This window comes from Lactuca virosa, chromosome 1 (assembly GCF_052849685.1).
Source record: "Lactuca virosa cultivar CGN04683 chromosome 1, Lactuca_virosa_CGN04683_v6, whole genome shotgun sequence".
Taxonomy (NCBI): domain Eukaryota; kingdom Viridiplantae; phylum Streptophyta; class Magnoliopsida; order Asterales; family Asteraceae; genus Lactuca; species Lactuca virosa.
In genome coordinates this window covers 102,788,351-102,932,529 of record NC_136426.1, presented here as the reverse complement: position 1 = coordinate 102,932,529, position 144,179 = coordinate 102,788,351, and the positions used below count along the sequence as shown (strand labels likewise).

General features: G+C 38.8%; 3 protein-coding genes and 2 long non-coding RNA genes across 12 annotated transcripts; 3 read left to right on the top strand and 2 right to left on the bottom strand.

Annotated features, from left to right (window-relative positions):
* Nucleotides 1–41,755: 41,755 nt before the first annotated feature.
* On the top strand, nt 41,756–45,066 carry LOC145118552 (uncharacterized). The gene is made up of 2 exons (XM_079054246.1): nt 41,756–42,402; nt 44,739–45,066. Exons 1-2 carry the CDS (start codon nt 41,756–41,758, stop codon nt 45,064–45,066), a joined length of 975 nt encoding a protein of 324 aa, XP_078910372.1.
* Nucleotides 45,067–45,479: 413 nt separating this feature from the next.
* Nucleotides 45,480–48,165, top strand: LOC145154177 (benzyl alcohol O-benzoyltransferase-like). 2 transcript variants are annotated; one of them, XM_079075523.1, is made up of 3 exons: nt 45,480–45,563; nt 45,656–46,125; nt 47,104–48,165. In XM_079075523.1, the coding sequence occupies exons 2-3, from the start codon at nt 45,667–45,669 to the stop codon at nt 48,040–48,042; spliced, it is 1,398 nt and encodes a 465-aa protein (XP_078931649.1). In that variant the 5' UTR covers nt 45,480–45,563; nt 45,656–45,666; the 3' UTR covers nt 48,043–48,165. The 2 variants fall into 2 exon arrangements, with proteins under 2 accessions (XP_078931649.1, XP_078931648.1); XM_079075522.1 differs by having other exon boundaries at nt 45,542–46,125.
* An 8,243-nt stretch (nt 48,166–56,408) lies between these two features.
* On the bottom strand, nt 56,409–58,843 carry LOC145154141 (uncharacterized). 6 transcript variants are annotated; one of them, XR_013734645.1, is made up of 7 exons: nt 58,365–58,843; nt 58,203–58,308; nt 58,067–58,141; nt 57,791–57,932; nt 57,030–57,231; nt 56,749–56,894; nt 56,409–56,664 (listed from the first exon to the last, which is right to left on the bottom strand). It is a non-coding gene; the product is annotated as an uncharacterized LOC145154141 (long non-coding RNA). The 6 variants fall into 6 exon arrangements; XR_013734651.1 differs by having other exon boundaries at nt 58,203–58,276; XR_013734633.1 differs by having other exon boundaries at nt 58,203–58,843.
* Nucleotides 58,844–82,321: 23,478 nt separating this feature from the next.
* On the top strand, nt 82,322–83,477 carry LOC145105953 (uncharacterized). Of its 2 annotated transcripts, none has more exons than XR_013707448.1 (4): nt 82,322–82,531; nt 82,635–82,774; nt 82,881–82,937; nt 83,107–83,477. It is a non-coding gene; the product is annotated as an uncharacterized LOC145105953 (long non-coding RNA). The 2 variants fall into 2 exon arrangements; XR_013707447.1 differs by having other exon boundaries at nt 82,328–82,531; nt 82,726–82,774.
* A 2,795-nt stretch (nt 83,478–86,272) lies between these two features.
* Nucleotides 86,273–89,327, bottom strand: LOC145154125 (benzyl alcohol O-benzoyltransferase-like). The gene is made up of 2 exons (XM_079075520.1): nt 88,824–89,327; nt 86,273–87,377 (listed from the first exon to the last, which is right to left on the bottom strand). The coding sequence occupies exons 1-2, from the start codon at nt 89,268–89,270 to the stop codon at nt 86,439–86,441; spliced, it is 1,386 nt and encodes a 461-aa protein (XP_078931646.1). The 5' UTR covers nt 89,271–89,327; the 3' UTR covers nt 86,273–86,438.
* Between the last annotated feature and the right edge of the window lie 54,852 nt (nt 89,328–144,179).

Genomic DNA, 144,179 nt, shown 5'->3' with positions numbered 1-144,179 from the left:
GCGAGTCGTATAACCATACTTGATATGACCTAGAGACCTTTATAACGTTCTTCAGGCGTTAAGCTAAATGACATTTGTTCACCCCAAGCGTGCCCGCCTAACTGTAGCTAGTAGTTCAGGTGTGGGATTGTCAGTCCCGAATAGATCTATTCACAAATCTCACGCTCTCCCTCCAGGAGACTCTGGTTATACTAACAGGATTTATCACTGTACACCTAAGAGTACAGTATTGAAGTAGAGCCTTACAATTATGTATAATCTAGTTTACTAGCGAGAAACAGTATAAAACAATAATTAACCTTGAATAATAGTACTTTATACTCCCGAGAAAACATATAACATAAACTAAATCTGTCATAGTTTAGATATATTCATCCATGAAATCTGATTTGGTAGAAACGGCCTAGAGGGTTATCCCAAACTATACCCATTATAGTTTATTAGTGTTGTTATGGAAAATGTTTTGTAAAACCTTTCTGAAAGCTATGATGTTAGATTTCCAAAATAACAGTTTCCCTTATGCTCAACATATTACAAAAGGGAAAAATATTCGGGTAGGTTATTAAATGTGGAAATCGTTGAATTGTATTAATAAGTTTAAAACTTAAAAAAATACTTTGAGTTTGGTTTGTATTCCCCCCTGAAAACATTAAAACACGGAAAATGTAGGGGTATGAACTCACCTGTAGTGAGTGCTCTGACGTGTGGTTAGAAGAGGAGTGCAGAGTGTCAGGTGTAACCTTGAGCACACAATGATCGGTTTTTGAAGGCAAAGAAGGTGTTCTTGGGGATTCTTGAAGATAACTTGAAGATCTTGGAGGAAACTCGATGAAGGTAGAGAGAGAGTAGAGAGAGAAAGCCTTTGAAGTGTTTAAAGTGTGAAATGAAGGCCAAATACCCTATATAAAGGGTAGAGTTCTCGGTCAAAGGGGTTTAAGGTCTACACGAGTTTACGGTCGTAAACTCGTCCTGACCGTAAACTCGGTGATTTTTGAGGAAATTTCAAGTTTTTCGCGTGATTCCCGGTTTATTCCGAATCGTATAAAATACATATTATTTATTTAAAACTTAAGGTCCTTCCCAAATTAAGAAATTTGACGGAATTAAATAAAAACCCAAATTTTATTAACGGAAACTGGGTAAGGATAACGAGAAAAGTTTCGGGTTGTCACATGGAAACACTTTAATACTGCATTACCAATAGCTTTATCTTGATCAATTATAATTATAGATGGGTACTTGTTGAACATGCACGTTGAAAAAATGCTCAAATAACCATTGAAAAGTTTCTTCCCTTTCATTCTCTAGCAATGCACCACCAAAAAGTATGGATTGACCATGATGGTTCACCCCAACAAAAAGAGAAAATGGCATCTTAAATTTGTTTGTCATGTAGGTAACATCAAACACAACAACATCTCCAAATTTGGTATAGGAATCCCTTGATTTTCCATCAGCCCAAAAAATATTTCGAGGAGACCCATCCGCAAATAAATCCACAACAAAATACTAGTTAACATCAATCAATGCTTTATCTTGGAAATGTTTGATGACACCATAGTGTACCATACACACAATGGATAAAAAATCAGTATAAAGTTACAAACTCATAATGCATAAACATTGATCTATTGAAAATTACTAAAAGTTAATTTCATTTCTTTCTAATTTCTTTCATGGAATTAGATCACACTCTGAAATTATTGGTTTTATAATTGATCTACTTGAATAAAAAAATTTAATTATAATTAATTGTTATCACCATTTTAAATTTACAAAACTGGAAGCTCTAACTTTAGTGTTTGAACTAATTGTCTCACATTGAGTCGCTAAAGAAACCAATTAAAGCTAAAAAAAACCAATTAAAAATTATGATGATGTAGTTAGATTTTAGTTATTGGTTTGCTAAAGAATTGACTCACTAAACACTTTTAATAAGCTTTTGGAAGTTATTGGCTTTTCATGTGGTGTGTGTTTTCTTAAATTGATAGAATCATTTTGAGGACAATGATAAAAAACAATTTTTTTTATATACTGATGGCATTTTAGTCCTAGCCAACGAAATCAAAATATAAATTTCATGTGCATCCTAACCAGCAGTAGAGGAGAAAAAGTTTTTACCTTAAATCAATTTGATTGTGAAAGATTTTACTTACAGATTTGAGACTATAGAATATGAGAGTTATGATTGTAGGTGTGTTTAGGGTTTCGGATGACAGATAAGTGGAGAAGGAAACAAATGATATGTATGGAAAACCCCGCATAATCTGTGAACAAGTTTTTAATGGTTATTTTACAAAACAATGTCGTATTACAAGGTTCTATACCCCAAGCATGCATACATCACAACCATATATTCCCTTTTTCCATATATATATATATATATATATATATATATATATATATATATATATATATATATATATATATATATATATATATATATATATATATATAGGGCTAGGGCTAGGTTATAATGTGGAAGGACAATTATTGTGCGGACGTATGGACAATGCTATTCTATGAGAATTACTAAGAGAATAAGTTATTTACTAATGTGAATATGTTCAAACTCACACAACTATCGTCATTTTTATGCATTCTCACTAATTCTTATTCATTTTTTTTCTTTCGCATCTTTTTTCACTTATTTTCATTCTTACAGAATACGACTCAATAAAACATTCTGACCATATGAGAATAATAAAAAAAAAAGTCTATAGTAATCTTGTAGACGATTTAATTAGTGAGAATACATGATAATGACAACAATTATGTAAGATTGAACACATTTACATTATTAAACAACATATATTTTTTTTGTCATTATCACAAAATAACACTGTCCACACGTCCGCACAATAGATGTCAATCCACACCATATATTCTTTTTTCCCATATATATATATATATATATATATATATATATATATATATATATATATATATATATATATATATATATATATAGAGAGAGAGAGAGAGAGAGAGAGAGAGAGAGAGAGAGAGAGAGAGACGTTTCAATTGAGATTCTAAAAAAATATCTTAAAATTCAACCTCAATTTATTTGTGCATGTTAACATCATAGAGTGAATTCTATCGGATCTTTATAATTGTTGGGGGTTTAATAACAAGATGAAGTAATCTCCATAGAATTAAGCATCATTTACTTGGTTTTTGACATTAGAATTGTTATGTGTACCTAAATTTGAATGAGATATCCTTTCACAAATGGATTACATTCGCCTTTTGAAATGAAAGAAGCTTGTGTGGATCAAATAAAAAAAACGAATTAGGCGTGCCACAAAAGTGGGGCTGGACAATATAGTATTGTGGACCGAAGGAGAAAAACAAATATGAATATTTGTCACATTTGAAAAACATGGTACTACACTGAAGGTTCTTCAAGATGTACATCGGGTCCACGAGAAGTTTTGCCTGCAGAACCTCTAGTGGGAACACATCATCGTTATCATTCCTAATAAATAAAGATCTTTTTGCCACGTGTCATATTCTTATTTATTTTGCTATATGTAATTATGTGGTTATTTTAAATTAATTTTTATTCCATATGTCATTTTATGGTTTTTTTTTATTTTATTAAATTCCAGATAATATTTAAATGCAATAACAGTGCTAGAAAACAGAGCAATAGCGACAGAAATTTAGCGACGGAAAAAATCCGTCGGAAAAAGTAACGGATTTCCGACAGATGAATTATTAGGATATTAGCGACGCTTTTGCAACGTTTTTGCGACATAATGAAATTGGTCGGTAATCCGTTACAGTGTACCGACGGTTTACCGACGGAAATCAACAAAACTGAAATTACGACGCAAATCCACTATTGAAATTCGATTTTCTTTTTCAAATTTTTAAATACTTGGGGCACTTTCGTAAATATGTTATCTGAACTAAATATAAGAGAACACACGTTTCCCTAGTCTCACTTTCCCTCTTCTATTCCCCCGATCTGCGATTAGAGCTCTTCCTAGCATCTCCGATCTGCAACCAACCGGCGACTGCCTCCGCCTCCGCCTCCGCATCCACCAACGCCTCCGCCATCGCCGTCGGAAGCAAAGCCCTCCGGCTCCTCCAAAGTCGTCGACGCAACATACTTCTCTCTCCTACTGCCTGTCCGACCTGCAACCCACCAACGACAACCAACATCGCCTCAGTCTCTTGCCATCGCCAGCATCGTCGAAGTTGTTGCTGTTGCTGGTGGACCTTACCATTGAATCCGATTTCAGCTTTTTTCACTTAAGTTTTGGTAAAAAAAAACCCTAACTTATTTTTTCTATTGCATCATTAAGATGATTCACATTTTATATATCACAAATTGTTATGTCCTTAGTACTTTTTGTTGGATTAGGTGTCTAAGCCCATAACTATAATTGGTATGTACTTGAATTGATAGCAGCACAGTCCTTTTGGGTTGCCCTCAACCTAGCAACTGGACAAGGAAATTATGAAAGGAGAGATATTAATAAATTAATATATATAAATGATTTATTAATATGTTATTGGATTAATATATTAATTAGAAATCATTATGTTTAATTAATTGTTAGCCAGAAATTAATCAGAATTGATTTTGGGGTTAAAAGAATTAATTATAAGGTGCAGGGACTAGTTTGCAATTATCTAATAGTTGAGTGGAAGGCTCTAGAACCCCCTTGGAAGAGGGTGGACGAAATCTTTAGGGGAAACCCTAATAATTTCGTCCATAGGGGCTTGGATAAGGCCCTTGGGTTTGCTTAGGCCCTAAGCAAAGGATAACTAGGGTTTCCCTTAAACCCTAGATCCCTCAGCTATATAAGGAGCCTCCTGGTTCATGTTTTTGGTACTCTTTCTTTTGAAGAAACCCTAAGGCCGAGATTTTGCATACTCCCTCTCCCCTCTCTCTTCTACTTTCCTTATTGCTAGTTTGGGTGTGATTCCATTAGAGGCATTACACTTGTGGTGCTAAAGCTTCCAAGAAGATCAAGATCAAGATCAAGGGAATATCAATTGTTTGCTATAACAATTGAAAGGTATGTAAACCCTAAACCCTAGTTTACTATTTTCGAAAATAGCCTCTCTCCTCTAGGGTTCTTGTTTTGCAATTCAAAGTTGTATGTTCAATAGTTAAAACATAGATCCAAAGTAGGTTGCATGTGAACTTAGGAATTGTTTTCTAGTTTACTTGTTGTACCTAAAACCCATCAGTGGTATCAGAGCCATTGTTGTTTTAAATTGAATTGCTATAATAGTTGAATTGCAAATTAGGGTTTATAGCCATTAAACCCTAAAGGCCAAATTTTCGCAATTAGGGTTTTGGATTGAAGGGTTTTCGAAAACCCTAGCCTCCAAAGAACCCTAATCGAAATTAGGGTTAGGGTTTTGAAAACCCTAGCCTCCTCCCTTGTAAATTTCGAAATTTGCTTAGAAGTTTTAGGGTTTCTTGTTTTGGATAATTGTTACTTAATTAGATTAATTGGATAATTATCCTTACCCTATTTTTCGAAATTTAGAGGGATAAGGATTAGGATTAAATTAATGGATTAATTTAATTAGATAATCCTTACAAGATTTAATAATTTGATTAATAGTTAATTAAAAGATAAATATTAAATCTAGTTAATTGGTTTATTTAAATTTAAATTTAATAGCTTAAATTTCGAAATTTATAAACCCTTGAAGTTTTAAAATGTTTTAAAACACACCTTATATATATATTATAATTAAAAGTTTAATATTATATATGTATAAGAATATGGTCAGTCAAATCGCTAGTATGCCTCATTCACGAAGCTAATCTATAAGGGGGTATAAGGAAACTGCCTATAAAATGGTAGTTGAATGGGTGTCCACTCTCACCCACCGCTTCCTTGATTAGTGGAGGGTCGTTAGCAGAACGGATTTGATAGGACAACTACTTCTCATTAAAAGTATAATGATATTAAAGAAAGTACTAGAACATTATTTTCAAAATCCCAACTCTAGTTACTTTAGGAAAAATGTGAAAAGTATGCTAATCCATGAAATTGCACATTATGCTTTATTGGTCGTTAGTGGAGCGTGTGTGGTTAACCAGCACACTAAAAGGCACTAATAAAGAGTAGTAATGGGTATCTCACAATTGTCATTTTGATGGAGCGTGTGTGGTTTACCAGCACATCAATAGTTAATGATAAAGACAATGAGGTTACCAAGCACATTTGCATGGTTATTCACATCTTGTTTGTGATCCTCGGCATCCCAGTCACAAATAGAAGAGCATAATCTGAGATCAAAACATGTCATTGAATAGTTTCAATGTATCTCAAAAGAATTAGGAATTTCACTTCGTTTGTTTCGTCTGATGGTGGAATTGGTGAATCGTCATTCACCTACCTTTATGAAATTTGCACTTGGATCTCGGCATCCCATTTCTAAGTTGTGAATCTTCATAGTTGGATCCTAACCTTGATATTATATCTTTGGGTTCTTTTATTAAGGTATCTTGAAATCTAACTAAAACTTTCTTTCTTTTCAGATGTCTACTCCTGGAAACACTTCTGCTTCGTCCTCCTCCAACCAAAACTTCTCTTTGCTCAATATATGCTCCAAAGTCGTTATGGATGGCTCAAACTATAACGATTGGATGCGCAACATCAAGATGGCTCTTCGTTTCGAGAACAAAGAATATGTTCTTGAAAAGGAGCTCAAAGATCTTGATGAGAATGAAGCTACTCCTGAAGATCTTGCTGCCTACAAGAAACATTACGATGATGCTACCAAAGTGGCATGCATCATGGTGGCAACTATGTCCCCAGAACTGCAGAGGTACTATGAGGACTACTGGCCTTTCGAGATGAACAAGGACCTTATGGAAAAGTACCATAAGCGAGCTCGTCAAGAAAAGTTCGAAGTAGTCAAGTCACTCATGGCGTGCAAGATGAAAGATGGGGAGTCGGTTGTGTCACATGTGCAAAGAATGCAACGCTACATAGAGCGTTTGGTCAAGCTCAATATTCACTTTGATGAGGAATTGGCCATTGACATGGTCTTGAACTCACTTCCTGAATGTTATGGTCAGTTTATTCTAACTTACCATTTGAACAATACTGAGCAGACCTTGGCCCAATTGCACAACTTGTTGCAGACAGCTGAGGCATGGATGAAGGGTAAAAGTATACCCTCCTCACCTACGAGTGCCCCTGTTTTGGCTATTGGACAGGGAAAGGGGAAAAAGAGGAAAGGTCCTCCCAAGCAAAACTGGAAGAGCAAGGCTCAAGCTGGGTCATCTAGTAATGGCCCAAAGGCTAAGCCCAATGGTTCCACTCCCCATGTTTCTGATCCAAAAGAGGCAGTTTGCTTTTACTGCAACCAAAAGGGGCATTGGAAGAGATCTTGCCCACAATATCTGCAAGATATCAAGGATGGCAAAGTGAAGCCATCTTCGGCAGGTATTTACACTATTTCTGCTAATAACTCATTATCTTCTCGTTCATGGGTCCTTGATACAGGATGTGGTTTTCATATCTGTTCTGATTTGCAGGGTCTAAAGGAAAGTGAGGAGATAGAGCGAGGAAGGATAAACCTGATCATGGGAAACAGAAAGTCTTCACCAGTAACCAAGATCGGAGTTTATCAGCTTCTGCTTAGTAATGATGTTAGATTAGATTTAATAAATTGTTGCTATTCGTCTGAGATGACGAGAAACATTATTTCATTTCATGCATTGTTCAGACAAGGTTTTACATATTCTTTTAATGATTTGAATGGTTCAATTTCTGTTTATAAGAATGGTGTTTTTATGTTTGAAGCTTTGCCTTGTAATGGTGTGTATGAAACAGTGACTTGTGTTGATAGCCTAGGAAATAGTGTACTTAATATTGACTTGTCTAATAGTGTAGACAAGGCATGCTTGTGGCATTGTCGTCTTGGACACATTAACAAGAAACGCATAGCCCAACTCCAAAAGGATGGAGTGTTGGAATCATTTGACCTAAAGTCAGATGATATGTGTGAATCTTGTCTTTTGGGAAAGATGACAAAATCACCATTCACAGGGTCTTGTGAAAGAGGTGAAGGTCTGTTGGATCTCATACACACAGATGTGTGTGGGCCCTTCAGATCAACTACAAGAGATGCTAATCGATTCTATGTGACTTTCACTGACGATTATAGCAGATATGGATGTATCTACTTGATCAAGCATAAGTCAGAAACTTTTGAAAAGTTCAAAGAGTTTAAGCATGAAGTCGAAAATCAATTGGGCAGAAAGATAAAGATACTTAGATCCGATAGAGGCGGGGAGTATCTTAGTATCGAGTTTAACGACTATCTGAAAGAATGTGGGATAGTCTCACAATTGACTCCTCCTAGGACACCACAGTTAAATGGTGTAGCTGAGAGGCGTAATCGAACCTTGTTAGACATGGTTCGTTCTATGATGAGTCGGGCTTCGCTTCCTATTCACTTCTGGGGGTATGCCTTAGAGACAGCCGCCCACATCCTCAATCTTGTCCCTACAAAGAAGGTTGCCAAAACACCTCACGAAATGTGGACAGGGAAAGTTCCCTCGTTAGCACACATTAAAGTCTGGGGTTGTGAAGCTTTCATAAGACGAGTGACTCACGACAAGCTAGCAGCTAGAAGTGAGAAATGTGTTTTCATTGGTTACCCAAAGCAGTCTTTTGGATATTTGTTCTACAGGCCTAGTGAGAACGTGGTCTTTGTAGCACGAAGAGGAGTCTTTCTTGAAAGAGAGCTCATATTCAAAGAGGACAGTGGGAGCACTATTGACCTTGAAGAAATTCAAGAGTCAGCCAATGAAGGAACTTTAGATGACACTAGCACTCAACCAGAGGAAACAGTTCCTGTTGAACCAATCGATAACTCATTACCTCTTAGAAGATCCACTAGGGTGAGTGTGCCACCTGAGTTATATGGTTTTCATATTACTTCAGATGGTGACACATTCATAAGTGACAGAACACTGGTAAACTTAGATGAACCAGTCACTTATAAGGAAGCAATGGCAGGCCCAGAGGCTTCCAAGTGGAAAGAGGCAATGGACAGCGAGATTAAGTCCATGTATGACAACCAAGTTTGGAATTTTGTTGATAGTGCACCAGGTCGTAAGACAGTTGGGTGCAAATGGATCTTCAAGAAGAAGACAGACATGGATGGAAATGTGCACACATTCAAGGCTCGACTGATTGCAAAAGGTTTCACTCAAACCCCAGGGGTTGACTATGATGAGACCTTCTCGCCAGTGGCTAAGATTAAATCTATTAGGATATTGCTCGCCATAGCTGCCTTTCATGATTATGAAATCTGGCAGATGGATGTCAAAACTGCTTTCCTTAATGGAAAGTTGGCTGAAGATGTTTACATGAGTCAGCCAGAGGGTTTTGTTGATGCGAAGTTCCCCAATAGAGTGTGCAAGCTTGAGAAATCCATTTATGGATTGAAACAAGCATCTCGCAGTTGGAATCTTTGCTTCCATGAGAAAGTCAAAGAGTTTGGTTTCTCTAGAAGTGAAGATGAGTTCTGTGTGTATATCAAGGCTAGTGGGAGTATAGTAACTTTTCTGGTGTTGTATGTCGATGACATATTACTCATCGGTAACGACGTTCCAACCTTGAAAGAAGTTAAGTCTTGGCTTGGAAAGTGTTTTGCCATGAAAGACCTTGGAGAAGCTGCCTATATTCTTGGGATTAGAATATTGAGAGATAGAAAGAAGAGACTAATTGGACTTAGTCAGAGCACATACTTGGATAAGGTACTAAAGAGGTTTAGTATGGAAAATTCCAAGAATGGAGAGCTACCTATCCAGAGCAATACCAAATTGAGTAAGACTCAATGCCCGAGTACAGATGTTGAAATAGATGACATGAGTCGTGTACCTTATGCTTCCGTTGTCGGATCAATCATGTACGCTATGACATATACTCGTCCTGATGTGGCATTTACTTTGAGCATGGTCAGTCGCTATCAGGGAAACCCAGGTAGAGCTCATTGGATAGCAGTTAAGAATATACTCAAGTATTTGCGAAGGACAAAGGACTGGGTCCTTGTGCTTGGTGGCAGTGATACTTTGAGAGTAGATGGTTACAGTGATGCCAGCTTTCAGACGGATAGAGATAACTTCCATTCTCAGTCGGGCTGGGTGTTTTTACTGAATGGAGGAGCAGTTACTTGGAAGAGTTCCAAGCAAAATACGGTGGCTGATTCTACTTGTGAATCAGAGTACATAGCAGCAAGTGAAGCGTCGAAAGAAGCAGCTTGGTTGAGGAACTTCATCGGGGATCTCGGAGTTGTTCCAACCATCCAGGAGCCTATGGAACTGTTATGCGATAATGAAGGAGCGGTTGCCTTGACAAAGGAACCGAGAGATCATGGTAAGACCAGACATATCGACAGAAAGTACCATTTCATCAGACATAGAGTAGAAGAAGGCCATCTTATAGTAAAGAGGGTGTCATCTGAAGATAACCCAGCAGATCCTCTCACAAAGGGTCTGAGTAGGGCTAAGCATATTCAGCATGCTCGAAGCATAGGACTGAAAGATGATATTAGTTTTAGTAGTTAGATTAGTTTTTGAAACTTGTAACAAAGTAAATGTAATTGACTTTTGGTGATTAAATAATAAAGTATTATTTATAAGTTTGGCTACTACCTTTTGTCAATTGTTTATTATTGTGTTTCATATTTTGCATGTTTTACTTCCTGAATAATGAGATTATTCAAACTCCACAGTCGCTCGTACTCTTGGAAGTAAGTAGTGAATTAAGACTGTCATGAATTGGATTGCAGATTGTCTAAAGATAGACATGGCAATAGAATTGCTGCAACGTTCATGAGTACTCAGAAATTGAGATTTGAGTATTGGATAAACCCTCGCTCAGAGTATTACTTCATGGAATTCATCACGAGTAATACTGAGACGATAATATCTTATAATCTTGAAACGAAGATATATGAGTTGTAATTTACAAGTCGGTTGTGCATTGGTGATACGAAAACGCATCAGTAACTTGGTGTTATAAAACGTATTGTCATGCATAATTTGATGAGTAAAAGATACAAGCATATGAGTCAACGTTTATTCGTTCCTTTTGCCCTAACAGGAAAAGCGATATTTGTGGGCCCCTCGATGATTTGGTGTTGACTTATGTGCTGGGCCCAGTCAGGACTAAATTGATGTGTTCGATTAGAAGTCCTACATCATCACAAATCAGGAATCGGGAAACATAGATTCTGGACAAACAGATTGATTACATTCCATGTCTTTTGTCTGGGGATATCAAGCAGAACGAAGGGTTATATGATCACTTATCTTAGGACACGTAACTGACTGGGTCAGAGTTCGGCAGCAGCTTTTGGAAGCTACAATTTGCTGGTCAAATTTAGAAGGCATACTAGCAATTATAGTTACAGACTTATCCAAGTGGGAGACTGTTGGATTAGGTGTCTAAGCCCATAACTATAATTGGTATGTACTTGAATTGATAGCAGCACAGTCCTTTTGGGTTGCCCTCAACCTAGCAACTGGACAAGGAAATTATGAAAGGAGAGATATTAATAAATTAATATATATAAATGATTTATTAATATGTTATTGGATTAATATATTAATTAGAAATCATTATGTTTAATTAATTGTTAGCCAGAAATTAATCAGAATTGATTTTGGGGTTAAAAGAATTAATTATAAGGTGCAGGGACTAGTTTGCAATTATCTAATAGTTGAGTGGAAGGCTCTAGAACCCCCTTGGAAGAGGGTGGACAAAATCTTTAGGGGAAACCCTAATAATTTCGTCCATAGGGGCTTGGATAAGGCCCTTGGGTTTGCTTAGGCCCTAAGCAAAGGATAACTAGGGTTTCCCTTAAACCCTAGATCCCTCAGCTATATAAGGAGCCTCCTGGTTCATGTTTTTGGTACTCTTTCTTTTGAAGAAACCCTAAGGCCGAGATTTTGCATACTCCCTCTCCCCTCTCTCTTCTACTTTCCTTCTTGCTAGTTTGGGTGTGATTCCATTAGAGGCATTACACTTGTGGTGCTAAAGCTTCCAAGAAGATCAAGATCAAGATCAAGGGAATATCAATTGTTTGCTATAACAATTGAAAGGTATGTAAACCCTAAACCCTAGTTTACTATTTTCGAAAATAGCCTCTCTCCTCTAGGGTTCTTGTTTTGCAATTCAAAGTTGTATGTTCAATAGTTAAAACATAGATCCAAAGTAGGTTGCATGTGAACTTAGGAATTGTTTTCTAGTTTACTTGTTGTACCTAAAACCCATCACTTTTGTCACTGTTTGATCATTTATGTTAGTTTATTCAATTAAAGATAAACATACCTAACAAAATTGTTATTAATTGTTGTAGACCTGTAGTTGAATCTTACCATCATGATCACTTCTGGTTTCACATTCTGAGAGGAAATATGCCATTAACATATTGACTAATATGCCCCTGAAAGTCAATGTTGATAGTGCCCTCTACTATAATTTCCATGATGCAAATAACCAACAAATCTCTTTATTTATTGTTGTAGACGTGTAGTTGAATCTTACCATCATGATGTAGGTTCTCTTTGTTGGTCTCCTTATTTGGTATTTGTTTATACTAAATACTAATAGTTTAATCTTTCATAATGAGACAATGTAGTTGAATCTCAACATGTAGGTCAATGCTCAAATCCTGCACCTTCTCAACATGTGGGTCAATACTCAAATCCTGCACCTTCTCAAGACATGGGTCAATGTTCAAGCCCTATGGATTACGAGCCTTTCGAGCCTGATGAATACAACGAATATGAGCAAATGGTTATGGAAAAGCATGCACCATTATCATATTCGACAAGACCCAAATCCCACCGCCAAGGCATTCTATGACATGATAGAAGATGCCAATGAGCCTTTGTGGAATGGATGTAAAACTTATTCTAAATTATTAGCGGCCACCAGGTTGTTGAACTGGAAATCAGAATGCAATGTCTCAAACTCGACATATAATAAACTACTTCCAATAATCAAAGAAATGCTACCCGATGGTGAAAAGCTACTTGGACACTTCTACGAGACTAAGAAAATGTTGAAGTTATTAGAGTTGCCAAAGAAAAGATTCATGCATGCATAAATTATTGCATGTTATTCTATAAAGAGCATTCTCATTTAGATCATTGTCGAGTATGTAATGCGCATAGATACAAGAATAGTACGAGCAAGGTACCTAATTTGGTATTGAACTACATGCCGATTGGACCACGACTTCAAAGATTGTTTTATTCAACGAAGACAGCCAAACATATGTCATGGCATTCAGATCATAAAACAGAACCGGGAAAGATGATACATCCTAGTGACGATGAGGCTTGGAAGCATGTTGACACAACATTTCCTGATTTTGCACAAGAGACACACAATGTTCGTATTGGGTTGTGTACAGACGGGTTCACTCCAAATAATTCAAACTCAACCTCGTATTCGTGTTGGCCGGTGTTTATTACAATCTACAATCTACCTCCTTGGTTGGCTTTGAAAGACGAATACATAAAAATTCCTTTGCTTATTCCTGGTCCAAAGAATCCCAGACAAAATTTGGATGTTTTTCTACAACCTTTAATAGAGGAACTAAAACCGTTGTTCGATCATGGCATTGAAACTTATGATGCCTATCGAATGAACAATTTTCGAATGAGGGTCATCCTACTATGGAAAATTAGCGACTTCCCTGCATATGGAATGTTGTCAGGATGGAGTACACATGGTAAGTTAGCTTGCCCATATTGTGGAGATCAAGTGGGATCATTCCAACTTAAATTTGGACAGAAACCATGTTGGTTTGACTGTCATAGAAAACATTTGCCCAAAGGACATAGGTTTCGGAAAGATGAGATTAATTTTCGGAAAAACCAAAAAGAGATGCTTCTAAAACCTATTTCGGAGCCATCTGGAGATCAAATTTGACAGCAAGTTCGTCTTCTTCCCACCGTTTACAAAGGTAGACCATATCATCCAGATAATCAAAAGCTGAATGGTTTCGGGGTTACACATAATTGGGTAAAGAGAAGCATTTTTTGGGAGTTGCCTTATTGGCATAAGTTGTTAATTCGACACAACTTTCATGTGATGCATATTGAGAAGAACTTTTTAGAAAATATGTTTCATACATGCATGGGTACCCCTAAGTCCAAAGACAATATGAATGCGAGGAAGGACATTGAGCTAATATGTGATCGACCTTTATTAAACCCCATCCCCGATAATGGGAAACTCTATAAACAAGACGGAGTTTACACTTTGAAAAGAAAAGAGGGTGTCAATGAAGTACACAAAGTCTGTGAATGGTTAAAAAAAAACTTAAATTTCCAGATGGATATGATAGGTTTGAGCCAAAAGAACATCCTATGTGCTCATGCAAACCCTATTTCTTGGATCTAGGTTTCTCTATTGTACATGCAATTCATCCAAGACTTACAAAACCTAGATCTAGTGTATATATTTCGAAATTAATACAAGAAAACAGATCTAGATGATTACCTCTTGAACAAAGCTTGAATCTTCTTGTCCTTGGAGCTTAGAGTCACAAGTGTCACTCCTCTAATGGCTTACAAACACCACAAGCAGGAGGATGCTAATTGAGAGAGAGGGGAGAGGCAGGATTTCGGCTATGAAGACTCTTAGGGTTCAAGTGGCCGAAAATTGGATGCCTTGGGGTCCTATATATACTGGTGCTGCTAGGGTTTCAGTCAAAATCCTAATGGATAGCTTAGGCCTTAAGCAGTCCAAGGAAGCTTCTGGAATAGGGCCTCTTGGCCGAAATTAGGATGGACGCATCCCTAATTTCGTCTAAATCTAGTTCCATAATCCTTCTCAGCCCAATACTCAACTATCACACATTTGATAGTCTAAGTCCCCTTTATTTAATTAATGTCTTTTAGCCACAGAATTAATTCTTAATTAATTCTTGTCTAATATTAATTAAACTATATGATTTATCCTTTGATATATTATTCATATAATATATTAATAAACCATAATAACCTCTCACTTGATAAATTATCCTATCATAATGCTTTGGTGAAGGCAACCCAAAAGGACCATGCACAACCGGGTCAAGTACTTACCAAATATAGTTACGGACTTAGACACTAATCCAACAGTCTCCCATTTGGATAAGTCTAGTAACTACAAATGTAAATATAACCCGATTAGCAATCGTAGCTCTCAAAGACGCTGTTCAAACTATGATCTTATCAGTAACCTGTCCTCTAGATAAGGGATAGTAGAGTCCTCTGTTCTAGATATCGTGCGGACAATCACATGGAACATAGTCATACTTATTTTCCAGCAGTTTGTTTCTCGATCTCTCATTCCTCTGACATAAAACTTAATTGAACACATCAATTCAGTCCCGACCGGGCCCGACACATAAGTCAAACCAAATCATCGAGGGGCCCTAATATCGCTTTTACCCTCTTAGGATAAAAGGAACAGATAAACTTCGACTTATATGCATTTACTATTCATTAATTAAATCATACACAACAATGTGTTTTATAACATCAAGTTACTGATGCGTTTACGCATTCTCAATGTACAACCAATTAGCAAACAATAAACCATATATCTAGGTTTTAAGACCATATGATATTATCGTCTTGCGATCACTCGTGATAAATTCTATGAAGTGATTCCAGCAAGCGTGGGTTTATTCCAATGCTCAAATCTTATTCATAAGCACTCATGAACGTTGTAGCAAACTTTTGCTATGTCTAATACACTTTAGACAATCTACATACAAATTCATGACAGTCTTCTTTCATACCTACTTCCAACATATGAACGACTGTGGACTGTTTGAATAATCTTATTATTCGGGAAGTCAAAACATGCAAATTGAAACAATAGGTAAATAATTAACATAAGACAGTAACTTTACTCATAAATAATACTCTTTTATTTAATCATCAAATGTTAATTACATTTTATCTATTACACGTTTCTAAAATATCTAATCTAAACTAATATCATCCTTCAGCCCAATTGTAACATCCGGATTTCTAGGTATATTATTTTATTTAAACATATTGGATTTTGGGGAGGGACTCGATGGGTTGGTGCCTCAACTCGTCGAGTAGGATCGCGCCTGATGACCTGTTTAATGAATGGACTCGACGAGTCGGTGGGCTGACTCGCCGAGTCAGCGCTGCTGAGGAAAACCCTAATTTCCCGGGTCTGTGGCCTATTTAAAGGAGCTTATGGCCTTCATTTGCAGCCACACTCCTCTTTGAGAGACCCTAATCGATCCTGAGAGCATAGAGAGAGAGAGAGAGAGAGAGAGAAAGCTAATTGTCATCATCTTGGTGCATTCTTTCAAGGAAGAAGGAGATTTTTGCAAGCTATTTTGGCTAGAGGGGTTCAGATCTACTTCCATTCCATTCTAGGCTACTGTTTAAGGTATAGATCTATACTTATTTTCGTATGATTAGTAGATCTCATGAATTAGGGTTTCTTTACCCTCCTTTAGTTGAAGTTATGATGTATATGAAGCCCCTTTGAGTCCTATACTTCAGATCTGGACCTTGAGAGGTCCAGAGAGTCCCATGATTCAAGCTTATTGCAGTCACATAAGAGTATTGGGTCTAAAACACCATTATGAGAGTTATTTTGTCAAATGGAGCTACATCTGTGATGCATGGACGTAAAAATCGGACCTTTACGTGACTAGTGGGTGCTAGAAGCTTAGATCTATAAGCTAGAGTCACGGATTTGACCTCCGAAGGCTGAATGAGAATTTCATGGGGTTTACTCGCCGAGTCTGTAAGATGACTCGACGAGTCGTAGCGGGTTTGACCTGATATCTTTGACTCAGTATGAACTCATCGAGTGGAGGGGCAACTCGACGAGCTGAGTGGACCCTAGGTAGAGACTCGAAGAAATGCGACTGGACTCGGCGAGTCACGGGAGTACACTCGGCGAGTTAGGTCGACCTGAACAGATTGAATTTTGCTGACTTCAGTTGATTAGTTAATGCGTCAATAAGGGATACTTGAGACCACGAAGGGGTAAAATGGTCTTTTACCCATTCCGAGAGATAGAAAGAGAACAAAAGGGTTTTATGTGTAAAAGGATGGATAATGATTGTGATGTTTGTCTAAATATGTTAGGCTGAGGCTAGTTCAGGATTCCGAGAGTTTGACTGTATTCTTCTAGCTGTGAGGTGAGTCTTCTCACTATACTTTACCTGGAATGGTAACTATGTGTGACCGGAAGGTCTTATGTATTTGTATGAGTTATGTGACTTATGTGATATGTTTATTGTGATATGTATATGCTGTATGAATTGGGCCGGAAGGCAAACAGAGTTGGGGCCGGAAGGCAAGTCATGGTAAGACCGGAAGGTCTACCAGAGCTGTGGGACCGGAAGGTCCCACTGAGACACATCGACCGGGAAGGCCATACAGTGCTATAGCCTCGAGAGGCTAATATGTGTATGTGGTATTTTGGGGAACTCACTAAGCATTTATGCTTACCGTGTTACGTGTTATGTGTTTCAGGTACTTCAGAGGATCGCGGGAAGGCACCGACATGATTGTACACCTGCATCGAGACGGAGTTATGATCCTGGATTTGAATGATTGTTTTGGAAACTTGTGATTTGACTTTTGAGAATTAATGATGTGACATGTGTTTTTATGAATTTAAAATTGAAAATTTTGGTTGAAAATTTTGGTCGTTACAATTTGGTATCAGAGCCTTGGTTTGAGGGATTCGGATACACCTTCGGGTATGTCTGGACTCAAACTGAGGATTTGAGAAAAGTTTTCAAAAGAAATGATTTTCCTAAAAATGAATAAGAGATTTTAAGAGAAAGAGGAAACGAGCAGTGTGTACAATCAGCCAGCGCCCGAACGGTGATTTCCCAAAATACCCTTACTTTAAGTGTCATGAACAAATTTGAGATATGATATGCATGTTAGAGAATAGGCTAAGTATTTCATGATTTAGGACTAGGGTGGCCTGATTTGTGATGCCTTAGCCTAGGGGTTGCTATCTGTGATTTGCTTGAGTGCAAGTAGGAGCAGGAATGAGCATATGATAGATCTCCTATGAGAGTGGTCGATGCCTGATGAGCTATAGAGTGCTTGTGAGCTAGGATCCTAGGAGGAAGACTTGGAATGAATACAGATGCGGTGTGGAAGGTAGTATTGGGCGCGTACTACTGAAAACATCGGGTCAGTGAGCAGTCCAAGTAAGAATCCTTAGGGTGCTAAGGAACAAGGAGGAGTAAGTGATCGAGTGTGAGTGATCTCGGTCGAGTCTCTGATTATTTTATGTTTTGTTTCAGAGACATCATGGTGGTTACGCGCCACAACGCTGGGGGCAGCGGTACCAGTGGTACCAGTGACGAGGAGATACACCGGATGATTCATGAGGAGGTGGCCGCAGCCATCCGTGAGACTATCCCGGAGATGTTTGGGTCTATTAAGACCACACTGATTGAGACATTTGATGAGCGATATGCTGTTGTTACTCAGGCGGCTGCTGCTGCAGCCACCGCAGCGGTCGCTGCTGCCAGGCCTCAGGGGGGTGACTCGTTGCTGTACCGGGAGTTTAGCAACACGAAGCCACCAGAGTTCGATGGGACCCAGGATCCGATCGCCGCGATGAGGTGGATCTCTGACATGGAGGGATGTTTTTACACTTGTTCCTGCCCGGAACATCTGAGGGTACGGTTCGCGTTGAACCAGCTTCGCTTGGGAGCGAAAGACTGGTGGAAGTTTGTGACAGCTGATTTCACTCCTGCAGAGCTCACTGCATTGACTTGGGAGAGGTTCACCATTATGTTTCATGACGAGTATGTCCCTCCGGTGGAGAGGGAACGATTAGCCCACGAGTTCTTGTCCCTCAAGCAGGGGACCGAGTCTGTGACAGTGATTACTGATGGGTTTTGAGCATTCTAACACTTCCTAAGTATACATGCAACCCTAATAACCTTGGATCTATGTTTGTCTAATAATCATGCAAAGTTGAATTCCAAGGTTATATTCCTATCTAGCATACATGGGGAACATTTTTAACTTGAATGAAAGATAGAATAACTTACCTTGTTGTTGATTATGATCCTTGAAACCTTGTGAGCCTAGCACCCCAAGTGTGATGCCTCAAATGCTTCACACAACACCAAATGCAAAGGAGTAAACTTTGAGAGAATCTTACACTTGCAAAATCGGCTCTAGCCCTCTTGTTTCTTAGTATAGCCTATTTTGGTGGAGAATGGGTTTCTTATATAGTGTTGACACATCTAGGGTTACACCATGTAAACCCTAATGTGTCATGACTCTTCATTTCCATGACCCATGGGTTTGTAACTCCCATGGAGCATCCTATGGGTGGAACCCAACTTGATAATCCATGGAGCCTCTTAGCCCACTATATAAGATATGGAAGATTTACATAATCTACCCATATATTTAATTAGTTATCTTTTGATCACTTAATTAATTCTAAATTAATTCTTGATCAAACTAATTAAATAATATTATTAATATATTAGAACTTATAATATATTAATAACCATAAGTGTTATTTCTCTCATTTTAGTTTATCCAATTGCATGGTGCCATGCAACCCAAATGGACCATGCCGGGTCAGGTCAAGTACATCCCAGAAATAGTTATGGACTTATACACCTTATCCAACAATTACGAGGATGTTTCATCAGAGGGCGTTGTTTTGCCCTGAGCACGTGTCTTCTGAGCAGGCATAAATGAGCCGATACTTGAGCATACTGAGGAGGGACATTCGTGAGTTTGTGGCGAACTCATCATACCGGACATTTGCTGATCTTCAGGCAAATGCCCGGAAGAGGGAGATTGAGCTAGAGACTCAGGCCAGGGAGGATGCGGAGTCTAAGAAGAGGGATAGGCGATCGGTACAGTCTCAGCCGGCAGCCAAGCGGGCAAAGCCCGCCGATTCGAGGACTGGAGGCCAGAAGGTCCGCACTTGTGGGAAGTGCGGCAAGGGACATGAGGGGACTTGTCGGGCGGGTGCTTGCTACAAGTGTGGCAAGGAGGGGCATATAGCCAAGGATTTCCCCAAGGGGTTCATGGTTTCTTTCCACTGCAATCAGACAGGCCATTAGAAGGCCGAGTGCCCACAGCTGACGCAGGGACCAGCACCGGGATCTGCCCCTGTTGCTGCACGAGCTACAGAGAGTCGGCCAATGAAGGCCGAGGTTCCGAGGGCTCGTAGTAGAGCCTTTCAGTTGACTGCGGAGGAGGTCCGCGCAGCACCCGATGTTGTGGCTGGTATGTATTCTCTTACTCATTCTGTCATTGAAAAATATTATGCTTATATTATTATATGTATAGGTACTTTTCTTGTGAATTATGTACCTGCTTTGGTGTTATTTGACTCGGGTGCGAGTCGATCCTTCGTGTCGATAGCCTTTAGCCGTCACATTAGCATCTGACGAGAGGCGATGAGTCGACCTCTACGGGTTTCCATAGCCGACGAGCGCGCGGTTTATGCTACTGATGTGATTCGGGGATATATACTTGAGATTTTCGGTGTTGAGTTTCCGATAGATCTGGTACCGATTACGATGGGAGATGTATGTGTCATTGTGGGCATGGACTGGTTGAGTCGATTCGGAGCGGTTATAGACTGCGAGCGTCAGTTGGTGACCATACGAGACCCTAGTGGGGGAGTGCTTACGGTGTACGGCGAGGGTACTAGGTCCGGATCAGCCTTCTGTTATGCGGCCCGAGCTAGACAGAGTTTACAGCAGGGTTGTATGGGTTTCCTAGCGTATGTGATGGATACGCGGGTTGCTGATTCCAGACCGAGTTCTATTTCTGATGTGCCGACAGTGTGTGGGTTTGCTAATGTTTTCACCGAGGAGTTGCCGGGTGTGCCTCCTGAGAGGCAGGTGGAGTTCCGGATTGATCTGATTTCGGGTGCGGCGCCAATTGCCAAGGCACCTTATCGCCTTGCGCCGCCAGAGATACAAGAGTTATCCTCTCAGCTTCAGGAGCTGCTGGGGAAGGGGTTCATTAGACCGAGTAGCTCGCCATGGGGAGCTCCGATCCTTTTTATGAAGAAGAAGGATGGTTCACACCGGATGTGCATTGACTACCGAGAGTTGAACAAGTTGACGGTCAAGAACCGTTACCCACTACCGAGGATCGATGATCTGTTCGATCAGTTGCAGGGTGCGTCTTGGTTTTCCAAGATTGACTTGAGATCTGGGTATCATCAGATGAGGGTGCGTGATGAGGATATTCAGAAGACATCATTTAGGACTCGTTATGGACATTACGAGTTTGTGGTGATGCCTTTTGGGCTCACCAACGCACCGACAGCGTTCATGGATCTCATTAACCGGGTGTGCAGGCCTATGTTGGATCGATCTGTGATCGTGTTCATCGACGATATCTTGGTGTATTCGAGATCTAGAGAGCAGCACGATGAGCATTTGAGAGAGATTCTTAGGGTATTGAGATCGGAGAGGCTTTATGCCAAGTTCTCCATGTGCGATTTCTAATTACGAGAGGTCCAGTTCTTGGGGCACCTCGTTAATCAGAAGGGGACTTTGGTCTATCCGGCCAAGATTGAGGCTGTTATGAGTTGGGAGGTGCCGAGATCCCCCACCGAGATTAGGAGTTTTATGGGGTTGGCCGGTTACTATCGGAGGTTTATCAGAGATTTCTCCAAGATTGTCGTTCCTCTCACCAGGTTGACCCGGAAGGGTGTTACTTTTGTTTGGGGTCCCGAGCAGCAGACCTCATTCGAGACTCTTCGCCAGAGATTGTACGAAGCTCCAGTGTTCGCCCTTCCTGAAGGGATGGAGGATTTTGTGGTTTACTGCAATGCATCTATATCAGGTTTGGGTGCAGTGCTTATGCAGAGAGGGCACGTGATAGCTTACGCTTCAAGGCAATTGAAGCCTCATGAGGCGAGGTATCCCACCCACGATTTGGAGTTGGGGGCGGTGGTGTTCGCCCTCAAGATCTGGCGCCACTATTTGTATGGGGTTCGGTGTACCATATACACGCACCACAAGAGCTTGAAGTATCTTATGGATCAGCCCAACCTGAATATGCGCCATAGGAGGTGGTTGGATGTGGTAAAAGATTATAATTGTGAGATTTTGTATCATCCGAGCAAGGCTAATGTGGTAGCCGATGCCTTGAGCCGCAGGGCGGAGAGTGCCCCGATTCGAGATATATGCATGAGGATGACAGTGATGACTCTGGTATTGAATACCATTCGAGAGGCCCAGGCGGAGGCCGTGAGACCGGAGAACCGCAAGAGGCAGCGGGTGATCGGGCAGATATCCGAGTTTGTGACAGATAGCCGAGGACTTATGACCTTTCGAGGGCGAATTTGGGTGCCCTACACGGGCGGAGCACGTAGCATACTGATGGAGGAGGCACACAGATCGAGGTTCTCGATCCATCCCGGGGCCACTAAGATGTATTTAGACCTGAAAAGAGATTATTGGTGGCCTTGCATGAAGAGGGATGTTGCATGGGTAGTTGAGAGGTGCTTGACCTGCCGTCGGGTCAAGGCAGAGCACCAACGTCCACACGGTCCATTGCAGCCTTTGGAGATTCCCCAGTGGAAGTGGGAACAGATCTCTATAGATTTCATCACCAAGTTACTGAGGACGGCGTGCGGAGTTGACGCGATTTGGGTGATTGTGGATCGACTGACCAAGAGTGCTCATTTTCTTGCCATTAGTGAGAGCTCTTCAGTCGAAAAGTTGGCTGAGATTTATGTGAAGGATGTGGTATCTCGGCATGGAGTGTCGATCTCGATTGTGTCAGATCGAGACGTGCATTTTACTTCCAGGTTTTGGAAGAAATTTCACGAGGAGTTGGGCATGCGCTTGCATTTTAGTACTGCATACCACCCGCAGACAGATGGACAGAGTGAGCGGACAATCCATACGCTCGAGGATATGTTGCGTGCTTGTGTCATGGACTTCGGAGGAAGTTGGGACACTTATTTACCTCTGGCTAAGTTTTCGTATAACAACAGCCATCACTCGAGCATTGGTATGCCTCCCTTTGAGCTCCTGTATGGGAGGAGGTGTCGTACTCCCATCTGTTGGGGAGAGGTGGGGCAGAGAGTTATGGGCGGCACTGAAATAGTGCTGAAGACGACCGAGCAGATTCAGCAGGTCAGACAGAGGTTACTGACGGCCCAAAGTCGTCAGAAGAGTTACGCAGACAGGCGACGATTCGAGCTTGAGTTTTAGGTCAGAGATTTTGTGCTCCTGAAGGTTTCCCCATGGAAAAGGGTGATCCGGTTCAGGAAGCGGGGCAAGTTGGGGCCTCGATACATTGGACCATTTAGGGTGATCGCCAGGGTGGGCAAGGTAGCATATCAGCTGGAGCTACCTGAGGAGTTGAGCCAGATTCATAACACCTTCCACGTATCCCAGTTGAGGAAGTGTGTGGCCGATGAGACGGCAACTGTCCCGCTGGAGGACATTCAGATCGATGCGAGCCCGAATTATGCTGAGAGACCGATCGTAGTGTTGGATAGGAAGGTGAAGGTTTTGAGGAATAAGGAAGTGCCCATGGTTCAGTTCCAGTGGCAGCATCGAAGGGGGTCTGAGTTGACTTGGGAGCCGGAGTCAGAGATGCGGGAGCATCATCCCGAGTTATTTGCGGAGCACGACTTCGAGGGCGAAGTCTGATCCTAGTGGGGGAGAATTATAACATCCGGATTTCCAAGTATATTATTTTATTTAAATATATTGGATTTTGGGGAGGGACTCGACGAGTTGGTGCCTCAACTCGTCGAGTAGGATCGCGCCTGATGACGTGTTTAATGAATGGACTCAACGAGTCGGTGGGCTGACTCGCCGAGTCAGCGCTGCTGAGGAAAACCCTAATTTCTCGAGCATGTGGCCTATTTAAAGGAGCTTATGGCCTTCATTTGCGGCCATACTCCCCTTTGAGAGACCCTAATCGATCCTGAGAGCATAGAGAGAGAGAGAGAGAGAGAAAGCTAATTGTCATCATCTTGGTGCATTCTTTCAAGGAAGAAGGAGATTTTTGCAAGCTATTTTAGCTAGAGGGGTTCAGATCTACTTCCATTCCATTCTAGGCTACTGTTTAAGGTATAGATCTATACTTATTTTCTTATGATTAGTAGATCTCATGAATTAGGGTTTCTTTACCCTCCTTTAGTTGAAGTTATGATGTATATGAAGCCCCTTTGAGTCCTATACTTCAGATCTGAACCTTGAGAGGTCCAGAGAGTCCCATGATTCAAGCTTATTGCAGTCACATAAGAGTATTGGGTCTAAAACACCATTATGAGAGTTATTTTGTCAAATGGAGCTAGATCTGTGACGCATGGACGTAAAAATCGGATCTTTACGTGACTAGTGGGTGCTAGAAGCTTAGATCTATAAGCTAGAGTCACGGATCTGACCTCAGAAGGCTGAATGAGAATTTCATGGGGTTTACTCGCCGAGTCTGTAAGATGACTCGACGAGTCGTAGCGGTTTTGACCTGATATCTTTGACTCAGTATGAACCCATCGAGTGGAGGGGCAACTCGACGAGCTGAGTGGACCCTAGGGCGAGACTCGAAGAAATGCGACTGGACTCGGCGAGTTACGAGAGTGCACTCGGCGAGTCAGGTCGACCTGAACAAATTGAATTTTGCTGACTTCAGTTGATTAGTTAATGGGTCAATAAGGGATACTTGAGACCACGGAGGGGTAAAATGGTCTTTTACCCATTCCGAGAGATAGAAAGAGAACAAAAGGGTTTTATGTGTAAAAGGATGGATAATGATTGTGATGTTTGTCTAAATATGTTAGGCTGAGGCTAGTTCAGGATTCCGAGAGATTGACTGTATTCTTCTAGCTGCGAGGTGAGTCTTCTCAATATACTTTACATGGAATGGTAACTATGTGTGACCGGAAGGTCTTATGTATTTGTATCAGTTATGTGACTTATGTGATATGTTTATTGTGATATGTATATGCCGTATGAATTGGGCCGTAAGGCAAACAGAGTTGGGGCCGGAAGGCAAGTCATGGTAGGACCGGAAGGTCTACTAGAGCTGTGGGACCAGAAGGTCCCACTGAGACACAACGACCGGAAGGTCATACAGTGCTATAGCCTCGAAAGGCTAATATGTGTATGTGGCATTTTGGGGAACTCACTAAGCATGTATGCTTACCGTGTTACGTGTTATGTGTTTCAGGTACTTCAGAGGATCGCGGGAAGCCACCGACATGATTGTACACCTGCATCAAGACGGAGTTATGATCCTAGATTTGAATGATTGTTTTGGAAACTTGTGATTTGACTTTTGAGAATTAATGATGTGACATGTGTTTTTATGAATTTAAAATTGAAAATTTTGGTTGAAAAATTTGGTCGTTACACCAATGCTCTTAGCGTGCTGCAAGTGCTTAACCCTACACAATCCCTTCGTAAGTGGATCTGCTGGGTTATCTTCCGACGATACCCTCTTCACTACGAGGAGTCCTTCTTCCACCCGATGTCGAATAAAGTGATATTTTCTATCGATATGTCGAGATCTGCCATGATCCCTTGGTTCCTTGGTCATGGCAACCACTCCTTCATTATCACAGAAAATTTCCATGGGCTCCTTTATGGTCGGTACAACTCCAAGGTCTCGAATGAATTTCTTCAACCATATTGCCTCCTTTGATGCTTCGCTCGCCGCTATATATTCTGATTCACACGTTGAGTCAACTACAGTCTCCTGCTTGGAACTTTTCCAAGTCACTACTCCTCCATTTAGGGTAAATATCCAGCCCGACTACGAACAGTAGTTGTCCCTGTCAGTCTGAAAACTGGAGTCACTATACCCTCGCACCTTTAAGTCATTGTTGGGTCAAAAATATGGTTTATACTTTGCTTTTCTAAGAAATTGTATTTTTCTGTAATGTGTTGTGAGTTTACGACCGTAAACTGAGATTACGGCCGTAAACACGTTTACGACCGTAAACAGAGTTTACGGCCGTAAACACGTTTACGGCCGTAAACCCATTTTGTGGCCCAGTCGAGTATATATAGGGGTGAGGGGTGTGAGGAATAGATTGATGATGAATGAACACTAGAGGAGCTTAAGTGTGTGTATTTGAAGGTGTTCTAGAGAGAGAAAGAGAGAGAGAAGAGAGTGTGTTTTAGTGTGTGTGAATCTTGTATCCGGATCTTCATTCATAATCAATACATACAAGATTCATATTATTCTTCTTCTCCTTCTCTTCTTATTGTGATCTGGCATCATCCGTTTGATTGGGATTCCGCACCATCAAACGGATCTGATTGATACACAGGCAAATTTAGGGACTAACAATTGGTATCAGAGCTTGGTTGTATCAATCAATTTTTGTCAGATCTGGAGCTTATTTGATCTTATTTTTGAAAAATTACTGCGTTTTTGGATAGATCTTGGCAAAATAAGGGGGGTTTCTTCTTCGCGTTTTTCGTAAAAACGAGTTTTTGATCGAGTTTTGGAGCAAAAAGGGTGAAAAAAACGCTGTTTTTCGTCAAGAACAACGATTTCTGGAGAGTTTACGGTTCTTGAAGAGTTTACGGTCTTTGAAGGGTTTACGGTCCGGAGTTTACGGCCGCCGGAGTTTACGGTCGGCGGCTTGCGGCTCGGTGAAGGGTTTACGGTCCGGAGTTTACGGTCGGCGGCTTGCGGCTCGGAGTTTACGGTCGGCAGTTGCGGCTCGGCGGTTTACGGCTCGGATCGTCTGCGCCTCGGCTCGGTTTGCGGCTTAGAGAACGGCTCGGTTCGGCTCGGATCGCGGCTAGGGAAGCCGGCTCAGCAGCAAGCCGAACAGCGCCTTTATTAAAAAAGGGGGGACGCGCTTTGGAGGAGCCGAGAATCGAACCCACGACCTTTAATTCGTCAACCCGGCGCTTTACCAACTCCACCAGCAACGACTTTGTTCCTTCCCTCCCAAATTTTAAACTTAACCACTCCTTGTCGCTTCCAAGTTTCGCAAATTTTACACTTTTTGCCCAAAAATCAATTTCTTTTATTTTTAAGCTCCATTTTCAACCAAAAATTTAATTTTTTAATTTTTGTCTTTTATTTTTGACTTTTTACTTAAAGTTTTGACTTTGACTTTAAAGTTTGACCTTTGACTTTAAACTTTGACCTTCCTGTTTGACTTTTAAATTTTCAAATTTAGCTTTTCGGTTTGACTTTTAAGTTTGACTTTTCAAGTTTGACTTTTGAGTTTGACTTTTTAAATTTGACTTTTGAGGTTGACTTTTGAGTTTTTAGTTAAAGGGCATATTTAAAAAAAAAATGAGTTCCTCAAACGTTCCAGTCACTAAAGTTTCATGTACTCCATCTTGTGAAACTACGATTAAATTTCTTCGGGAACAAATTGATTTATTAAAAAGAGAAGTTGAGGACCTGAGATATGAAGGATATCAACTCAGGAAAGGACAAAAACCCCTTAAAGCCCAGTTAGAAACTAAAATAAACGATTTTAGAAGAATTCAGTCAGAATACAGTGAGAAATGTGAACTTTATAATTATGTTAAGAGACAAAATGATGAGTTAATTGCTGAGCTTGACACATTAAAGAAAGAGTTTGATTCTGCAAACTTTGCTTTTCAAAAATTTGATGGATCAAGCGAGGTAGTTGCCACCATGATTGATCACTGCATGGATTTTAAACGAAATCAGTCTAAGGGTTTAGGATATGATAGTGTACCTCCTCCATATAATCATACTTATCAGTATCAACCCTTATCCAAGGATGAGATTGCCAATGAATCTTTCATGGTTTATGGCAAGCCATCTGGTTTCGTCTCAGGAGGATTTATTAATGTTGAAAGTACTGACGTTTCTACTTCCCATGCAGATCAATCCTTAGATCAGTCAAAGCACAAGGTTAAAGAACCTGATGTTTCTGTTTCCAATGAACAACCTTCTGTTTCTGATGATAAAGTTGATGATACATTTTGTGATGCATTTGATGCTTTTGCATCGGATCATGTTGAGTTAAATTTTTTTGACATATTTGATTATTTGTTTGAAAATACTGATGTTCCTGTTTCTAGCACATCTACTTCATGTACAGGTAAAGTAGCAGAGGATGAGAACAAGGAGAAAACCATTGAACAAACCAACATCTCCTTGAGCTCTGAATCTGTTGCTTCGAACTCAGCTGCTTCTGATCAACCTGCTGTTGAGAAATACAGGCCACCAAATCAAGTGAAACAACCGACGGCTTGTTGCAAGTGTGCATGTGGGAAAAATCAGAGACAAGGCAAGGATACGCCACCAGGGGCAGGAAGAAACAATTTCCCAGTGAAGAAAAGGACTTGCTTTCACTGTGGAACACCTGGACACATTGCCAGACATTGTCCAAATCGCGCATACGTTCCCTACTATGCACAAGGCTGGCAGAACGCGCCAAGAGGGAGATACTTCAAAAGAAACCCCTCAAGTTCACGTTCAGACCATGACGACTGGAACGCGCAGAAGGCCAAGAATCAAACCTACAAGGCCAAGAATCCGAATCCCAAGGGCAAGAAGGAAATGTCGGCCAAGAAGCCAAATCCAAGAGATGCTCCCGTGAAGTCAAAATCAAAGTCATCTCAACGGCCGACATCAAGATCAAAAGCAAGTACTGAGCCACCCATCAGATCGAAAAAGAAATGGGTTAAACCCAACTACAAATGGGTTCCAAAGGCTCACTCTCCCAAATCAACTAATGAATCTAATATTTCTTCATCTTCTGTTTGTGATAAACAGGATATGTCATGGGAGAGAGTACCGTGCAAGGATGACAAAGGTCGACCCAGTTTCAAAATGGACTGGGTTCCAAAGACCAACTGATCCCGCTCTGTGTCGGAGCAGCTATGGAGGCATATCATCAGACTTCGGTTTGTTGGTAGTGGCTGTTCCTGGCACATGATAGGAGACATCTCTCAGCTGTACAACACTCAGAACATTGTTTGGGAGTATGTGTCCTTTGTGGGAAAGGAAGAAAAGAAGGGATCACACATGGGGTTAGTGCTTAATGACATGAAGAATTTTCAGATCTGTTCTGAGATTACACGTGCTGTTCTCAGACCTTCTGGATGCAAATTCAATCGGTGACTTACGGTTTGAGTTTTCTTTTCTATACTCCTGAGTTTTTCTTAAGCTGATTCGCTTTAAAGACTAATTTTTGTTTTAGGATAGTTTATGCATTAACGTTCGTTTCTCTTCCATGCACAAATTTAGGGGGAGAAATAAACCAACAAAAGTCTAAAAACATTTAAAAATTTAAAAATCCAAAAAATAACAAAAGTTTAAAAACATTTAAAAATTTAAAAATCCAAAAATATTTTGTTTCTGTTTTATTTTTTTTCAGAAAAACATTAGAAAATCAGAAAATTAAAATTTTTTTTTGTCTCTTATAGTTCTGCTTGTTGATATATGTACTGGGAAGTGATATTATCAAGTGATAACAGGCAATCTGAGTCTGCGTAACGTACCCAAAATTAAAGGGTCTTTACTCTGGGCTGATGCGTCGGTAGGCACGAAAGATTTTAAATGGACTTGACTAGGCAAAGTTGAACTTAAGAAATTCTTAGTCTTGACAAATCTTGACCTAGTTAGATCCGTCTAGCCTGACAATACGACGCTCGGATAGATTGAGCAGGGAGATATATATGGGAATCTACTGGTCATATTAAAGAACTCGTATCTGGAATTGTGGATTAACTTTTCCTCGATGTGCGGATTATGTCCTTAATTCCGGTATTGATGGGGCGACTGGTAAATTCCGATGAGTTAGGTCTGTAGAAAATTGTTTTCTTTCTCTTCTTATCTGTCAGTCATATGTTGCCTCCTTTACGTGATTGGAAGAGATCTGACCTGGACAGCAACATATGCAATTCTATTTCTCTGCATGTTATATCTATGAAATTCTTCCTATCTGTTAGCCATATACTGTCTCCTTTGCGTGACTCATAATCCGACCTGGTACACAGTATATGCACCATTCTACTTCTCAATCCCTCTAAAAATTATAATTAACAATAATCTGAATCTATCTTCTCTCTTAATGATTGTCTGCTCACCCGATGTAAGGAGTACTCTGGAATTCCTTGATTACTGGGGCATATCAGGAAGCGGGAAACATGTTCCAGTACAATTAACAATTGAACACTTACAGATTGTCTATAGATCTCGCTGCTCAATTTAGGTGGACAACAATATCCCTGGTCGTCGTCAGCTGAATGGTCCTTAAGATATAGTATCTAGGAACTTAGGATCAGATTTAATATCTAGGAACTTAGGTTCACCTTGTCTTATAACAAATAGTATGTCCTAAAATTGTCACAATTTTTCGTGTTTAAGTGGACCACAATACCGGCGATCGATCAGACAAAGACGTGAAGATAAAAGGTACCGAAAAGTGGATAAAGGCTGTCTAAAAACTTTGATCCCAAATCATTCTTAAAGTTAGATATCATTTTATTTTTGTTAAATTTGTTCAAAGTTTCTTCTAATTTAAATATTAGGGGAGAATTAAAAAATTTGAAAACCAAACAAAAAAATTAAAAAAAAAAATTAAAAAAAAAATTAAAAAAATAGTGTTATTTTTGTTTTATTTTTTTTTTCAGAAAATATGAAAAATCCAAAAATATTGTGTGCTAAAATTTTCTTTTAGTTTTGTTTTGTCTTGAATAGTGAATTCAGGTGAAGATGAAACTCATGGAGTTTGCGTCGAAGATTTCTGAGCCAAGGCTTCATCCGTGATCATCGAAGAATTCTCATTCGAAGGAGCAAGAAATGAAGATTATTCTTTCAAATTCAATCTTTCAACCCCAAAAGCAAGGTGAAGCTGAAATTGAAGATTATGTGACGGATTGCATTGAAGCCTCCTCAGTCAATCTGCTGCTATCTTAAACCTGCTGAAGTGATCCAAAAGATTTGTTCTCTCTGATGTTCTCTCTGAAGATTCTCAAGCTGAAAGCGCTATTTTTCAAGAATCAGTACGTCAAGCATCCTCACCCAATGTGCGTTCAATGCCAATTTCTGAAGAAAAGCCCAACTGCTCAAGATGAAGTCATTCATTGAAGATTCATCAAGTTCATCTTGAAGTCGTGAAGAATTTGAAGATTAAAGCTGAAGCCAAGCTCCCAATGAAGATTATGAAGAAAAGCCAACTAATTTTTAGGGGGGGCTTGTTGGGTCAATTAAGAAAAGAAAAGAAAGCTATAAACCAAGGGGGAGATTGTTGGGTCAAAAATATGGTTTATACTTTGCTTTTCTAAGAAATTGTATTTTTCTGTAATGTGTTGTGAGTTTACGACCGTAAACTGAGTTTACGGCCGTAAACCCATTTACGACCGTAAACAGAGTTTACGGCCGTAAACACGTTTACGGCCGTAAACCCATTTTGTGGCCCAGTCGAGTATATATAGGGGTGAGGGGTGTGAGGAATAGATTGATGATGGATGAACACTAGAGGAGCTTAAGTGTGTGTATTTGAAGGTGTTCTAGAGAGAGAAAGAGAGAGAGAAGAGAGTGTGTTTTAGTGTGTGTGAATCTTGTATCCGGATCTTCATTCATAATCAATACATACAAGATTCATATTATTCTTCTTCTCCTTCTCTTCTTATTGTGATCTGGCATCATCCGTTTGATTGGGATTCCGCACCATCAAACGGATCTGATTGATACACAGGCAAATTTAGGGACTAACAGTCATCACTCCCACCGAGGACTAGAAACCATTCCTTGGTCCTCCGAAGGTACTTAAGAATATTCTTGACTGCGGTCCAATGCGCTTTGCCAAGGTTCCCTTGATATCTGCTGACCATGCTCAAAGCGAAGGCCACATCAGGGCGAGTACAAGTCATAGCATACATAATCGAGCCAACTGCAGAAGCGTATGGTACTCGACTCATTTCTGCTATCTCGACTTCGGTACTCGGGCTTTGAGTCTTACTCAACTTGGCATTACTTTGGATTGGTAAACCCCTTTCTTTGAATTCTCCATACTAAAACGTTTTAGTACCTTCTCCAAGTAAGTATTATGACTAAGTCCTATTAGTCTTTTACTTCTGTTTCTCACTATCCTTATTCCTAGAATATAGGCAGCCTCTCCGAGGTCCTTGTGATTGATTAAGTAGATATACCCATATCTACTATAATCATCGGTGAAAGTCACATAGAAGCGACTTGCATCCCTTGTGGTGGATCTAAAGGGCCCACACACATCGGTGTGTATGAGATCCAATAAACTCTCACCCCTCGCACAAGTGCCAGTGAAGGGTGACTTGGTCATCTTTCCAAGTAAACAAGACTCGCACACGTCATCGTCCCTAAGGTCGAATGACTTCAACACTCCATCCTCTTGGAGTTGGGCTATACGTTTCTTGTTGACATGTCCAAGACAACAATGCCACAAGCATGCTTTATCCAAATCATTGGAAGAATCAATACACAACACATCATTTCCTAAATTGTCTACAACCATCACAGTTTCATATATTCCATTACAAGGCAATGCTTCAAAATAGAAAACACCATTAAGATAAGCATTAATAGAACCCTTTTCATTATCAAATGAATATCTAAAGCCTTGTCTATACAAACCATGAAATGAAATGATGTTTCTTGCCATATCTGGCGAATATCAACAATTATTTAAATCTAATCCTAATCCACTACTGAGCATTAAAGAGTAAACTCCAATCTTGGTGACAGGCGACGATCTTATGTTCCCCATGATCAAGTTTATCTTCCCATGCTCCACATCCCTATCTCTTCTTAGGCCCTACAAATCAGAACAAATGTGAATCCAAATCCTGTATCAAGAACCCAAGAAATAGCATGTGATGAATCATTAGATTTAATAGTGTAAATACCTGCATAGGATGGCTTGATCTTCCCATCCTTGATTGCTTGCAGATACTCTGGGCAGCTTCGTTTCCAATGCCCTATCTTGTGGCAGTGGTGGCACTCTGCCTCCTTGGGGTTGGAGTTGGGTTTAGCAGAACCAACCTTAGTTCCACTAGAAGAGGTACCATCTTGGTACTTTCCCTTATGGTGGCTTTTTAAGGGAGCCTTCCTCTTCTTACCCTTCCCTTGCCCAATTGCCAAGACTGGGGCAGCATCCGGAGTTGATGCAACATATTTATCCTTGAGGTTGCTCTCAGCAGTTCTCAACAACCCTTGAAGTTTGTTCAACGTGACCTCCTCTTTGTTCATGTGGCAGGTCATGCGGAACTGGTTGTAGCACGGAGGTAAGGAGTGAAGAATTATGTCAATTGTCAGCTCCTCATTGAAGTCCACATTTAACTTCTGCAGGCGATCAACATACCTTTGCATCTTCTGAAGATGAGCAGTGACAGACTCTCCGTCTCTCATCTTCGTCGTGATCATCGAGGTGATGATCTCGTACCTCTCCTGCCTCGCGCTTTGATGGTATCTATCCATCAAATCTTGATGCATCTCATAGGGGTACATGTCCTGATAGGACTTCTGGAGTTCTACAGTCATAGTCGCCAGCATGATGCAATGGACTTTCGTAGCATCATGCTCATGGGCCTCAAGGCCGCAATTTCTTCAGCAGAGGCAGTGTTGATGTTGATTTCCTTCAGCTTCTCATCGAGGACATACTCTTTGTCCTCGTAACGAGTGACCATTCGGATGTTGCAGATCCAATCATTGAAATTGGACCCGTCAAAGATCACTCTCCCACACAAATTCATGAGTGAGAACGAGCCGGAGGAATTTGAGCCGGAAGCGTTGTTGTTGACGTTCGACGTCTGAAATAGAAAAAGGACAAAGTTTGATTAGAAATGAATCCCCAATTAAACACCCAAATGAGAAATTAGGGCTAGGATCCAACAACATTATTTGCAATTCAGAAAAGGGATGCCGTAATCTAAACATCAAATAATTTGAAGGTAAGTGAATGACGATTCACTAATTTCCACCATGAAAAACAAAATAAAGCTAAGTTTTAAATGTATTGAAAACTCCTAGATCCTTTTTGAGATTCATTGAATATTTCAATGGCATGTTTAAATCTCAATATGCCCCTCAAGTTTGTGACTGGGATGCCGAGGATCACAAAGCGGGTGTGAATAACCATGAAAATGTACATGGTGCCCTCAATGTTATAGTCACCTATTCGATGTGCCGGTTAACCACACACGCTCCATAGAATTATGACAAACATTGAGTCACCCTTTTCCACCTTTGCTTAGAACCCAATTAGTGTGCCGGTTAACCACACACACTATACTAACGTCATAGCAAGGGTACAAAGTGTAATTTCATGGAATTGCATCAATTCACTTTTGCCTAAAGTAACTAAGATTGAGAATTTTTTGAAAAATCATTTAGTTACTTTTATAATTTCATTATACTTTTAATGAGGAAAGGGTTGCCCTATCCTACCCGTTTAGCTAACGACCCTCCACCAATCAAGGAAGCGGTGGGTGAGAGTGGACACCCATTAAACAGCCATTTTATAGGTCATAACCTTATACCCCCCTTTTAGATTGGCTTCGTGAATGAGGCCTACTAACGGTAAGACTAGCATTTAAGTTATATATATATATATATATATATATATATATATATATATATATATATATATATATATATATATATTAATCTTATAATAAATATAGTATAATGTTGAATTTTAAACTTATAAAATTCTAGGGTTTGAAATTTAAATAGTTCAAATTAAACTTTTAATTAAAAAAAAAATTTAATTTCAAAACTTGAGGACAAGTTTTGAACTTTTCAAAACACATAGGATCAAATAGCAAATAATTTAAAATTAAACATTTAATTTAATGATTATCTAAATTTGACCTAATTTTATTCACAAGATAATTCAACAAATAAATCAAATAATCAAATTTTATCATATAAGGAATTTATTATTTAATCAAATGGTAATTATCTTATGTTTTGGTAAGGATAATCATATACTAACAATACAATTTGGATTTTATTAGTCAAAAACGATTTTGGTAATTATCCTTCAGCAAAACAGCAAGAAATCCCAAAAATCCCTATGTCTGACGACCCGACTCGCCGAGTCCCCTTATGGACTCGTCGAGTTCATCCTACTCGTCGAGTCCACATTGGGACTCGCCGATTCTGTCAAGCAGAAGACCCAAAAACTCGATTTTCAAGTAAGAATGAAACACAAAAGCATCAATACAATAGAAACCAAACAAAGCTCTGATACCACTGATGAGTTTGAGCCAAAAGAACATCCTATGTGCTCATGCAAACCCTAATGCTTGGATCTAGGTTTCTCTATTGTACATGCAATTCATCCAAGACTTACAAACCCTAGATCTAGTGTACATATTTCGAAATTAATACAAGAAAACAGATCTAGATGATTACCTCTTGAACAAAGCTTGAATCTTCTTGTCCTTGGAGCTTAGAGTCACAAGTGTCACTCCTCTAATGGCTTACAAACACCACAAGCAGGAGGATGCTAATTGAGAGAGATGGGAGAGGCAGGATTTCGGCTATGAAGACTCTTAGGGTTCAAGTGGCCGAAAATTGGATGCCTTGGGGTCCTATATATACTGGTGTTGCTAGGGTTTCAGTCAAAATCCTAATGGATACCTTAGGCCTTAATCAGTCCAAGGAAGCTTCTGGAATAGGGCCTCTTGGACGAAATTAGGATGGACACATCGCTAATTTCGTCCAAACCTAATTCCATAAGCCTTCTCAGCCCAATACTCAACTATCACACATTTGACAGTCTAAGTCCCCTTTATTTAATTCATGTATTTTAGCCACAGAATTAATTCTTGTCTAATATTAATTAAACTATATGATTTCCCCTTTAATATATTATTCATATAATATATTAATAAACCATAATAACCTCTCACTTGATAAATCATCATATCATGTTGTTTTGGTGAAGGCAACCCAAAAGGTCCATGCACAACCGGGTCAAGTACTTACCAAATATAGTTACGGGCTTAGGCACTAATCCAACATGATATGCGTCCAACATAGGGAACTGTGTAAATACCAAATATGACAGTTTCTATGCTTTTAAAAGCCATGATTGTCATGTGTTTATGCTACGGTTGCTTCCACTTGCTATAAGAGGATTTGTTCCAAATGAGGTATATGACGCGGTAACAGAGGTGTGCATGTTCTTTCGCGTATTGTGTTTGAAAACATTACATCTAGATGACTTAAATAAGATGAAGGAAACCATTGTTCAAACTGTCTGCAAGTTGGAGAAAATATTCCCTCCGGGTTTCTTTGATTGTATGGAACACCTTGTCATACATTTAGCTCAAGAAGCTATTATTGGTGGTTCGGTGTAATACAAATGGATGTATATCTATGAGAGGTAATCATATTTTTTGTATGTTTTATAGATCTAATGTTTTTTTTAAAAGTGTTATCTATTCATTCATAACACATTCTCGATTATTCCAAAATATAGGAAGCTTGGATTGTTAAAAAGAACAATTAGAAACAAAGCGAGGGTTGAGGGATCAATTGTAGAGTCGTATCTAATGAATGAACTTGCTGGATATTGTTATTTATACTTTGACTCTACAATTGAGACACGTCATAATCGTGAGCCGAGGAATTTCGCACCTGATTATCCCAACTTTTCGAGTACAGACTCCTGGTTGAGTGTGTTTGTCTTTTCGTCACGAAGATTATTTGCAAAGGGTGGAACACGAAGATTCATGGATGACCAAGAACTTCACAAGGCTCACATATATATTCTATTAAACTGCATAGAAGTTCACCCTTACGTCTACATGTTCGATGAATCAGTGCAAGAAGAATATCCAAATGAGACGAATGAGTCGCTTCAGAGTCGTAGACATCGATACTTTGCTGACTAGTTCCAAAAACACGTAAGTTAAACTGCCTAAGTTGTAGTGATAACTATTAATTCATCATTAGCCAACATAATAAAATGTGTGTTCTTTAATGTAGGTAAAGGAGTCGGATGAAAGTACTAACCATTTGAAAGTTATAGCAAGAAGACCATCACAACGTGTTAAATCTCACAAAGGGTACTTTGTAAACGGTTATAAGTTCCACACACAGAGGCATGGTGATGGACGTATAACAAATAATTGTGGAGTATGCGTGACAGGGACAAATTATAATGTCGAAGAGACTGACTACTATGGCATACTGGACGAGGTACTAGAGGTTGAATATGTTGGTGGCGGGAGTGTTATACTGTTCAAATGTACATGGTTTGATCATGTCCATGGTGTAAAAGTTAACAAAAATAAGTTGGTTGATATTAAACCCAAGTCCCGACTTCAAATTTATGACCCTTTTGTCTTGGCATCACAAGCGGAACAAGTGTATTATACACCATATCCCGCTATGAAAAGGGATACAAAAGATTGGTAGGCTGTTATCAAGACAAAACCAAGAGGGATATATGAAGTCGCTGAATATTTATCTGAAGTCGTGAACGATGAAAACATGGAAGCTGATCAATTCTTTCAGACTGATGAACGGTTCGAGTATACAAATGAAGTAATTAATAATGAACGCATGAACCTAGTCACATATGGAGAATTTCAAGAGTCTGATACCGAGAGAAATGAAGAAGGGGCTCGAGAGGAGGAAGAATTCCAAGAGTTTGAAGATGCAGACGATGATGAAGATGAATTTGATTTATTCGATCACTCTTCTGATTCAGGATGAACTTGATTATTGATATCCACTTTAAATTATTTGTATTTAGCTAACCTTTCTTTTTCTTCTAAACGCAGGGTATATAATATGGGTCGTACATATCCTCCTCCGAAAGGTTTGGGAGACGGTCGTGGAGGGAGTATTGATAAAAGTGTAAAAAAAACTATTAGTTACAGTGGAGACGTCCGTGGAGGGAGTATTGATAAAGGTGGAAAAAAAGCCATCAGTTACAGTGGAGACGGACGTGGAGGGGGTATTGATAAAGGTGGAAAAAAAAAAGCTGTTAGTTATAGTGGAGATAGAGGAGGCACGAGAGGCAGTAATGATGTAGGAGGCATGAGAGGCATGAGAGATGGTAGTGACAGAGGAGGCATGAGAGATGGTAGTGACAGAGGAGGCGTGAGAGATGGTAGTGAAAGAGGAGGCTTGAGATATGGTAGTGACAGAGGAGGCATGAGAGATGGTAGTCACAAAGGAGGCATGAGAGATGGTAGTAACAGAGGAGGCATGGGAGATGGTAGTGACAGAGGAGGCATGAGAGATGGTAGTGACAGAGGAGGCATGAGAGATGGTAAAGGATCACAGATGAGTTCTTCTGGCAGTGGCACATTTCATGACCCGTATGGACCGGATACCATCTTCGACAAGGAGGACTTTGCATCTGATGGGGATAGCGGGGGGGGGGGTATTGTTAGGCGTGGGTCCAATATCCTATGTTCGCCTCCGGCTCATCCTTCTAAGAGGATATGGATCACACGACTCGGGCGGGGGTTTTTTTTTCTTATTGAAATTTATGTTGATTATTGATGTTATAAATATACTAATTTGGTTAATTTGATATTATAGGTTTCATGATGAATTTGTGCATCGTCAGATCGCAAGTATAATGAAAGAGTTTATGGATGATGCTTGGCCTACATGATAAAAGGTCCCGTTGAATGTTCGGAAGAATATGTTTAATGTTTTTTGGGTAATGTATTAATACTTTATAATTTATCTTTATTTGTTTTAAGTATGCTTATTTAACTTTACATTTTACTTGTTATAGGGGATTTATCAGTGGCCTGAGTCGGAGGAGGATAAAATCTTCGAAGGTTTCAAAAATGTCTTGAACCGTCGATATAGAGACATTATTAATGGTGCTAGGAAGGCATCTGCATTAGCAGCCAAAAATGCTGGTCATGTCTTCCCACCAGGGGAGACTTATGATTTCTCAGTGATGCGTGATTTTCCGCCTACTTGGATCACATCTGACGTATGGCAGGCTCTCTGCACGGTAAAGTGATATAATACAATAAATTTCTTATAATAATCATGGCTTTCTATTTTATCATAAAATAACTTGTATTTATTACTACACAGATATGGGACACTGATACTTGGAGAAATATATCCGAGAGCGGAAAGAGAAATCGTAACAGTAGTGTTAATGGTTCCATCTCGGTACATACAGGTGGATCAATTACAACAGAGCAACACCGCAAGAAGATGATAAATGAATCTTGTTTATAAATTTTAGTAATTTGTTTTTAGCTTAGCATAAATTACAACTATGTTTTTTTAGAAGAAGGCAAAGGGGGAGGACCCTTTGTGGGGAGACGTTTTCAAGCAGACTCACCTTGAAAAGAGTGCAAAGGTGAAGTTGGCATCTGGAGAGTTGATTGGGAGCCAACCTGAGCACTGGGTTAATGAGAAGTCTTGGACTGTATTTGTAAGTTATCTTTATCCTTTTTAGATTTAAGATTTGATGTATTTAATTATTTTCCAAGTGTTTAGAGTAGTAACAATTTTTATGTTTTGGTAAATCGTATGACAAATAAGAGAAGGCAATGTGTGAGAAATATGGCCCCGACCCTAGTCAACATCCGTTGGGTGATGTTGAAATATGGGAGCATTGTGTTGGCGGGAGAAAGAAGGGGCGCGACTTTACGGGGTAGGATCATCAGATCCGGGCAACGTCGTGTCGGGGAGACCTTACGAGTGTGGCTCATCATCCCATGATTATGTCTTATATCAAAAGAAGGTATGTGTCTATATTATGATAAAAATAGTAAAGTATGTTGCTATTTCCTTCTCTATTTTATACTAATTATATGTTTGTTGGACCATATTTTAGATAAATGAATTAGAGAGCATGTTGGAACGAGAAGTGAAGAAACGGGAGGAAATAGAAGCCAATTTTGAAGTTACGAGAGGACATGGAAAGTCGTCTTCTTGGAAAAATGAATGATCTTTTGAAGCAATTCACCGGAAGATAAAAGGTAATATTTGAGGGCATTTATGGTATTTGACAATATATAAATATCTCTCTAGCTAACAACTCTCAACGAAAGGTGTGGAATCCACGAGTTAATCAAGAAAGAATTCTCTATTGGTTGTTGACAATATTTGACAATATGGATTGAAATTTATGGTATTTGACAATATGGATTGAAATTTATAGATTTATTGTATGTCAAATGATTGAAATTTATGGATTTACTTTTATATTCGTTGGTTTTAAAATATAGATTTAATGTATGTTTAAAAAATTTGTGTTGAATATGTAATTATTTTTAGTTTTTAATTTCTTCATTACTTTGTAAATTTTTTTATAATGCTAAAATCCGTCGCTAATCTGTTACAAAAATATTTTGTAGTCATTTCGGGATTCCGTCGGTGATCTGTTAGTAAGTTATTTCAGATTCCGTTGGTAATCCGTTAGTAAATTTTTCCGTCGGTAATCCGTTGCAAACAAATTCCGTCAGTAATATATTATGTTGGTGATCCGTTACTATTTCCGACGGAAAAATCCGTTACTAAAAATTAGCCAAAGCCGTCGAAAATCCGTTACAAACAATTAGCGACAAAAATATACCGACGGATTTTGGAGTGTTACAATTCCGTCGGTAAAGAGCATTAGCGACGGATTACCGACGGTTTTGGGCGTCGGTAATGCTCTTTTTTGTAGTAGTGTAATAAATGCATATCAGTTTCATTAATGAACTTTCCTTTTAATTTCAAATTACTAAATTAAAGATTCATTAATTTTCTTTATTTATTTATCTAAATTATTTGTTTAAATTTAAAAAGAAAAAACACTTTAATTTTTATAATTCAATATTTTCTTACTTTTCTTGTAAATTCAACTTCTTAGATTTTGTATTTACTATTAAATAAACCTATGTAATGGATGATGATCCATTTTTGTGGTGTAAGGGTGAGTAAACAAATATCAATATTTATCACATTTTTGTGGTGTAAGGGTGAGTAAAAAAAGTGACTAACTCAGTTTGGCTGTCCCCACCTCATTTCGACAAATGAATTATAAGGCCGGACGGAGTGGACTGTGGGGAAACCGCGGGATCGGTTCCCGCACTTAAGCACACCGCACCATGGGTGCGGGAAAGGAACGGCGGGAAGAGGCTGGGGGGAGAGAGTCCCGCTCTCTCTCTCTCTTCTAACCATTGGGTGACGCGTTTTTTTTTTCTTTTTTACTCCAAACGGCTATATAGCCGTTATATATATATATATATATATATATATATATATATATATATATATATATATATATATATATATATATATATATATATATTCTTTTTTCCTTCCCTTTTCTTAACCTATAAATACTCAAACATTTTATCATTTTTTTTAACCCATAATCTATATTTCTCTCTAAAAAATATTACTCAAAATGTCATCATCTTCATCATCCGATTCGACGGCGGTAGAGAAGGCTAAGTTTATCGGTTCCGTCATGGCGAAAACGGTTGCATACTATCAAAACCGACTAGGTGAAACATCACGTGCACGACCTAACCTAAGAAAGCCGCCGTTACGTAGAAATCACGAAGCCGGACACGATCGCCTTATAGAAGATTATTTTGTAGATGACGCCGTCTACGCTGTAAAGTTTCGACGTCGGTTCCGGATGAGGAAGGAACTATTCTTACGTATTGTTGGCGATTTGGAAGGCCGCTTTCCATATTTCCAATGGAAAATGGATGCAAGGGGAAAAAAAGTTTCTCTCCCATTCAAAAATGCACGACTTCAATTCGTCAGCTAGCATACGGCATGGGCGCAGACAAATGGGACGAGTATTTTAGGATGTCAGAGCGTACCGTGCGGGAGTCTGTGTACAAGTTCTGCAAAGCGATCTGTTTGGTTTATGGGCAACGATATTTGCGCAAACCAACTATCAACGATATCCACCAATTGTATACGGTGCATGAAGGCAAACATGGATTCCCTGGAATGCTAGGTAGTATCGATTGCATGCATTGGAGTTGGTCATTATGCCCCAACGCATGGCGTGGTCAGTACATGAGAGGCGACCACAAAGAGCCGACGATCATTCTAGAGGCTATCGCATCACATGATCTTTGGATATGGCATGCATTCTTTGGTCCAGCTGGTGCAAACAATGACATCAACGTGCTAGACCAGTCGCCTGTATTCAACGATATCTACCTTGGAAAGTCACACGATGTACCTTTTCAAGAAAATGGGGTAGCATATAAGCGTGGATACTATCTTACTGACGGTATATATCCTCCCTTGTCTGTTTTTGTGAAATCGTTTACATGTCCTAACGACCCGAAAAGGAAAAAGTTTAAAGAGGCGCAAGAGTCAGCTAGGAAGGATGTGGAGCGAGCATTTGGTGTACTTAAGAGACGTTGGCAAGTACTAACAGTCGGGGCAAGGTCATATGAGGTGAAAAGGTTACAACACGTAATGTATGCATGTATCATATTGCATAATATGATTCTTGAAGACGAAGGAAGAGCGATATTGTAACATACCAAATTTCGAGTCCAAAAATTTCATTTTAATTAACGGATTATAAAACATTCATAAGAAAACTGCGTAACAATATATCATTTTGTGAATCAATGTATCATGTCTGAAAACCCAAAACATATAATAGCAACATGTCAGAGTACAATCCCAGAATATCTCAAGTGCGGAAAATCAATGCGTGTGTGTATGATGTGCCGCTACCGCGCCAGCTCCTTCCCCTTCGCTGAAGAGGTACCTGAAACCAAAACTGTAAACTGTAAGCACGAAGCTTAGTGAGTTCCCCCATCGTACCGCACATATACAGTACATACTGTCAGGCAGTTCTGGGGCGCCTGACTACCCAGGTCAAGCCATTTTGGGGTGCTTGACTTACCCGGGTCAAGCCATTCTGGGGTGCTTGACGTACCCAGGTCAAGCCATTCTGGGGTGCTTGACTTACCCGTCGGTCTGTTTCACCCGACTACCGGGGACTATTTCACCCCTACCACTACCACATAACACGCATATACTGCCAGGCAATTCTGGGGTGCCTGACTACCCAGGTCAAGCCATTCTGGGGTGCTTGACTTACCCGTCGGTCCTTACGACCGACATCCGAGGACTATTTCACCTCCTACTACTACCACATAATATCATAGCATGAACATACTGTCAAACAATTTTGGGGTGCCCGACCTACCCTTCGGTCCTAACGACCGAACTTGGGGACTATTCTCCCCCCTACTACCACTACCTCATATAACATATAACATATCATCCTAGCACATAAACATATCAGGTAGTAGCAACCCTAGATGAATATCACAAAGACAATCATCTAACATACAACTCCTACTGGTGGGTCGGCATTGTGGTCGTAGACCCACCGCTACTGAAAGGTAACTCACCTCAAACGAGTAACTGCTGATAATCTGTGCGGGGAATCTTTGACTGCTGCTGCTCTGGAAATCCTCCGGCTATAATCCCCACAAAACACTTAATCAGAATCTGATATCTACCCTTAGGGTAAAATGACTATTTTACCCCAGACCAAGTCCGAGTCAAAGTCAAAGTCAACTTCCAGTTGACCCGACTCGCCGAGTTGGGTCGTCAACTCGTCGAGTCCCTATCTCTTTAACTGTCCTCATCCACGTCCCTACTCGTCGAGTTTAGCAACGACTCGACGAGTTCTCCTTCTAACACAACCTCGGATGAACCTTCATCCGACTCGCCGAGCGGTATGAACACTCGTCGAGTCCATCTTCATCCTAAGAACACGTCCTGTCTTCGACTCGCCGAGTTGTATGAACAACTCGTCGAGTTCATCTTCAAGAGTTGGGAGATTGCCTTGGACTCGCCGAGTCTGCTTGCGCACTCGTCGAGTCCTATGAACTCCAGGACTATGGCTTATCCCAATACGTTTGGGTCACTCCCTTGGACCCTCTAAAACCTTTCTTTCACTCAACTGGTTCCCATGAACCATAACAGAAAAAGGGGAGTCTAACCTTGGACTCGCCGAGTCCCAAGAACGACTCGCCGAGTCGATGCAGTCCAAGTCTTATTTCTTCGATTTCTGGAGTGCAACTCTTGTCCAAATGATAGATCTAGGTCCCTAAACTCAATCTAGCACGTAAAGTTACGAACTTTACGTGCATGCATGGGACTTTGAGCCTAAAATGCCCAAAAAGAAGCTCTTAAGATGCATGGGGCCTTCCATGGGTGCAAAAGCAACCCCTAACTGCCTTGTGACCCTTCCATGGACCTAGATCCGAAGCCTCAACCCCCAACCATGCTTGCAATCATGGTTGGCTACCAAGAATGACTTATAAAAGCCCTAAATCTCCCAAAAAAGGGATCTAACAAAAGAACAAGCAATGTATAGACTTTATACCTTCTGAGAACAGCAAATGATGCACCAAACTCGAATCCTTCAGTCTCCTCTTGATCCTTCTATGCTCTTCCTTCTTCCTTGTGATCAAAATCCACAAAATCACTCAAAAGCCTTGAATCTTGCACCAAAACACTTAGGGTTTGCTAGGGAGGGTTTCTAGGAGCAATAGGGATGAGTGGGGGCTAAATGAGATGATTAAATAGGGTGCAAACCCTCAGATTAGGGTTTTTGTCCAGACAGAGCCTACTCGTCGAGTCCAGGACCCGACTCGACGAGTCCCAAACTTAAATCCCGCGTTCTATCCCGCTTCTACTCGGCAAGTTGGGCCATCAACTCGCCGAGTCCCAGGCCAAAAATGAAAAATTACTTAAATGAAATACATACCAGGAACCAGGTGCTACAGATATGCCGATACAACGAAAATGAAGTTTTGCCAAATGTCGAAGGAGTAGCCGTTGGTACACAAGAGTATAGGGTGAATAGAAGAGAAGTACACAATCGCGACATTCATCAGGCCCTTCGTGCTGATTTGGTGGAGCACATTTATAGGGCTCATATTCAGCCCCCGTACGAGTTATCTCACGATGATTTGTTTGACGAATCAGACGAGGATTCTGATATGTTCGTCGAGAGTGAAGATTCCAACGACGAGAGTGACGCTGGGGAGAATGATGCAGACAATCAAGGCGATGACGAAGACGATGATTCCGAGTGACCTATCTAGGTTTAAATAAAATTAGGATATTAATTAATAATTTTTACTATGTTGTAGGTTGTTTGATTTTTTTTTTTGCGGTTTTTTTTTCTACTTATTTAAATATTAGGGTTAATGTAATTTTTATTTTACTTAATGAAATGCTTTTTATTTTTAATTAAATTTTATGTTTGATATTAATTTAAAAATTATAAATCAAAAAAAAATTATTTTATTTAATATATAAAAAAAAAAAAAAAAAAGTGAGGGAAGGCCTTCCCTCACATTCCTTGGCTTTTAGGTGAGGGAAAGGAAAGTGATAGAAAGAGGGGTATGGCCCACCAAAAATGAGGAAGCTTCCCTCCCATTCCTTCCGGTCTAAAATGCTTTACTTCAAACTAAATAAAAAACTCAAATATTTCTAGTTTGTAACACTCTTGTGAGGTTTCTTCAAGAACTGGAGTCATTACGCAACTCTATCTGTAATCTAGGAACGGTTAATTTTGATCTATATCTAGGTATATATACAGAAGTGTTTCATGGTGAAGTCTTGTTCTATTTTTGAGGTAAGAATTTAAATCTTGAAGATTTATTTTGTATTTGTTCCTAGAAATCAAGTGAATGGGTAAAATGTTGTTTGGAGCCATCTCACAAACAATCTTCACTGTTCGGAGACATGCACCGGAATTAATTCGTCCAGCACAACCCACTCCTCGAGAACTGAAGCCTCTCTCCGATATTGACGATCAGGAAGGACTTCGTTTTCACATCCCGCTGATTTATATTTATCGTCAGGACCCAAAAATGAGAAACAAGAATCCGGCGACTGTGATCAGGGAAGCTTTGGCCAAAGTGCTGGTGTTCTACTACCCCTTTGCTGGCAGGCTAAAAGAAGGTCCGGCAAGGAAGCTGATGGTTGATTGCTCCGGTGATGGTGTGTTGTTTATTGAGGCTGAGGCGGATGTTACTTTGAAGCAATTGGGAGACGCGCTTATGCCTCCTTTTCCTTGTATGAATGAGCTCCTTTATGATGTTCCTGGGTCTGATGGCATCGTCGACTCACCATTGCTGCTGATTCAGGTGATATTTTATATGTCGTTTTTGGTAGAAAGAATCGTTTTAATAATGTCAACTAAGAGATAATGAGTGGATTCCTAAAAAATAAATATTTTCACCGTTGTATTTGAAGTTTGAACCAAGAATCAACCAGAAAGAAATTGCGATAATACAGAATTTTCACAAAAAATCATCAACCTATCCCTAATTTACCACCACATGTTTCACCTGAGACTTGAACACCTCTCGATTGAGAGGGTCAATTCACTAAGCCAAATACCTTTTCATATCAACTTCACTTGTCCCAATCTATATTTTGTAATTATAGTATTCACATAAATTCAATTCTACTACTTCAAAAGATGGTCCTCACCTACCTAGTTACTAAAAAAATGTCTTTGACATAACGATAAGGAGTGACTCTCTTAAATGAGAGGTCATGGATTCAAGTCTTATTAGGAGACATATGTGGTATTTAGGAGTAGATTAGTATGTCGGTTAAAAAAAATAAAATAGTTAGTACTAAAGCCGGAGGGAGTGGCTCGCTGCCCAACCTTGCCCTCCAGCTCACTAGCCTCGTCTCCATCATTCCCTTTGAAGTCGCTAGGTCCCTCGCCAAAGATGGCTCGCATGCCCGTCAAGGAGAAGAAAGAGAAAAAGAAAGTGGAAAGGAAAATCAATCATTGGCTCGCTTCATTTTCTTCTTTTTTTAATTCTTTTTTAATATAAAAATAACTCAACAACCTCATGTTACCATTCTTTACCTAGATGCTATCATTCTATACATTTTGTGTGCTTAAAATTTTTTTTATGTAACTTCAAAAAATCATGTGACAGCATGCTAATGATGCTATCACTCTCTCCGGCATAACACATAATGACTTCATATTTTTTCGAACATACAATATATTAATTATTTGAAATATATATATATATATATATATATATATATATATATATATATATATATATATATAATCATTATATTAATTTGATTGGTAGGTGACACGACTATTATGTGGGGGATTTGTCTTTGCACTACGACTCAACCACACTATGAGCGATGCACCGGGACTCGTCCAATTCTTGACTGCCCTAGGGGAAATGGCACAGAGAGCATCAACACCCTCAACATTACCCGTGTGGCAAAGGGAGTTGCTTTTTGCAAGGGAGCCACCACGTGTAACATATGCTCATCGCGAGTACGATAACATTGAAGACGCCAAGGGTACAATCATCCGGCAGGATGACATGACACATAAGTCATTTTTCTTTGGCCCTACCGAGCTTTCAGCCTTACGAAGGCTTGTTCCAGTAGAACTACAAAGCTGTACCACCTTTGAACTGCTAACAGCTTGCGTCTGGCGCTGTCGTACCATTGCTCTCCAGCCTGATCCGGAAGACGAGATGCGCATCATATGCCTCATGAATGCACGTTACAGGTTTAAACCACCCACCATCCCTATAGGATATTATGGAAATGCTTTCGTCATGCCATGTGCCATTTCCACAGCTCGAGAACTATGTAAAAAACCATTAGCTCACGCCTTGGAGCTGGTGAGGAAGGTCAAATCTGATGTCACCGAAGAGTACGTGAGATCTAATGCGGATCTAATGGTTATCAAAGGACGACCCCTGTTCACAGCTGTTGGAAGCTTTATCGTATCAGATGTGACTCGTTCTGGATTAAATGACGTTGATTTTGGGTGGGGGAAGGCGGTCTATGGAGGGGTTGCCAAGGGGGGAGCAGGTTCTTTCCCCGCTGTTAGTTTCTTTATAGCTTTTACAAACCATAAGGGTGAGTCTGGAATCGTGGTACCCATATGTTTGCCAAGTGTCGCAATGGAGAAATTTATCGAAGAACTAAATAGCATGTTGGTGCAAGACAACAACAATCATGTGCTTCAAGAACACAAGTTACTTGCTATTTCAAAACTATAATTTCTATGCTTTGTCAATATATGGTTAATTACCAAAATTAATACGCTTTTAAGAGAGAGTTCTTTTTATTACAAAATGTTCTTAATAATATGTTTATTTGTATGGTGAAGTGGGTGTATGTCCCAGTACTATTGTTGTAATTTGTGGTCTTGTTTTCTGGACGATTAATCAAAGATAATAATATCAAACTAGATAAAGCGTCCATACCATCCTTAGCTATCAATACTTTATTTATTATTGAAGGGTGGGTTAGTATATGTCTGGGATATAACACATGAGCTCCTTGTTAGTAACTCGTGTTAGACACCTTATTAGTAAATTGGGTTAGCCCCACCTTGTACCTATCAATACATTTTTTTTGAAACGGCAAATGATTAAACGGAAGCCTACTCGCATATTTCAACGAGCACCCCGGGTTCGAGCTCCTTTACAGGGCAAATTCAGCCCCCATAAGGGTTTCCAGGAAAAATTTCCCCACATGTGGCACAAGTTTAAGAGGCACCCAAATTGGGTTTTGCAGGGATTTAACTCCCGACCTCTGACCCCACGTGGGTATTAAACCCGGTACCTCTTCCCAGCTAGGCTGGAAATCATTGGTACCTATCAATACTTGCATCTCAACTTTTCTGGTTTAGCCATTTATTATAATTTGTTCTAAAAACTCTATCAGTTTTTGGATAAAAGCTCTATGGTGACCAATGGCGGATCCATGATGGAAGTTAACCGGGTTTGTTATACATCAAAAAAACATATAAAGGCATAAAACTCTAAATTTTTTTGGAAATTTGCCGGTTTCTAAACCAAAAAAAAAAAATGCTAGACTAGGGCTTTTTCTGCAACAATGGGTCCCAAAGAGGGAAGTTATAGTAAAAGATGGATTATTAAAGGTTTTTTTTTAATAATATACTGACTTCCAAGTGGAGTACATGGACCCCACTCCTAACATGCTACCTCCTCTATTGAAGGTAACCATTATGTCATGTAAATGTAATATGTCTATTTTTGAAAAAAAAAAAAAACACCGCAATCACTACCCGCTTTTTGTTAATATATCAAAATTTATAATACTTTTTCAGATATATCGTTATATGTCGATGCTAAACAGTAAGTTCGTTTTTTTTTTCTTTTGTTGAAAAACCATTCGGTTTGGGTTTTTATGATTTAGTTTCAGTTTTTTTTGGTAGAAAATCCATTTGATTTTGGTTTCTACGATTTAGTTTTAGTAAAACATTAATATTTTTAAAATTGTATTATAGAAATAGTGTATGTGTTTGTATGAAAGTTGTATTTTCAGACTAAACTATAGAAATCAAATTTTGCAGTTTGTTTTTTCAACACAAAAAACCAAAACCCGAAATCGAATGATTTATCAACCCAAAATATGAAGCTAAATCATAGTAACCAACATCAAATAAATTTTCAACCTATAACAACTTAGATTAAATCATAAGAACCGAACTGAATGGTTTTTTTTAAACCAAAATTTGCATTTTTTGGCATCGACATCTATCGATAATCAAGATAATATCATAAAACGTCCATATCATCCCCACCAAGCAATATACTTGCATCATTTATCTTTTTCATTACAATCATGATTCAAAATATGGTTATTTTAAACACACCGGTAATCTGATAGAATGAAATCCATGAAACTTTTGAGTGAATATTTGAAATTTTAACCCTTTTTAAAAGGAGAATGTTATAAAAAGCTTTAAACTTTGGCAAAATAATATATCGGTTTCACCCGAAAATTAAATTTGGGTTCAATAGTGTCATATATTTATGGCTTTTATAAGGTTTACCCGATCACACCCTTACTAAAAAAAGGTAGGTCTTTTAGGAATGAAATGGGACAACGGGTCCCGAACCCCAGACTTTGCAAGCACAACGCAACAAGCTAACCATCAAGTTAGGACAACTTTTGTGTTCTTATATCTGAACCTTTAACTATAATGCATAATTCGATTGTTTTGACTATTATTATTATTATTATTATTATCTTTTTAATAATATATACATACATTTTTAAATACGTTTTTAAAAAAATATATAAACATATTTTTAAAGTTATATATATATATATATATATATATATATATATATATATATATATATATATATATATATATATATATATATCACTGTTGCAGAAATCACCCTTGGCGGCCGATTAATCGGGGACTAATCACTTGTCGTTCTACAACGGATTACGATTAGGGGTGCTTTGCGGAAATTAGTCAATATCGGTAAAACCCAGGTTTGGCGGTCATTGACGGTCATTGGCGCTCTTAGGCGGGAGAAATTAAAAAAATTCAAATTTTCAAATATTTCATCAAAATTTCAAAATTTTAAATTTTCAAATTTTCAAATATTATACAAAATGTCATATTTTCACATTTTCAAAATTTTAAATGTTCAAATACTTATTTTCTTAGGATATATTAAGTTTTTAAATAGTTTTATTAATAATTTAGGGTCTCTGATTAATCCACGCCTAGACCGATTAATCTTTTAACCTCAGTCGACCGTCGAGGTCCCATCAAGCATTCTTTACAACCTTGATATATATATATATATATATATATATATATATATATATATATATATATATATATATATATATATATATTAGTTTAAAATATGACTACCAATCATAATGGACAAATGTACTTTACTTTATTAATTAATGGATAAATTTCACGGATGGTCAATGTGGTTTGAGATAATTTGCACATTTGGTCACTAATTTGTTTTTTTTAACTCGAATCATCCATATGGTTTGCTTTTGTTTCGTACCCTTATCATTATTTTTTTAGAAAAAAGTTCATAAATGGTCCATGTGTTTTTCAGAAATCTGAGACATAGTCTCTAAGTTCAAAAAACATCTTAGTCTCTATGTTTTCGAAACTTTTAACAAACGGTCATTTTTGCTCACTCCGTCAGCTTTTGGTCGTTTAATGCCACTTGATTAAAATAATACGAGTGTATTTCCGTTATATTACTACTACAGGGACCCTTTGTGAGGTTTTGTCTTTTTAAAAAAAAAAAGAAAAATGAAATATATTATTTAATATACAAAGGGTTCCACCCTTCTTCTCTCTCTCTCTCTCTCTCTCTCTCTCTCTCTCTCTCTCTCTCTCTCTCTCTCTCTCTCTCTCTCTCTCTCTCTCTCTCTCTCTCTCTCTCTCTCTCTCCCTCCTGCCCCCACATCTTCATTGTCTTCTTCCTCTCAATGATATATAGAAAAGAAATTCCAACATTCCACCATTGAAATGCACGAAAAGGAACCCTAGCCATGTATACCCATTTCTTCTTGTTTATCTCGCTCCATCTCAATTAAGAATAACAACTTTGATTATGAAACAAAAAAAAAAAGAATCACAAGTATTACTATCACAAATCTGGGCATTTCCCTTCAGATCTCCAATCAATGGCTTCCGGTATTCCTCCTCCTCATCCTCGACGCCTTCATCTCCATAACCTTAGTAGGCGAAGAACGCAATCGAGCACACCCAATAATTTTTGAAAATGTAACATTGCCAGGTGTAATACCTCTCTAAAGCATTTCAGCGAACAGTTTCTATGAACCAAATATGAGGGTTCGATTCTCAATAACTCCGATTGAAAAGGATGATAGTATCCGACCAGATCCTCGAACTAACCTCAGTTTGTTTTCCCAACATCAAGTCTCTTATTTTGAGCTCATGTTGTGGCTTCGCCATCACTTCGAATTTCTCGTAAGCCACCTTACTTTATTTTGGAATCTTCTTGCTTTTTAATTTTAGGTTTTACATATCAAAACAAAACAAATGATCTATGTAGATTAGAATTGTGATTAATATGATTATATACACATATATGTGTAGGATGATTTAATAATTGGAAGTAGAAAAGAGTGATGTTATATATAACACTAAGGAAGAGTGGCTAAGAAGCTTTCCTGAGGGTTTATCTTCCCAGAGCTCTATGCTCGTCAATTTCATAAAGAACTGCCCAAAGCTTCATCGCCTATGGATTCTAGATTCTATTGGAGATGAAGGTCTTGACAATGTATCTTACACCTATAAAAACCTTATAGACTTGAGGATATTCCACGAAAGAGCAAAGATTGTTGTAATAGAAGTGGGGTTGACCGCCATATCCACCGGTTTTCAGCAGCTCAAGTCTCTGCCCTACTTTTGCAAAAGAATGACAAACACAACCATAATTTCTTTTTCCAAAAACTACCCAAAATGACTTGCTTCGGACTAATCATCTCAACCCCAAAATAGTAGAACCACGCAACTCAACAACCACTTAATGGTAGTCTTGGGGCTATCGTACATTCACACATGAATCTGAGCAAGTTAAGCCTTTTAGGACTTTTTATAACAAACCATGATTTCCTTTACATTGGAATGTATGTAGAAAGATTGGAAGCACCTTCTTAGGCTATGGGGAGTGGTCACCACCAACCAACCGAAAAAGTGTTGCCACCTCTGCGCCACGTCAGCTTCACCACCAACCCACTAGACATTGGGAATGGTTACCACTCCACAATATTCATTTTTTTAAAAAAAATTAACATTATATTAAATAAAAAACATAATTTACAACATAAATAGTTTTTTTGAAAACATAAAAAAATAAAATCACATTTCATTAATTAAAAACATAGAAATTTAAAACTAAATTACTAAAATAAACATAAAACATACCAAATAAAACATTACACTGCTTAAAAAACATAAAAATTTAAAACATAAAAAACCATAGATAAATACTACACGTCGTCGTTGTCGTCACCGACCTCATCCGCTTCGTCGTCACCATCCTCATCCGCCTCGTCATCACTGCCCTCATCCTCTTCGTCTTCATTGTCATTTTTCCCTTGGAATTGTCTTTCCCATATGTGCTCGGTCAAATTGTGACGTAGATTGTGATGTGTTTCACAGTTTTGTATTTCGAAAACCCTAGAGTAGTATGTCGGGCTGCCAACTTGTATTACAGCAGGTGGATTAAGTATATCGTTCCTGGTATATGAATAAATAGCCCTACCCTCTTCTTCTATTGTCATCTTATGTAAAATAACACAAGCAGTCAACACCTTCGTCAGTTTTGCCCCATCCCATGTTTGTGTCGGGTGTTTGATTATGTGTCACTTTTGTTTTAGGACTCAAATTTCAATAGATCATATAAACTATTAGGGGCAATATATTCACGTACCAAAAGTTCATTTGCCGCCTCTTGATCCCGGATGATCCATTTTGTAGGCTTCTTCTCGCCGTGTGAACTTTCGCCTCTCTCACGAACCATGTCTTGTGCCGCAGAGAATAGTGTGTGCAATACCAACTCGTCATCAGAATCATCATCATCATATGAAGAAGAAATTGAACCGAAAAAATTATCCATTTTTTTAAAGTGTGTAATTGTTTTAAAAGAGTGTGTGTGTTTTGTTGTGAAAAACTATGTAAAATATATGTGTGTGTGTGTATATATATATATATATATATATATATATATAAAGAAAGTTAATTAATAAGTGAATGATTTTTTTTTGTTAAAATTTTTAACGGTCGAAATGCCCCCTCCCTCCCCCCCCCCCCCCCTAAACAGTCAAAATCGAGATAACCAATCACCGCGTCCGTCTTCACCCGTCTCCGCACTCACGCCACAGCCAGAGCACCGGCCCTTGGGGCGGTGTTCACACGTCTTGGGGGCTCCACGTCAGCCTCCTACGCATCTTTTGGTTATCCACTTTGGGTAGCCTTATTAGAGAGAGAGAGAGAGAGAGAGAGAGAGAGAGGGTTATGTAGGTATGTGTATGTGTGCTCTTGAATGTTGAAGAATAAACCAATAAATGTGTGCATTATGGTTGTTGACGAGAGAGATAGGGGGACCCTTTGTATATTAAATATTATATTTCATTTTTTAATATGGAAAAACCTCATAAATGGTCCATATAGTAGTAAAATGACGGAAATGCCCTCGTATTATTTTAATCAAATGGCAGTCAACGGCCAAAAGCTGACAGAGTAAGCAAAAAGTATCGCTTGTTAAATTTTTGAAACCACAGGGACCATCTTGAATGTTTTTTGAACTTATGGACTATATCTCAGATTTCTGGAAAGCACATGGACCATTCATGAAGTTTTGTCCTTTTTTTTATTAGGGCAAATTACATGAATAGTTCTTGTGATTTGAAGTAATTTGCACGTCTAGTCCACAACTATTTTTTAACTCGGACCGTCCCTGTCATTTGATTTTATTTCGGTTTAGTCCTTACTATACCTAAAATGACTATTATACCCTTATTTGTTTCTTTTTTATTTAATTTATTATTTTTCTATTTATTAATTATGAATTTTATTATTTAGATATTACACAACCACCCCATCTAAACCCCCACCGTCATCCCTAACCCCTTTATCACATCCCTGCCCATCCCCTTTCCCCTTTTCAAAGCTTCGGTGACTTCCACCATCTTCAACTCCGAAAATCGGATAAAAAAAACTAAATAGAAATCAGATTAATTATTCTTGAATAAGAAAAAAAAATCGTTGAAGACCCACCAAAGTAACCACCCTATAGTCGTCGGTGACTCGCCACCCTTACAAAAACCACTTCAAAGGCATAGTCGACTATTTATCTTTCATTATCCATGTAATCCTTCATTCCATTGTCTACTTTCTCTATACACTTCCACATCTTAAAAGTTCAATCGTCTCATTCCAACAATTTCTTACTTGTCGCCTCGTCTCAGTCACTGGCGGATTTAATATATATCCCGGGGTAGCCTAGGACACCCCTCAAAAAAATTTCAATAGTGTAATTTTTTCTTGAATTTTTTTCTTATTATATATTACGCGATTTTTTTTTTGTCAGGGATACCCCTTTACTTTGATCTGGATCCGCCACTGGTCTCAGTCCAACAATTACACCCCATAATCATCACCTCATCTCTATGTGGTTAAAATTGTTTTGATGTTTATTGAGAATCTTGGAGACAAATAAAGATGGAACACTAATCACTGATCCACGATCTCTCTCTTCTATACTCGCGTGAAAAAGGTTTTGAAATATCGATTGTCCACATCCCTCCAGGACCAACTCAAATCAATACTTGATGGAGGTTGAAAATCCCAGAAGCAAAATCTCTCAAGAACCAAACCAGATATAATCAAATTACTCTATAAATATCACTCCCAAACAACAAATAGAAACTAAATATAAATAAAAAGGAAAAAGGAAAAAAACAGCATTTGTACACCAAAACCAGAGATCGAGAGCTTATCCAAGCACAATGGTCAGGGTGTCGATAGTGCTGGGTTTCAGATGGCCATTAAGTGGCCGAAATGGGTGTAGAATGAGGCAGAAAGAGATGAAAGGCTGGAAGGTTGGATCTAGAATTAGGAAGAGATTTTAATGGCTAGGATTGAATAATTCCGATGGGATGGTTGGGGTTGAAAAGCGAGAGAAACAGAGAGGACCATCAAGGTATGGGAGAAGGGATCCGCCTACTGATGGTGGGAGTTAACAGACAGTGACAGCGCCGAAGATAACCAGAGCATAAGTGAGCGGCGAAGAGCTTTTCGGCAAAAGAAACAAGGTCAAGCACCTTTTTCGACAATTGTGGTAGCGGTATGGGGTTATAGAGCACTAAGGAGGAGGATGATGCTGTTTTTGATGAAGGGGGACGATGAAGGAGGAAGAAGGGGTATGTGGTCATGGTAACAGATGAGAAAAGCAAGGAAAATGGTCATCGTTCTAATTATTAATATACATATTAAAAGTATAAGGCCATCCCGTATGGTTGAATAATCCACGCGTGAAGGCTGACGTGGCAAGGCTGGCTATGCGTGAATACCGCCCCTGGTGTGCGTAGCTGCCTTGTGGCGTGGTTCCGGGCTACGGGCGAAGACGAGAATGGTGATTGGTTAATGCCCTTTCTTCCATTATTTGTGAACGATGGTGGATTTAAAAAAAAAAAATTACTCTTTTTTAAAGAGTGAAGAAAATGGAGAAAAAAGCTCCACAGGAGCTAATGAAGAAAATGGCGATGTTCGTGAGGAAGAAGACAGTAAAATGAAGACTTTGCAACTTTGGTCCCTGGAGTCTTGGCGGATTACAACTTCCACCCTAAAATGATTTTTAGAAATTACATATCAACCCTTGACTTATATATTTCAATTATATTTTTTTAATTTCTAACTAGTATAGGAACCCATGCTTCACATGGGTCGGAAGGCATTTTTTTTTCCAGATTTGTTGGTGTTAAATGTAGTTGTGTTGGATGAAAAAAAGAAAGTACCATCTAAGTATCTAACCCCAAATACAGCAACTGAATCAACCAATATATATGATGATTTTCCTTGAAATACAAGTAAAACAAAAAACAACATAAATGGGATTGCATTGCCATATTATCAGTTTTAGCAACTACGATTATTCAACATAAATTATAGCACAATTTGTCACTGAAAGGATCAACAAACCTCATAAGTTGCAAGCCGTTTGAGGAGCTGATATTTGGGTGTTTACAAATTTGGAGTGTAAGGATTAAACAAAAAAGAAACAAACACACTGAATCTTTGGGAAACGAAAACCAGAATATATATGAGGAAGATAGAGCAAAAGAACCTGTGAACACATAAAGAATCCATTTATCCGTTTTTGATATCATTTTGATTATAAGAGTTATCAAGATTCAAGAAAAATGATTACCTTGGATTGTTTGTACAGTGTAATCTGCATCTATGCTGGTATGTGGTAACAACCCCTTTACCCTCCTATCCTATCCTACTCTGTCAAAGCATCAGCAGTGAAACCTTGATTTCCCAATATGCCCTCCTTACAGAATCAATAGTAAACTGGGAAGTATATATGTGTATTTGTATAAAGACATGTGGATAGTTATAGGTTAATACTCTACAATAACATTCTTACAAAACAAAAAAGAGAAGTTGAAAAAGTTGAAATAACGAAAATATCAATAAGAGAATCACCTCTTCTAACCTCGACTTGTATATGCACCATCACTATCCTCCTTTGTCAAAACATCAGCAATCAAACCCCGATTTCCCAATATGCTCTCGTTGTAGAATCAATGTCCTCAGGTAAAATAAACATGTTCATTTCATTTGTTGAAACAACTAATAAAATTCCTAATTTGTTGAACCGTATGCAAGGAGACACCTGAAAAATGAACTTTTTAACAAAAGAAACATAAGTTATTAACATAGAGTTATAAAGAATTCTATTTAAAAGAAATAGTCGGATAATCACCCGTAAACCACCCTCATCATCAATAATTTTTAATAAATTAAAACAATCCATATCCCAAAATTTAATTAAAAATTCATCAATGAAAAAGCATGAAAAATGCAGCTTGTAGCTGTTGTTCCTATTTGTTTCAACTTTCAACCTCTTCTCTTGTTGCAAAGTTAAGGCTATGTTGGACTGAGATCAATAAAAACTCCATGATTAACTAAAGATATGAATATGTGGTGTTATGAATTTTGATGTTGGTTTAATTAGTTCATTTACACCTCAAGATATCATGGTCCTGGTTTGAGATCAGAGTAAAAATAAGGTTTCTTCTTTACTCCAAATCTCTATCAAGCTTTAAAGAAGTCTCTAATCCTAAGATGTTAAAGCTCTTCTGATATGCGAAAACTGCTTCCACAATTTCCTTCAAACAAAGGACAATTAAGTATAAAATGGGTAAGATTGAAAAGAATTCATTGAAAGAGATGATTTTGTTCACCTTATAAGAAGCATCGAATTCGTTGAAGCTTCATATGGTCCTGTTCAGGATCTTTGAAGAACATATGGTTCCAAGATTGTCTAGTATTATGAAATAATTAGATTCCTTTTCTTTAACATATCCTATTTCTCTGTGTTGATCACTTGAAAAAACAAATGATAATAAGTTCCAAAATGTATAAAATTTAAAAGATAAAAGTTTAAAAAGCATTCAAAATAGAAACGATAGTCGTGAGTAGCGAAGCTCACATGAGTTGACATGTCTATTGCTGTTTACCTGAAGTCGCAAATTTGCATAACTGTAGAAGAAGCGCACAAGTCAAGTTTGGGCACAATTTCAACTTTTTACACCCTGTATGAAAGAAATATTAGTCAATTTCATATAACCAATTATCTAGGGATTATAAAATTACCATTCAATTTCTGTTGGTGGAAGAAATTAAGAACTGGTGATTGTTTCCCATAAAAAGCCGAATTAATACTTCACCTGCGGTCTGCCGGATTAGCTCCGCCGATGGCCTGAACTCGGTTGGCATCAGATGTTAAAGAAGAAGCGAAGCTGAAGAGTAAAGTACCTCAAGTAGCGCCATAGCCAGTAACAATGCTGAGGATGGTTGTTCGTTGACGATGGCGTGTAGGGTTAGATAGAAAGAGGACTGAGAGACGGAGGATGGAAGCTGATTGGATGAACCGGTTGTCTGAGGAGTGCGAGAGAGTCAACGTAGCCTCGTCGAAAGGCAGCTTCCTATGGATACTCTTGTACTGGTCCCAAATCTCTATTGATGGCAGTGGCAGGCACGGTGGCGACGGAGAATGTAAAGAACACCGACCTTATGGTGTGTCGGCGATTCCGACAAATTTTCTTCACCGGAGTCTTCAAGTGGTGGAGACGACAACAATTCGTGGATTGAAGAACCAGTTTCAATGCAGGGCACACCGGAGATCGAGGGGAGTCGGTGGTGGTGTGGTGGAGTAATTTAATTGGGGAACAGAAACGGTGGAGGACACCATTGTCAAGAAGAAGACAACGCATCAGCTCCACCGTAATTTTTTTTTACCGAAACCAATGTTCATAAGAACGTTGTGCTTTAATTGTATGTTTAATTTCTACAAAAAGTTAGAGGGAGCAAATTGTAATTTGAAAAAAGAACTGGGGCAATTTTGACAGACATGAAAAGCCAGCCAGAAGTGACAATAGAGAAATAAACAAAGGACAATTCTGTCAAATCCTTAGGAACTACTGGTCGTAAGGTGAGAGAATTTTAATATATATATATATATTAATATACCTTTAAACATTTATTGAATTTTAAGATTATGTTTTTTTATTTAATTTATTATACTTTTTTATTACTAAAATTTTTATTTATGTTTAATAATTATGTTTTTTTATTTAATATAATGTCATAATAATAATAATAATATTGAGTGGTAACCATTTCCTAGTGGAGCTGACGTGGAGCTGACATGGGATCACTTTTCTAGTTTCTAGTAGGCTGGCGGTAACCATACCCCCTTAGCCTAACATGCTTATGAATAGTAACTACGGTTTCCGTTTTTTATTGGATCATTGACTGGTTTTGAGACGATCGATGACTCTATTTTTGTTGCATGTTGGCCATCTGTTTTAGGAGTATTCGTCCACATGTGTCTCCAATTTAAGGTAGTGTGTCTCTTTGTATTTGTGTGTATGTTCACATAGAAACAAATACAGATCGAACATGACATCTACCTCCATTGATTGTGTAGATAGACCACGGCCACCAAAAGAGTCGTCAATATCACCCGTAGCCACCGACTACTCAGCATCGCCCACCTCCTTCACCGACTCATCATCATCACCCTTCGCTGCCGATACATGAACATCACTCACCGTCACCGCCTCATCATTACGGTATCTTTAAATCGATTTTACCTTCACGACTGGTTCTTTTGTTGTTTATATAATGATTATGACAAATTTATTTGGGTTTATTGTAACCGTTTCATCAAAGTCGACCAACAGCAACCCCAAAATCAAGGCTTACCGACCGTCGTGCAGTGGCAATTCCAGGTGACTTCGTGTTCTTCTCTGATAAACTTCATGTATTATATAATCTTTGCCTCGATTTTTAATGTATGTAGACACGGTTTTGAAGTTCTAAACACACGATTTTCAGATTTCTGGGATCATCTTTATGAGTTTCCAGATTTGATTTTAAGGTTTCTGATACATGTATTTTATCAGTTTGGAGATGATTTAAGTATGATTCCCTCCGCTACCGGAAGTACCTGAAACCAAAACTAAAAACCGTAAGCACGAAGCTTAGTGAGTTCCCCAACCTACCACATACCATACACATAACCACATATTGGGCCCCCGCCCGCTGCATCGGGACTTGCCCGGCATCGGGCCCCGCCCGGCATCAGGCCCCGTCTGGCATCGAGCCCCGCTCGGTATACAGATCTGTTTCTCTTAGGCCTCGCCTGTCTCTGGGCCCCGCCCGCTATACATATACAGTCACATAAACATACTAGCACATAAGGTAAACATACACTACTGCATTCCTGTTCCAAGGCCTCGCCTATCTTGGGCCCCGCCCTTGTCCCGCTACTGGAGAGTCATGGAACCCCGTCCATACTCCTCCTAATGATGAGATACGGGCCCCCGCCCACACTTACCTTTCTCCTATCCCGGGCCCCGCCCCTGCTCTGCTAATAACGAGATACGAAACCCCGTCTGTACTTAGCTAGTGGTGAGATACAAGACCTCGCCCACACTCACCTCCCTACCAGGCACATACATGTATCACAAAGATAACAAGTATAATCTACTATGCAACATATAACATTCCTCGGGCTTACCCCAGCATCGGACCCTAGTTCGGAAACGTACTACCGACACTTGCAAGAATCACAAAGACCTCTAGCATACTAACATACCTCGGACCTTGCCCGACATCGGATCGTAATCCGGAACATATATCATAAAAATGCCTAGGGCTAACCCCCAGGTCTTCCTATTATACACAAACATAATGGGTCGGCATTGTGGCCGTAGACCCATGCACACAATGAGGAGACTCACCTTGCACTGCTGAAGCCTGGTTGCAACTCCTCTGGCTGCTAACTGGCAATTCCCCGAACTGCTGCTCCTTCGGCTCCCCGAGCTACCAATACCAAAATAACACTTAGGCCAAAATACCCTCAACAATCAAATTAGGTCAACCTTAGTCCAAGTCAAAGTCAATGGTCAATGGTCAAAGTCAACGCTCCGAGTTGACTCAACTCGCCGAGTTGCTTCATCAACTCGTCAAGTTCTAAAAACTCAGAACTCTGAAATCCTGAACCAACTCGTCGAGTCAACCCCTGACTCGCCGAGTTCCCTGGTTACTCAAACTCGGGATTAACCGAGTCAACTCGTCGAGTCATCCTCCGACTCGTCGAGTTCCTTAGAACTTAGAACCATGCCAAACCTTGGTCAACTCGCCGAGTTGTTCCCTCAACTCGTCGAGCACATGCAAAATCCATAATCGAGAAAACCCTATCCACTCGTCGAGTTACCGTATCGACTCGCCGAGTTCATGCAGTAACCAAACACGGGAAAACCCTCTTCAACTCGCCGAGTTGGCTATCCAACTCGCCGAGTTCGTTCAGTCCACTTCTCATTCAGACGATTCTAAGTCAAACAATTGCTCCCAAAGGTAGATCCACCCTCCTAGATCATGCTTTCCACGTAAAGTTGCAACCTTTACGTGTAAACAATTCCCAAAAGCCAAAACTAAACTACAAGGAAGGGTTTTGCTATGGAGGAGAGGGACCTTAGAGAGTCCACATCTGAAGTTGCAACTTCAGATCGTGTTCCATGCAAGCACTAGTCCACAAATGTGCTAGGAATGGCTATGAAGCTCAAGATGAAGGGATCTATCAAATGAATGCTAAAGGGAACGACTTGTTACCTTCTATTAGCTGCCAAACTGAAGTAAGAGCTGGATCTACACTTCCTTCCTTGATCCTTGCTTCCAATCCTCCAAGATATGCACTCCAAATGAACCTTTATCTTCACAAATCTCAAGAAATGAAGTTGGGTGGCTAGGGTTCCGTTTCTGGACTTGAGAGGGTAGTAAGGGGGCTGAGTGAGAAGCCTCATGTTCTTTAAATAGGGTACAAGGCCCGAATTTAGGGTTTCCCAAACCCTGACCAACTCGTCGAGTTGGTCCCCCGACTCGTTGAGTCGGTCACTTAATCCGTGACTTAAAAATCCGCTTCTATTCGTCGAGTTCCTCCCTGGACTCGGTGAGTAGACCTCTTGACTTTGAGTTTTTCTTTCTTTTCTTGAGCTTCTGGATTCAGGGTGTCATATATATATATATATATATATATATATATATATATATATATAATACAAACCTTATTATTTCTAAAAATAGATTTAAGACGTCCAATTATTAAGCTAAAAGTACAAATAACCACTAATAAAATAATATTAAATTTAAATTTAACCTTATTTAAATTAAATTGTACAAAAAATAATACAATATGTATAAGTATGCAATGCAATCATAAAAGATCTTATCTCATTTTGACTGAGCTCTTTATCTTTCCATCTTATGTCTTGTTGAATGTCGATATCTCTGATGATAAATTGAATTCTTCCGGATTCAGTTTTAAAATCCCCATTTCTTGGCACGTATTACTATATCTCGACATTTCCCCTATATCCCCCCTTCTCTTGCTCCATTCAAGAATGTAAACCCCTTTCTCTCCCCTTCTAAACCCTAGATAACCAGACACAACCATTGTGTCTCCTGTTTCCTTTATCGGCGACTTCATTTCGGCCATTATCCGAACCAGGTGAGCTTTTACATAAGCCCATGTGTGTGAGGTTGCAGCGTATGGTTTCCCCCATAATCCCATGTGTGTGAGGTTGTAGCATATGATTTCCCCCATCACATGCTCTCCTAATCTTTTTTGATTTCTGATTAGAGATAATTACTATATTGGTTTTGCTCCATTCAAGATTCTTATTTTTGGAGTTTTGTTTAAAGTTCTTTGCCTTTACTAATTTTCATTCTGTTTTTTATGTAATAGAATTGGTTTTTTATAAAAACAAATTCCATATAGGAAGAAGTGGGATTATTTTCCTTTGCCCGGATCATTATTTCTATAATTTTAATTTTCTATCTATTTGGAAAATACCATTTTATCTTTCTAACCTAATTATATGATGACTGGATTATCTTTTATCCTTGTGCAGGTAAATTTTGGATGGGCTGTTTAGGTGTTAGCATTAACAGTACATGTTGTTCTTAAGGTTATTCCCATAAAAAAAACGTTTTTAAGGTTAGTTTCATGACAATTGGGTTTTTTCATTTCTAATGTCAATCCCACGTGGCCATCATGTAGGAATTAAGATGCTAAATCTGATGTCATGTATATTAGCTTGTATCTGAGATTCAACAAACAATTGATCGGTTAAATATTAACTGATCATACTTTATTGTCAACATGATTTTTTGTAATGAATGTCATGACTATGAAAAAATACAGTGCTATGAATTACAAAAATGATATATATATATATATATATATATATATATATATATATATATATATTGTGTTTGTGCAGAAACTACAATTGTTGGGAGTGAGAAAGGTGAGATTAGAGATGGAAACTATCATCTAAAATGGTCCCTTCAGTATGTAACGTAACTTGTTTTACATTCTTGCATGTTTATTTTTTTTTTCTGAATTGTTGTGTTTAGTTTCAGGAATGAAAATGTGGATGGTGGTGAAAAGGAAAAAATCGGTGCAAAGCTTGAGATACTTAGGCAGCAGGCACATGCCCGGGGCAACACATCAAGAGTCTCAAAGGATCTTCCACTCGAAGTTGAATAAGTAATCAATTTGAAATCGGGTTTTTTCTAAAAATGTTTTAGATTTATGCATATCTATTGGTTTTGAGATTTTAGTTCTCCTCGAATTGGATTGTTTTAATTTTAAATGAGACAATAGCTATATTGAGATTCTGAGTCTGTTCCAGAGCTTTTAGAACCAGAATTTTTTAAATATATTAATTGGGTGGGAATACAAATGAAATGCTATGGGAAAATGGTTTTTTGAAAGTTCGAATTAGCTTGAGGTGGTTCTGGATCTTTTTGAATAAAATGGGCATTTTGGTAAAAATAAAAAAAATTGTAGGAAATGGGCATTTTAGTTGATATGGTTCTGGACCTTTCTAGAAACTCGAAACATGAACATTTGATTTGAACATACTATAACATATGAAAAAATTGTCACCGGTCATTAACCGCTAAAAAATGACAAACGTCGAGAATAATAGATCTAATACGTAGTATATACCAATTTATGATAAAATACAAGATTTTGTATTAAATTAGCTAAGAAAAAACAGCCAAATCATCCGTAATCTGTATAAATAAGTGTGTAAAAATCATGTTACTCTTAAAAAATAATAACATATTCCGAAAGTACGCGTCTTCCTGATCCCGGAAATATAAATTTTGTAAAAATCTGACTCTGTATGAATTAGATATGATTTTTATAAGATATATAAAAATCAATCGCGCACAAGGAATGTGCAACGTCAAAAACTACGAAGAGAATGGTTGACCTTTAGCTAAAGTCACCAAAAGAAGAATCATAGTACTCCTTTAGATAAGAGTTTTGTTCAAAATAATGCAGAAATCGGAGTCTGTACGAGAGAGATACGATATTTGCAAAATCAGATAATCGTGTAGAAATAAGGGCTAAAAATAAAATCAAAATTAGCCAATACAACCTAAAGGAAAGTTGTATTACTCATCTATAGTTACACATGATATAAAGAGACGTCAAAAACAGAGCTCGTATGATAGTAGTATAATAGGAGCCATACGCGGCACGTGGATATAAAAAAAGGACATACACGACACCACAGACTTTTGGACACATGTCAGCAACTAACATGAGCCATGCAGCCAGGGCGTGGTGCGCCTGTCCCAAATTCCGCCTATAAATTGTTGTTGCTGCTCCATTCGATTCTCACTCAAAATCTGCTTTTTTCTCTCATTCTTTCTTCAAACTTTCCTCCTAAAAAGCTTATAAATTTATTTATTTTATATTTAAAATATTATTTAGTCTTTTCCTCGAGTCTGAGCAGTCCCGAGCCTCTTACCACTTTTCTTCAAGAAGAGATTACCGATAAAAGCACGCTACAAGGGTGAATTTCGCGGCCCTTTTTCCAACTTTTTATCAAATATAGGGGGAATACATGAATAATTATATCTAATAATTATTATTTTGCCATTATCATTGCGCTATAAAATCGATATTTTTATATTTTATATCGTTATTCTGCTCAAATGAAATAATGGATATTATACTCTATCATTACTCTGCTAGAACCTTTAGGATATAATATTATGTCTGGTAGATACTCTGCCCAATTTTCATAGATAATATTATAACTAGTCGTTATACTGGCCAAATCTCTAGGGTAACTTAGTACCTAGTCATTATTCTGGCCAAATCTCTAGGGTAACTTAGTACCTAGTCGTTATTCTGGCCAAATCTCTCAGATAGCATCATACCTAGTCGTTACTCTGTCAAATTCTCACAGATAATATTTACTCTACGTCGTCTTAATGCTCGATTTAAACAGATAATAGTAGTATATTATGTTGTCACTACGTTCGATTCAAACGGATAATAGTAGTATATTAGGCCGTCACTATGCACGGATAACAATATAATATTATGTCGTCACTACACTCGATTTTTAAATAGATAACAGTATTATATTATACCGTCACTACGCTCGATTTAAACGAATAATATTATTATATTATGTCGTCACTACGCTCAGTTTAAACGGATAATGGTAGTATATTATGTCGTCGCTACGCCTGATCCAAACGAATAATAGTATTATAATATTGTTTAATCTATTTGCCCAAGAATCATTATTGAGTGATATTGCTAATAATATATGATTCTACAGGGTCACACATTTATCAAGTTGACACATTTTGTATATTTATTATTAATGTGATTATTAATAAATAATATCAATTCGTGTATTTGATTAGGGAATAATTATTATTTTGTGAAAATAATAATTATAAGAGAGTATAACTAGTTATTATTTCATATGGTATGAATTAATAAGTCATAAACAATCTTTTGGACTAGTTGAATCGTTTTGTCTTTTATCTAAAGACAAAGTTTATATTTTATAAATTTTGAGTTTATAAAATTTAAACAATTCCTCTTATTCTTTAGGGTATGGCCGAAACCTCTTTAGAGGTGTGGAGGTTGTTTGTCAACCTCCATATCTTGTCTCCCATACTTATTCTACTAGCCATAACTTTATAGTATTTTAATGGGTTTTTAAAGAAGTGTCTTGCATGATTTTTCGGCTAGTTGTTTATGTGACATCCCCAATTTCACGGCCAGAAAAGACCGATTTAACTTATGCTTTTAAAATAATTTCAGAGTAATCATTTGATTAAAAGTGTTGCGGAATTTGTTCCCAGAAAAACATGATAAATATGTTATCAAATCATTTCCGAAGAAATGTATTTTATTCACTTAAACCATTGGGATGTCATTGTCAATACAAAAACATAAGCATAAACAAAACTTACATTCATTTACACTAGTGATCTACTTCTCTTTTAATCTCTCAGTGTAAAGCAACTTCGTATCGATACCTGTGATACAATTAAACTGAGTGGGTTAGGCTTGGGAGCCTGGTGAGCATATAGGGTTTTCAACCCACAATAAATAATAAACTTATTAAGTTCTCAATCAACAATAAATTTATTAATTTCATCAACCAAAATAACCCTAATTACCCATTCCCATTATCCTCACTTTACGTCCCTAAAACAACATTCACAAGGGACCTAGCCTAAGGATTATCACTAGGGGTGACACCATTGCTTTGGGGGTTCCTCAGCAAGTTATGTCAAATAAAACAAACATCGGGGTGACAACATTGCTTTCCCTCAGCAAGTTATGTCAAACAAGACATCCTAACATAAAACAACCAACAAGGTGACAACATTGCTTTCCTTCAGCAATTTATGTCAAATAGGCACGAAGTCACATCGTCGCCATGTGCTAGTCCATAGCTCTTATTCATCGACGGTATTTCCCACGGGAGTTCCCCCCGCAATACATGCCAATGGGTTTTCCATATGCTAAGTCCATAGCTCTTATTCATCGACGGTATTTCCCACGGGAGTTCCCCCCCCCCCCCCGCAATACATGTCAATGGGTTTTTCCATACAGCTGATGAACATACTAAGGGGTTTCCCCAGCCATACATGCCCTAAAGGCACTCATGAGGGGAATAGAGTACAACGAATGAACACTCTAGTCCATTAACACCTACAGGTTGCGAGCCTGCTAGTGTTCCACAAACCGTCTAGAACAGTCCATGGTTGTCATCCATACTCTGCTGAATGACGGGGGTCAACGTTTGGGTAAGGGCTTTTCTCATATTGCACCACTCACGCCAACGTTTCGGTAAGGGCTTTTCTCATATTTCACCACTCACTCTCAACTCATGATCTATATCACTGATCATCTCATCTATCCAACTCAACTTTCATCACACACCCACTATTTAACTCATGATCTATATCACTAACTCATGAAGCTCGTCCGATCACTTCATAAAAGAACAAAGACTCCAAAGCTCTTCCAAATAAAAGTATAGAGAAAATACTGATAAAGTACTCCCGTACGCTCCCGTACCCCGACACGTAATAGTGTCAAAAAGAAGAACTAACAGATGAACACATAGTTCAAAAACACCTAATGAACATATAGTTCAAGAACACTTTATGAACATATAGTTCAAACATACGTACCGATTACAAGTCTACTAACGTTCCACTGGATTATCTAAAATAGTCTGTGGCCGTTGTCTATACTCTGCTAGATGACTTGATCATCTTAAACATCGATACCTCTCATCACTTTTATTTCATCACACATCATCTAATTCATCTACCCATGTTTTACCCAACATATTTGTAGATAAAAATATATATACAGTTTAAAACTTATATAAAACATCTATTCAACAGTCACCTTAATTAAACAATCAATATAATTACACATAACACGTATTTTAAAGAAAATACTTCATATATATGTGTAAGGTGAAAGTAACTACACGCTCACTTGATTTAACGATAACCGGGCAGCACTTTGTTGCCTAGAATGATCGTTTCTAATAAAACCGGGAGTTTTATTGAGAAATTGGGCTCTGCGAAGGGTCGGGCTTCAAAACCGAAAAAATAAATTTCCCGGGCTTCTCGGGCACTCCGGGACGTGTTCCGGGCGTTGGAAATGATCTCGGGGCATCGGGGAAGTGAAAATAACCAAAATATTGAAAAAAGGGCCAAAATTGCCAATTTTCCAAAAGTACCCGGAAGATCTCGCAAGCCTTCTATATATAGGCCCGAGGTTCGGACCCGAAGCAGCGAGAAGCAGACACGTGTCGCAGTCTGCGAGGTTCGGAGGCTAAGGCGGTGCGAGGCTCGGACAGGTGTTGTCTTCGGATTGGTCCAGCTCCGGATGACTCACCTGCTTCGAATGACTCACCGAGCTCGGACACGAGGGTGCACACGCGGCTTGCTTCGGTTGGGCCTCCCTTCGGTCGAATCAGAAGCGAGCACGTGGCTATTATTCATGCAAGGTGACTCATCAATTTCGGACACGTGGCTCGCATGACTCACTGATTTCGGACACGTGGCACTCATACAGCAAAGGTGACGTGGCCTATGCGAAATTTCTCGGATTTTGAAATAATTTCTCGATTTTCGCGCCAAAACTTCTAAAATCCATAACTTTCGCATACGAGCTCCGTTTTTGACGTTCTTTATATGCACGCGTAGGTAAAATTACGCTCTACAACTTTCGTTTAGACTTCGTCGGCTAATTTTGACTTTAATTTTTAAATTATTATTTTTAACAGACCGGGACAGGAAATCCGTTAAAAATTCATAACTTCTTCATCCGACGTCCGTTTTTGTCAGACTTTTTACCGTTGTGCTACTAATGACGAGACCTTCGATTCTCGTTTAGGTCGTGTCGGCTAAAAATCGCTCGATCTAAAATTCGAGTTTTTAGCTGTCTACTGCTAAGCTGAAACTTCGAAAAATCATAACTTCCTCATACGAAGTCAGATTTGGGTGTTCTTTTTATACCTACTCTCGGTTTAACGAACACTACTAGTTTTGTTTAGATCACTAAGGCTAAAAAGTAGTTTATCAAAAACTCACTTTTTACGACATTCGGCCCCGTCCCGGTTTTGTCGCGAAACTTCGACAGGTCATAACTTCTTCGTTATAACTCGGATTTCGGCATTCTTTATATATCCGTAATCCTTGTCACGCCCACTACAAGTTTCTTAATAGATATTGGCTTTATCTAATATTTAATTTTGACGCTCATTTTTATTCTTAATTAATTAAACCCTAATAATTAAGCATAAAACACATAATTCACATAATTCCTTTTCATTTCTTCTAAATGAGTTACAAAGGTTAACCTAGACCATTATGTCAATATTAATGCCTAGCCTAGAAACACGGGCGTTACAGTTTAAGTCTTAGAAACACTCTGTTCTTCTATATTCTCTCACACCAAAACTATAAGATGCTGGATGCCTCTTCTCTTGCTTTATTTTGAAGATTATTTAAGTCTTTGGTGGCTTAAAGTGCTTCTCCTTTAGTGCTTATTTGAGTTAAGCACTTAAAGGCTTAAGAAGTACTTTATACAAGAAGGAACTAGCATTCCAAGTACCTTAATCTTGAGTGTGGATACTTGTAGAGAAAATCATACTTTTTGATTTTTCTATCTTCATCAACACCCCAAAACCCAGTGGGTTCAAAGGCTCCAAGGGTTGTCATTCTAAAACACTTTTTGGTTGTTTTAATATCATTCTAACCTCTATAAATGGATCCTAGATGGTTTGGTTTTGTTATAAACTTAAAAATAAACTTGTTATTTTTATAAGACTTCTGTTGCGGTTTTTTTATGAAAAACACATTTATATTTTGTATCAAAACTCATCAGTGGTATCAGAGCCATATTTTATATTTTAGAATGATTTTTTATGTTTGATAATCTTTGGTTTTTGGAAAACAAGCATGAATTTCTTTTGGTTAAGTAAAATCCATATTTGTCTTCTTTGACAACTTCTTGGTTAAAATTGTTTACTTTTATATATAACTATTTTTTCATGCATTTTGGTTATATAAAAGTTGCCTTAGAAAAAACAAAGAGTTTTTTGTTATAATATTTGATATTTTGTTGTGTATAAACAAGCCATTTTGACCTTTGTGTTGTGTTTGGTTAATATTTATTTATTCATAAGATGTAATAGATATATAAGTATTTTTTCATTTGTTGATTTGTTGTAATAAATTAGTTAGACTAGTTGTATTTATTTTTAAATGTAACAAGATGAAGAAATTAACTCCTTGAAGATTACTTAACCATTTGAGACCATAAGCTTCTACTTTTGGTTTTGGACTTAATTATAGTCTTAATGGTTTAAGTGTTGCAACCTTTACAACATGAAGAGTTGAAGTTCTTTTTGCAAGCAAGAGTTGACTTGGCAAGTGGGAGCTTGGAGACCTTTTGAAGAGTCCCTTAAGTCCTTTAGGAAAGACTTAATAATTTTTGTAATCGCTCACAAAAATTATTACTAGACATGGCTTGGTTTATACACATTATAATGCATGTAGGTGATGTTTATTTTTATGTTATTGTATGTTATGTTTTGTGTATGAAAATGAGTTTTACATGTTAAATAACATTTTAACATAAAATAATATCACATGGAGTTTGAGTAAAAAATATTTAAAAGATAACAAAAGATGTTTATAAATGGACATTTATAAAAATGTTTTTACAGGTTACCGGTTAAAAATCGGTTTTCGTTAAAAATAGTTTTATTGTAAAACTTATAAATAGCCAACTTTAAAATATTTAAAATGGTTTAAAAGGTGTTTAAACATTATATAAACTTCATGTATTTATAATAAATAAGGAGTTTTTATTAAAAAGATTAAAATCGGTTTATAGCGTTATAACAGTAAATAATAAAACCAGTGATTATTTTTTGCGTCGAAATTTAATATATGGTATTGATGTTTTAAACATAACGCACATGTTGATCTTATGTTTTATGCATGTCAAATGATATTTAAAACATAAGTATCATTACCCAAGTTTTGGTTTATCAAAATATGTCTTTTATCATAAGATGCATAAAATTGAGTTTATAAAATAAATAAGTTTATTCTACAAATTCATGAAGTATAAGTTTTTATTGTTAAAAGGAGATTTAAAATTGTGATTTTAGAACTTATCAAAAACTCCAATTCTTAAGTATAAAATGAAGTTTTAAAAAGACTATTACCGTTTTCTTAAAACCGGTCTACGACTAAATTTTAAAATATCGGATTTTAGTTTATAATTGATCGCGCTAATGACAAATAAAATAAAGTTTTATTTGACACCTAAAGAACCATATAACAAGTTGTATGATTTTTACAAAAGGGTACATGAATTGTTGGATACATGCAATATTAATGAGACAATGTTTTTATAACTATAACTGTAAAACATATATAAAACTTTTCTTAAAAATGCAAGTCATTGCCGTCCTTTTGAAGAATACCTGGTATCATTTGTATGGTCTTAGTAGGCACATGGTCACCTGGACACTAGGATTGTCTTATGATGTTTGGGGTAGTTTTGTAGTTTCTGGTGACTAAAGGGTCACCTTGTCACTGGTTAGTTGCAATCCTACAAGTTGTTTCAAGTAGGATGACTTGATCGAAATCTTGTGTGATAAAGGTCACCTAAGGATGAGAGGTCTGAGGCATAGATGTGATCAAACATGCCAAGATAAGCAATAGTTGTTTAGGATCTTATTATCTAGGAATTACATATTGTATGCAATTGGTAATCACTACCTACCGAGTTTGATTAAGTTAATGGGATAAATGTCACCTAACCATTTTCTTGTTTCGTTACTGGGATCATAGACTTTAATAAATTAATGTTTTAAGAAACAATAAAAGGTATTGAATTTTAAAGACTAAATATTGAAAATACTAAATGAAACTTTGTTAAATTCTATATATAACTACTAATACTCTTATGCCCTGCAAAACCTCTCTCTTGTTGAGTTTCAAGAGATAGTAACATTTGATTGTTATAATTTCTATAACTTGTATAATATCTTGAGGTTCTTCCTTAAGGATAAATAGAAATTATATATACTGAAAAATCCCATACATGAACAACCTCTGCAAACTAGTCAGTCTGATCATGATGCTTTGATGGAAGTATTATTGTGACGATGTTGATGTGTCTCACATCATACTGGAGTAATTGACCTTTACTTGCAGAAAGTCTTGGATAATTATGAAACATATCAGATGTCTCATCAAGAAAAGCATATATTCATTATGAACAGTAGAATGAGCTTTAAATATGTTCAACCATTGAATAAAGGAGATCTAAGAGATTGTATACTAAAATAGACTTATAGTTCAGTTAAGAGAAATACAGCATAAACCCGAAAATCAAGAAAGGACCAAATTGATTAGTGTTTTTCCTATTATGGAAGAAACTGGACACTAAAAGATGATCTGTTCCTCGAATCTCATCAAGTTAAGAAAGTCTGGCATAACCAAGACTCCATATATCTATATGATGGAACTAATTATTTTTCAATCATTCACTTGAGTATGTTATGCTTCAGGTGACACTAATAATTGATATTATGTGTTGATGATTGGAAGAAATAATCAACTGATTACAAACGAATGTACTTCGTGTTGAAGATATTACAAATGTTGTTATAGTATGTAGTTGAACAATAGATGTTTTATACATATTTTATAGGGACATGTAACAGTTGTAAATTTATGAATAAATCTATATTTACTTATCGTTTAATGGATGTTCACATCCATGTTCTGAAACGATGTATTTTGTGTTAAAGAAATATTTTCTCATAATGTTATTTATGAAGTAAATCTATAAGCTTTCATTAAATTGATAGTTCTGATCATAGCACCTAAATAATCAAATGATATTTGATTGAAACTTATCTATGACATAAACATCATAACTATATAAATCTGAAACACATATACCAATTTCAAAAGCATGAACTTTTTTAAGGCAAATGAGCTTGTTTCATTTGATATATGTGAATCCTATTTATATGGGAAAATGATTCACAAGTTTCTTTATCTATTAGTAGTTAAAGAACAAAAGGTTTGACAAAGAATTTTAACATAAGTGATGTATGTAATCTTTTCAATCCATGAATAGATTTGGTGATAGATGTTTAGTCGATTTCATTGACCTTGCAGTCTACTATATAATGTTTTAAAATAACTATTTACTTTATAAAATTTTTGGAATTATGCTCACTACAACAAATATATATTGAATATATATATATATATATATATATATATATATATATATATATATATATCCAACCAAACAAGTAGATTAAATACGTTCATTAGATTAAGGATGTAATGGTTTATCCTTATCTAAAAGGTATAGAGTTATGAACCTTATATTAGACAATAAGTTTAACCACTTTGACATCTACTAACTGCATTTATGTGGATTATCCTAAAGATTGTTTAGGATGAAGCTTCTACCATCCCACTAAGGCACTAATTGTCATTCCAGAAGACAAGTCCTTAGAAAGTTCTTTTTCTAAATGGGAGAATATGGCTTATTAATTCATACCATCTTCTTTCTTGTATTTGATTAGGGGATAATTATTGTTTTGGTCTTTCGTATCGGTACTAATTCCTGACACGTATTTACATCCTAACATGTAATATTGGCTATTAAATACATGTCTCAATATTAGTGTTAATAAATATATACCTTTTTTTATGTTGTATCAAATATGTTGAGATGTAATTGTTTTAACATATTAGCAATAAAAATAAAATTATTAATAAAAATAAATAAATTTATAATAAATACCATGGTAAAATAACACAACTAAAATAAATTGTGTAAATTAATATAAAACAAATAAGTGGAAATCATATTTATATATGTATTTTTTTAAGTTGAAAATTTAGTGTGTTTCTTTGGAATATTGCATGTTCCTTAAAGGAAACAATTCGCTTAAAAAAACAATATCGTTATCTCTAATCACTAAATTGTAAATCAAAATCCTAAACTCAAAAATAAACTACTCACCAAAAGCAAATTAATCGCAGAAAAATAACTATTCACTGCCATGTCCATCGCACGTTTGCATTGCGCCAAATGCATCAACAATACAAATTCGCCCAAAAAAAACTCAATTGTGATGTGTTATACAAAGAAATAAATGATCAGACATCGGAAATAGAAATCAATGATCTTCTAAACTTCGATTAACAAGGTTCGTCTTCTTCATCACACTGTTATTCATTCAAAAAAAATTTGTTCTACATTTCTATTAGTTTTGCCTTCTACTATTAACTGATGAAGGGAAAGAAAGAGGAGTGAATCAAATTCTCATTACTTTGTTAGCTACAGAGATTACAAAGAGATTATATACAAAGGTTTACCATACGCCTCTAATGCTAACATACTCTGTTACTAATTAACAAAATACTAACAGTAATTAACAATCTAACTAAAACTGTTAAATTACATTTGTACCCCCAATATCCCCCCTCAAGATGGACATGAAAAAATCGATTTCAAGGCCATCTTGGACATTAAAGGGAACAGTTTAGCTCGTGGTAATGGTTTGGTGAATATGTCAGCAAGCTGAAATTGAGTTCTTATGGGAAGAAGTTTAACAGTTTGATCAATGATTTTATCACGGATAAAATGGCAATCCATTTCCACATGTTTGTTCTCTCACGAAAGGTAGGATTAGAAGCAAGTTGGATAGCAGATTCATTGTCACAAAAAATGAGATTTGGCTCATTTTGGTTAACTCCAAAATCACTTAATAAATGTCTTAACCACATTAGTTCACATGTGACAGCAACAATTGCCCTGTATTCAGCTTCAGTACAGGAACGAGCAACTGTATTTTGTTTTTTTGATCACCATGAAATAAGTGAATCGCCAATGAAAATGCAAAATCCAGTGACAGATCTTCTTGTAAGTTTGCATCCAGCCCAATCAGCATCACTGAAAGCTCTCAACTGTATAGAAGGATTTGCAGAAAAAAAGACCTTGTCTAGGATTGGACTTCAAATACCTCAACAAATGAGTAGCAACATGCATGTGATGAGAACAAGGTTGATTAAGATATTGAATCAGACGATGCACTGCATATGTTATGTCTAGTCTGGTGATAGTCAAGTACAACAGTCTGCCAATAAGTCGTCGATATTGAGATTCATCTTCCAAAAATTCTCCTTCAAAATTTGAGCATTTGTATTTGGGATCCATAGGCTGCAAAGTGGGTTTTGATGCTAAAAGACCCATGTCTTCAATAAGTTTTAAAGTATGTTGTCTTTGGGAGATAAAGATGCCTGTTTTTTACCTGGCAATCTCAAGACCAAGAAAATGTCTCAAAGTCCCCAAATCCGTAAGTTTGAACCGATTACTTACGGCTTCTTTAACATTTTGAATTTCAGATGAGGAGGCACCAGTGATGACTATGTCATCAACATAGACAAGTAAAGCTACATAGGAAGAAACTTGACCTTTGTAAAACAATGAATAATCAGCTTTAAACTGAGTAAAACCCAAAGTCATCAAATGTAACGCCCATAGATCCGGGCTAGTCAATTTAGAGACGATAAGCGTCAAAAATGACTTTTTGATAGAAGATTATTTAGGATGAATAATCTTAACTAAGTTTTAGTATATGTTATAAGGATTCCGTACATATAAAGAACGCCGAAATCCGAGTTATAACGAAGCAGTTATGACCTGTCGAAGTTTCGCGACAGAACCGGCACGACACAACACGACGTAAATAGTGAATTTACATTAGAGCGATATTTGGCCTTAGCGATCTAAACGAAAGTCGTAGAATTAGTTAAACCGAGAGCGTGCATAAAAAGAACGCCCAAATCTGACTTCGTATGAGGAAGTTATGATTTTCCGAAGTTTCGACTTAGCAGTGTGCAACCCGAATACTCGATTTGAGATCGAGCGGTTTTTAGCCGAAACAATCTAAACGAGAATTGAAGATATCGTCAATGGTAGTGCACTGGTAAAAAGACAGACGAAAACGGAGTTCAGATGAAGGAGTTATGAATTTCAAACGGAGTTTTCCTGTCCCGGCCTACTAAAAATAATATATTAACAATATATTAAAATTAAAGTCAAAATTAGCCAACAGAGTCTAAACGAGAGTTGTAGAGAATAATCTCACCTACGCGTGGATATAAAGAACGTCGAAAACGGAGTTCGTATGCGAAAGTTATGAATTTCTGAAGTTCGGGGCGCGAAACCCCAAAACTGTCAGAGTTCACGACGTGAATACAGTGTTCACGACGTGAACTCAGTATTTATGACTTCTGGAGCCTGACAGACGTAAGTGGCGATGACGCACCTAATGACTATTGAATTCACAACGTGAGAACTTAAAATTCACGACGTGAGAGCTGAAAAATGACCCTATAAATAGAAATCGAGGGTCAGCCGATTTTGGTTGCTCTATCTCTTCTCTCCCACTCCCGATACCCTCTCTAAGCCCTATTTTAACCCCACGATTCCCCGGTATCATCCCGAGACCCTAAGCGAGTCCCGAAGCTCCGAAGATCCCGAAAAGAAAAGAGTTTCCGAGCCGAAGCTCTTCCCGCGAGAGGCCCGGTGTGTGAAGATCTTCCAGTTTCACCGAAGAATACTACATTTAGAGCCGTAGTGCTGTCCGATCATCTTCTAATCAAGTGAGTGTGTAGTTACTTTCTTCTACCGCAGAGATATGAAGTATTTGCTATGAAATATGTGTTATGTGTTTATACGTTGTTTGTTTACTTGAGATGGATGTTGAATGAATGTTTTATACAGGTTTTTAAATGATTTAAACTATATATGTAATTTTATATCTACAAATATGTCGGTTAAAACATGGGTAGATAAGTGATGTGGTATGAAAGATGTTATAGATAATCTTAGCAGATGCGCTAAATAGTAAATGTCATAATACTAGCAGATGCGCTTACAGGATAATCCTGGCAGATGCGCTTATAGGATAAGGTCGGCAGATGCGCCAAATAGTGAATGTCATAATCCTGGCAGATGCGCTTAAAGGATAATGTTGGCAGTGCGCCTAATAGTGTATGTCGTAATCCAGGCAGTGGCGCCTAATAGTGAATGTCGTAATCCTGGCAGAGGCACTTAGAGGATAAAGTTGGCAGATGCGCCTTATGTAGCAATGGATTTTGTGCCAATTCCTTAGGTCAATCCTTAGGAATGAATGAATGAAGGATAGTTGATTCTTAGGGTAAAACCTTAAGAAATAAAGAAGATAATGGGGATGGGTAATTGGGTTGATTGTTTGATGATTAAATATAATAATTATATTATTGTGGGTTGAAAACCCTATATGCTCACCAGGCTCCCAAGCCTGACCCACTCAGTTTTCTTTATATTACAGGTAATGGCACAAGAGTATAAGTCGGATGACTTGACGAGAGATTTTGGATTGTAGACCAGTAGTTATAAATAACTGTTGTAAGGTATGTATTGTACTGTTTATGCTTTTGGTATGTATCGGAACATGACATCCCGAGATTTTGTTATTTAATGAAAATACATTTCTTTAAAGAAATGCTTTGATAAATTCTTATCATATTTTGTTTTGGGAGCAAATTCCGCAACTATTTTCTTTAAACGATTACTCTGATTTTAAAACAAAGCATAAACAAATCGGTATTTTCTGGCCGTAAAAATAGGGATGTCACATCAAAAAACGGAGAATTTTGAATACCATTGTCTTGAAGCTTGGCATAATCCATATAAGAATTTTTGCAAATTACATACCAAAGGTCTTGAAGAATGAGCAGCATGAGGAACAATGTACCCTTGAGGAAGCTGCATGTAAACTTCTTCTTCTAAGTCTCCGTTTAAAAACACATTATTAACATCGAGTTGAATTAAAGGCCAATTTTTTTTAGCTGCTAAAGAGAGCAACAATTTCACTGTTACTAACATGTCAAAAGGGGAAAATGCGTCAAGGAAGTCCACTCCTTCTTGTTGATTGAATCCTTTGGCAACTAGTCGAGCTTTAAAACGATCAATGGTGCCATCATCTTTCCTTTTAACTTTGAAAACCCATCGACACCCCAATGGCTTTCTATCTCGTGGAAGGGGTACAATCGTCCATGTGTTATTTAATTCAAGTGCTTGTAACTCCTCTGACATTGCTTGTCTCCATTCCAAAGCCTTAACAACCTCATTATAACTTCTAGGTTCATCTTGAGTTGATAGAAAAAGAGTATAAGCACGACATGTAGAATTGAGTTTGTCATAAGAAATGACATCTGATAAAGGATATTTATAACTAGATGAGGGTGTTGAATTGGATTTAACCAAATTACAGTGATAATCCTTCAAATAAGAAGGTTTTTGGCGATTCCTCTGTGTTCTGGTGTTGTTAGGAACTGGTATAGGATCCGTTACAGAATGTGGCACAAAATCTGATATAGAATCAAGTATGGAAACTGATGCAGAACATGGGACAGAAGAAGAAATAACAGTTGGAATGGAAACATCATCCATAGATAGATTATCAAAAGCTTTTGGAAGAACCAACATTGGAAAAGGATCATTAAGAACTTCTTGTGTAGAGTGAATGAAAGGAAAAACACTTTCATGAAACACTACATCTCTTGAAATAAAAACAGTCCTTGTGGTTAGATCAAGAAGCTTATATGCTTTCATACCAGGTGGATAGCCAATAAGAATGCAACTTTTGGCTCTAGGATCAAATTTTGTCCTGTTTGCAGTAAGAGTTGAGGCAATAGCTAAACAACCAAAACTCCTCAAAAAAGAAAAATCAGGAACTTGATTGTATAGTTTTTGATAAGTTGTGATGTTATTGATAATCTTAGAAGGTGTTCTATTGATCAAATATACTGCTGTAAGAACACATTCAGACCAATAGATGATAGGAACATTTGATTGAAAATATAAAACCCTTGCCACATTCAAAATATGTTGATGCTTCCTTTCTACTACTGAATTTTGTTGTGGACGTTCAAGACATGAAAATTGATGTAAAATTCCTTTTTCATGAAAAAATTCTGTGAATAATAACTCCTTTGCATTGTCTGATCGAAATTTTTTAACATTAGAATCAAACTGATTTGAAACCATTGCAAGAAATTGTGGTATTATCCTTTGAACGTCAGACTTGTTCTTTAGAATATAAATCCAGGTAAAACTGGTACAATCATTAACTAAAGTTATGAAATACCTATAGCCTTGGTATGAAGCAACTTGGTAGGGGCCCCCATACATCACAATGAAGAAGATCAAAGGGCTTATTTGCAATATTATTCACATAAACAAAAGGGAGTCTTTTCGGCTTAGCTAAAGGACATACAGAACAAACTTGTTCTTTACCATCTATGTGACTAATAAAGAGATCTTTACAAGCTATCTTTATCTTCTCATTTGATGGATGTCCAAACCTAGAATGCCATTGTTGAAATGACACAACAACATTAACTCTTGAAGAAGACACATCCAACAAATAAAGTCTTTCATGAACTTCACCCCTGCCAATCATCTTCTTGGGGAAAATCTGCTTAATCAAAGCATAATTGTGATAAAAATTGACCATTAACATCTGAGTCTTGATTAAATAAGTGACAGGACTCAAACAAGTGACATAGATCAAGTTTAGTTCAAAATCAGGCACATAAAGAACTTCTTTAAGAAGTAATTCTTTAGTAAGTTGTATATCCCCCTTATAAGCAACTGAAATAAGAGTTTGATTAGGCAATCTCACTATAGTACCTTGTATATCTTGGATGTTTAAGAAAAATACTTTTATTATTGCAAATGTGTTGTGTTGCACCAGAATCAAGAATCCAAACGTTTGAAGAATTAAGACTTAAAATTCTATTACCTGCCAGATTTTCAGAAGCATTGGTAGTAATCATGTTTGCAGAAGCAATTTTTCCAGACAAAAGAGCAATAAGACCTTCACATTGTTGTTGTGTAAGGCCAGTCAAAGCTTCATTAACCATGGAAGATGATTCATGAACTGCTTTTTCAGAAGTTTGTTGATCAAAACCAACATAATTTGCACGAGACTGATAAGTATTTCCATTGTTTTGAGTTCTATATCCAGGGGAAAACCATGAAGACGATAGCATTTATCTTGTGTATGGCCAGTCTTTTACAATGCATACACAAAGGAGAATCCTTCTTGAAATTTTTGTTGTTGGACTGATTAGAGTTGTATCTAGCTTTGTTGTTGTTATTGTTGTTGCCATTATTGGAAGTACGAATGTTAAAGGCAAGAGTAGAGGTTTGGGAATTACCTATGTTACATTGCCTTTCTTCTTGAATAACCAGAGAAAAAATCTTGTTCACAACAGGAATAGGGTCCATAAGCAGTATCTGACCTCTCAATTGTGCATAGCTTGAATTCAACCCCATTAGGAAACTCATGGCATGTTCTACCTCTTTAGCTCCACCACATGTGCATTTTCCACAAGTACAATGAGTACTATAAATGTGGTTCTGCATTGGTCAAGTTTTCTTCTCCTATTCTTATTATGCAACATGGGTAAGATAGTCAATTTTTTGATAAAATTTTGGGATCACTTTTCACTTCAATTAATTCCACCAGGTAGTTATGATTGAACAGGGGCAACCACGAGTACTGTAGTGTTATTCCTGGAAGATGATCTACCCTAAGTTATAGAATTATGAGCTTGACTATATTGTTTTTTAGTCTTCAAATCAGCACCAACAACAAGCTAGAGAAACAAAACCATACAATCAAGACCAAAAGCCAAGAAGAGAAAACCCACAACGGTAAAATGGTCCAAAACACAAAAAATCTTCCCACTAGTAACCTTGAGAGCAGAAAGCACCAGAACAACTGAACAACTAAAAACGGATGTAATGAGGTTGAAATCTTCAATTAACCGACACGAGAACAACTCCCACCAAAATATCAAAGTCGGGGGTAAAATGGTCAAAGTGTAGCGAAAAACTCCCACCAACAATTATGAAAATAAAAAGCAACCATCAGCAATAATAAGACCAGAAACGAGTTCATCCAAATATGAAAACAGTTACGTAAACACAGGAGAGGACGATCATGAAATTGCCCATACATGAGCAAGACAAAATCAGGGGCAAAAACGTCAAAGGGGAAAATCAACTAAGCAAAGCAACCTTCTAACCACCAGAAACCATATAAAGACCACCACAAAGCCTTTTGCTCATAAGCATCCAATATAACTGCTCCAAATACCGATCGACAGAGGGCATAATTTAAACAGGCTAACAGAGTATAAGGATAAAGCAATGATGAAAATATGCAAATGTTTATCAGATACAACACTTCTATCAGATACAACCAAACAAAAGGTACATATGTATTGAAAAGAAAACAAACACACCAAAGTCAGGATCCCCAATCCTAATTAAATGCTTTAATCTTATTGGAAATGATATTCTAATAAAATCATATAGAATTTTGAATTTTGATAAAAAAAAATAATATTAAATTAGTTTAATTTTAATTAAAATATGAGTTTAGATATAAATGTGAATTTTATAGTTTTAGAATCTCTATCTCTATTCTTAATAAAAGCCTCTTATACCTGCCACGTGTCATCTTATAAACACTGTCTATTGTCACATGTCATTCAACCATCCATCTAATCTTTATTTTTCCCGCCCATCGACTCGCAACATTCATCCACATTTAGCTGCCTAAATATTAGCATTTTGGTTATCACTATTTGAATTAATTTGAATTAATATCGTATTATTTGACTTAATATGCGGAAATCATTATCTTATATCCTAAATTAGTTGCACTCATTCCATAAAACATCCATAAAAGAGCAACTGGTATTAAATTAATGTTATTTAAAATCAACAATAAATCTTCTTCTTCCTCCATTACTATAAGGCTCGAAGGAGTGGCCCTCGCTAGGGATTCGGCTCCAGCTCGCCAAAGTCGCTTCCTCCACTCCTTCAATTTTGGCCTTATGACAGATTCACTCCCAACTTACAATTTCTTTTACAATATAAATTTTCAGAATTAGCACAAAACCCCCTGAAAAACCTTATTGTAACTTTTTTAATTTAATATCAAATGTTTGTGTTTTAGAAAATATAATTTATTTGATATTAATTATTTGTGGTTTAAAAAAATAAAATTTATTTAATATTAACTGTTTGTGTTTTAAAAAAATATATTTTAATTAAATTTAAAAAAAATGATGTTAGAAGTGTTACCACTCCCTACCAAATGCTAATAATAAAGTTCTAAGAAAAAAAAATGACATGACACCAAAAAAAAGTGATGTGTTAGGAGCGGTACCACCTTATCGCACCTCCACAAATTTCGGCCTAATCTCCTTTTATCTCTCTCCGATAACCTACCGTTTCCCTTATCTCAAGTCTCAATCCAGATTTTCAAAAACTTTGGTCAGTGTATTGTCGTTCTACTCCGCCACCAATTCTATTATCTCGGGCCATACATTGGCTCGGTCTTATGATTATAGATAGGGCTTATTTGAATAAGGTGAGGATGTTTTAATTTTGAGATTTTTATTTATTCTTCTAATTAGGGATTTCCCATGTTCATCATATTTCTAATCCCCTCCATCAATGTCGTTTTTGGTCAGCTAGGGTTCGTCATCTCCTTACTCAGTTTCTCTGTCGGTTTGCGATGGTTGTTCACCATCTGTCGGTTTGATGTGATTTTTGTGTTTGCAGTTTGCGAATTGAAAGGTGTGGTGAAGTGGCTATGGGTTCTTGCTTACGGGTAACATGATTTACTTTGGGATGTTTATATTGTGTTTTCCATGGAACTTATTTTGGTTAAGTTTTAGTTGGGAATTTGCTCATCTTTTGTAATTGATGATGCACAGGGATGTTGGCTACAATTCATGGAGAATATAAGTTAAAACTTATGGTTCATACAAGATGTACGAAATCTGGGCCTATTCTTTTTATTTAAATTTAATTTTTTTGTAGATAGGAACCACAATTGCACCACATCAATTATGTTTTTTATTAGCAAACCTTTTTTATAACCTTTGTGGCTGATCTGGGTCATAATATGACCCTGTATCTTTTATTTTCTTACTTTTTCAGGGTTATAAGATTCTAAAAGATTTCCTTGTGAAATTCATGGAATTACAATTCCAAAAGATTTCTACGCTTGCTGTTGTGAAAACATAAGCATATGGACTTCCTTGTGCAATTCACGAGTCTATTTTGGTTTACCAGCATTACATCAGTAGTAGTATTTACTAATACTGTTATTGTTTGTGTAGTATGTTGGTCCTGATATTATTTTGCTGGTTAATTTTTGTAGATTAGTTTTGATCAAATGTCTTATGTTATTAATTTTGAGCTTGGTGTAATATGTAGTCATAGTAAATTATTAATTGGTATTTATAAAAACCATTGGAGTTACTGAACTTGGAAAAAATATATTATACTTTGAAAACTTGAATATATAATTCACCTTGTGGTTCCGATCATCATAAAGCTTCTCACAAACAGGAAGAGAAGGATTGAATGTGATTGTTGTGTTGTGTACTGGTAATGGAGTCTAATGTAGTCCATGTTATAGAGCATGAATCAAGAGCCATGCATATTATTTTCTGCAGTTATGGTGTTTCGTTTGGAACTAAGATGAGCACTAACTACCACTCTTTTCTTTTCTTTTTTTCTTTTTTTTTTTCTTTTTTTTTTTGTTTATAACAATTCTGTGTATGAACGCTTTATCTTTTTTGGGAACATGACACTTAACACACCTTCTAAGAGGCCTCTAAAGTGATCTTCTCTCTTTCCTCGACGTTGTAGGTGAAGCATGTAATATTCGATGTTTTTTTTATTCAATGATTTCTTTATTTTAATCTATATGTTACCTTTTTCTTTTGATTTTTGAATTATTAGTGTTGAACGTGTGTCATTGAAACAATTTGTTGTGTTTCAATTTTATCTTATTTTGATGTTGTTAAATCAATTTTATTTGTTTCCAACAATTTTATGTTGTAATTATATAAGGTTATATCATATTTAATGTTCGATAAGGGACAAACATTATGAGTTTTTAAGTTAAATTTTAGGCATAAGAGCTTCCTACTTGGACACTGATGATCGAGTTTGGTGTCTCTTATTTACTGTACTTGATAAGAAAATGGAAGGTATATTCTTAAAAATCCGTTATAATGTATGTTTTATTGCATATTTGAACTTCCAAGTTCATAAAGTTTTATATTAAATTTTTTAAGCGTTATTTTTTGGAATTTTGTTTATCGTACATATTAAAATCTCACCTAGCTCTTTATCTTGATAAGCTAATCCACAATATGTTAAATGTAGAAAAATTGTAATATATTTTTTTCATTTTACTTGATCATTTACACCTCAAACAAATCCGTTTTCTTTCCTTTTTTATTTCTTATATAATTAATATAATTAATTATATAAAAATGCGAGCAACAAGTTTCATATTCATGCTTTGACAATTATACAAGCGGCAGACAACCATTTTATGATGTTTCCAAATACACCATTTGGAGATTGTTGAAGATTGGGAAATAGTGTCTCAAAAGTTATTATACTGAATGGTAGATATCAAAATTCTCCTTTTATCGGTAACTATTTTTTTGAACAATTTATATTCTCGAATGTTTTTTTTAAACCTATTTTACCTTTCTTTAAATCACACAAATTATTTCAGGCGGAAACCACATGTGGAGTTCGCCCTCTCAAATCCACATCGACGTCGTGCACATGGAGACAATTGGGGTGAAATAGCAAATGCATTTTCCAGAAGGCCATTGTTTACATCCTGTATCTTTTGTTTAAAGGTAGGTCATAACTGTAATAAAGAATTAGGTATCCATTCAAAAACCACATCTCTTCTTCAAGAAACTTACAACATGATTATATTAGTTTAAAATAACCATGGTACAATTACAACTAACATATGAAATTTTTTATAAAAATAAATCTATACAAATCTATGATTAATGATTATTATCTTTATACAAATCTATGATTAATGACTATGAGAAAATAAATCTATACAAATCTATGGTTAATGACTATTAGAAAAAGAACTTCATTTCTGAAGGTAGTTTCCTTCACAAAATCACCAATAAACTGATGAATTTACACAAAATTCACAATTATCAGACTTTGTGATGGATTGATAGCGTATTCGTGACGGATTTGTGATGGATTTCCAACGGATTTGCGACAAATTTTCACTAAATTTACATTTGACGGGAAAATTTAAGGGGTAGCCCGTGCTACCCCATGCTACAACGTAAATCCGCCCTTGTGTTATTTTACTTTTAGCCGTGGATTCCACGGATTATAACCTAGTGATATAATATATAATTCTAAAGTTTATAAGAATATAGAAGAAACATTTTAAGTTTATAAAGGATATAGAGGAAATTCTGCCTAAAAATTAATATTAAAGCAAATGTTTGATCAAAATTAAAATTGTATTTTCTAGAAAGAATGACAACTTTTTCACGAACTTTATCGGATCAAACAAATATTAATCGTAAATATATAGTAACAAACAAAAAAAATACAATCTAAATATATGAATAGAAAATATGATTTTTATAGTGGCATGATGGTATGTTCGGGTCTCGTGAACTAACGTAGACCTGCGTGTTAATTTCTACCCAGCTGAGATCATGCTACCCAGTGCTTCCTTGATTGACTTTGGGTTCAAGTATGGCGGCCAACATAAACGCTTGGCATGTTGGCCAAGGTTTTAGGGGTTCATGTGTATGAAAAATAGTTGATGAAGATGACCTTTACGTTGTACTTATTTACTATGTTTTGTCGTTATGACATTTGCTGATGTATTCTAAAGTATTTGATTTTTTTTGTTCTTATGCTACTAATAGCGGTTGTCGTTATTGGAAATTTAGTTGAACCAAATACCAAACACAATTCTCTATTTCATCGGGCAACCAACATTTTTTTGCTAAGTGATTGCTTTATAGGTTTTCAATAGCATTTGATTTGGTGGCTTTTGGTTTATCATATATTGTCTTGTTTTTTTTACATAATTAGTCCAACTTCCATTTCCTAGATTACATATAATTAGGCTTATTACGTCTTAGTGATTTCAAAGTTCAAACTTCTGGTCGTACTTGAATTGATCAAGTTTGTGTTACACGTTTTCTCCTTCTTTTGTCATGTTTCATTGGTTTGTAACGTAAAGTTATGTAACTAAAAATAATATTCAATGGAAAAATGATCACAGGATCACATAGACTTTTTAACTAAAGATAACATTTCGATTGATTATTTAGAAACAAAACCAAACAACACGAAAAAAAAAGAGAGAACCATACAACCACTTAATTATACATATACACTTTTTAAAACATTTTTCAACCAAAACTTCTCTTAAAAAAGCATGTTATGTAGTCGAGTTGAATTTATAAACGGGAAAAAGCGAATAACTTGTGTTCTTCCTGTCCTTGACCATTGGTGTCTTGGGCCAACATGTTATCTAACTCGTGAACAAATATCTTCATTGCGGCACTTGGTAAAACCACAGGCACCACAATTCCAGATTCCCCTTTATGGTTTGTAAACGGTATATAAAAACTAGCAACACCAGGTATGGCACCCACTCCACCTTTAGCAGGCCCACCATAAGCCGCCTTCCCCCACCCAAAGTCAACCACATCGAATCCAGCGCGTGTCACATCGGATACAAGGTACGCTCGAACAACTGTAAAGTGGGGTCGGTTTTTTATAACCATTAAATCGGCGATAGATCTCATGTACTCTTCATTGACATCAGATTTAGCCTTCATCACAAGCTCTAACGCGTGCCCTAACGGTTTTTTTGATAGATCTCCCGCACTGGAAATGGCGACCGGAAACGCGAATCCGTTTCCGTAGTATCCAGTTGGAAGTGGCGGGTTGAATTTAGCCCGTGCGTTGACTATACATATAATTCGCATTTCCTCTTCAGGATCAGGGTTCAAGGCGATTGTACGACAACGCCAGAGGCAAGCGGTTAGGACTTCAAAGGTGGAACATTTTTTTAGGTGTGATGGTACAAATCTACGTAGAGCTGACACCTCAGCAGGTCCAAAAAAGAATGACTTATGTGCCATGTCATCTAGTGGGATGATTGTACCCTTGGTGTCTTCCACTTCTTCATACTCTTGATGAGTGCATGTCACTCGTGGTGGGTCTCTTGCGAAAAGCAAGTCCCTTTGCCACACAGACGATATGGAGGGTGCTGATGCACCCTGTGCCATTTCGCCTAGTGCGGTCATAAATTGTACGAGCCCTGGTGCATCGCTCATGGTGTGGTTTAGTCGTAGAGCGAAGATAAAACCCCCACATAATAATCGTGTCACCTATATAAAAAGAAGAAAAAAATTAGGTGGATGCGAATGATTACTATACAATATAAGATTATAAGTATGGGCATATTTGATGCCAATTTTACCCCCACATAAAAGTACTGCTTTTGTCCTATTTTGGTCCATTACAGTGATGGGGGTGGCTCAATTTGTAACCTTACAACCTAACACCCTCTAATAATATAAACTATTAAAGTTCAAATAATTGCAGAAAAATAGTATAGTTTTTTTTATAGAACCTAACAAATTTGTATCAATGCTTAGACCAAAAAAAGGTTTGTTAAGAGTATCTATAGTCATGGGTTTGTTTATATGTACATAACTATCTCATGTTAAATTTTCTCTCATCCATATATTCTATAAACTAATGTGTCAAATATTTTTTCAATTGTAAAGTTGTTTGAAGTTTACATATAAGTCTTAATTTTTTTTCTTACTAATTGTTACATATATAGGTTTATGAAAAAGGTTAATTAATGATAAGAAATTTAATTATGAAAGGTAACTTCGATTTATTAAAATGCTTTTAAGTAAGTTGAATATTAAAGAAGTTAAATACAAAATATACAATATTTAAATAGGTAGGTCCAATTAAAATTTTAAACACCTATTAATGAATATAAAAAAGAAAAGAAAACGTTCTGTTAAATGAAACCCTTTTAAAACATGGGCATGTGGGAAATTTCGTGGTTCTAATCGTGTAATTACATCTATGATCAATTGGCATCAGTCAAGATCACTAGATGGAAACTTTAGATTTGAGTGGATGGATGATTAAAATATGAAATCCATCACAATTGTTTTGTATTTAAGCACACAAATATATTCTTGCTACATTTTGTTATTAATTAAGTAGTTAATTTCATCTAGTTAGTACATAATTTTTCTTTCTCATTATTTTTAGAAAAGAAACTTTAAGTTTCAATGTTTTGTAAATTCAGTAATTTGTTTTTATTTGGTTGGAAAGTTTGAATACCTTCCTATTTAAAATGATGTAACATTTTTTTAAGTTAGCGGATAAAAGTAAGGTTTTAAGAAAACGTGTCAATCTAGATTTACATATTTAAAGGATAATACCAAGGACCATAACCAAATTGTTATGGTATATTAGTTTTAAAACATTTGTGTTGTTAATCAAGTATTTATTTATTAAAAGAAAATTATTAAATATTAAATCAAAAGTTATATGTTATGAAACGGACGATACCTTTTCATTAGAAGGTGATCGTAACCTTACTGAATCAAACAGATATAATTCTCATAAAATATTGTGGCCAACATATAATCTCCAATCAATATAGAAAAAAATCTATCGAAAATGCATGGATGAATATTTGTTTATCTCATTATGATTAAAATTTGTATTAAGAAATCAGAAGCCAGTAAATATGTTTAAAAATAATTTGCAACTGAAATTTAAAATTTGTCATAAACTATCACCTGAATCAACAGTAATGGTGAATCGAGAACTCCACCATATCCAGGAACATCATAAAGGAGCTCTTCCAAGCAAGGAAACGGCGGCTGAAGTGCATCTCCGAATTGCTTCAGCGTAACATCCGCCTCCGCCTCGATAAACAACACACCCTCGCCGGTGCAATCCACCATCAACTTCCTCGCCGGACCTTCCTTGAGCCGGCCAGCAAACGGATAGTAGAAAACCAGAACTTTGGCCAGAGCCTCCCTGATCACACTCGCCGGATTCTTATTTCTCATTTTTGGATCCGGACGATAAAACTGGATCACCGGGATCTGAAACCGAAGCCCTTCCTGATCATCAATGTCCGAGAGAGGCTTCAGTTCTCGAGGCGTAGGTTTCGCCGGTTGGATTAGCTCCGGTGCACGTCTCCGGACGGTGAAGGTCAATGGAGTGTGACGTTGTGCCATTGTTGTGTATGTGTTTGTGTGTGTTGGACTGTTGGTGCTTGAATCTTGTACGGTGGGGTACTTATAGCATGATGTGAGGTGTGTGAAAGGAGGGAGTATCTCCACTACCAAGTGGCAATTAGTGAAATTTCTGTATAATTTCAATAGATTTTTATAAAAACATAAATAAATATTTTATAATTAGGTGTCAGTTTTGATAATACGCTTTAGTTTATGTTTTGTATGTAACAGGATATATATATATATATATATATATATATATATATATATATATATATATAATGAATTTTTTAGTTGAAGAGTAACAAATTTGATGAAACAAATCTAAGATCAATATACTAATTGTACAGTAGACCAAAATTCAATCACTATTTTTTTTAAACGAAAAATATACTAAACTACATTTAAATTATTCCATTTATATCCACTGCGAGATTTGAACCCTTAACCTTTAGAAGAGTGGACAACTTCAATATTACTACTAGTTGAAAGAAAAAAAAAGAAATTTATTATAATTAGTCGAACAAAGTCTTAAGACATATCCTTTAATACTTAAAAATCTCTTTTGTTCCATATATGTTGGATCAATTTGTAAAAGAATACATCATGTTCACCTTAAATATAGGTATATAGATGTGGAAGTTGATGTTCATAAACATTTCATATGATCACTACTCCACAAACGAAGCATTCTATCATTTACTGTACAAACATTAGAATTTTATATGGTAGATAAAAACCATACCTATTATATATTTATACAGGTTTGTAAAATGCAAAGTCCATACCAAAGCTTTAAGCTTAATTGTCTATAACATCCGGTTTCGAGGACTAAAATATTTAAAAAATTTATTTAAAATAAATAAGTGAATTAAAGATGATTAAAAAATATCAGAATTCACGGAAATGTATTAAGTAAAAGCAGGACGGAGGATTTTAAATTTCAATCCATTATCTATTAGAAAGATCTATTGTGGGAAAACTATGATTTTAGTATTAAAGGGGCCAATGGTGACAATATTGGGAAACTTGTTGAAGTTTAGATCTAATTGAACAGTTTATAAAGGACTAACCGACTAAATACTCTTATAAGCTAGAGGGGGAGTTTGTAAATTTCAAATATGGATAGAAACTCTTGTGTGAAGAAATAGGACATTTGGGGCAAAATCGCCAACCTGATGAAACTTGTGTTGAATTTGACACAATTAACTTTGAACTAGAAATGTTATGGTCATGTTGAAGAGGGACTAGAAATGTAAACTTTAAGTGTGAGCTGCTAGCAAATGGCATGGTATTTATTTTGCAAAGTGTAGAAACCTTGTGGTCAAAATAGAAAAGTGAGAACTTGAAATAAGATGCAAACTGTAACACCTGATCTTTTAAATTATGGTTTATAAGGCCGGACGGTATGGTGAGCGGGGAAGGCCGCGGGAAACGTCCCGCATGGAGAAACACCGCACCGGGGGTGCGGGAAAGGAAACACGGGAAAGAGGTGGGGGGAGGGAGTTCCGCACTCTCTCTCTTCACTTGATTGGGTGTTATTTTTTTTTCTTTTTTTATTTCAAAACGGCTATATAGTCGTTATATACAATTTTTTTGTTTCTTTCCCTTTTCTTAAACTATAAATACTACAACATCCTATCTTTTTTTTAACCCATAACCTATATTTCTCTCCAAAAAATATTATTCAAAATGTCATCATCTTCATCATCCGATTCGACGGCTGTAGAGGAGGCTAAGTTTATCGGTTCCGTCATGACGAAAACGGTTGCATACTATCAAAACCGACTAGGCGAAACATCACGTGCACGATCTAAACCAAGAAAGCCGCGGTTGCGTAGAAATCACAAAGCCGGACACGATCGCCTTATAGAAGATTATTTTGCAGATGACGCCATCTACGCTGTAAAGTTTCGACGTCGGTTCCGGATGAGGAAAGAACTATTCTTACGTATTGTTGGCGATTTGGAAGGCCGCTTTCCATATTTCCAATGGAAAATGGATGCAAGGCGGATAAAAGGTTTCTCTCCCATTCAAAAATGCACGGCTGCAATTCGTCAGCTAGCATACGGCATGAGCGCAGACAAACGGGGCGAGTATTTTAGGATGTCAGAGCGTACCGTGCGGGAGTGTGTGTACAAGTTCTGCAAAGCGATCTGTTTGGTTTATGGGTAACGATATTTGCGCAAACCAACTATCAACGATATCCACCAATTGTACACGGTGCATGAAGGCAAGCATGGATTCCCTGTAATGCTAGGTAGTATCGATTGCATGCATTGGAGTTGGTCATTATGCCCCAACACATGGCGTGGTCAGTACATGAGAGGCGACCACAAAGAGCCGACGATTATTCTAGAGGCTATCGCATCACATGATCTTTGGATATGGCATGCATTCTTTGGTCCAGCTGGTGCAAACAATGACATCAATGTGCTAGACCAGTCGCCGGTATTCAACGATATCTACCTTGGAAAGTCGCACGATGTACCTTTTCAAGCAAATGGGGTAGCATATAAGCGTGGATACTATCTTACTGACGGTATATATCCTCCCTTGTCTGTTTTTGTGAAATCGTTTACATGTCCTAACGACCCGAAAAGGAAAAAGTTTAAAGAGGCGCAAGAGTCAACTAGGAAGGATGTGGAGCGAACATTTGGTGTACTTAAGAGACGTTGACAAGTACTAATGGTCGGGGCAAGGTCATATGAGGTGAAAATGTTACATCACGTAATGTATGCATGTATCATATTGCATAATATGATCATGAAGACGAAGGAAGAGCGATATATCGGTACAACGAAAATGAAGTTTTGCCGAATGTCGAAGGAGTAGCCGTTGGTACACAAGAGTATAGGGTGAATAGAAGAGAAGTACACAATCGCGACATTCATCACGCCATTCGTGCTGATTTGGCGGAGCACATTTATAGGGCTCATATTCAGCCCCCGTTAGAGTTTTCTCACGATGATTTGTTTGACGGATCAGACGAGGATTCTGATATGTTCGTCGAGAGTGAAGATTCTGACAACGAGAGTGACGTTGGGGAGAATGATGAAGACGATCAAGGCGATGACGAGGACGATGAGGGCGATGACGAAGACGATGATTCCGAGTGACGTATTTTGGTTTAAATAAAATTAGGATATTAATTATGTTTTCTATGTTGTGGGTTGTTTGATATTTTTTTTTTTGCGTTTTTATTTTTTTTTCTACTTATTTAAATATTAGGTTTAATGTAATTTTTATTTTAATTAATGAATTTCTTTTTATTTTTAATTAAATTTTATGTTTAATTATTAATTTAAAAATTATAAATCATAAAAAAAATTAATTTTATTTAATAAAAAAAAGTGAGGGAAGAGCTTCCCACCCATTCATTGGGTTTTAGGTGAGGGAAAGAAAAGTGAGGGAAAGGGGGGGGGGGTATGGCCCACAAAAAGTGAGGGAAGCTTCCCTCCCATACCCTCCGATCTAAAACATTTTCTGTCAGTTGGTATCATTTATAAAAATATGGTCTTAAAATTTTCTTAGAAATTTATAAAAACATTATTTCAGGTATTACAACTGATACAAATAAACCAAACTAAAGCTGCAAGGTTGCTTAAGACATGGAAACAATGCCGAGGTTATATCCATTGGCTCTCTATTACCTGTCTCAACATAGCTCTCAATGTTATATCTCAAAACCGGGAATACATGGAATTTAAACAAATACGTAATACAATCATTGTCTCATGAGCTACATGGGTTTAGACACAAAATCATTATAAAAATCATTTGATAAAACTATAATTTGACATGCATTTATAAACAGAATGCAAAGCATGTTATGCATGTCCTCACTCCATGCAATTCTTCTCGGGCCTTCCCGAGTCTCAGCTATCTGTTGAATATGATGTACATAAGGACCACCCCAAATTGGGCTAGTCACATAATGTGACTCAGAATGCTGACTATTGTTGGAATATACCGAACAAGGCCTCGTAAATACACCCTGAATGGGCTAGTCACATAAGTGACTTAGAACGTTGACCTTTACCGGAGAATAATGAAACATCCCAAAAATACGGTCCAAAAATTTCATTTTGATTAGTTATAAAAATCCATAAATACCATTTGTCATCTCATAAAAACATATGTAATGTATCTCAAATCAATATAAGAAAATACTGTATCAAAATCATGTGTCAAATATCAGAGTCTAAACATCTCAGGCTGAATCAAATGGTGTGTGAACTGCAATCATCCTGAGCTATTCCCTTTGCTACTGGAAGTACCTGAAACTAAAACTAAAAACTGTAAGCACGAAGCTTAATGAGTCTCCCCAAACTACCACATACCATACACATAATCACATAATGCCATACATTAGGCCTTGCCCAAACTACATCGGGCCCCGCCCGACATTGGACCAAATCCGGCATCGGGCCCCGCCCGGCATCGGACCGAAGTCCGGTATCCATATCACATACGAACAAGCATATAACATAAACACATAATATAAACATATAATCTAAATCCTTCCTCGGGCTTGCCCCGACATCAGACCGAAGTCCGGAACACATTCGGAACATATAAACAAACACATGCAAGAATCACGAAGACATCAAGTATACAAATCCTTCCTCGGGCTTGCCCCGACGTCGGACCGAAGTCCAGAAACATATAATCTACATCGGGATAGCCCTGGCATCGGCCCTAAGTCCGGCATACACTAACATACATAAACGGGCCGACATTGGTGCCTTAGACCCGTTCCTACTGAAGGAAAACTCACCTCTCAAGCTGACTGCTGAAATCTCATGTGAGGAATCTCTGATGGCTGCTCCAATCGACTCCCCGACTATCATCATCACAATAAGCACTTAGTCAAAAACTGATAATTCTTCTAAGGGTAAAATGACCATTTTACCCTTGGTCAAAGTTAACGTTCTTGTCAAAGTCATCATTCTGGGTTGACCAACTCGCCGAGTCGACCTATTAACTCACCGAGTTCTTTAACTCAATAGTCCTGAAATAGCGACCCAACTCGCCGAGTCTTCCCCCTGACTCGTCGAGTTCTATCGGGCTACTCATGGTCGCGATTTAACGAATCAACTCGTCGAGTCCCTTTACAGACTCGTCGAGTTCTATCTTAAGCTGAAACGGGACAACATGACCCAACTCGTCGAGTTCCTTTATGGACTCGACGAGTTCCTCTGTCTGTTTGGCCATCTTAATAGATTAAGCCTCTACTCTCAGATCCAAAGTCCAAACTTCGTCTATACACTGGAAATGCCCCTTTTAGGGGTAAAGTTTCCAACATTACCTGCTAATAACCCATCTTAATGGGTTTAGCTAAAACCCTAGTTCCTTAGGACATAGATCTTTGTCCAAAAGCCTTATTACTCCCACTCAAAGCATGAAACCCGAGATCTAAGTCCTAGATACCCAATGAACACGTAAAGTCTTAGACTTTGCCTCCATGCATGGCCTTTTGGGCTAAAAAGGGCCAAAATGGCACTCTATGGCTTGCATGGGGACTCCTATGGCATAAAGTTTGCACCTTTATGCCATAATAGTCCTTCAAGATCCAAGATTTGGAAGAATACCCACTTGGGTCGTCCATTCTTCACATGTTAGCATACTTAGACCAAAACCCTCATAAGGATGAAAAGAAGAGATCAAAGAAACCATTGAGCAAGGTTGGGACTTGCTTACCTGAAAATGTAACAAATGATGTGTAGTTTCTGGATCTACTATTTCACTCTTGAGCCCTCTAGCTTTCTCTTCTTCCACAAGTTTCAAAAACACACCAAGATCACTCAAAATGGCTCACAATCTCAAGCAAACCACTAGGTGTAACATCCCAAATTTCGAGACCAAAAATTTCATTTTTGAATTAATACTTTATAAAACATTTTACCAAAACATTGTCAATAAAACAACACATTACAAAATCATATTGTTGTGTCCCAACCCATGACATCAAAAATAATGAAAATCAGAGTACAATCCCAGAAACCCAATGCGGAAACCATGTGTGTGTGATGCGCTGCTATACCGCCGGCTCCTTCCCCTTCGACGAAGAGGTACCTGAAACCAAAAACAAAAATGTAAGCACAAAGCTTAGTGAGTTCCCCCATCATACCACGTACAATATCATATCATCGGTATCTTTCAACCGGTATCTGCCATCGGTATCTTTCAACCGGTAATCGCCATCGGTATCTCTCAACCGGTACTTGCCATCGGTATCTTTCAACCGGTAACCGGGGACTATTTCACCCCTACTGCTATCATACAATATCAAGATATAATCATACAGTCAGACATATCTGCGTACTGACCCACCCTTCGATCCTAACGACCGATGTCAGGGAAAAACTATTCCCTACTACTACCACTAACATACACATTGCATATCATACATGCATATCTTATGACCATATCACATAAACACACCAAGGTAGTTATCACAGAGACAAATCCTAACGACCGATGTCAGGGAAAAACTATTCCCTACTATTACCACTAACATACACATTGCATATCATACAGGCATATCTTATGACCATATCACATAAACAAACCAAGGTAGTTATCACAAAGACAATTATCCACCAAATACCCCTGATGGTGGGCCGGCATAGTGGCCTTAGACCCACCCCTACTGGAAGTAACTGTTGGATTAGTGTCTAAGCCCATAACTATTTTGGTATGTACTTGACCCGATGGTGCATGGTCCTTTTGGGTTGCCTTCACCAAAGCAACTTGATAGGATGAACTATGTAGAGAAAGGATTAATTATGATTTATTAATATATTATGAGAATAATATATTAAAGGAGAAATCATATTGTTTAATTAATATTAGTCAAGAATTAATTGATAATTAATTTTGTGGCTAAAAGAGATTAATTAAACTTAAGGGACTGGAACTGTAATTATAAGATAATTGCATTTGGGCTATGGATCACCTTGGAATAATAGGTTGGACGAATTCTATGGGGAAACCCATTAGAAATCGTCCAAGGGATATTCTAAAAGGGTCCATGGGCTGCTTAGGGCTTAAGCAATCAGATTAGGGTTTCCTAGTTGAAAACCCTAATAGCCTACATGTATATATAGTACCCTTAAGCCCCAAAAACGTGGTGAAGAGTTCTACTAGGGTTTCTGGACGTTTTGGGCAGCCTCCTCTCTCCTTATTCTTCATCCTCTTGCTCTTGGTGTTTGTGAGCCATTAGAGGAGTGACACTTGTGACTCTAAGCTTTCTAAAGCCATTACAAGGAGGACTTGAGATTGTTATTGCTATATAACAATTAAGGTATGATCTAAACCCTAATTCATATGTTAATATTGATTATCACATGCTAGATCTAGGGTTTATAGTCTTGGATGAATGCATGTACAATAGAGAAACCTAGATCCAAGCATTAGGGTTTGCATGAGCACATAGGATGTTCTTATGGCCTAAACCCATCAGTGGTATCAGAGCCTTGATTGGTTTCTATTGTATTGATGCCTTGGTTATTTGTTCAAGCTTCAAAATCGATTTTTTGGCTCCCTGACTGATGAACTCGGCGAGTTCCAATGTGGACTCGGCGGGTTGCTCCAACTCGGCGAGTCCATAGAGGAACTCGGCGAGTTCGAGCGTCAGTAAGAGCAGATTTCGGGATTTCTTGCTATTTTGCTTGAGGATACTTGCCTTAATTGTTTTGGGTCTTTAATATTCGAATTTTATCTTATATTTGAGAATATCCTTGATTAAACAAAAGATAATTACCAATTGATTAGATAATAACTTCCTTATATGATTAAAGATTAATTATTTGTATTAATTGGGTAACTTATCTTGCAAGAAATTGAAATTAGGTCAAATTTAGATAATCATTAAATTAATTGTTTAATTTAAATTATTTGCTATTTGATCCTTGTGTTTTTGAAATGTTTCAAATACTTGCCCTCAAGTTTTGGAATTTAAATTTTGATTAAAAGGTTTGATTTGAAATATTTAAATTCTAAACCCTAATGTTTTGAAATGTTTCAAAACTTGCCCTCAAGTTTTGGAATTTAAAAGTTGATTAAAAGTTTAATTTAGAAATGTTAGATTCTAAAACCCTAGTATTGTTTTTTGAAAAATTCAAATCACACCCTTATGGTTTTATTAAATTAATTAAGTGTATAATTAAAAGAGAGTTAATAAATCCATAGTGATATGGTTTACATTTAATTAAATTAAAAGTATGTTTTATTAAATTAGACCATCTAGTATTTTAAAAGTGTAAAATACACCCTATACTATATATAACATTAAAAGTCTAGTATTATATATATATGTATGAGTAAACAGTCAGTCTTACCGTTAGTAGGCCTCATTCACGAAGCTAGTCTATAAGGGGTGTTTAAGGAAATTGCCTATAAAATGGCGATTGAATGGGTGTCCACTCTTACCCACCGCACTCTTGACTAGTGGAGGGTCGTTAGCCGAACAGGTAGGATAGGGCAAACCCTTTCCATTAAAAGTATAATGAAGTATTAAGTAACTAAATGTCTTATACAAAATTCCCAATCTTAGTTACTTTAGACAAAAGTGAATTGATGCAATTCCATGAAATTACACTTTGTGCCCTTGCGAAGACATTAGTGGAGCGTGTGTGGCTAACCGGAACACTAAATGGTACTAAGCAAAGGTAGCAAAGGGTGACTCATTGTTTGTCATAGTTCGGTGGAGCGTGTGTGGTTAACCGGCACATCGAATAGGTGACTGTAACATTGGGGGCACCATGTAAGTTTGCATGGTTATTCACACCCTGTTTTGTGATCCTCGGCATCCCAGTCACAAATCGAGGGGCATATCGAGATTTAAACATGCCATTGACATGTTCAATGAATCTCAAAAGATCTAGGAATTTTCAATAGATTTAAAACTTAATTTTTTTTTCGGTTTTCATGGTGGAAATTAGTGAATCGTCATTCACTTACCTTCAAATGTTCTACAATTTGGGTTACGACATCCTTCTCCCAAGTTGTAGAATATTGTGTTGGGTCCTAGACTTAGTATCTCATTTGGGTGATTTATTAAGGACTCAATCAATCAACTAACTTGAATTTTTCTCCCGTTTTGTAGATGTCAAAGTATGACAACTATGGTCTTCCCAAATCCCGTGGAACAAGCTTTTCACATGAAGATGATATTCCACGATTCGATCGAGGAACACGAGATCATACTTCACTTCCTCCACCTCCTCCTATTGTTCTCCCTAACCCACAAGTTCAAAAGGTTGAAAAGTTCAAACTCACTCAAGCCCTTTTGGCAAGTAAACATGAAGAAGGAAAGTCAGTGTGTACACACGTCCTAGAGATGAAGTCGCACATTGATAGGTTAAGAATGTTGGGATCTGTTGTCTGTGAGGAGCTGGCTGTTGACTGGGTTCTTCAGTCACTTCCTGACTCATATAGTGAGTTCGTAAGAGAGTGCTATATGATGAACCACGACGTAACCCTCATCGATCTCACCTATATGCTTATTGCTGCTGAATCAACAATGATTTGGCGCACTGGAAAAGCAAAGTTGATTGGTGGATCTGCCTTCCAGACCTCTATGGATATAGGCAATGGCAACGAAAGGCATGCCATGATCGAAAAGTTTGATCATAAGAGAAAGGCAAAGTCAGAAGTAGTTCCGTGTGTTGTTCCAAAAGAGTCAATTTGCTTTTATTGCCAAGAGAAGGGGCATTGGAGACGAAGCTGCCCTATTTACCTAAGAGATCTAAGAGATGGGAGAGTAAAAAACGTATGGCTCTACTTTAGGTAAAATCCATTAACTAACTCTTTTAAGTTCCTATTCTAGATTCTTAATACATAATGTGATAAGATTACATTTCGATGTTTTGTAGGATCGAAGAAAAGAGAGGAATCTTAAGGGAAGAAGTGAGCGGAATCTAATCGTGAAGAAATGGATTTCGATCGCATTACTTGAAGATTAGAATCTTAAGCTACTACTTGGAGTTAGAATAGATTGCTTAGGAATATTTAACAACATAGTTTTTTAGTTGAATTGCATTGTAAGGACAAATTTTTCCGCAATAATATAAATTTTGATTTTATATCCTTGCAATGGCGTGTATGAAAAATTGATGTAAGTTTCTATTATTAGCAGTAATGGATTTGATTCTTAATTATGTTATTTGTGGAAAGGTCAAGAATTTACCAAATAGGGAAAGTTTCTCATCGCCCAAGTTTCAATTGGACAGAAACTTGGAATCATACAACTTGGTTGCATGATGAATGAGAAATTTCATATTTGGAAATTAGACTAATTCATTGACAAAGTGTCAAGTGAAGGACTAGGAGATCGAGTACACAAGGTTGTGTGTTGATCAAGTCCACCACAAGTGTAACAAAGATATTCGTCATGATTTACTAAGGATAAGTAAATATGATTATACTTATGAGATTAAGTGTAATTCTCAATTGATTGAAAGAGTTTCAAAAAATAGCAGAACAAATAAGAAGAATCAAGTAGGCAGAAAGATAAAAGTTTCTCTATTCTAAGAAGAAGGGAGAGTACCTTTTTATGTTTTATGATAGGTCTTAATGATTAAGAACCATATCTCAATTGATCCTCTAAGTGAGTCTTAGTGCAATTGTATGTCTGAGAAGAGGAATCAAGAATTGAAGAAATGGTTAAATCAAGAAGTCAATCATACTTCGTTCCAAAAACAAGTCTTAGAGTTAAGATTATGAATTGAGTGACAAGTCTTAAGAAGGTTTATAACATTCATCAAATGTGAAATTTGAAAAGGTTTTCTTATTCTTGCACAATTGGAAAGTTGTGATGTCTTGGATAAGACAAAGACCAACTAGGACCAATTTAGTGAAGTGTTTTGTCTTGATAAAAGCTACACTAAATCTTGAATATTTGTTTGTCGATAAATGTTTATTGACAAAAGAATCTTATATGTCAAGGAGTCAGTGGGAGTCTTAATGGTCTTGAAAAGTTTCAAGAACTAATCAAGAATAAACCTTATCGATCATCACTAGCACACGACTTGAGGTTTACAACCTATCGTGTTGACATTATTTTGTTTCTGTGCCATTCCAATTGAGTTAATTATGCACGCGAGTTCTATGAGTTCTCATTTGAACGCATACAAGGCAATGACCTTGATCAATGAAAAGTACATTGATATGAAAGGGTGAGCTGCTTAACTACTTGGAAGACATGGTGGGCACTCGTGTTACCATAAGGCAAGAAATCAAGATTGAGAAAGTTCAGTCCATATGAGTTTGGATTTGTCGCAAACTTTGGTTTTGACAAATTCACATGGATAGGAACACATACACCATTAAAATCTAAGTGTCATAAGATTCCCTCCTTCATGAAAATGACTATGAGGAAATGCTTTCACTAAGAGAGATTTTAAGAAGATAGTGATTGTGAAATTGTATTCTCGAATTCGATTATGATTACGGCATCCCTTTCCATAATTCGATTGTGAGATTTGGCAATTAGTCTGGATTGTTAGACACACATATGAGCTATCTAAGGCAAAGGTGTATAAGTTTAAGAAGCTTAGATAAAGGATTATCAAAGCATTAGGTATTAGAAATATGAACTTCAGAAATTCAATAAGTATTGTTTTCTGGAAGTTCAGTTGTTTTCTAAAACATGTCAAAGCTAGTGGGAGCATAAGTGTTATGCTTATATGATAATAATCATCATGATAGTGGGAGCATAAATGTTGTGCTTGTATGATTATTAAGTCAAGTATTGCAAGTTAGCAATATTAATTATAGAAAACAAGAGTTATACTTTGCAAAGTCGTAAGGATTGAATAATTGTTTTGCTATAATTAAGGGAGAGAATATTGTACTTCGTTTCAAAATCTAAAGCTTAGATTGAGAAATTTTAATAAATTTAGTCAAAGGATACATAGTGTGTTCTTAAATTTCGATTATGATTACGGTATCCCTCTTTATAGTTCGAATTGTAAGAACGAGACACATAAAATAATTATGACAGAAGATTGATAAAGTATCATATCTTTATGTAAGACATTATGGATCGTGTCCCATACGCTTAGGGTATAGGATTGATTGCTAGTGCTATTATATTTGACCATTCTAAAATTTTCCAAATGTCTAGCACATTTAGAGGGAAAAAGGACTAGAATCGGTTATGACTAAAATAATTAAACAACTATCAAAGGACGATCCAAAGCTCGTTGAGGATTGATCGCTTGTGAGTAGTTGGAAGTATGGTATTGGATGACATTATTATGAATAGATAAGATTCTATTAAGAATGAATTGTCATATGGCAAATATGGAAATGTTTCCATATTGGGAGTTGGATATTGAGAATCTGTATCTAGATTAGAAACTTTTATGCAAGAAGGATGTTCAAAGGAATGTACTTTGAGTGAGAGACATCATATCTATAGAATTGTTTATGATAGAGATTGGCCAAGTCTTGATGATTTTGAGCTATAACTTTCCGAAAGAATCATTGCATAAAATGTTAGAATTTAGCATAAGTAACAAGAATTTTATATTCTTATACTTATGATAAGGATTGGGAGTTGTGAAATGAGTATGATTGGAAATGCGTTCATTTGATCTATTTCACAAAGTAAGGACCGTAGGTAAACATTGTGTGCATGCTGAGAGCATGGGACAAGTGTAGTAATAATTCAAGTAAGAAGTTGATTACCCGAAACAACAAATAATGAGTAATCGATATGGTGATAAATAAAAGGTGTTTTATTTATACTCAAAGGTTTGGGACCATATAGGATTAGTATTATTCTTGTGTTTCACTTTGCATGTTTTGACTTCCTGAATAATTAAATTGGTTCAGAACAATCAAATTATTCGAATGGTCCACAGTCGTTCATATGTTGGAAGTAGGTATGAATGAAGACTGTCATGAATTGGTGTGTGGATTGTCTAAAGTGTATTAGACATAAGCAAATGTTTGCTGCAACGTTCATGAGTGCTTATGAATATGATTTGAGCATTGGAATAAACCCACACTCACTTGGATCACTTCATGGATTTTACCACGAGTGATTGGTGAGACGATAACATCTTATATTCTTGAAACCGAGATATGTGAGTTGTATCTTGCGAGTCGGTTACACATTGATAATATGTAAACGCACCAGTAACTTGGTGTTATAAAACATATTGTTGTGTGTCATTTGGTGAGTGAGTACAAGCAAGCATTGAATCAAAGTTTATCCGTTCCTTTTATCCAAAGTAGGATGAAAGCGATATCTGTGGGCCCCTCGATGATTTAGTGATGACACCTAAGCGCTTGGCCAAGCCGGGACTAATTTGATGTGTTCAATTGTAGTCTGTTGTCAGTCGTCATAAATCGGAAATCGGGAAACAACACATAGACAGAGAGAATGATTTAAATCCACGTCTCAGTCTATACGATATCTAGAATGGAGGAATATATGATCCCTTATCTAAAGGACGCGCTTCTGATAGGATCAGAGTTGACAGCGGTTTTTGAAAGCTACGATTGCAGATCAGGATCTGAAGTCATACGCGGAATAGTTATTAGACTTATCCAAGTGGGAGACTGTTGAATTAGTGTCTAAGCCCATAACTATTTTGGTATGTACTTGACCCGATGGTGCATGGTCCTTTTGGGTTGCCTTCACCAAAGCAACTTGATAGGATGAACTATGGAGAGAAAGGATTAATTATGATTTATTAATATATTATGAGTATAATATATTAAAGGAGAAATCATATTGTTTAATTAATATTAGTCAAGAATTAATTGATAATTAATTTTGTGGCTAAAAGAGATTAATTAAACTTAAGGGACTGGAACTGTAATTATAAGATAATTGCATTTGGGCTATGGATCACCTTGGAATAATAGGTTGGACGAATTCTATGGGGAAACCCATTAGAAATCGTCCAAGAGATATTCTAAAAGGGTCCATGGGCTGCTTAGGGCTTAAGCAGTCAGATTAGGGTTTCCTAGTTGAAAACCCTAATAGCCTACATGTATATATAGTACCCTTAAGCCCCAAAAACGTGGTGAAGAGTTCTACTAGGATTTCTGGACGTTTTGGGCAGCCTCCTCTCTCCTTATTCTTCATCCTCTTGCTCTTTGTGTTTGTGAGCCATTAGAGGAGTGACACTTGTGACTCTAAGCTTTCTAAAGCCATTACAAGGAGGACTTGAGATTGTTATTGCTATATAACAATTAAGGTATGATCTAAACCCTAATTCATATGTTAATATTGATTATCACATGCTAGATCTAGGGTTTATAGTCTTGGATGAATGCATGTACAATAGAGAAACCTAGATCCAAGCATTAGGGTTTGCATGAGCACATAGGATGTTCTTATGGCCTAAACCCATCAGTAACTCACCTCGATGTCGTGCAGTGTCTGAACTATCTTCGGCGTACAAGTCGACTACCCTCGACTCCTCGATCCCTACACGACAATACTTCAAAGTTATTCATTTGAGTATGCAACCCTAACCTGGGTCATACCAAAACCAGGCAAGGTCAACATTGGTAAAAGTCAACACCCAGTTGACCTGACTCGCCGAGTTAGTCTACCAACTCGTCGAGTCCATACTCCATTAACCCAATCCAACCCCAACTCCACTCGTCGAGTCTAGCAAGAACTCGATGGGTTCTCCTTCATTCAAACCATCGGGACCATCTTCATTCGACTCGTCGAGTTCTTCCTTGAACTCGGCGAGTTCATCTCCCTCATAAGAATGTGTCCGGTTTACGACTCGTCGGGTTGTATGAACAACTCGTCGAGTCCCTCTTCAAAGATTAGGAGATTTCCTTGGACTCGCCGAGTCTGTTCATACGCTCGTCGAGTCCCATGATTCCCTGGTCCCTTTTCGTGTCTAAACATGTACGGGATTTTCCTCCCTAACAACTGGTCCATCCGTAGAAAGGATTTGATGGTCATTACGCTCCGACTCGTCGAGTCCCAAGAATGACTCGCCGAGTCCACTCTTGACCATCACCATACAATCAATCTAAAGGGGTCTTAACACACTAAAACCATAGATCTGGCCTCCTAATCTCCATTTCATACGTAAAGTTTCCAACTTGGTGCACATGCAAGGGGTCTTTAGCCCAAAAAGCCATAAAAGGTGGCCTCCAAGGTGCACGGGGTGTTCATGGCAGCAAAATGGGCACCTTTGTGCCATAAAACCCCCCAATAGACCTGGATGTAAAGCATACACTGACTTCCAACACGTAATCTCGAATACAACCTCTCTAGGGCTTAGAAAGATGTAGGAAAAGACCCAAAAATCAAGATCTATAGACAAAGGTTCAGCTTCATACCTCCAATAAGCTGAAAATGAGCTCCAAACTCTGGATCTTCTTGTTTCCCCTTGGTCTCGCAAGTCTCCTTCTCCTTTCCAAGCTTCAAACATAAAAAGTAGCACCACAAGGCTCAAGAACACAATAAGAACGGCTAGGGTTTCGATATACAACTTTCTGGGAGTGATAGGTACGATGGAAGCTGAGATAAGGTGTTTAAATAGGGTGCAAACCCTCAAATTTAGGGTTTTACTCAAACAACACCTACTCGCCGAGTCAGTCTTCCGACTCGTCGAGTAGGTCACTTAAACTGTCTGCGGATCTCGACTCTACTCGACGAGTTGGGCCTCCAACTCGTCGAGTCCCAGAGAAAAACAGAAGAAATGCTTGAATTAACTGCGTACCAGGAATCAGGTGTTACAAATCTCCCCCACTTATCTTAGACTTCGTCCTCGAAGTCTGCTGCTCGATCTTGAAAAAGCTCGGGGTAATGCTCCCTCATCTCGTCCTCCGGCTCCCAGGTCCATTCCGAGCCCTTTCGGTGCTGCCACTGCACCTTTACCAGCTCCACTCTCTTGTTCCTCATATCCTTTGACTTCCTGTCAAGGATTGCCACTGGCCGCTTGATGTAGTTCAGGTTGTCATCGACCTGAATATCCTCTAAAGGCACCACTGCCGAATCGTCCACCAGACACTTCCGCAACTGGGAGACATGAAAAGTGCTATGAATCTGACTGAGTTCGGTTGGCAGATCCAGCCTATATGCCACCTTGCCCACCCGGGCTATAACCCTGAAGGGTCCAATATACCTGGGGCCCAGCTTGCCCCGCTTCCTAAATCGAATGACGCCCTTCCAAGGCGACACCTTCAGGAGCACCATATCCCCGACCTGGAACTCCATGTCCGATCGACACTTGTCGGCATAACTTTTCTGCCGACTCTGAGTAGTCTGAAGCCTGCTCCGAACCTGCTGGATCCTCTCCGTAGTCTTGAGTACCACTTCGGTGCTCCCCATGACTCTCTGCCCGACCTCTCCCCAGCATATCGGGGTCCTGCACTTCCTCTCATATAACATCTCGAAAGGAGGACGGTCGATGCTCGCGTGATAGCTGTTATTATAAGAGAACTCCGCCAAAGGAAGGTAAGTATCCCAACTACCTCTAAAGTCTAAAACACACGCCCGCAACATATCCTCCAAAGTCTGGATGGTCCGCTCGCTCTGGCCATCCGTCTGCGGGTGGAAGGCGGTACTAAAATGCAGACGAGTACCCAGCTCGTCATGGAACTTCTTCCAAAACCTGTAAGTGAACCGCACATCCCTGTCGGAAATCACTGAAACTGGCACCCCGTGCCGCGCCACCACCTCCCTGATATAGATGCCGGCCAACTTTTCGGCCGAAATACTCTCCTGAATCGGAATAAAATGGGCACTCTTGGTCAATCGATCAACGATGACCCAAATCGAATCCACTCCTCGCGCGGTCCTGGGAAGCTTCGTGATAAAATTCATAGTAATATCTTCCCATTTCCACATGGGAATGTCCAACAGCTGCGTCTTGCCGTGTGGCCTCTGGTGCTCGGCCTTGACCTTCCTGCAGGTCAGGGATCTCTCAACAAACCAGGCTACGTCCCTCTTCATGCAGGGCCACCAATAATCAGGACGAAGATCCCTGTACATCTTCGTCGCCCCGGGATGAATAGAAAACCTGGATTTGTGCGCCTCCTCCATCAATACCTGGCGCACACCCCCATGATATGGGACCCACACTCTACGGTGTAGCGTCAACAATCCACGGCTGTCTTAATCAAAGGAGGAAACCTGACCCACAATACGCTCGCTCTTACGGTGTTCCTCCTTCATGGCCTCCTGCTGGGCCTCCCGAATCCGCTCCAACAGCGGAGTCATAACCGTCATCCTCATACAGATATCCCTGATTGGCGCTGCCTTGCGGCTAAGCGCGTCGGCCACGACATTGGCCTTCCCCGGGTGGTAGAGGATCTCGCAATCATAATTCTTCACCACATCGAGCCACCGACGCTGCCTCATATTCAGATTTGGCTGATCCATGAGATACCTCAGGCTCTTGTGGTCCGTGTAAATGGTACAACGAACCCCGTAGAGGTAATGACGCCAAATCTTGAGGGCGAAAACAACAGCCCCCAGCTCCAAATCATGCGTCGGATAGTTCGCCTCGTGAGGCTTCAGCTGCCTCGAAGCGTAAGCGATGACATGCCCTCTCTGCATCAATACCGCGCCCAAACCCGAGATGGACGCATCACAATATACTACAAAATCCTCCATGCCCTCCGGCAGGGCTAAGATTGGCGCCTCGCACAATCTCTGTCTCAACGTCTCAAATGCAGCCTGCTGCTCAGGCCCCCAACGAAAGACCACGACTTTCCTTGTCAACCGAGTCAGGGGAACAACTATCTTGGAGAAGTCCTGAATGAATCTCCGATAATAGCCTGCCAGTCCCAGAAAGCTCCGAATCTCAGATGGAGACATCAGAACCTCCCATCTCATCACGGCCTCCACCTTGGCCGGGTCGACCGAAATCCCGTTCTGGTTGACAAGGTGCCCAAGAAACTGCACCTCGCGTAACCAGAACTCACACTTGGAGAACTTAGCATACAAGCTCTCCCTCCTCAAAGTATCCAGAGCCTCTCGCAAGTGCTCCTCATGCTGCTCTCGCGTCTTGGTATAAACCAAGATATCATTGATGAAAACTATCACAGACCAATCCAACATCAGTCTGCACACGCGGTTCATGAGATCCATGAATGCGGCAGGAGCATTGGTGAGCCCAAAGGGCATCACCACAAACTCATAGTTACCAGAACGCGTCCGAAAGGCAGTCTTCTGCACATCCTCCTCTCTGACCCTCATCTGATGATACCCTGAACGCAAATCAATCTTGGAGAACCAAGATGCTCCCTGTAGCTGGTCAAAGAGGTCATCGATCCTCGGAAGTGGGTAACGATTCTTCACCGTTACCTTATTCAGCTCCCGATAATCTATACACATCTGATGCGACCCGTCCTTCTTTCTCACAAATAGAATCGGGGCTCCCCAGGGTGAACTGCTCGGTCTAATGAATCCCTTGTGTAACAGCTCTTGCAGTTGTGTAGACAACTCCTGCATCTCAGGAGGGGCCAACCGATACGGTGCCTTGGCTATCGGAGCCGCACCAGGGACTAGGTCGATCCTGAACTCTACCTGTCTCTCCGGAGGTATCCCAGGCAACTCCTCGGGGAATACATCCGCAAACTCTCGTACCACTGGCACATAGCCCACCGTCGCCTTACCTGCCTCCCGGGTATCCATAACATAGGCGACAAATCATGCGCAACCCTGCTGAAGGTAGCGCCTAGCTCTCGCTGTTGAACATAAGGCTGGTCCTCGTTGTGGCCTCTCGCCCTGAATCACCATCTCTCCCCCACTTGGGGTTCTGATCCGCACCAACTGCTGCGCGCAGTCGATCACTGCCCCATTAGGGCTTAGGCAATCCATACCAATAATAACCTTGTTCCCCCTCAAAGGTATGGGAACCAGATCTACTAGGTAACACTCCTCGAACAACCTCAAAACACAACCTCGGTAGACCTCTGATGCTTGCACTGACCGGCCGTCTGTAATCTCGACCTCTAGAGGGCAATCCAACATGCCCGAAGACTCATGAAACTTCTTGCTAAGCACAAGAGAGACAAACGATCGGGTAGCACCCGAGTCAAACAATACCTGAATTGGGATACCGTTCACATGGAACGACCCTACACCGAGCATATATATATCAAAATCACAACGACATAACATAAAGAGTAAAGATAAGAAATCATACCCGTCACCACATCGGGTGCAGCGCGTGCCTCCTCGGCGGCTGTCAACTGAAATGCTCGGCTCGGCACCACCGGAGCCTCCGCCTTAACCTTCTGGCCATCCGCAACTCGTGCTGTCGCCGGAGTTGGCGCTACTACCGGCGCTGCTGCTGCTGTCGTCAATCTGGGGCAGTTGGCCTTTTTATGGCCCCTCTGATTGTAATGAAAGCAAATCAGGTATGATGTCTGAACCGTAGGAGCAGGGGCAGTACAATCCCTGCCAAAATGCCCAGTCTTGCCGCACTTATAGCAGCTGAAACCCGACCCAGTGCGGCAAACTCCCTCATGTGACCGACCGCACTTCCCACAGCGGTCCTGCCCCTGCTGGCCCTTCGATCTCGCGTCGAATCCCTTGGGTTTCTTCCCCGAAACCCCCGCAACCTGCGCAGTCTCTGACTTCCTCTTCCTAAGGTGCTCCAAATCAATCTCCATCTCCCGCGCCCTAGCAATCATGGACTCCAGGGTCGGGTAGGCCGAATAGCTGACATGCTCCCGAATGTTGGCTCTCAACATATCATGATAGTGGGTCTTCCGCATCTCCTCATCCCCCGCATACTAGGGTACCAACAACGCCCTCTCCCGGAACTTGGCAGTGATCTCCGCCACAGTCTCCCTAGTCTGTCTCATATCCAAAAACTCTCTGGCCAGCTGCTGAAGCTCCACAGCTAGTGCAAACTCAACCCTGAATCGGGTCACGAAATCTGACCAAGTCATAGCCTCGATGGCTGGGGCTCCCAACGAATCACCAACTAACTCCCACCAATCTCTGGCTCGATCCCTCAAACAACCTGCAGCAAAACTGACCTTCGACCCTTCCGGGCAGAAGCTCGTCAACTGCGCAGACTCGATGTCTGCGATCCATCTCCTAGCAGCAATGGGGTCCTTCACCCCATGGATGTCCGATGCACCACTCCCCCTGAAGTCCTTGAAGGACAGTGTGCACGTACCCGTCTGGCTAGACGCCAAACCACTCCTGAATGAGCGGAGGCGATCTTCCATCAGCTCGACAATCCCCTCCTTGATCGACCCGAAAATGATCGGGGTCGACTCAAGGATACCTCTCGTGATCTCAGATGCGATGAACTCGCGTAGCCTGTCATCAACCTGCTCGGATCCTGATCCTGACCCAGATCCTGGTCCTCCTGCTCCATGTCGTGTGATCACCATACTGAAAATAAACACATAAACGTCAGGATCATACATACTCCCGAGAGGTCTCATACACCATCCAAGTTTCCTGGTTCCATCTCGGCCCTCCTTGACTCGAGTACGGATCCTCTGCTTCCAGTAGTACGGGCCCATACTACCTTCCACATCTATCCGTACTTTCCTCAAGGATTGCTTCAACTTCACCAAGTCCCTTTGCCGATACCCTTTTCCACTAATCTCGTCCTAGGCTTTCCTAGGGCACCCTCTGACATACTCTCTGCCATCAGCTGCACTAGGAGTCCCTACTTCCTTTCCCTAACTAGCTTGCGAATACTGTTACATATCCGCTCACTAGTTAGTTAAAGTTAGCCAGGACCCCTATAGCACCAAGCAAGCAGCATTCGTGCATTGAGTAACCACATCAAGCATAACCTAATCAGGCTATCCTACTGCTGACTAGACAGTCCTAGCATGCAACTCATACAACAGGCATTCAAGGCATCCTCCTAGATCCTTAGCCCTAATCTAGCATGTAGTTCTCAGGATCATATATCAGGCATAAAAGGAATCCTCCTAGATCCTTAGCCCTAATCTACCATGCAGTTCTCAGAATCATAAATCATATAACATAACATAACAAGTATGGGTATATTGGGGAAAACTTACTTGAGCTCGGCCGGTCGCACGCATCACACACCTTGTTCTTTCTCAAAATTCTTTAACTTAAATTTTAGAAAACTGTTTTCTTTGTGAAAAAAAAATCTTTTAATCCCTCGGTTTGAGTCCAGACACCCCTGAGGGTATGTCCGAATCCCTCAAACCAAGGCTCTGATACCAACTTGTAACATCCCAAATTTCGAGACCAAAAATTTTATTTTTGAATTAATACTTTATAAAACATTTTACCAAAACATTGTCAATAAAACAACACATTACAAAATCATATTGTTGTGTCCCAACCCATGACATCAAAAGTAATGAAAATCAGAGTACAATCCCAGAAACCCAATGCGGAAACCATGTGTGTGTGTGATGCACTGCTATACCGCCGGCTCCTTCCCCTTCGACGAAGAGGTACCTGAAACCAAAACCAAAACTGTAAGCACAAAGCTTAGTGAGTTCCCCCATCATACCACGTACAATATCATATCATCCGTATCTTTCAACCGATAACTGCCATCGGTATCTTTCAGCCGGTATCTGCCATCGGTATCTCTCAACAGGTACCTGTCATCGGTATCTTTCAACCGGTAACCGGGGACTATTTCACCCCCTACTGCTATCATGCAATATCAAGATATAATCATATAGTCAGGCATATCTGGGTACTGACCCACCCTTCGATCCTAACGACCGATGTCAGGGAAAAACTATTCCCTACTACTACCACTAACATACACATTGCATATCATACAGGCATATCTTATGACCATATCACATAAACACACCAAGGTAGTTATCACAGAGACAATCTAACGACCGATGTCAGGGAAAAACTATTCCCTACTACTACCACTAACATACACATTGCATATCATACAGGCATATCTTATGACCATATCACATAAACACACCAAGGTAGTTATCACAGAGACAATTATCCACTAAATACCCTTGATGGTGGGCCGACATTGTGGCCTTAGACCCACCCCTACTGGAAGTAACTCACCTCGATGTCGTGCAGTGTCTGAACTATCTTCGGCGTACAAGTCGACTACCCTCGACTCCTCGATCCCTACACGACAATACTTCAAAGTTATTCATTTGAGTATGCAACCCTAACCAGGGTCATACCAAAACCAGGCAAGGTCAACATTGGTCAAAGTCAACACCCAGTTGACCTGACTCGCCGAGTTGGTCTACCAACTCGTCGAGTCCATACTCCACTAACTCAATCCAACCCCAACTCCACTCGTCGAGTCTAGCAAGAACTCGACGGGTTCTCCTTCATTCAAACCATCGGGACCATCTTCATCCGACTCGCCGAGTTCTTCCTTGAACTCGGCGAGTTCATCTCCCTCATAAGAATGTGTCCGGTTTACGACTCGTCGGGTTGTATGAACAACTCGTCGAGTCCCTCTTCAAAGATTGTGAGATTGCCTTGGACTCGCCGAGTCTGTTCATACGCTCGTCGAGTCCCATGATTCCCTGGTCCCTTTTTGTGTCTAAACATGTACGGGATTTTCCTCCCTAACAACTGGTCCATCCGTAGAAAGGATTTGATGGTCATTACGCTCCGACTCGTCGAGTCCCAAGAATGACTCGCCGAGTCCACTCTTGACCATCACCATACAGTCGATCTAAAGGGGGCTTAACACACCAAAACCATAGATCTGGCCTCCTAATGTCCATTTCATACGTAAAGTTTCCAACTTGGTGCACATTCAAGGGGTCTTTGGCCCAAAAAGCCATAAAAGGTGGCCTCCAAGGTGCATGGGGTGTTCATGGCAGCAAAATGGGCACCTTTGTGCCATAAAACCCCACACTAGACCTGGATCTAAAGCATACACTGACTTCCAACACGTAATCCTGAATACAACCTCTCTAGGGCTTAGAAAGATGTAGGAAAAGGCCCAAAAATCAAGATCTATAGACAAAGGTTCAGCTTCATACCTCCAATAAGCTGAAACTGAGCTCCAAACTCTTGATCTTCTTGTTTCCCCTTGGTCTCACAAGTCTCCTTCTCCTTTTCCAAGCTTCAAACACAAAAAGTAGCACCACAAGGCTCAAGAACACAATAAGAACGGCTAGGGTTTCGATATACAGCTTTCTGGGAGTGATAGGGACGATGGAGGCTGAGATAAGGTGTTTAAATAAGGTGCAAACCCTCAAATTTAGGGTTTTACTCAAACAGCACCTACTCGCCGAGTCAGTCTTCCGACTCATCGAGTAGGTCACTTAAACTGTCTGCGGATCTCGACTCTACTCGACGAGTTGGGCCTCCAACTCGTCGAGTCCCAGAGAAAAACACAAGAAATGATTGAATTAACTGCGTACCAGGAATCAGGTGTTACACTAGGGTTTCGTGGATTAGGGTTTAGGACTTGGAGGCTATAAATGAAGCTGAGGGGTGGGGATTAAGATGCTTAAATAGCGTGCAAAACCCTGAAAATTAGGGTTTCATCCTGTCTGCCCTACTCGTCGAGTCAAGGCCCTCAACTCGTCGAGTAGGTGACTTAAGATCCCGCGTCAAATCTGATTTCTACTCGACGAGTTTGGGGCTTCCAACTCGTCGAGTAGCTCTACAAAAGCGAATAATGTATACTTAAATGTGTACCCGGAATCAGGCGTTACAATTCTCCCCTACTTGACTTAGACTTTGTCCTCGAAGTCTGCTGCATCTGGAAACAACTCTGGGTAATGCTCCCTCGTCTCCTCCTCGGGCTTCCAAGTCCACTCTGAACCCCTGTGGTGCTGCTACTGCACCTTCACCCGCTCCACCCTCTTGTTCCTCATCTCCTTCGTCTTCTTATCAAGAATAGCTACTGGTCTCTCGATGTAGTTCAGGCTGTCATCAACCTGAATGTCCTCTAGAGGCACAACCGCTGAGTCATCCACTAAGCACTTCCGTAGATGGGAAACATGGAAGGTGCTGTGGATCTAGCTGAGCTCTGCTGGGAGATCCAATATGTATGCCACATTGCCCACCCGGGTTAAAACCCTGAAAGGGCCGATATACCTTGGGCCCAGCTTCCCCCACTTCCGAAACCGGATGACACCTTTCCAAGGTGACACCTTCAGGAGGACCATATCACCCACCTGAAACTCCAAGTCTGAATGTCGCTTGTCAGTGTAGCTCTTCTGCCGACTCTAATCAGTTTGGATCCTCACAGACTCCAATCTCAACTCTTGCATACCGATGTTAAAATGTCCTTTCGAAAGTTATCAGGCATCGCGCCACAGCCTGGAACACTCGTCGGAAAAATGTCCAACGAAAGACAAATGATCACTATTTATAGGTTGGGGGCTAGGAAATCAGGAATTGCATCGTGCATTCATTCAGGTTGCGTCGTGACCTAAGCTGTGTGGCACCCTCCGAACTGCCATGTGTATTCTCCGATCGACATGTGTTTTCGTTACTCAACACTAGTCATGCTGCGAACATCAATTGTCGCACCATGACGCGCCGCAATTGACCGTTGACCGTTTGACTTTTCCAAAATAGCAATGTACTTTTCAAACGATCATAACTTTCTCATACGATCTCCATTTTTAACAAACTTTATATCCCCCATAATCATCTCACAGTGAACTACAACTTTCTTATCATTAATTCTGCATAGAGTAAATCAATTTTCAAATTTCCAGGTTGTTACAAAAATTGTTATCCTTTCTACTCATTTCTTCACCTATATGTTTTTTAGAGCTAAAGGGTATCTCCATGGAAAATTTCATGAGGGATTTCACCTATAGTTTTAATTCAAGAAGCAATTAGCCAAGTGAAGCAATATTTGAAGCATTCTAGTGATTGCAAGGAATAATTTCTCACAGATGTTCTTAAAATTTGAGTTTAAGAATTGGGGAAAAATCCAAAATCGTTTTTATGATAAACTGATGGTTAAGGTTTTGTTTTCTAACCATCCTAGTATTTTTCAAATAGTTCTAAGATCAAGTCATCACTTCCATTATGGATTTGGAGTTTGGGTAAAATCTATCCATAAACCCCATAATTTGATTTGTAAGTTGAAGTTGGAAGATATCATTAGATGGAATTTATGATCATATTTGCAGTTTGTTGCACTAAATTCCTTATGGATGCACAACTCATAAGATGAAAGGATCTAGAGCTTATTTAATGGAATTGGTAATTCCGTAGTTGGTTATGGTTTTCCAAAGAGTTTAGGCAACTAACATGAGTAAATAATTTTCAAGGATATTGAGTTGATACTTTGGTTATGATCTGGATAAAAAACAAGAATAATTACTTAAACTAAAAGTTATTCTAATGATATTTTCGCCATAAGGTCATTTTGGTAAACTATGGAACTGAATTGGTAATTCTATGGTTGTTTTAAGAGCCTACAATCCTCTAAAATGTATTTAAGCATGATATTATGCACTTGGTGGAATTTATTTGAATATTGAATGGTGTTGGATGAATCACTTTGGTCACTATTGAGTTGTTATGAAAATTAAGCTCATAACCACTCTATTGAGAGTTTGATGAAAATTATGACTTTGAGACTTTTAACCATTAAGAAATGAATAGAGTGTAACACCCCGCTTTCACTATATAGTAGAAATTAATATAACTGCTTGTTTATAAAATTAGAATTAGAAATATATTACTTTTTAGTCAAAATAATCATCATAACATGTGGTAGACGTTAATACGATTAGGCGTGGTACGCCTCCCTAAATCTCCTATAAATAGCCACAATTTCTGCTCATTTCTCACACAAACTAAATCCAAATATCTATCTCAAACTCTCTCCCAACCTCTGGGATCCAACTTTTGGGTCTTGAGCATTTCTAGCAAGACGTTGCGGCGACAGAAAGTCTGACAAATAGAAGCTTTCGGGTCGGAGTTCTACCCACGACTTTTCGACTTTTTTACCGAAATTTCTGCAAGTTAAACTACAATTATTACACTTTAAGTGTAACTTATATTTATATTCATATTCATTATTATCAATTTATAAATAATATTTATCAGTGTGTAACATCCCGAAAACTAAGGGTAAAAATTTCATTTTTATCATAACCAAAACATTAAGGTAATTTTAACCAAAAATTTAAAAGCATTTCAAAATAAAACAATTATCAAAGTTCATTCCCAAAGATCACATATTGCGGAAAACACGGGTGTATGCGCTGCAATCAAGCCGGGCCCTTACCTTTCGAACCGGAAGTACCTGAAACTATAAACCACAAACTGTAAGCATGAAGCTTAGTGAGTTCCCCAGATACCACATACCAAACATAAAATAAACATATAGTGGGCCCCGTCCAGTCATCGGGCCCCGCCCGCCTTCGAACCCCGTCCGACATCGGATAATCACTTAAATGGACGCTAGGGTTTCGTTCTTCCTCCTCAAACACCAAAATACTCATAAATCACTTTGAAGCTCAATAATAACTCAAACGGAGGCTAGGGTTTCGTTCTTAGGGTTAGAGAGGATGGATGCTGAAGGAAATGAGGGTTGGAGGTGAGTTAAGGTGTTTAAATAGGGTCCAAGACCTTAATAGGGTTTTAATCTGGAATGACGAACGCAGAGCGTTCCCTTGGGGAACGCAGGGCGTTCCCAAATGCACCCGCATCCAAATTCCTGTGTACGCCATGCGTACCTCCCTTGTACGTCATGCGTACCCATTTTGGCCCAACACCCCTCTAACTTCAAATGGTCATAACTTTTGCATCCCTTATCCGTTTTCGATGTTCTTTATATCCACGAAAAGGTAACGAGAAGCCCTACACTTCTATAAAGTTTATTTAGTCTGAAAACCAACCGAATTTAAATCCAAAATCCATAAAAGACCGAAATATCAAATTATGATTATACCCTTGACCTCCGAAGACACAATCGAACACTTGGATCACTTAAACCATAACACCCACACCCGAGAAGGGCCAAATTCTTCCTTCCCCAAGGCCCTAAGCCTCATCACCACTGAAGATTGGGCCACATCCCCGAATAAAGAAGCAAATTTGAAATCGAGTGTTACAACTCGCCCCCACTTAAATTAGATTTCGTCCTGGAAATCGTTCCTTACTAACCCTCACATCAAAACAACAAACTGAGGAACACAATCCAAAATTCTGAGCATAAAACGACCTTCCCAAGACAAACGAACTTCTAACCCAAAGAAGAACAAACCCTTAGCTCATGAAGAAAATCGCTTCTTCCCTTCTGAAACCTGAAATCTACATTGGTTTGACTCCCCGGCAGACTGTCCATGCTGGAACATCACCAAACCAAGTCTTCATCAATTAACAGACCGAACACAACACTCCCAACCCTGATCATCTTGATGCTACCAATAGAACAAAGTCGCTGACCATAACTAGATGCAGAACGCCCATACTTAACAGATGGCTCAAATAATCCTTCGAGTAGAAGATTCATCCCTTCAACGGTTAGACTCAAACGAGAGCTACGCAACAGGGTCAAATCAATTGCTCTGAGATTATTTAATCCTACTGCAAGAGGCTTAGAGTCTCCCGATCAACAAGCTACCCCACACAAAAGGATCCCAAATCACTACTACTACTCGAAACATCACACCGCCTTCTAGCTGCGTTCCGTAGCAGCCGAGACCTCCTTGGTTCCAATTTTTCTGCCAACTATCCGGAATACCGGACTCCCGCCCGGTTGCTGAGCCAAAAGATACTCACACAGTCACCCCGCACGACTTCCGAAAGAAAACCTCGACTGACAATAATTACCCGAACCATCACGACACCAACCCGATGCTAAACTGAACGCTACAGGACCAACTGTAGCCTTATCTCATACCCGATCTCCCGCGACCTACCAATTCCTGATTCCAAACATGTTGTGGCCCTCCCACAGCCTTGCGAACAGACCCACCTTGTCCTAAACCATCTACAGAAATTTGAGAGCAAATCACAGATTTGCCACAATCTCACCACTACACGGGGACTGGTGTATGCTACAGACCACCCCGCAGTCTTACAATACTTCCCACACTAACTGACCGCTAGTGAATGCTACGGGCCACCCCGCAGTCTTGCAACACTTTTATTCTAACTGCTAACTAGTGAATGCTATGGGCCACCCTACAGTCTTACATCACTTCCACCTTGCCACAATTGCCGCCCAAAGCCTTGCCGCTAACCTATCAATTCGAACACATCCCAAGTCGATCACGCACTCGACCCAACACCCGAGCTGAACTTGAGTCATGACTGGAACCCCAAACTGGGTCCCCTAAATGCTGCTATCAAACACCACGAAGACGCAAACCCAATGTTGGGAAGTTTCCCGAACTCCCAACTCACACAATCCTCATTCCAGACAACCACTTGGACCGCCTACCCTCCACGATAAGGATGCGAAACTCATCCTAGTTTCACACCTGATTCTGTCCTGAATACCTGAACGGTTCTCCCTCCTTTGATTCGACTAAGTGCTCACAACACACGAGAATTGAAGGATTCCCGATCCTTCTTACCCTCCAATGATCGATCTACTGACAACCGACGCTTACCAATGCTAGTATTCCATTACTATCCATCCCAAAGACCGCACAACCCCTAAAGACTAGTTGAACACCTCCAGAATCCCAACAACACTGATAATCCTAAATGCTTAAAATGATTTCCCGGTCAAATATTGAAGTCCAGAGGACGAATGCTCCAACCAAAACCTCGGCAACAAAACACTTCCCTCGGCACCCCCAAAAACCAATCCAAGCACAATTGCTAAAACCACTGAATCCTGGCGATATTGGACCACTAACTCGCTGAATCTTGACCATAAACCTTCCATATAATGCCCCTGAACCGATCTCGACTACAACCAAGATAACATCAAACACTCCAAACCCGCTATAAGAGAAACAACCCTTCATTAAACCACTAATGAATCATGGCATGCAAACAACATATAACATTTCTTGAAGATATAAACCAAACATAAGCAGATAAATAAACCCAAGATACGCTTACTCGAACTGATACAATATTCCAAACAACAAAATACAGATAAAACCGAGAAGAAAGCAAAATATACATACCCGCAACATCGCCTGCTGGAGTCCTGACCTCCCATGTCTGACACTATAAAGCCCGACTCCTCTCCACTGGGGCTCTTGCCCTACCCTCTCATCTATCGGTAATTCTCAAAGTAGCCGGAGCAGGCGCACTCACTGCTCCTCTCCTCAACATTGGACAGTCGGCCTTCTTGTGGCCCACCTGATCGTAGTGAAAACATAATGGGCTTGCCCCCTGAGGGCAATCTCTGCTGACATGACCAACCCTGCCATACTTGTAGCAGCCCAAACCCCTGGAACGACAAACTCCATCGTGTAGTTTCCCATACGTGCTGCACTGACCCCGTCCTTGCTGGCCTCTTAAACACTAATCAGAAGTCTTGGGTCTCTTCCCGAGACCCTCCACTGTATGCACCTGATTTGATCCCCTCTTCCCGAGGTGCTCCAAATCGATTTCCCGTTCCCGGGCTCTAGAAACCATATCATTGAGGGTCTCACACCCTGAAATACTCACAAGCTCCCTGATGTCATCCCGCAACATATCATGATACCTCACCTTCTTCTTTTCCTCATCTGCTGCATACTGCGGTACCAATAAATCACTCCCTTAGAAAGAAAGAGTGCGAGCTCCAATGATAGCCATAACCTTCGCACGGAACGCACTCAAGCACTCATCCAAGATCTCCGAAATACTACGAGAAATCTCCGATTTGATGAACTCACACATCTGCTCGCTAATCGGCTCAGCACCTGCACCTGAGTCGGAACCCGAACCAGAACCATAACCATAACCACCTCCTTGAGTGCTCATCACCAAACTAAATACAACATTCCAATGATCAAAACATACCCAAGAATCCTCCTTTCCATAAGCTTCTTAGGTTCTCCAAGACTCTCATCGATTCGAGTATGGATCATGTGCTTTCAGTAGTACGGGCCCAATACTACCTTCCACACCTATCCATACATTCCTCATCAATCCTCCTGAATCCTCTAAGTCACTTCCTCAAACCAATTCACCAAAACTCACTAAACCCGCACCACTAAACCCGTTGAAGCATATCCTAGGCTGTCCTAGGTTCCCGACCTCACCCTTCCCTAAACTGATGAAAGATTCCCATTAATGTCAACTAGCTACCTCATGAATATAGTCACATGCAACAGAGATCAGATAATCCTTCGAGTAAAAGACCTAGTCCTAGAACGGTTAGACTCAAACGAGAGTTGTGCAATAGGACCAAGTCCATCACTCCGACATTATTCAACCTACACAGCATGTGACTTAACATATTCACTTAGTAGCTGGTCCACATCACTAAGATCCCCTCAAAGTACAAAGCAAATAGCATTCAGGCAATGGAAAATCTAACCAACATACACTAATCAAGCCATTAAATCCACTAATATAGTGTTGGGTCAAAAATATGGTTTATACTTTTCTTTTCTAGAAAATGTATATTTAGGTCTAGGACCATAAACAAATTGGTGTTTACGGCCGTATACGTGTTTACGGTTGTGTTTACGGCCGTAAACCTATTCACGGCTCATGTCTACTATATATAGTGAGGAGTGCATGTGAGGAGTCAAAAAAAAGAGGGCAAGACATAGAAGAGAGAGCATATTGTAGAGAGAGAAAGAGAGAGAAGAGAGGAGATTTAGTGTGTGTTAGTGTGTGTGAATCTTGTATCTGGATCTTCATTCTAATCAATTAATACAAGATTCATCATCTTCTTCTTCTCCTTCTCCTTCTCCTTCTCCTTCATTTGATCTGGCATCATCCGTTTGATTGGGATTCCGCACCATCAAACGGATCTGATTGATACACAAGCATATTAGGGACTTACAAGTGGTATCAGAGCTTGGTTGTATCAATCGATTTTTCCAGATCTGGAGCTTATTTGATCTTATTTTTGAAGGATTTCTGCATTTTTGGATAGATCTTGGCAAAATAAGGGGGGGGGGGATGTTCTTCGTGTTTTTGATAAAAACAAGTTTTTGATCGAGTTTTGGAGCAAAAAGGGTGAAAAACGCTGTTTTGGTTGTAACCAGCGAGGGGGTGGCGGCGTGTACGGCCAGCAGCTAGGGTTCCCGAAGCGTTTGCAGCGGGAAACAGTTTACGGCTCGGAGTTTACGGCCCCGGTTTACGGTCCGAGGTTCACGGCCAGCAGCAACATCGCACGAGTACGATCGGGGTTTGCGGTCCTCGCCTCGGATTGGTTCCGAGCCTCGCTTCGGACGTTTATGGCTCGACTTCGCTTCATTCTTGTCACACCCCAAAACCGAGAACGGCGGAAACGTTCTGGGGTGGAGGACGTCATGTAATGTATCACAACAATGTAAAGTAGTAAACAAGCAACAACATCATCCATTGCATTAATAGTATAATTTTGCTTACAAGTGTGTTCTTTCATAGTATAAAACAACATAATGAATACTCAAAATAAAAGACGAGTCTTGACTGCTCCGTCTTCTCTAAACCTTGCATCGGTACCTGTCTATTTGTGACCTGAGAATACAAGTTATTTTGAAAGCGAGTATCAGCAATAAAGCTGGTGAATTCATAAGTATTTTAATGTCATTACTTTGAAAAGCTGTTATGAAAGACTGGCAAATGTTTAATGAAACATTTGGTATAAGTGTGAAAAACCCTAGAAAATCCCATATTTCCTACTAGTATAAAAAGTAGTCTTCTACCAAGACCCGAATGTTTTGAAAGTATGAACCTCTACATAAGTGAAGGTTTTTCCTTGTACAACTATTATTATTCAAATCTAATCTACCTCATCGATCATGTGAATGTGACACACAGTAAAGGTAATAAGGAAAATAATATAATAACTGAAATTGTATCCTTTTGCACTAGGATATTCACGACGTGGAAACTCGCCGAACAGTACAACCGTAGCCACCTGCCGATGTGCATTTTCCCTACTGTAGTTAACAGCCTTGGGTGTGGAATGGTAAGTCCCGAAGCGTATATAATAGTATCTACTCATATAATATGTAATAGTATCTCATCATATAGTATTTATGTAATCGTATCTATGTAAGAGTATCCATGTAATAGTATCTCTTCATACAGCATATATGTAATCGTATCTATGTAAAAGTATCCATGTAATAGTATCTCTTCATATAGCATGTATTCGTATAGACTCATGAATGAACTGACTCTTGTGTGATTCCTTGTACTAGGAATGGCAAGTAGTATCTCCTAACTATACCTATTATAGTTACTAGTAATGTACGAGTATAATCGGAAGTATACCTTTGCTACCCAAAGGTACTGAATTGACTGATGGAACTTCTATGACTATATATGTATACATGATATATAACTAATATTTAGACGACCTTCGGACGGATAACCGATACCCTAAAGCCACATCCCAACGAGGAAAAGGAGATAAGGCGAGCTAGCCGTTCTAAGTCCTTTAAACATTACTTATATAACTATACATATATAGGCATGCATTTGACAATATAAAAGAATAAAAGAAGTTTTGAAAAACCTTTGAAAAGTTTAATAAATAGGAATTTATGACTTGATGTCAGTTTATAAAACGATTTGAAAACAGTTTAAGCATAAGAAAACCTTTGTTGAAACACAACTGTAACAGATTCTGAAAGGAAACATACAGTGTGTAAGACAGTTTGATAAAGAGATTTAAACAAGTAAAAACGTTTTGGAAAGTCATTCGAAGTAATATGCTCGGTAAAACAGCTAAAAAGTGTAGAAAATCCATTTGTATACTAGTTATAAATCACATGTGATTGATATAATAATTAGTATGATTCAACTTGTATTCCCCCCCCCCCCCCATAAAAGCATTTAAAAACATTTAAAAGATTGATTAAGGGGTATGAACTCACCTGCAGTGAGTGGATCAGATGGAAGTGTCGGACAAGTGCTTGGTGTTAAGTGAAGACTTAAACACACACAATGATCCTAATAACATATAAAGACATATGTATATATACAATTAGTGATTATAACACTAATTAGACAAGAATAAGCATTCTAAGGCGTGGAAAACACTTTAGTCAAAGTGTTAGGAGGCTATTGGGTTGCAACAAAGGAGTGCAAGGCATTGCTATTGAGTTTATGGTCTATGGACCATACTTGATGGAGTTTACGGCCCAAAGGAGTTTACTCCTGGCCGTAAACTCTCTAATGGGTCTCCATTTGAGGCTTAAAGCTATGATGTCTTAAGTGGTTAAGTGTTCCAAGGCTAAACAAGAGGCTAGGTGAGTTTAAGGTCCAAGAATGACCTTAACTTGTGTTTACGGCCTGGGGACCACTTCCCCATGAGTTTACGGCCGTAAACTCATGGTGGGAAGTACCATTTTGATTTTTTGAGGTTCCTAGTTCAATGGTGATTGATTCTAAGCTAAGTTCTAGTCATTAGGAAGCATTAGGGGCACAATATCACCCCTTTATAGAGTTTACGGCCTAAGGACCATTTCCTTATGAGTTTACGGCCGTAAACTCTATGTGGACATGGTTTCTTTGATGTTTAAGGTCCTTAACACTTCAAGGATGTGATCTAAGCTAGGTTCTAGGCATAAGGAAGGAACTAGGGTGCAATTTGCCCCACTTATAGGGGTTTACGGCCCAAGAACATGTCTTGGCCGTAAACTCCTTTGATCTTGGGTTTCCTTATGATTTCTAAGCTCTAAACATGTTAAACCTAGTGTACAACGAGTTAGAACAAGAGTACTTACGATCTAGGAGCTTGAATGGTCGTTTCTGGCCAAGAACACTAGTGTGTGTTCTTGGTGTTCTTGGTGGAACTTGAAGATCTACAAAATGGAATGATTTCACGGATGAAATCATGTAAAATCACTAGATCATGCAAGATATCAACTAGTTAGGACAAGAAACTTACAAGTTTTGAAGATCGGGGACGAAGATCGGGATGGTACTTGAGAGGATTTCAGCCAAGGAAATGAAAGTAATGAACTAATGGCCGCCCTTTCATCATATTAGGTGGAGTTTACGGCCCACATGGAGTTTACGGCCGTAAACTCCATTGTGGTGGCCGTGAACTCATGGTTAATGTGTTTTAGGCTTGTTCTTTGTGCTATAGATTCAGCAGATAAACCCGACACTTATTCCTTAAGTGTACAAGGCTCGGAACGCTCAAACAGACTCTAAATTGTGCTAAATGATAGCAGGAATGAGTTTGACTTTCAATGAAGTGTTTGACTGTACAGGATAGAAAATTTCGGGTTGTCACAATTCTTGTCCTCGCATCTCAGCAGCAGAGGTCCTCGCAGCCTGCTTCCATTAAAAAAAGGGGAATCGATTTTGGGGTGCCGGGTATCGAACCTGGATCTCCTGCCAACTCAACCAAGCGCCTTACCAGCTCAACTACATTGCGAGATGATATCCTCCTTCCGTTTTTAATTCTTAATGATTCGCTTTCTCGGTTCCTTTTTTCGCAAATTTGTCACTTTTAACCCCAAAATCAATTTCCTTTTAATTTTTAATTCCATTTTCAACCCAAAAATTTTATTTTTCAATTTTTGACTTTTAATTTTGACTTTTTACTTAAAATTTTGACTTTGACTTTTAAAGTTTGACCTTTGACTTTAAACTTTGACTTTCTCGTTTGACTTTCAAATTTTCAAATTTGGCTTTTCGGTTTCACTTTGAAGTTTGACTTTTCAAGTTTGACTTTTAAGTTTGACCTTTTAAATTTGACTTTTAAGGTTGACTTTTGAGTTTTTAGTCAAAGGGCATATTTTTTTTTTATAAAAATGAGTACCTCAAACATCCCGGTCAATGAAGTTTCTTGTTCTCAATCTTGTATTAAGACTGTCGTCAAGTTTTTACGTGAACAAATCGAGTTTATTAAGAGCGAAAATGAGGACCTAAAATACGAAGGATATCAACTCAGAAAAGGACAGAAACCATTAAAAGAAAAATTAGAAGCCAAAACAAATGATTTTAGGAAACTGCAAGAAGATTACAGCAACAAGTGTGAGAATTATGATCACATCAAAAACAAACTTGCTGTAGTAACCAAAGAACTTGACACTTTGAAAATTAAGTGTGGAAAAACAGATGTTAGTTTCAAAAATTATACTGCGTCAAGTAAGACAGTCGAGTCCTTAGTTGAAAAACAATTGATTTTTAAAGATAATTAAACCAAAGGTCTAGGATATGAGAGTGTCCCTCCTCCATTTAACCATTCATATTATGTTAATCCCTAGACTCAGGAAGAGATTGATAGAGAACCATATATGGTATATGGTAAACCAGCTGCTGAACAGGCAACTGAGGGTGTTGAGATGAAAGATACTAATGATTCTACTTCCTGTGCAGGTAAAGCAGTAGAGGATGAGAACAAGGAGAAAACTATTGAACAATCCAACGACTCCTTGAACTCTGATTCTGTTGCTTCTAATTCTGTTACTCCTACCAAGCATGTTGTTGAGAAATACAGGCCACCAACACAAGTTAAACAGAATGCCTGCTGCAACTGTGCGTGTGGGAAAAGCAAGAAACAAGGCAAGGACACGCCACCAGGGGCAGGAAGAAACAACTCCTACGTGAAGAATCAGACTTGCTTTCACTGTGGAACACCTGGACACATTGCCAAAAATTGTCCTAATCGCGCATACACTCCCTATTATGCACAAGGATGGCAGAACGCGCCAAGAGGGAGATCTTTCAAAAGAAACCCTTTGAGGCCACGTTCAGACAATGACGACTGGAACGCGCAAAAGGCCAAGAATCAAAATCCCAAGGGCAAGAAGGGAATGTCGGCCAAGAAGTCCAATCCAAGAGATGCTCTAGCGAAATCAAGACCGGTTAGGTCAAAGTCATCTCGACGATCGGCTTCCAGTTCAAAAGCAAGTACTGATGCACCCATCCGATCCAACAAGAAATGGGTTAAACCCGACTACAGATGGGTACCAAAGGTTCAATCTCCCAAATCATCTAATGCGTCTAATATTTCTTCATCTTTTGTTTGTGATAAACAGGATATGTCATGGGAGAGAGTTCCTTGCACAGATGACAAAGGTCAACCCAGTTTCAAAATGGATTGGGTTCCAATGACCAACTAATCCCGCTCTGTGTCGGAGCAGCTATGGAGGCATATCATCAGACTTCGGTTTGTTGATAGTGGCTGTTCCAGGCACATGATAGGAGGCATCTCTCAACTGTACAACACTCAGAACATTGTTTGAGAGTATGTGTCCTTTGCGGGAAAGGAAGAAAGGAAGGGATCACTCACGGGGTTAGTGCTTAACGATGTGAAGAATTTTCGGATCTGTTCTGAGATTATACGTGCTGTTCTCAGACCTTCTGGATGCAAATTCAATCGGTGACTTACGGTTTGATTTTTCTTCTCGATACTCCTGAGTTTATCTTACACTGATTCGTTTTATAGACAATCTTTTATTTTCTTATAGTTTTTCGTTAGTAGGTATTGTTTGGGAAGTGATATGAAGTATAGTGCTAAAGGGCAATTTATGATGCGTGTAATGCACTAAAGTCGAATTGTCTAGACTCTGTATTCAATGTACTGGTAGGCACAAAGGATTCAAAAGGTCCAGACATTGATTGACCATGAAAGGACTTGACTAATATGAACTTAGATAGTTTCATTTGGACTGACCATACGACGCCCGGGTAGATTGAGCAGTGAGATAAACATGGGAACCTACGAGATACACTAAAAGTTAATTATCTAGAACTGTGGCTGAACATTTCCTTGATGTATGGACTCATGTCCTTAATTCCGGTATTGATAGGGCAACTGGGGGATTCCGATAAATTAGGTCTGTAGAAAATTATTTTCTTGCTTTCTATCTGTCAGTCATATGTTGCTTCCTCTGCGTGATTGGAAGAGATCCGACCTGGATTGCAACATATGCAACTCTATTTCTACGCACCTCCTTAAATATGAAATTCTTTCTATCTGTTAGTCATATGCTGTCTCCTCTGCGTGATTGAAATGATCCGACCTGGAACACAGCATATGCAACATTCTACCTCTCAATCCCTCTATCCTAGTTAGCCATATGTTGTCACCTTTGTGTGATTGAAAGAGATCCGACATGGGACACAACATATGCACCTATTTCTTAATCTGACTTCCTCCTTAATAATTGTTTACTCACCTAAAGTAAGGAGTTCTTTGGAAGTTCTTGATAACTAGGGTATATCGGGAAGTGGGGAACACGTTCTAGTGCAACTAAAATTGAAGCATTTAAGAGGTTGTCTGTAGATCTTGCTGCTTAATTTAAGTGGACAACAATATCCTTGGTCGTCGTCAGCTAAATGTCCATTTAGGAATATATATCACAATGACTTGTCACTTATAATCTGTCCAAATTGTCAACATCCTTTGTGTTTAAGTGGACAACAATACCGGTGATTGACCAGATCTAGACATGCAGGCGTGTGCTGATAAACGATATTGGATTGCTTGACAACTTTGATCCTAAATATTTTTTTTTGTTTTTGTTAAATTTGTTCATAGTTTTCCTCTATGCACAAATTTAGGGGGAGAATTAAAAAAAATTGCAAAAATCAAACAAAAATCAGAAAATAAAAAAAATCAAACAAAAATCAGAAAATTAAAAAAAAAATCCAAAAATAGTGTTATTTCTGTTTTATTTTGTGTTCAAGAAAATCAAAAATCCAAAAATATTTTTGTTTCTGTTTTATTTCTTTCAGAAAATATATAAAAAAAATAAAAAAATATTGTGTGCTAAGTTTTCTTTTAGTTTTGTTTTGTCTTAAAAGTGAATTCAGATGTAGATGCAACTCATGGAGTCTGTGTCGAAAATTTCTGAGCCAAGGCTTCGTCTGTGATCATCGAAGAATTTTCATTCAAAGGAGCAAGAAATGAAGATTATTCTTTCAACATTCAATCCTTCAACCCCAGAAGCAAGGTCAAGCTGTAATTGAAGATTATGTGACAGATTGCAGTGAAGCCTCCTCAATCAATTTGCTGCTATCTTGTACCTGCTGAAGTGATCCAGAAGTTTCGTTCTCTATTCTCTCTGAAGATTCTCAAGCTGAAAGCGCCATCTTTCAAGAATCTCTACAAAAATCCTCCTCACCCAACGTGCGTTCAATGCCAAATTCTGAAGAAAAGGCCAAGTGCTCAAGATGAAGTCATTTATTGAAGATTCATCATGTTCATCTTGAAGCTGTGAAGATATTGAAGATTAATGCTGAAGCCAAGCTCCCCATGAAGATTGACAAGAAAAGCCAGCTACTTTTTAGGGGGAGTTTGTTGGGTCAATTAGAAAAGAAAGCTATAAACCAAGGGGGAGATTGTTGGGTCAAAAATATGGTTTATACTTTGCTTTTCTTGAAAATGTATTTTTAGGTTTAGGACCGTAAACAATTTGGTGTTTACAGCCGTATACGTGTTTACGGTTGTGTTTACGGCCGTGAACAGGTTTACGGCCGTAAACCCATTCACGGCTCATGTCTACTATATATAGTGAGGAGTGCATGTGAGGAGTCAAAAAAAAGAGAGGGAAAGACATAGAAGAGAGAATATATTGTAGAGAGAGAAAGAGAGAGAAGAGAGGAGCTTTAGTGTGTGTTAGTGTGTGTAAATCTTATATATGGATCTTCATTCTAATCAATTCATACAAGATTCATCATCTTCTTCTTCTCCTTCTCCTTCGTTTGATCTGGCATCATCCGTTTGATTGGGATTCCGCACCATCAAACGGATCTGATTGATACACAAGCAGATTAGGGACTTACATATAGAATCCACACTAGCATGCAATTCTAAAGATTATACAATCAGACATATAAAGGCATCTCTCCTAACATATAATATTGAACAGATCCTTAGCCCTAATCTAGCATGCAATTCTCATAATCATATCATATATCATAATAACATGTATTGGTATTTTGGGAACCGCTTACTTGAGCTCGGCCGATTGCACGCACCACACCCGTTTCGTTGTTTAAAAATTTCTTTTTTACTTATGTGTTTATTTTATAAAAAATTTCACCAAACCCTCAGTTGGAGTTCAGTCACACCTGAGAGTATGCCTGAATCCCTCAAACCAAGGCTCTGATACCAACTTGTAACTATCCTGAAAACTAAGGGTAAAAATTTCATTTTTATCATAACCAAAACATTAAGGTACTTTTAACCAAATATTTAAAAGTATTTCAAAATAAAACAATTATCAGAGTTCATTCCTAAAGATCACATATTGTGGAAAACACGGGTGTATGCGCTGCGATCAATCCAGATCCTTCTCTTTGGAACCGAAAGTACCTGAAACCATAAACCACAAATTGCAAGCACAAAGCTTAGTGAGTTCCCCAAATACCACATACCAAACATAAAATAAACATATAATGGGCCCTGCCAAGTCATCGGGTCTTGCCCGGCTTTGGACCTCGTCGGGCATCGGGCCCCGCCCGGTCATCGGACCTTAGCTCGGAAAGCATATAAACACATACACATGCAAGAGTCACGAAGATAGATAACATACTAACATAGCATAGACATGGGCCGGCATTGGTGCCTTCGGACCTTAGCTCGGAAAGCATATAAACACATACACATGCAAGAGTCACGAAGACAGATAACATACTAACATAACATAGACTATCCCTGAAAATCCTTAGAACACAATCCCTGAAAACCGTCGACGCTCATACTGATCGGTCATCTGCAATCTCGACCTCTAGAGGGCAATCCAACATGCCTGAAGACTCAGGGAACCTCTTGCTAAGCGCAAGAGAAACAAATGATCGGGTAGCACCCGAATCAAACAACACCTGAACTGGGATACCGTTCACATGGAACGATCCTAAACAAGACATATCACATGGCACATCAATATCATAAACACATAAAATAAAATCTAGGGCGAAGAAATCATACCCGTCACCACATCGGGTGCGACGCGTGCCTCCTCGGTAGTCAACTGGAAGGCCCGACTCCTCACCATTGGAGCCGCTGTCTTGCCCTGCCGACCATCAGTGATCCGCAGGGTCGCTGGAGCTGGCGCCTTCACTGGCGCTTCTGTTGTTAACTGAGGGCATTTGGCCTTTTTATTGCCTCGCTGGTTGCAGTGGAAACACAGCAACTCTGATATTTGGAAGGTGGGCGCAGGTGCAGTACAATCCCTGCTAAAGTTCCCCGACTTGCCGCACTTGTAGCAGCTCGATGATCCAAACCGACAAACCACCTCATGAGTCTTGCCGCACTTTCCGCAGCGACCCCAGCCCTGCTGGCCCTTCGACCTAGAGTCGGATCCCTTGGGCTTCTTCCCCGAAGCCCCAGTAACCTGTCCTTCCTCCGCCTTCCTCTTCCTGAGGTGCTCCAAGTCTATCTACCTCTCCTTCGCCTTGGCAATCATGGAATCTAGAGTCGGGCATGCCGAGAAGCTGACATGCTCCCGGATGTCTGCCCTCAACATATCATGATAGCGGGTTTTCCGCATCTCCTCGTCCCCCGCGTACTGGGGCACCAACAATGCCCTCTCCCGAAACTTGGCGGTAATCTCTGCCACTGACTCCGTCGTCTGCCTCATATCCAGAAACTCCCTGGCCAGCTGCTGAAGCTCTATAGCTAGCGCAAACTCAGACCTGAACCTGGTCACAAAGTCCGACCAAGTCATAGCCTCAATCGTCGAGGCTCCCAAAGAGTCACCAATTAACTCCCACCAATCCCTGGCCCGGTCTCTCAAACAACCTGCAGCATATCGCACCTTCGACCCCTCAGGGTAGAAGCTCGTCAACTGTGCAGACTCAATGTCTACAATCCATCTCCTGGCTGCGATGGGGTCCTTATCCGCATGGAAATCCGGCGCACCACTGCTCCTGAAGTCCTTGAAGGACAGTGTGCATGATCCTGACTGACTGAATGCCATATCGCCCCTGAATGCCTTGAGGCGATCCTCCATCAACTCAATGATCCCTTCCTTGATCGACCCAAAAATCACCGGGGTCGACTCAACGATACCTCTCGTGATCTCAGAAGCAATGAACTCACGTAGTCCCTCATCAACTGGCTCGGTACCTGCTCCCGAACCTGATCCTGAATCGGATCCTGACCCTGAACCTCCTCATCCGTGACGTGTGATCATCACCATTCTGAAACATAACACATAACTGTCAGAATCATACATAAACCTCGGGAGGTATCATACACCCTATAAGTTTCCTGGTTCTATCCCGACCCTCCTTGACTCGAGTACGGATCCTTTACTTTTAGTAGTACGGGCCCATACTACCTTCCACATCTATCCGTACTTTCCTCAAGGATTGCTTCGACTTCACCAAATCCCTTCTACTACTATTGCACTCTTTTCCAATCTCGTCCTAGGCTTACCCTAGGGTAACTCTCTGACCTACTCTCCGCCATCAGTTGCATAAGGAACTCCTGCTACCTTTACCTAACTAGCTTGCGAATACCATTACCTATCACTAAGCCTAGATAATTCTTTGAATGAAAGGTCCTACCCTACAACGGTTGGACTCAAACAAGAGCTGCGCAGTAGGGCTAGACCTAACCTTCTGAAATTATTTAGTCCTCGCTATATGTAACTTAAAGTATTCGTTTACTAGTTAGCTAAAGATAACTAGGACTCCCGAAGCACAAAGCAACAACATTCGGGCATTGAGTAACCCAATCCAATCGTACTCTATCCAAGCTATCATATAACTGACTAATCAGTAACATCTTGCAGCTCAAAGACACATATAGCAGGCATATCAGGCATCTTCCTAGATCCTCTAGCCCTAATCTAGCATGCAGTTCTCATACACATACATTAGGCATACAAGGCATCCTCCCTAGATCCTTAGCCCTAATCTAGCATGCAGTTCTCATAATCATATCGTATCATAACATAACATGTATGGGTATCTTAGGGAAAACTTACTTGAGCTCGGTCGGTCGTGCACATCACACATCTTGTTCTTTTTCAAAGTTCCTTTTTCTCTTTTCAAACTTCTATTCATAAAATGATTTCTTTTTTGAAAATTTTTATACCACGTCCTCAGTTTGAGTTTAGACACACCCGAGAGTGTACCCGAATCTCTCAAACTAAGGCTCTGATACCAACTTGTAACATCCCAATTTTTAAGGCCAAATTTTCATTTTTAATTAAGTAACTCATAAAATCGTTTACCAAAAACATTTCCAATAACATAACAATTTATAAGATTGTAACAACGTGTCTCAAAACCATATCGTCAGTAGTAATAAAAATCAGAGTACAATCCCAGAAAACTCAATGCAAAAATCCTTTGTGAGTGTGATGTGTCGCTACCGCGCCGGCTCCTTCCCCTTCGCTGAAGAGGTACCTGAAACAAAACTGGAAACTGTAAGCACGAAGCTTAGTGAGTTCCCCCATTGTACCACATACCATACAATCATATAGCATACATACTGTCAGGCATATCTGGGTGCCCGACCTACCCCTTCGGTCCTCTCGACCGGTGACCTTGCCTACCATATCTGGGTGCTCGCCTACCCCTTCGGTCATCTCGACCGGTGACCTTGCCTAGCATATTTGGGTGCTGGCCTACCCCTTCGATCCTCTCGACCGGTGACCTTGCCTAGCATATCTGGGTGCTGGCCTACCCCTTCGGTCCTCTCGATCGGTCTATCACATAATCATAATCTAACATAGCTGGGTACTAAACTACCCCTTTGTCCCTATCGACTGGTAACTTGGGGACTATCTCCCCCTACTACTAACTCTATCACGTAACATCATATCAGGCTAGCACATAGAACATAACAGATAGTAGCAAACCTAGATGAATATCACAAAGACAATGATCTAACATACATCTCCTACCAGTGGGCCGGCATTGTGGCCGTAGACCCACCACTACTGGAAGGTAACTCACCTCGTTGTCGCGTAGTGTCTGCACTGATCTCGATGTTGAAATCGACTCTCCCCGACTCCTCAATCCCTACACGACAACTCTTCCAAGTTATCAACTCATACTCATACTCGTAACCCTTACAAGGGTCAACCCAAACCCAATCAATGTCCAAGTCAAATCCATGGTCAAAGTTAACTTTGGTCAAAGTCAACTTTGGTCAAAGTCAACATCTGGTTGACTCGACTCGCTGAGTGGGCCCGCCAACTCGTCGAGTCCCCATAACCAAAAAATTGATGGGATTTGGGTAAAACCAATAAACTAGAAAAAACAATTCCTAAGTTCACATGCAACCTACTTTGGATCTATGTTTTAACTATTGAACATATAACTTTGAATTGCAAAACAAGAACCCTATGGAGAGAGACTATTTTTGAAAATACCAATTAGGGTTTAAGAGTTACATACCTTTCAATTGTTATAGCAAACAATTGACAATCCTTTGATCTTGATCTTCTTGGAAGCCTAGCACCACAATTAAAATGCCTCTAATGGAATCACACCCAAGAGCTAGCAAGAAGGAAACTTGTGAGGAGAGAGAGAGTAGGTTATGCAATTGTCGGCCCTAGGGTTTCACCAAAGTAAGAGTGGCCAATTTTGGGAGCCAGGAGGCTCCTTATATAGCTGAGGGATCTAGGGTTTAGGGAAAACCCTATTACTCCTTTGCTTGGGGCCTAAGCTTATCCAAAGGCCTTATCCAAGCCCCTTGGACGAAATCATTAGGGTTTCCCCTATAGATTTCGTCCACCACTTTCCAAGGAGGTTCTGGAACCTTCCACTCAACTATTTGATAATTGCAAACTAGTCCCTGCACTTTATAATTAATACAATTAACCCCAAAATTAATTCTAATTAATTTCTGGCTATTTAATTAAACCTTATGATTTCTAATTAATATATTAATCTTTTAACATATTAATAAATCATTTATATTAATTTATTAATCTTATAATAAATCAATATCTCTCCTTTCATAATTTCCTTTGTCCAGTTGCTAGGTTTGAGGGCAACCCAAAAGGACTGTGCTGCTATCAATTCAAGTACATACCAATTATAGTTATGGGCTTAGACACCTAATCCAACAGTCTCCCACTTGGATAAGTCTGTAACTATAATTGCTAGTATGACTTCTAAATTTGACCAGCAAATTGTAGCTTCCAAAAGCTGCTGCTGAACTCTGACCCAGTCAGTTACGTGTCCTTAGATAGCTGATCATGTAATCCTTCGTTCTGCTAGATATCCCTAGACATAAGACATGGAATGTAATCAATCTCTTTGTCCAGAATCTATGTTTCCCGATTTCGGATTTGTGATGATGTAGGACTTCTAATTGAACACATCAATTTAGTCCTGGATTGGCCCAACACATAAGTCAACACCAAATCATCGAGGGGCCCACATATATCGCTTTTCCGGTTAAGGAAAAAGGAACGAATAAACGTTGACTCATATGCTTGTATCTTTTACTCATCAAACTATACATGACAATACGTTTTATAACACCAAGTTACTGATGCATTTTCGTATCACCAATGTATAACCGACTTTGCAAACTACAACTCATATATCTTCGTTTCAAGATTATAAGATATTATCGTCTCAGTATTACTCGTGATGAATTCCATGAAGTAATACTCTGAGCGAGGGTTTATGCAATACTCAAATCTCAATTTCTGAGTACTCATGAATCATTGCAGCAATTCTATTGCTATGTCTATACTTAGACTATCTGCAATCCAATTCATGATAATATTAATTCACTACTTACTTCCAAAAGTACGAGCGACTGTGGAATTTGAATAATCATATTATTCAGGAAGTAAAACATGCAAAATATGAAACACAATAATAAACAATTGACAAAAGGCAGTAACCAAACTCATAAATAATACTTTATTATTTAATCACCAAAAGTCAATTACATTTACTTTGTTACAAGTTACAGAATAAAACTAATCTAACTACTAAAACTAATATCATCTCTCAGTCCAATGCTCCGAGCATGCTGAATATGCTTAACCCTACTCAGACCCTTTGTGAGGGGGTCTGCTGGGTTGTCTTCAGATGATACCCTCTTTACAACAAGATGGTCTTCTTCTACTCTATGTCTTATGAAATGGTACTTTCTGTCGATATGTCTGGTTTTACCATGATCTCTGGGTTCCTTTGTTAAGGAAACCGCTCCTTCATTATCGCAGAATAGTTCCATAGGTTCCTGGATGGTTGGAACAACTCCGAGATCTCTGATGAAGTTCCTCAACCAAGCTGCTTCTTTCGACGCTTCACTCGCTGCTATGTACTCTGATTCACAAGTAGAATCAGCCACCGTATCTTGCTTGGAACTTTTCCAAGTAACTGCTCCTCCATTCAGTAAAAATACCCAGCCTGATTGAGAACGAAAGTGATCTCTATCCGTTTGAAAGCTGGCATCACTGTAACCATCTATTCTCAAAGTATCTTTGCCACCAAGTACAAGGACCCAGCCCTTTGTCCTTCGCAAATACTTGAATATATTCTTAACCGCTATCCAATGAGCTCTACCCGGGTTTTCCTGATAGCGACTGACCATGCTCAAGGCAAATGCCACATCAGCGCGAGTACATGTCATAGCGTACATGATCGATCCGACAGCGGAAGCATAAGGTACACGACTCATGTCAGCTATTTCCTCATCTGTACTCGGGCATTGAGTCTTACTCAGTTTGGTATTGCTTTGGATAGGTAGCTCTCCCTTCTTGGAATTTTCCATACTAAACCTCTTTAGTACCTTATCCAAGTATGTGCTCTGACTAAGTCCAATTAGTCTCTTCTTTCTATCTCTTAATATTCTAATCCCAAGAATATAGGCAGCTTCTCCAAGGTCTTTCATGGCAAAACACTTTCCGAGCCAAGACTTAACATCTTTCAAGGTTGGAACGTCATTACCAATGAGTAATATGTCATCGACATATAATACCAGAAAAGTTACTATACTCCCACTAGCCTTGATATACACACAAAACTCATCTTCACTTCTAGAGAAACCAAACTCTTTGAGTTTCTCATGGAAGCAAAGATTCCAGCTGCGAGATGCTTGTTTCAATCCATAAATGGATTTCTCAAGCTTGCACACTCTATTGGGAAACTTTTCATCAACAAAACCCTCTGGCTGATTCATGTAAACATCCTCAGCCAACTTCCCGTTAAGGAAGGCAGTCTTGACATCCATCTGCCAGATTTCATAGTCATGAAAGGCAGCTATGGCGAGCAATATCCTAATAGATTTAATCTTAGCTACTCGCGAGAAGGTCTCATCATAGTGAACCCCTGGGGTTTGAGTGAAACCTTTTGCAACCAGTCGAGCCTTGAATGTGTGCACATTTCCATCCATGTCTGTCTTCTTCTTGAAGATCCATTTGCACCCAACTGTCTTACGACCTGGTGCACTATCAACCAAATTCCAAACTTGGTTGTCATACATGGACTTAATCTCGCTGTCCATTGCCTCTTTCCATTTGGAAGCCTGTGGGCCTGCCATTGCTTCCTTGTAAGTAACCGGTTCATCTAAATTTACAAGTGTCCTATCACTGATGAATGTGTCACCATCTGAAGTAATATGAAAGCCATACAACTCAGGTGGCATACTCACCCTGGTGGATCTTCGAAGAGGTAATGAGTTATCAACTGGTTCAACAGGAACTATTTCCTCTGGTTGAGTGCTAGTGTCATCTAAGGTTCCTTCATTGGCTAAATCTTGAATTTCTTCAAGGTCAATGGTGCTCCCATTGTCCTCTTTGAATATGAGCTCTCTTTCTAGAAAGACTCCTCTTTGTGCTACAAAGACCACATTTTCACTAGGTCTGTAAAACAAATATCCAAAAGACTGTTTTGGGTAACCAATGAAAACACATTTCTCATTTCTAGCTGCTAGCTTGTCGTGAGTCTCTCGTCTTACGAAAGCTTCACAACCCCAGACTTTAATATGTGCTAACGAGGGAACTTTCCCCGTCCACATTTCGTGAGGTGTTTTGGCAACCTTCTTTGTAGGGACAAGATTGAGGATGTGGGCGGTTGTATCTAAGGCATACCCCCAGAAGTGAATAGGAAGCGAAGCACGACTCATCATAGAACGAACCATGTCTAACAAGGTTCGATTACGCCTCTCAGCTACACCATTTAACTGTGGTGTCCTAGGAGGAGTTAATTGTGAGACTATCCCACATTCTTTTAGATAGTCGTTGAACTCGATACTAAGATACTCCCCACCTCTATCGGATCTAAGTACCTTTATCTTCCTGACCAATTGATTCTCGACCTCATGTTTAAACTCCTTGAACTTTTCAAGAGTTTCTGACTTATGTTTGATTAAGTAGATATAGCCATATCTGCTATAATCATCAGTGAAAGTCACATAGAATCGATTAGCATCCCTTGTAGTTGATCTGAAGGGCCCACATACATCTGTATGTATGAGGTCCAACAGACCTTCACCTCTTTCACAAGATCCTGTGAATGGTGATTTCGTCATCTTTCTCAAAAGACAAGATTCACACATATCATCTGATTTTAGGTCAAATGATTCCAACACTCCATCCTTTTGGAGTTGGGCTATGCGTTTCTTGTTAATGTGTCCAAGACAACAATGCCACAAGCATGCATTGTCTACACTATTATACAAGTCAATATTAAACACACTATTACCTAAGCTATCAACACAAGTCACTGTTTTATACACACCATCACAAGGTAAAGCTTCAAACACAAAGACACCATTCTTATAAACAGAAATTGAACCATTCAAATCATTAAAAGAATACTTAAAACCTTGTCTGAACAATGCATGAAATGAAATAATGTTTCTTGTCATCTCAGACGAATAGCAACAATTCAATAAATCTAATCTAACATCATTATTAAGCAAAACTTGATAAACTCCGATCTTGGTTACTGGTGAAGACTTTCTGTTCCCCATGATCAATTTTATCCTCCCTCGCTCCACCTCCTCACTTTCTTTTAGCCCCTGCAAATCAGAACAGATGTGAAAACCACATCCTGTATCAAGGACCCATGAACGAGAAGATAATGAGTTATTAGAAGAAATAGTGTAAATACCTGCTGAAGATGGCTTCACTTTGCCCTCTTTGATATCCTGCAGATATTTTGGGCAGCTTCTCTTCCAGTGCCCTTTGTCATTGCAATAAAAGCAATCAGCATCCTTTGGATCAGAAACATGGGGAATGGTAGCATTGGGCTTAGCCTTTGGGCCATTTGTAGATGACCCAGCTTGAGCCATGCTCTTCCAATTTTGCTTAGGAGGACCTTTCCTCTTTTTACCCTTTCCCTGTCCAATAGCCAAGACAGGGGCACTTGTAGGAGTGGAGGCTATACTTTTACCCTTCATCCATGCTTCAGCTGTCTGCAACAAGTTGTGCAATTGGGTCAGTGTCTGCTCAGTGTTGTTCAAATGGTAAGTTAGGATAAACTGACCATAACAATCAGGTAATGAGTTCAAGACCATGTCAATGGCCAATTCCTCATCAAAGTGAATGTTGAGCTTGACCAAACGCTCTATGTAGCGTTGCATTCTTTGAACATGAGATACAACCGACTCCCCTTCTTTCATGTTGCAAGCCATGAGTGACTTGACTACTTCAAACTTTTCTTGACGAGCTCGCTTATGGTACTTTTCCATAAGGTCCTTGTTCATCTCAAAGGGCCAGTAGTCCTCATAGTACCTCTGCACTTCTGGGGACATGGTTGCGACCATGATGCATGCCACTTTGGTAGCATCATCATAGTGTTTCTTGTAGGCATCATATTCTTCAGGAGTAGCTTTAGACTCATCAAACTCTTTGAGCTCCTTTTCAAGGACATATTCTTTGTCCTCAAATCAAAGCGCCATCTTGATGTCGCATCCAATCGTTATAGTTAGAGCCATCCATAACGACTTTGGAGCAAATGTTGAGCAAAGCGAAGTTGTGGTTGGAGGATGATGAAGCAGAAGTGTTTCCAGGAGTAGACATCTGAAAAGAAGGAAAGTTTTAGTTAGATTTCAAGATACCTCAATATAATAACCCAAAGATATAATATCAAGGTTAGGATCCAACTATGAAGATTCACAACTTAGAAATGGGATGCCGAGATCCAAGTGTAAATTTCATAAAGGTAGGTGAATGACGATTCACCAATTCCACCATTAGACGAAATAAACGAAGTGAAATTCCTAATTCCTTTTGAGATACATTGAAACTATTCAATGACATCTTTTAATCTCGGATTATGCTCTTCTATTTGTGACTGGGATACCGAGGATCACAAACAATTTGTGAATAACCATGCAAATGTGCTTGGTAACCTCATTGTCTTTATCATTAACTATTGATGTGTCGGTAAACCACACACGCTCCACCAAAATGACAATTATGAGATACCCATTACTACTCTTTATTAATGTCTACTAGTGTGCTGGTAATCCACACACGCTCCACTAACAACCAATAAAGCATAATGTGCAATTTCATGGATTAGCATACTTTTCACATTTTTCCTAAAGTAACTTGAGTTGGGATTTTTGTAAAATAATGTTCTAGTACTTTCTTCAATAACATTATACTTTTAATGATATGTAGTTGTCCTATCAAATCCGTTCTGCTAATGACCCTCCACTAATCAAGGAAGCGGTGGGTAAGAGTGGACACCCATTCAACTACCATTTTATAGGCAGTTTCCTTATACCCCCTTATAGACTAGCTTCGTGAATGAGGCATACTAGCGATGTGACTGACCATATTCTAATACATATATAATATTTAACTTTTAATTATAATACATATATAAGGTGTGTTTTAAACTTTTTAAAACTTTAAGGTTTATATTAATTTCGAAAAATTAAACTATTAATTTGAATTTAAAATAAACCAAATAACTAGATTTAATAATTATCTATTAATTAACTTTTAATTAATTTATTAACTCTTGTAAGGATTATCTAATCAAATTAAACAATTAGTTTAATCCTAATCCTTTATAAGGTCCTGAAAAGGATCTTTACCAATGATCAAGCAACAAACAATCACATATAGAAGAATAAGAAGAAAAGAAATCGAGCTTGCACACGTTTATATATTCAGAAAAACGTCAGGTACAACTCGATGAAACACTCTGTAAACGCAATGGCATCAACAACTGCACAATGACCTACACCTCTGCTATTTATACTAGACAGGACCGCAAACAGGGTTTACGACCGTAAACTGGGTTTACGGCCGTAAACGTGTTTACGGCCGTAAACTCTGTTTACGGTCGTAAACACACTTTCCAACAGTAAACACCTAAACAACTCTCAAAATGTATTACAGACTCATACTGAACTATTACATTGAAAGCCTAGACCAAACCACATTAACTGGACCTTTCAATCTCCCCCTTGGTTTGGTGCTAGCTTGGACTCAGCTTTTGTTGACCACCAGCACATCAGATTTTCCCATAGCTCCGTTCCACATCTCCTTCTCGATAATCTTAGCAACCATCGAAGTGTATTCCTTTGCAATGGGCTCAAAAATGTCTTCAGCCACCTTGATCTGATGAATGGAGAGCTGATGTATGTCCCACTTGCCAAATTGAAGCAAATCCCTCTTGTCATACAAGCGGATACAATCGTCTTTAAGCTTGATGACAGCAGCAGCAGCAGATTCATCAAACACCCAGTATTGCATGGATGCAAGACATCCATCTGGATAATTTTGAAGAACGGGGATCTGCTTTACTTGAGCAGTAGCGGGCCACATCACTGACCGAAGAGGCTGACTTGTTTTGGGATCAATAACGCTAGGGTAAATCTTGATAATAGACTCTGCAGTCTTCATTGAAGGGAAACCCTTAGCTACCTGATCTTCCAAAAAGGATTTGAACTGAGTCGCCCTGGGATTGTTTGATGGATTTGAGAAAGGAGCTTTAGACAGCTCCGTAAGATCAATCCTAGTAAAGGAATGAAAATCGTGAGCATCTTTGTATAATTCAGTATTGCCGCTCTTTCTTCTCACCATAAACATATTCATAGTGTCATGGAATCCCCACGAGATGATTCCTGACCTATCACCATAAACGTCTCTGAAATGATGTTCGCCCAAATCTATAACGGTGATCTTTTGTTGATCCCAGGGGGCATTATGATCTGCGCTCCTTTTGAATAGAAGTTGACCCTTTTCAGCTGACTTGACCAATTTAGCGTGTTTTAATGCCATTACACTTGGAGCCTGAGCCGGTTCTTTCTCAAAACGATTAACGACGGTGGTCGTCCTTGTAAGTTGTGGAACTATGGGAGTATCTTGATCAGGAAGATAGATCTTTGGCTCATCAACAGATGACTTGAATTTGTCGCCAAAGTTTTCTTCCAGCTTCTTCTTAAGATCATAGTAGCTGGCAATCAGTAAGCCAAAATGTGTCTGAAGATCCGTAATCTGTTTCGTCTTCAGAGCTTTATCTTCGATAAGTTCGGCCACTTGAATATTGAGCTTTGTATTCTCAGTCTGAAGGTCTGCGACCTTGATATCCATCTCAATATTTCTCTGATCTAAATCAACATTTTTTTGATTCAGAGCATCGATCTCTTTCTGAAGTCCAAGAAGTGAAGGATTCTCTTCTCCTGAGCTGCCACCCCCAATAGAAATTCCTTTGCCATGTGAGGGAGGCGTTGTGAGTTGTTCTCTGGCCAAAAGCCTGACTAACTTAACCGAGGCAGCATCATGCTCTGGCCTGGGAGGAGAGAAATCCGTTGGTAAGGAAGATCCACCAACTTCATAGAAGGTACTAGGACCTTCACTGATAGGTTCATATGAGACGATAACTGGAGTTGTTGTTGGTGGAGCTGTAAAACTTTGAAGTGTACCCGAGTCAAGAATTCCCTGTCTAGGGTCAAGTCTTCGTCTTTTTGTTGGAGGTTGAGAGGCTTGTGTAGTTGTATGATCACTTTCCAATGGCTCAGAAGTAGGTAAAACAACATCAAGGGGAGGAATCCCTGATACTGTCACCATAGGAATTGCTATTTCCGCCGTTGGATTGGTAGGAGGAGGCGTGGCTTCGAGAACGTCTTCTTTTTCCCTTATCTCCGTTGCTGGATGAGCAACTTCATCGATATTTTCAAGCAGTGTGTTGAGGTTTACGCCGGTCATGAAATCTTCATTGCTACCGAAGTTGAGAGGAATTTCATCGTTATCGAATCCTGTGAGGTCGAGGCCTTCGTACAAATCAGTCTCCGTTCCAGACCCCTCATTGTAATCTCCTTGCACCTGAACAAATGTCAATTCGTGTTCCTCAGCTACTTGAGCATTAGCAGTTGGAGTTTCTTCTTCATCATGATCTGAAACTGTGATGAAATCTTCAGAAACAACTCTCTCGGAGGAAGTGGGCTCAGAAGACATCTTGTCAGACGTTCCATGAGATTCGGAAGATTCATCTATTTCAACAAATTTCTGAATTTCACGAGAGGATGTAAGCCTTGGATGACGACTTTGCCCTTTCGATTCTGCTTGATGAGACCAAACGTGTGTGGGCCTAATGACTTTATATCCAGCTTGTCACCATCTTTGATCATCTCTGGGAATTGATTGTCGATGAACATCTGAATAAATCTCGGATATAGCAAGAATGCATCTCTGGTCTCCCGGCTTATAGCGTTGATATTTACTAAGAACTCATCCAAAATGAACTTCGAGAAGTTGAATTTGATGCCAACAGCCAGTGAAACGATTGCCCCTGTGTTCCTGAGAGAGATTTCATCAGCTCCTGATCTCCTCCCCGAGATACAGCTCACGAACACATGCGCCAAAAATCTCCAGTAGGGAGGCAGAAGCTTCTTCACCGTGGGAGGGTAGATGTCCTCATATCGCATCCTTTTGAGAACCTTTTGAACATCATCAATCCCAATTTCAGTAGGAAAATCGGGTTGATCATTGATCAGCAATGTTTCTCTGATATACTGCTCAATGATTATGATCTTGCATCCTTTAACCACAGCTTTAACAGCGAACGCACCATTGTCTTTTGACATATTGGCCGTCTGCCAGAACTCCCTGACAATGTTCTAATAAATGATTGGATTCACAGTGATGGCACAAGCCAGGCAGCATTCTCTTAGTCTGTAGATCATTGATCTGAAATCTCCATGAGCAACAGGAGGTTCATCCAACACAATTGCCAGGTTATGCATGTCAGCAAACTTAAGACTCGCCATTGATCTGCACTAAACCAGGCCAAGTAAGAAAACAAAGTATTTAAACAATTAAAGGTTTAAGTTTTCTTAATTAAACAATTTTATTTTGGCCTTAAAAAAGATTATTTTGATAAAAAAATTGGAGTTTACGGTCAATATTGGTCAAACATTGAGTTTACGGTCCAAAGTGGGTTTACGGCCGTAAACCCATTGCAATGGTCACCTGACCGTAAACTGAGTTTACGGTCGTAAACTCAGAGGAGTTTACGGTCGTAAGCCTAAAAGGAGTTTACGGTCGTAAGCCTAAAAGGAGTTTACGGTCGTAAGCCTAGAAGGAGTTTACGGTTCTTGAATCTCCCCAAACCGTAAACCCTCCCCAAACCGTAAACACCGTCGAACACCTAAACGACGATTAATCCTCCAGTTTCAGTCGAATCGATGAACAAATAGCTTTTCCCCAGTCGGTTTTAGCATACCTTCGAAGTGGACTAACTGATTTCGCAAAATCTCACAGAAAAAAAATTCGAGGATGAGAGAGAGTAGAGAGAGATTACGACCGCAAAGAGAAAAGAGAAGGTGAAAAGTGTTTACAGCAGTAAACTCCACCTTTTATACCTCCCTTAAAGTTTATCTGTCTCCCACACAGTATTATGCACACTCCAAATCCCGATTAAATTTTCAAAAATAAAACTTTTTGAGGATATTAAAATAAAAGTATAATTAAAATTAAACTAAAAATAAAATAAACTAATTTCAAAAGTTTAAGAATTAAAAGATTTAAAAATTAAATTTTTGACAATTATAAAAATAAAATTAAAGTAAAATAAAAATAAAAATAAAATTAGAATAAACACAGACAAAATTTATCTCAAAATTCACTGAAAAGTATCTTGTGACACTGGGATCAAAGTTGTTAGACAGCCTTACTCCACTTGTCGGTACCGTCTATCTTCACGTCTTTGTCTGGTTGATCGCCGGTATTGTGGTCCACTTAAACACGAAAAATTGTGACAAAATTAGGACATACTATTAATTATAAGACAAAGTGATCCTAAGTTCCTAGATACTATATCTTAAGGAGCATTCAGCTGACGACGACCAGGGATATTGTTGTCCACCTAAATTTAGCAGCGAGATCTATAGACAATCTGTGAGTGTTCAATTTTAATTGTACTGGAACATGTTTTCCACTTCCTGATATGCTTCAGTAATCAAGGACTTCCAGAATACTCCTTACATCGGGTGAGCAGACAATCATTAAGAGAGAATATAGATTTAGAATGCATATGCTATACACCCAGGTCGGATCTCTTCCAATCACGCAGAGGGTGGAACATATGACTAACTGAAGTTTTAGAGGGATTGAGAAGTAGAATGGTGCATATACTGTGTACCAGGTTAGATTGTGAGTCACGCAAAGGAGACAGTATATGGCTAACAGACAGAAAGAATTGCATAGATAGAGGATGCAGAGAAATAGAGTTGCATATGTTACAGGCCAGGTCGGATCTCTCGATCACGCAAAGGAAGCAACATATGACTAACAGACCGATAAAGAGAAAACAATTTTCTATAGACCTAATTTATCGGAATTCACCAGTCACCCTATCAATACCGGAATTAAGGACATAATCCGCACATCAAGGAAAAGTTAATCCACAGTTCTAGATACGAGTTCTTTAGTGTAACCAGTAGATTCCCGTGTTTATCTCCCTGCTCAACCTATCCGAGCGTCGTATTGTCAGGCTAAACGGATCTAACTAGGTCAAAAATTTTCAAGTCTCTAGATTCCTTAAGT

What these genes read in the sequence shown, in the direction of transcription:
- LOC145118552 (XM_079054246.1), top strand. Translation starts at nt 41,756, where the DNA reads ATGGGCGCAGACAAATGGGACGAGTATTTTAGGATGTCAGAGCGTACC. An exon ending in AGGTCATATGAGGTGAAAAG is followed by an intron (nt 42,403 to 44,738) that starts GTTACAACACGT and finishes AATACATACCAG; the next exon opens with GAACCAGGTGCTACAGATAT.
- LOC145154177 (XM_079075523.1), top strand. Translation starts at nt 45,667, where the DNA reads ATGGGTAAAATGTTGTTTGGAGCCATCTCACAAACAATCTTCACTGTT. An exon ending in CACCATTGCTGCTGATTCAG is followed by an intron (nt 46,126 to 47,103) that starts GTGATATTTTAT and finishes TTTGATTGGTAG; the next exon opens with GTGACACGACTATTATGTGG.
- LOC145154125 (XM_079075520.1), bottom strand. Translation starts at nt 89,270, where the DNA reads ATGGCACAACGTCACACTCCATTGACCTTCACCGTCCGGAGACGTGCA. An exon ending in CACCATTACTGTTGATTCAG is followed by an intron (nt 87,378 to 88,823) that starts GTGATAGTTTAT and finishes CTTTTTATATAG; the next exon opens with GTGACACGATTATTATGTGG.